The following is a 122,646-nucleotide window of genomic DNA, read 5'->3' as shown; positions in this document are numbered from 1 at the left end:
CGCAGTATCTTAGCTGTTCCCAGGACTGCGCTCTTCTGGACAGAGATCTCCGATGTTATTCCCGGGATCTGCTGGAGCCACTCGCCTAGCTTGGGAGTCACCGCACCTAGTGCTCCGATTACCACGGGGACCACCGTTACCTTCATTAAATAAATATAAAAGGAAGTTTTCACTTCCAATAGAGTTAAATTAATACACATGTCATGAACCAGTAGGCTAAAACACTTAGTTAAAAGTAGTCTAACATAAATGTAAATGCTGTAATTTCATTTCATTTATTTATTTATAAAGCACATTTAATAACAACAGGGATTTGATTATTTTAATAAACCAACAACAATGACAACAATAAATATTGTAGAAAAAAATACTCATATTATGGCTTCAGCTGGTCTGTTAACAGCCTCCAGCTCTAGTGTACCAGCTGTTGACCAATGCTAACACGGTGCCAAGAAAGCTAAAGAGGCACTCGAAAACAAAAACATTCCTTCTGAGTGAAATTTGGCTACATCAAAAGAGCACTGGATTGGAACCAGCAGGCAGCAAGGCCATTTGTTGGAGGCAAAGTATACGCCACCACAAACCACAAACAGGTTGTAGGAATGCCTTGGTCTCTGAGTACAATTCAAAGAAATCTGATGGCACATCAGATGGCATTGAAGCTATTTTGGGCACATATGAATACAAGTGTACCTTCACATTTTCAAAGCTGTCTGGTTTGTCATGGACTGTGACCTGGAGCTGTACTTGAAACAGATAGTTAACTGAGATAAATAGGCAATTTCTTTTTTAAATTCAGATTTCTCAAACAATAAGAAAATAATGTACAACAGAAAAATTCAGTCAACCACAGGCTAAAAGCTGCTAACAATGACGGTCACAAAAATTGTAATCACTGTATTCACCCTTTAATTAGTGATGATTAAGTAATAAATCAAAATTTTGCCACTAAATGAAAAGTAACTGATACTAATATGGTACATAGTGGGAAGATATTCTACTTAAAACCACAAATTTCAACAAACGTAGTGTTAAACAAAAAGACAGGGCAAGTATGATTAACAAATTTTAGCCATCGACTTTCTCATTCATAAAGCTATACTTCTAACACTTTTAAGAATGAAATCCCTTTTAGCTAAAGTAAAAAAAGGAGACTGGTTTAATTTCGCATGCTACAGTAGCATTGTTTAAGATCTTGGAGCAACTGTATTAGAACGCAATTTTCTGTAGCGTCAGTGTGGCCGTGTCTGATGAAAACAGACAGGCACAGGGTAAACCACGGTAACTGTACCATCAGGGGCATAATTTCCAGTGGGGTTAGGGGGTTACGACCCCCCCAATAATCAGACCCAACCAATATAACCCCTCCAATAAAATTATGAATTATCTTTCATAAATATTCTGTTGATTTTCTTTACTCATTTCTGTTATTGCCAGCAAAATAGTTGAATGTTTAATCATCTGGGAATTTAACCCAGAGTTCTTTGGACAGACATCTTGACACCCCCCCCCCCCCAATGTTCAGCACAAAGTTACTCTGATGTGTACCATTAATATCTGAGGAAAGAACCGGAGATCCTGTTGTCTGTCTGTCTGACAGGAGAGCATCTGTCTATCCTACGGGATCCTCACTGGCTTGATAATGCATTGCTGTTAGATTTGTTCTCACACACCCTCTTCCTCTTTTTTTTCTCCTTCACAGCACAGGGTCTTCCTGCAGAAAAAAACAAAACAGTCTGACTGTAATTCAATCAGATAGCTCTTACTGGAATGCTAATGTGACACGATGCCCTCTAAAGTGCGTTACTTGTGTTATCCTACTCCTTCCTCTGCCATATCAGGCTAATATGCTTTCAAGTTTCTTTTTTAGGAATTCCAGGGGATGCACTGATGAACCAGCTGCCCAATTTGGAACCAAAATGTTTAGAAATAGAAACAGAGTTGGAAAGGTTAGTAAAAGCCATTTGAGGCTCTCTATCTATCTATCTATCTATCTATCTATCTATCTATCTATCTATCTATCTATCTATCTATCTATCTATCTATCTATCTATCTATCTATCTATCTATCTATCTATCTATCTATCTATCTATCTATCTATCTATCTATCTATCTATCTATCTATCTATCTATCTATCTATCTATCTATCTATCTATCTGCTAGTGAATACACCAACAGAAAGGGACAGTATGTTGGAGTTCTACTAAAAAATTCATCATAAAGAAGAAACTTGTCACCGAGCACTAGAGTTGTGTTTTGAAGCATTCTTAAAAGTGTGTCATCTGAAATATCGCAGAGGAATAAACCACATGAGAATCTGCCTACATAGGTAACAGGCAATAGTGTGCCCATGGCTTTGGTCTCAAAACATATGTAAACAATAGGAAAAGGGGCACCATCAAAATTTTGGTGAAAGCTTGGGCTTGCTTTTCCCCCTCAAAAGATTCAGCACAGTCTTAACAATTCATCAGATGTTACTGAAGTAACGATTATCAGCTTTAACTGAGTTTACAGTTTTCCTCAGTCGCTTTGGTGCGTTTCTCAGAACACCATTAACATGTGCACAGCAGTTAGTGCATTTCCCAAAACAATTAGTGCAAACTGCAAAACCTAGTGGATAGCCTGCAAAAGCACGTCACATGCACAGAATTGATTATCCATACCTCAAAAGCAAGTATCCATGTCAATGAAACTGTCAGTGCCATCAAAATGAAAAGTCTTGACACCATCTTTATGAACAAGATAGTCAAATGGCATTGTCATGTTTCCACTATGACAGTTTATAATTTCAGTGTTTCCCATTGCAAAAACAATTGGTGACACCTGAAAATGCTGACGACAGCACTATGGCCTACCTGTACAGCCATCTGAAATGTGCAGTAAAGTCACTGTAGATGTTATGGGAGTCTTGGGAGTAACTGAGACACTGAATACGTACGTTTCACATTTCCATTGTGTAGAAGTGTTTGTAATCCTACAGAATTGTGCAAAAGAAAAATATGCTACAGTCACTTGTGCACTGTAGAATACATGTAAACATAAAATCACCCATTTGGTAGAGCTGTGCACTAATGTGAACAATAAACAGCACATGTAACAGTACAGTAAATCATTCTGGCACATCCAGACGTTCCTGTCTGTCTGGCCACATATTTTCATCTACATCACAACAGATGTTATCCCTCGCAATGCAGCGAGGAAAGTGTCTCCTGGAGTGGTGAATCCATCCTCTGCAGGACCCTGTTGTGATGTCGTCACATGCTGCATCCATGGCTGCTAGCAGGGCCATTTGCTCATGTGGATTTCATTTTTCTTGAGTACTCTGTCAATTGTTGAAATTGAAACAGATTCAATATTGCCAAATACCGTGTAATTCTCTATGACAGCGCTTTGTATGTCTCTCAGCTTTATTGCATTGTTTGCAATGACCATTGCACAAATGGCTTCTTCTTGCTGTGGGGTAAAAAGGGGCCCTCTTCCGCCTCCGCGAGGTTGTCTTACAATCCTATGTGGTGCAGAGTGAACTTTTTGTGAAATTGCAAATACAGTACAGTAACATGTGATGTGTCTGAGATGGCACAGTACAGTACAGTGTATTACTGTTTGCATACCTGTTTTCCCTACGGAATGTTTGAATGATTGAACTGACAGTAGTTCTTCCAATATTGGGTTGCACCCTTCGACCAGCCTCCTCCATGGTGAGGCCGTGATTGACAACATGGTCCACAATTGTAGCCCTTATTTCATTAGGAATCCGCCTATATCTGCCTCTTCTCCCTCTTCCCCTTCCCCTTCCTCCCCGCATCCTCACCCCTCTTCCACGGTGCTGACCTTCCATTTTGTGTCACAGAAGTGTAGAAATGGTACACACTAGCTCCTGCGCAGTTTATATATGCTTGCCAATTGGGGATTCACAGGATTCATCCATAATTGACAGTGAACAAGTTGTTTGTCATTGGTTACAACTAAACTTTCACACGCCTCCTCATGAGTGACAGCTGTAATTCACCCGAGATCAATTGTTCAATTTCGGAGACATTTCCAGGGAAAATGATACAGAAAGGTATAGGATTTGCTTGACAGATGGCCAATATTTGGCATGTGATAACTAGTTCAACAATTTTGTGTGTGATGACTCAAGCAATGGATGTATGACTATTAGTTTTTTTGGGAACGACTATTCAGCATCCATAGGTATGATTACTTTTGACTGACATGACATAAGCAAATGGAAATGTCAGAAAGCAGCAGGGAAATGTATGGAAACAACTGATTCATGTCCAAAATCATTTGCAGTTTGTTCAGAGAGGGGAGAAATTGCTACTATGATGTGCACAAATGACTGAGTGTTGTGGAGGTTGAACTAATAGTTATGAGAATTTCAATTCTGATCTGAGAAACGCACCAAAGTGACTGAGAAAAACTGTAATAAATATAATTACATTAGCTTCGTCAGCTATTTTTATACAAAGCCTCAAAGTAAGTGGATAAACTAGCATGATTTTTTTATTTCCAACTTTAAATTTCTTAAAATTACTTTTAGTTAACATTAAAAGAAAAAAAACAGTAAAGAAAATTACAAACCAACAAACATACAAACAGGCTGCAGTTTACATTTCTTTTCCATCTATTCCATGCACATTTCTTGTTGTGTTGTTTTCTTGGTGCCACTTCGGAATGCTTTCCACTTCCTTCATTGTCCATCGTATTTACATCCCATCAGTCTTATATTGAATGTTATTTTTCCATCTCTGAGATACCCCCTACAAACTAGCATGACTTTAAATACAAGGATTGTTTTTAATACTTGGATAAAAATCGTTTGCTGTCAGTGACTGCCTGAGGTCAAGAACCAGTTGACATCACTGGTTTGCTGCCACGAAAATCTCTGCCAGACTTTCACTACAGCCACCTTCACTTTCTACTAGTTTGTGGGTCTCTCTACCTTCAGCTTTGTCTTGAGTAACTGAAAACTATGCTCTGTTGCACTGAGATCAGGTGACTGACTTGGCCATTGAAGAATATACAATTCCTTTGCTTTGAGAAACTCTTGGGTTACTTTGGGTCACAATCTATTTGAACTTTGAAGCACTGTCCCAAGTAATTTTCCTGGACTTGAATGAATTTGTGGACAGAATTCTGTGATCACCTACTTTAGCTGCCTTCTGTGCTCCTCTAAGCCTTCTGGTGCTTCTGAGCTACAAAGTGCATTCCTTCTTTTCAATGTAACATAAGGAACCAGATTTCTGTTGCTGTCACCAGATTGCTATCACTTTCTTCACTTTCATCAAAACTTGCGTGTCTTTGGACATATTGACAGTTCCAGTGAACAGCTACCATACATTCAAACTTTAACACTTTATTTATCACTAAATAATGAGGGGAGTTGTCAATCAGGTGAGGCGAGTAATTTGTCAAATTACTTTTGAGTCTCTGAAAATGGAAGATCATGTATAAAAAAACAGCTACAATCTCTAAAATGTTTATTCTAAATTTCTGTAAAACCCTGTCATCAATCACATCGTCATCATTTGTGTTAAAACTTTAAAATTGTTTGAAAAACGTAACTAAAGTAAACTATGTGTTACGACCCTACACTCAGAAAAATTATGGTTCTTAAATGGTTCTTCAGATGTCTTCATGGTTCTTTAAAGAACCATGAAGACATCTGAAGAACCATTTTATTTTGTGGATGGTTCTTCAGCTATTACAAATGGTTCTTTAAAGAACAAAAGGTTCTTCATCCTTAGCAATCTAAGTTTGATGGTGTAAATGGCATAAATATTTACTCACTATAACGAGGCTGTGAATTATACTGTGTGTTTTCTTTGCGTGCATGTGTGTGGGAAGGGGGAGGGCGGATTACCTGGCAATTACCCTTTAAGAGAAGATGGTAGGAAACTGAATATTCAAATAAAAGTTAGAAATATTTGCTTAAAAATATACTGGTGGCAGGGGTGGGGGCCAAAGCCTAAAGACCCTAACACCCCCCCCCCCCCCCCCCCCACACACACACACACACACACCCCTAACCCCACAAACACATTATAAATATGGTGAGTTAACAAACAGTAGACACAATACACACATTCAAATACTGTACTTTAGTTTTAAATTTTAATAAAGCATTACTATTTTCTACTCCAAGGCATTATTTTTGAGATTATTATATATTTTTGAAAATATAGCATAATGATAATACTAGTTATTGTAAACTTTACAAACCACCCAGCAGTATGTAAAGTCAAATTATAAAATACAAGTAAATAACAATTGCAGAACAGAATGTCAGTGTAATGAACACACACTTCGTTTTGACAAAGCACAGCTTAGGTAAATGATCTGAGTAGTTGTTCATCACTGAGCAATTTGTTAATATGTGTTTCGAGCCAAATAAATGACAGGGAGAGTGACGTCAGAACACGTCATACTATAACCTCCCGGGAGCGGACGGAGGGGGTCAGTCGTTGGGATGCGCATGCGCAGACAGAGTGTGCGAGCGGCGGGCCTTGACCTTTTGGGGGAAAAAAACTCACGGACGGTGACAGCGAAACGGATAACAGTCTTCAGTACCTGCTGGACTTTGAAGCTGTGGATTCTGGGACTGTTAGAAAAGGTAAAACATTTTCATTAAAACCTTATTACTGTTTTGTTTTTGTTACTCGTCATTGTAGCTTGCTGTTAATGTTGTGCTAACAGTAGCGATTAGCTAGATAAGTTAGCCGTTGAGGTCAGCGCAATTTAGTATCTGGTATACAGAAACTGTTTTCCTAACAAAACCACTGTTATAATTAAGTGAAGGTGCTCCCAGCTAATTTGAACCTTTGGCTTCTAAAATATGTGGTTCAATTGCGTGCTGCGTACATAACTTAATGTCAGCTAGACCGAAATTAAAATTTAATATATTGTTAAAGTCACTAAAATGGCGCCTGAAGCCTGTTGTGGCGTGAGCTCTGTGTCTGCTCTAGAAACTCTGAAATTCTGTAGATCTGAGCCGTACACTAAATACTCACATGAACCTGTACTTTGAATTCTGTATGAGCTGTATAAAATACTGCTATGCATAAGAGTTTTGAATGAATAATTAGATTAGATAACTCTTTATTGTCTAATCGAATTATATAGAAATGAATAGAAATGTGACACAAGAGCACCTCTGACCAAAAAGCTGTAGATTTTTCTTGTTTGCACAAATTAATCCAGATTCACATTGTGTTCACAGCTCCAACAAAATGAGGAAGAGGAGAAACACAATTAGGTTGAATTACAATTGGATGGAAGGCGAGGACAAGGAGAAGGAAGCTTAGGATGAGGAGGAAGAGAAGCAGCAGGAGCATCTTTAGGGATCCCTATGATGTCATTGAGGTTTGTTTCATTAATATGGTCCTCTCACAAAGAAAGATGACTTGTTTTAGTTCACCTACTTCCTGTATTAAATAGTGATGTGCAAAATGTTGTGAAAAACCATGGAGCAGGCACGTATAGTGCATCTGCAGGTAAATGAACATCAAATCTCTAAGACAGACTGAAATCTGTATATTTATCACCCTTATGATAAAACCCATGTCAGCCATTGGTTTATGGACTTTGTATTTTGAAGCCTCAACATTTGCTTTATTGCTGTTGCTATGTTGGGACCATATTAGGATGAGGGATCAGAATCTGGAGTCATGCACACTATTGTTTCATTTAGTGTGTATCCATAAGATTCGTACAGCAGATCCAAGTTGTGCCTTGAAAACAGGAAAGTCGTCTGCATAGAGGAGAACTGTAATAGCAGGCTTGTACAAAGTGAGGCTTTGTGCACTTGTTTTACTTCTGTCACCCTGATTTGATGCAGATTTCACTTGAAATCAGGCAAGAACTGGATTTATTTTTTATAATGTGTTCTTGTGAATTGATTGTGTATCGCATATGTTTGATTTGACTTTCTGCAAGACAACAGTCGTCCACTGGCCAAAAAAGTTTTCCAAATACCTCCACGTGATCAAGCCTGGATTTAGAAAAGAATAGCAAAAAAAATCTGCTCCTCCTGCTTCAGATGCAATTTGTGTTTCTGTGTTCAGAGGCGGCGGCGAGAGGGGAGACCTCTGCTCATCCAGCTGGAGAGCCTGACCAGGAGGAGTCGAACATTAACTCAGCTCTTTCAGGGCACCCTGCAGACTCGGCTGTTGGCATCGACGAGGGATGACGTGAACGCCAAACTGGAGTCCATCACAGGTCAACTGCAGGTATGCGAGTCAGACCTTCTGAGGGTTTCACTTTTCTCTCTTCTTTATAATTGACTCTTTTCTCTCTCTTTCAGCTCCTTGTCTCAGAGTGGGAGGGGTTTGAAGCACAAAGGGAGGAACTTGTCGTTTGGTTGGCTGATATGGATGTGAGGTTGACCAGCTGACAGGAAACACCAGTGAAAAACTGAAACAACTGCAGGTGTGGGCTTGTTTTGATATGACATATATTTGATATGATACATACATCAGAGACATTGTCCTAAACTGGACTAACAAAGGACAATGAGTACAACATGAAACGTCCATTACATAGCGTAAGGCTGTAGTTCATTGATCATTTTAATCATAAACTTGTTGAAATGTTTTTACTGAACATGCAAACATCTGCTGATGAAAATGTGTTGATTTATTGGTCTGTTATGAAGCTATTTGTAACCCAGTTCCTAAAATCATCTCAAACAGAAAGAGAAGAAAAATTAAAACATTTAATGTTCATTGTTCTGTTCTTACTGTCCCGGTTAATGAAAGTGAAATGAGATCAAAATAATTATTTAAACATAGAAGGGATGCAGATTATATATGATATGCTCTGGTCAAACAAGGGTTAAGTTTCTCAGAGGGTTGATGAGCTCTGATGAGAGCCTATTGTTTTACTCCACTCCTCACATGTCAGCCAATCGGTGAAGCTCTAGGCAGCTCTTGTCCCTCCTTAGTACCAGCTCCCAAGTTTTCAGTCTCTTGCTTCTACAGCCGAACAGAGCAGACGGACTAAAACTTTTGTTATCGGTAAGCTGGAGAAATTAACCTCTAACGAGTTAAAAGAAATACCATCTAAACTGATATTTTTCACAAATTATGTATTTGCACTTGTTGTTGTCAAGGGCAGAGCGAAACCGGAGGGTTTACTGAGCTGTGGCTCCATGTAAATGCTGAGCATCCACTCGACGGCGGTAAGCTAAATGTGGCTAATCAGACACGTGATGTGCGGAGTGTGGGTACAGTTGTTGCATGTCTCTGAAACGCTGTTGTTATGCTAGTTAGATCGTTAACTAAGTCATTAACATGTGAAAAGCTGTAAATGGTTAAAGCAGCTAAAAATAACTTTATGAGAGATAATTGTAATCAGACTTTATCCTGCTTCCTGTTTAAATTTTGATGTCAATCAGTTTTACAATACTCAGTATTGAACACTTGGAGGTAATTTTTAGTGTATTTCCACTTGTACTGGTAGGCCTATGGTACAAGCGGGATTAAGCACGTCTATTTTAATACTCCTATTTGTGGACTGAGTCCTTGTGTTTACGTGTTATTGAAATTGATTATTTGCACTTTGTTCAATTTCTGATAAGCATTTGCATATTATTCCATTTCTTAAAAGGGGTAATATACTTATTTATTTGTGATTAGATATATATGTACAGTGAGTTTATTTTGATCGATGTAATTAATGTTTACAATGAAAGTGAATTATATGGTGACTATAATTCCTGCATGTTTGCAACCTTGTAGATAATCTTTAATGTTACTGCAGGTTACAAATAATTGAACCTTGATACTGTGAAATTTTGGATATTGATACTTTGACCTTTGAAACTTGATATTTTAATGTTGTACAACATGACTGAACTGATGATGATTGAATTGATGATAGCTGATCTGAATAGTAGTTACTGCACTGTGACACTACTTTAGTTTAATTTGTGAGAGTTATCCTTAAAGGGCACGTGACATATATTTGGCCATTGTTTATAGGTCAGGTTTTTATATGGGACGAATCCAAAGACCAGGTCAGCGATTCCAGAACCCAGAGTGTTCCAGTGTTCACTGGATGGCGAGCCAACCCAAGATCCTAGGAGGCGATATACATATACACGCACGATCATTTGCACATTGATGGACTACAATCCTCTACTGTACAAGTAGTACGGTAGGACAGACAATCACACACACACACTCCTTGTCAGACGAATTCTATGGGCCCCACCGGTACCATTTGGACTTAAAAAAGACTAATTCTTTTACTTGTGCACAATTTTATTTAATTCTATTTTTTTTTTGCTACTTTGGGGGAAATTTTTATACTTGACATTCTGTTAAAACCTGTTGTAATACTGTGTTGTTTACAAATTTCTTTTACAAGGCTTAACATCACTAAAGTACTTTTAAAGCCACATAACTGTGTTTGTCTGGTTTCTCTGCCATTCGTGTACCAGAGCTCTAAGAGTCGTTCTCAGTCTTCTGACACTAGCCCAAATTGCTTATTACTTTGGTAATTATCCATTGGTACTTTATGTAACTCCACGTAAGTGCTACATATTGCTATTTCTAATGTGTTTTATCACTTTCTGATGTTTTATTAATTAAACAATACATGTATTGTTGTGTTATCTGTAGCTATAGTATTTATATTTATTTATAGTATAGCAAATATATTTAATTATTACTGTTTAAAACACTAATATGTGACATGTATTAGTAGTGATGTTGTGCTGAGGGTTAAAATGCCTTTTTGTCTTTTGGTAACTACAAAATGACAAACCATTAATATATGTCTATGCTGTGCTCGTATTTATTTTACCCTGCTCAAATTCAATTTATGATGCATTTTATTTTGAAAGATTTAAAATGGTTTTTTAAAGAACCACTCAAAAAAGGTTCTTTAAAGAACCATTTTTAAAAAGGTCCTTTGAAAAACCATTAAAGGTGCCCCAAAGAACCATTTCTTGTTGGTTCTTTGGGGCACCTTTAATGGTTCTTCAGTGAACCACTGAAAGAAATGGTTCTTCAAAGAACCATTGTTTGAAAGGTTCTTCAAAGAACCATTGTTTGAAAGGTTCTTTGTGGCACCAAAAAAGGTTCCTCTATGGCAGGGGTGTCAAACTCAAATACACAGTGGGCCAAAATTCAAAACTGGAACAAAGTCGCGGGCTAACGTTAATATTTATTAAAAAAAAAAAATCTTCCTCCAGATATAAGAATGAATCTTTTCTTATGGACTCAAACAAGTTTTGCTGAAAAACTGAATATGGAACAAGCAAAGCTTAATACTAAACAATATATATATTAGCTGTATAATACCAGTAGGCCAGCTCTAATAATAATTTGGTATGGCTTCGCGGCCAAATATAATTAGGCTGCGGGCCAAATTTGGCCCGCGGGCCAGAGTTTGACACCTGTGCTCTATGGCATCAGTCTAAAGAACCACTTTTGGTTCCAGTTGGCACCTTTATTTTTCTCAGTGTAGCTGGGCCTCCTGATACTGCCCTTGTGTGGGCGTGGTGTTTTTCTTCGCCTCTTCTCTTGCTCCACCCCTCTGTCTCTCTCTTGCTCTTTTCTCTCCCCAGGGCACAGCTGCTGCTCATCAGCCTCATTTACCACCTGGGCCCAGTCAGCAATCACCTCTCTGAGGTTATATAAGCTGGGGATGGGCTGGATGTGGGAGGGTGGTGTTCTCTGGTGTTGCTGTGTTGAGTGCCAGGTGCCAGGTGTGTGAGTGGCCTGCCTACAGTGTGGAGTGGTAGGAGCAGTGGGGAGAGGTTTCTGGTGGTTTTCCTCTGTGCTGGTCAGTGTGTGATACTGGTCTAGGTGTGGAAAAGGCCTGCTGCGTGTGACCAGTCCCACCATGTGTGGCTCTTTGTGAGTAGCTCTTAACTGAGCAGTGGTTTTCCCTAAGTGTCTGTGGCCTCCATTATTTTGTTTGGCCTGCCTAGTTATTGCTAATAGCGGCGTTGCTGTCTTTTTCTGTTGAAGCCTTATATTTTTCTTTGTTGAAGTGGTCACCATCTCTTTGGGTTGGCCTGTCTGATTTATCATTAAAGCAGCGTTGCTGTCTCTTTTTGTTGTTACTGTTTATATGAATATTGAGTTAATTGATTATAATAAAAATATATTTTGTGTTAAATACCTCTTCCTGGCGTTCTTTTCATTTCAACCCGGATCAAACTGTTACTGTCCCCCACCCTCTTCGCCTAGCTTTCATGTGGGGATGTAACACTATATTAAATTACTTTCTACACCCAGTGTCAGAGGACATAAAGGAGTGGACTTACTGGCATTCCCAGAGAGTGCTTATATCTGGGTTCAATTTAACACATAATGAGGAATAGGTGTGACACTCTGAAATCAGAGGACCTTGATATTAAGATGTGTCAAAGGGAGGGCACGATGTTTTATGGGAAATTCATTCCAGCTCTTGCCTCACTGAAGTAAAATGACTTGGAATAACCAAGTTAAGACCTTTAACTGCTACAGATGTCCTTTTAAAATAAGTATGATCAAGTATGTTGAATCTGATGCTAAGAAACCACAACTGTTTTATATCAGTGAATTTAGACTGCCACTGTAATAAAAAATGCAAACCAGCCACAAAGAGAATAGCTCATTTCCTGTTGTATTATAATATTGACTGCAGTTTTGTTGTATCAAACAGGACAGACGATATATCTTGACTTAAAGCTGACATCACTAGAAGTGCTAGGAGTCATCTTTGATGGTTTTATTGAAGTGGGGCACTTTAACCATTTTTAAAAAAAAACAAACTTTTTTGTAAACAAAAATGGTTAATGTGCCCCATTAACCTCCAAAATCCCCAACAAAATGATTCATGAACTAAAACATTACAGACTCCTATTGTGTGTAGAACATTAACTGCAGACAAGGACAGCTTGGTTCAACTTCCCCCACAGTAAAATACTGAAGCCAAAATTGTAATTTTAACTGTTTTTGCTGGTAGTTTTAAAATAAGGACTTGTTTAAAACCAGGTAATTACAACCAGGATGCTATATTTATAAAGTCATTCAATTAAACTCAAATTGTTTCTTCAATCTGAGAGTCTTGACTTTGATTTAGTACAGTTTCAAAAATGCACAGTAATGTTACCAAAAACTTCCAAAACAAAACTTCTACTCGGTGTCCTTTGTTTCCCGGACAGCAGCACTTCCTACCTCACATTTTCAACCAGTGTCTATACTCCATAAAGCAGATGGCAGGATGAGGTAGAAAGAATTTTACTCAGTGTGGAACGGGGGTCAGTCTTACTGCTAGCAAGGGATGAGGTGGAGGAAGGTCAGACATCAGAGCAGAAAGTAAAAGGTCAGAGGAAGACACTGCAGCTTTTGAGGAGCCTAAGCAGGCACCTGCCATCCAGAGTAGAAAGAACTGAAACACACACACGGGGAGAGAGAGAGAAACATTCTTTAGCAAATCACAGATCCTTACTGGTTTCCTAGTTGGAGCCAGTTCAGTAGGTTTAGACAGATTCAAGATTAGGCAGTTCATTAAAGTAACAAATGACCTAGAGTTCTCTGATAAGGGGGGAAAAGAATAAAGTGAGAACTTAAACAGAATGAAACCAAATGAGATAACAAATCCCACAACTTCAGACCTAGGTTATTCAATAAATTTTGTCCACAACAGACATTGGGTGTCATTAACTTGCCCCTGCTCGGGCTATTTAATAGCTGGCATTTCCTCCTTGTGACCTTTAACCTTCAGGCTCTAATGTCTGGCCCCCGTCTACCTGATCTCCTGACTCCTGACTTAGCATGACTCCACTTCCACAGTTTTGAGTAAACTATCTTTTGGCCTCACTCAGCCAGTAGAGAAAATCAGAAACTGAATTTTTTTGGGGCATAACAGACAGAACAGACCAGACTTCACTTTAGCTTTTTAGACCAAACTAATTATAGGAGCTGCTCTTAGATTGGGACCCTCATTACATGTCAACTCTTAATGAATGCAATATATTCTGTTTTATTACTGTGCTGCTTCATTGACGGAAAAATTACAAAAGTGGGAGTCTATTTATTGATTGTCATGTTTCGGTGACTGCTAAACTAATGTGTGGACTAACAAATATTTTAAGCTCCTATTTCCCATCTCATCCTGTGGTCTGTCTCTGAATTATTGTTCTAAACTTTCAAGCAATTTGTAAAATTGGTAAACAATGTATTGTGAAAGACCTTACTACTTTGCGTGTACGGGTCAACAAGTTGACAGTATCTCAGGAAACGTATTCCCTTTTCTTTTAGTTTTCATGCTGTTGAAGATTATGGAATATGAGATAAAAAATATATATTTATTGCTCCCACGTTGAATGGAATACTTCAAACAGCAGTGATCATTCACTTCCAGCTGGTTTCACTTTAAGCAGGGAAGCTACACATTCTCAAACCATGAGACTCCTGAAATTAGAAGGTGAACATGAAGGTCTGGTCATTCTGATACAAGTCAATGTGTGTACTCTGCACAAGCTTGACGTACATGTTGGAATCAAATCATTACAGAGCACAGCTGCAAGTGGTCAGAGAAAACATTTTGGGAGGAATCTAAACAAAATAAAGACTGGACACAGTGCAGCTCTGCCAAAGCTATGCTACTCAAATTTAAACCTGGTGTGGTTTTGCCGATGTTTTCAATATAACTTTTCATTATGTTAAGATAACTAGCTGGTGGCTGGTGTTGAAATTCAACCATAATTTGACATACAGCCATTAATGAAATGTGGAATATTGTAGTATTTGAACTGTAATAACTTATAGAATTTTTGAATTCTCGCCAAAAAGATCAGCAGTCCAACACAATTGCACTAAACAGACATGTAGCTGGACTGAGCAGAGGACAAACAAGTGGGGTACACAATCAGTCAGTCAGTGAATCTGGGTCCTGTGACACAAATTCAACACACATAGAATATCGTTTCTTCCCTAACCTAAATACATCCTCAAAGTCACAGTAGTACTGCAGCCAAAGGAGCAGTGTGTGATAGGAAAATGCTTATCGTGCCAGGCAGTAAGACTGTAAAAGCCTTATATACATAAATGCCTTGAAACCAGGAGGGAAAGCCAATAAAAATGCAGCCTGTGCAAGTTAATATACCTATCAATCACTATCACAGCTCTAACATTAAGAAACAAGATGGTCTGATCCTTTTGCTGCAGATCTTAAAAACTAAGCTAGCTAAGACAGCTTATTTTCTTAGAGGGTCAGCATATAAATGTATTTGCCCAGTTGCATCCCATTGCTTGCAGTCAACATGAAAGAAGCTAGGAATTAACTTAATTATGTCCTTCTTAAAATCTGGATTTCTTATAGGTAAAAGTTCAGTCCTGTTACCCATGCATGAAGACCATGGGGTTCTCTTTTTTGGAGAACTGCTCAGTAGCATATTCATTTGTGCACATATTCTCCAACACAACATGCCCTGGAGGAGCTTAGATAAGTTACTATAGCAAGGTACCCTGGTGAGTTTTGAACCACCAGCTGTAAAAAATGCAGGATGAAGTCGTAAGTTACCTTCCTAAATCCCCAGTCCTGGTACATGGTAAATGCCTCAGTTTCATCTGCTGGTCTATATTAGCTGAAAGATTTGAAATAGCATTCTGGCAAACACGGTCCTTGTTTTGCTATAAACTTGAATGATTACATGAATGCAATCAGAGCATGTTCAAATTTAACTGGCAAATGGAACTACAAAAACTACAAATGGAAACCATAAAGTACCAAAAATCTTGTCCTTTGCTTAAAGATTTCGTGTTTTTTTTTCTTATCCAGAATCTGTTTATAGACATTAGTCTTGGGCTGAGGCACTTGGAGCATAAGTACAAACAGTTACCCCCTGCTCTCTCTCACTGCGCACATCACTGGATAGATAGATACTTACTGTTAATGATGATTTTCATATTTAGTGACAGACTGATGGAGCGTTCACAAATTCAAGCTGAACAATAGGACCATACCGCCATCTTGAAGGAAATGTTCAGCTTGTCATTTAGGATACAATTAAGTGAGAATTACTATTGCTGTAATAATGCATGTTTTTCTTTGATCACTGCACAAAATACTGGAAGAGCTCGAAGCAAAATAATATGTCTGCGGTTCCACCATAAAGAAAACAAACCATTTCCTCATTGCCACTTGTACTGATTGCACAAAGCATACATTAGTATGCATGCATATTACACTCATACATTTTCCGTTTTCTGTTGATGGGAGCAGGTTTTTTCTCACACAAGCAGCAGCACTGTGGTGTTGAACTGCTGCACTTAAAGTGTACCCTGGTGTGCAAATAGCTGGGACACAAAATCACCCAAGTGTTTGTTTTGTAACCTTGTTAAAAGTGTGGAAAAAGCAAACACAGCTTGCAGGCAGTGGTGTCCATGTCAAGACCCTGGGAGTTTAATCATCATCCTGTGCTGGATGACCAAGCCGCTTTATCTTTAAAAGGGTCTGTATCTGAGATTTCAGTAGAAGTATTAAGATGCTTTTTTTTTTTTTGGTTTGCTTTTTTTTCCCCAAGTCCCAAGTTAAGATTGCATCTTTAAAAGAGAAAAAGGAAAGAAAAGGGAGGGGGTTGCTGGTATCAACGATTAAAGCAGGAAATTGACTTTTTTCCTGCTTTTCCGCACTTCTCTCGAACATCCCTCCAGGTTTGGTTCCAGCTCTGGTTCCAACTCAAGATCTAACATTGCTTTCATGTTTGACCCACTTCTACAAGACAGAGACAATGACAAAGAATTAGAGGGAGAAGGAAAATGATTTTAAAAAGGCACAAGGGTAAGAGAGCAAGAGCGCTAGAGAAGTGGAAGAGATTAAAAAAGAGAGGCAGAATATAAGTAACCACACACACACACACACACACACACTGAGGGAAAATGACAAAGACAATAACATCGATGGAGAGGAAGACAGTAAAAGAAAGGGGACAAACAGAAGGCAAGCTGAAGGCGCCTGTGAAGGAGGGGAGTGGGTTAAGAGGGAGGAGAGAAGCTCTGCTTCTCCTAATAAAGCGAGTGTATGTGAAAGGAGGTGCTGAAAACAGACTGAGCTGAGAGCTGAGAGCTGTGCTACCACAGAGAGAGAGAGAGAGAGAGCGAGTGAGCGAGAGAGAGAGAGAGAGAGAGAGAGAGAGAGAGAGAGGGGGAAACAGTGTGTGGAAGACAGAGGGTTAGAGAGAAAGAGTGAGAGGAAGGGGGAGACAGAGAGGAAAGAGAGGGGCAAAGAATAGAAAGAGCATTGTGTGGCTGCTGAGAAAGAACCCATGTCTGCACAAAGAGGTAGGTGTACTGCTTTGACTGGTACACACACACAAATGCACGCACAAAAGTAGGAAATCCTTGCCAGTGTATCCAGCAGTAGGATGTTGCAGCAGTCTTTTCAATAGACGTTAAACGTCAAGTGAGTGCATGTTGTCTTCCAACTGTGTGACTTGTCTCACTAAATGTAGCAGCTGTGTAGCAGTGCATGGAGGCAGGTCGATCACTTTTCCACAGCATGTGTTAGACCGTGCGTACAGACGGCATAACCAGATGTCTCATGTGCGTTCAACATATGTGAGTCAGTGGGATACTGATGGGCCATGTGTAGCTGATGACAAACACAGTGGCACACGTACACAGAGTTACTCCCATGATTAAGAAAGGTTAATCACAGTTTATCAGACAAAGTCCTTTTTTATTAGCCCTATTTTTTATCATATTAACTGAATCCAGCTAATCATATCTAATCAGTTTGACTGTTAAACTATTATGGGTATTTGTACTGATATCTGCCTGATTATTCTATCACTGTGAAGGAGGGTAAGGGTACAGCTGAGTCAAAAGTAATCAATGAGTTTAGTTTAAGCTGTCTCTGAATTAGAGAACATTTTTCAGCTTATCTTCCGGTTTCTATTCTCCTCTTTAGTCATTTAGAGATCATTTTCAATGATGTGAGCACTGCAAATTTAAAGAAGTACAACTACATTTGTGGTGGTGAGTTTTTCATTTTTAGTATTTGGGATAGCCTAGTCCTCTTTAAAAAAAAACAAAAAACAAGTTACTATTGCAATAATTGAATTTTAAAATGTTTGAAAAATCCAGTTAAGTCAGTGTTGGTGTCAAATGCCTTCCACCTTCCTCAGATTCTCAGGAAATTGGTTCATGCACTGTCAGTGTTTCTGAATACTACAAATGAGTCACTTTTATATGCAGTTAAAAATAAAAACAATCTGAAAAGCTTAATATTACTAGATGTAAGGAAGAAAATTAGTTTATTCCTAATTTGGACGACTTGTCTCTTCAAAGTCCTTACAGCGTACCAGGGTTAGTGTCGGGCTGCTTGTGTATCAGGAATGTGTAGTCATTACCACAAATGTGTACAAATGTCACATATGTGCATGTTTGGTGACACGTAGCTTATCTTAAAGTGTAAAGACAAAGCAACAGAGCAATCATGAAAACACCATTGTGTTACTGGTTACTCATTGGGTTGTTTTGGACTGAAACAGCAATAGTTATTTTTACTGCTTAAGTTCATGTTGGTCCAGTTGAGCTCGAGGTCAGCACCAGTCTGTCCTGCAAGGTCAGACTGGACTAAGCACTAAGGACAGATCACTTCCCCATGGCAAGCAGGGATGGTTCCTCACATTTCTCATCATATGATGTTGCCAGAGGTTCCCCTTTACAGGAAGCAGCTGTTTCACAATTCACAAGTCTAAAATATATTTATAGATATGCCAAGCAGGCGATGTTGCCTCCCTCTTAACATAAACAACAAATGAGGACACAACATGTAGAAACAAAAATTCATAGAATAAGTCAAGGATGTTGTTTGGCAAGGCGTAGCTCACAGGTGTCGAACTCCAGGCCTCGAGGGCCGGTATCCTGCAGGTTTTAGATGTGTCCTTGATCCAACACAGCTGATTTAAATGGCTAAATTACCTCCTCAACATGTCTTGAAGTTCTCCAGAAGCCTGGCAATGAACTAATCATTTCATTCGGGTGTGTTGACCCACGGTGATATCTAAAACCTGCAGGACACCGGCCCTCGAGGCCTGGAGTTCGACACCCCTGGCGTAGCTGCTTGTGATGCGCGTGAGAAACTCTTCGCCATGTGCCTGTCCGTGAGGAGGAGAGGCACTCTATTGAAATCAATTTAATTTTATTTATATAGTGCAAATTCACAACAGTTGCCTCAAGGTGCTTTATTTTGTAAAGATCATGCAATAACAGAGAGAACCCCATGGTGACAGTGGGAAGGAAGAAAGAAATCTCAGGGAAGGCAGCCATCTGTTGTAGCTGGTTGGGAGTGAGGGGAGAGAGAAGAAGACAGAGCGAGGACAAAAACAAACTATGGGAAAAAGAACCTGGATTTAATAATTACCACTGATTAAATACAGTAGTGGTGTATGACCAAACAGGGAGTGCAAATACATGAATTTGTAGTTGACAAGATCTCACTGGGCCAAATAACAGGCCTGGGCAAATTCCCACAGTGGTTTCAACCTTAACCTCCACTGACTGTAATGACTAATGCCTTTTCTCATTAACAATCAATAATGTGTCAACCTCATTACCACCTGCAAAAAGAGGACAACCTCCACCCAAACTGTGTTTTTTAGAAGTGAAGAAGCCTCTTAAATGACAGCGGAAATATCTTCAAAAACGTAATTTTTTCCATTACCCCAACCTAGACGACTGAGAATCTATACAAGTTCTGTTTGCTCCTGTACAACATTAACATAATCCATTATTCTAAAAGTTTAATATTAAAAAACATTGTTTTCATCAGGTTGCAAGGATCAGGTTGCACTTACAAGCAGCTCGGTACAATTTACTGGTACTGAACTGGTTTAAATGGTTTTAAATGCTTCCTCCACAACACCTGAAAACAAAACATTCCAGCTGTTCCACTGCAGATATCTAGTATCATGAACCTGTAGTAATCTTTAGTTTGAATTATTCCATCTGACAGTTAGTGTTTATATACACCTTCCTCATTTGATGACTTCCTTTTATGGCTGTTCTTTTTAAACTGACCAATCATGCTAATTCAAATTTTCAGACATTTTAAACTGGACGACTTTCCCACCACAGATCTATTTATTTATTTTTTGTTAAATAGAGGATACAAACACTTAGATTACTATGCTCTAAGGCATGTTCTGCTGAGTCTGTCTTTATGCAACACACACAGATGTACGTTCAGACAGTCTGCGTGTGTCCACATATGTTTATGAGTAATTAAAGCCAAACCACCAGAGCAGCACAACAATTTTAAGACCTGCCTCGAAGGCAGGTTGTTGTCTCGTCTTCCCGTCATTATAAAACCACATGAGCAAATCTCTAGCTGTGTCACCCATTGACTCATCACTAAATGTAAAGCAACAGCCCTCTCAGCATCTGCTGATGCAAAACAACCTCAATCATGTGCCTCTATCGTTCTTTCTCTTCCTCTCCATATCTTTATGACAGGCGTTTCATGAGTCCAAATTTTCCCATCAGCAGGGGTGGAGACTTTTTTTGTGTCACGCCATTCAGAAAACAAACAAACCTCAGTGCTCTTTAACATACTGACAGTAAAGAGGTATTTCAGTGGGGGTTTTTTTGCTTTTTTTGTGAATTTAAGTCAAATCTGTATCTGTTTTTTGTATGATGTTTAAATTCTTAAAGTCTTACACAAGTACATTTAGGACTACATAAAGTGCAGGGAGTGATCACTATGAGACAGAAAGATGAGTGTACGGATGGATTTGTGTTGTTAATGTTATTCTATGTGCCTCAGTTACTGAACATTGTTTCTATAGATAAAAGCTCCACATGTTGTCTATGTGAACAGCACTCATGCATACTTTAGGCAGCAGGGGTTCCTGTAAATGTTATTTTAAACCCTGTTCTTTCAACTGCCTGCATCCTGAAAGGTGAAAGTTCAAGCAAATTCAGGGCATGATAAAAAAAAAAAAAAAGGCTTTAATGTTAACAAAAAATAAATAAATTCTGCATATCAACTAAATGATAGCAGATGCTATGCTTTTGCAGTGGCCCCTTGTGGCATCTTTTTCCCACCACTCTGTCATGACTTCGAGGTTCGAACAATCCACCTCAGCAATACAATTGTGCTTACAAGGGATCGGAAATGAAAACACTGGCGGCGTGTGGGAAATGCTTGCCAAATCTGTATGCTTGGGAACAGGAGACTGTGTGTGTGTGTGTGTATCTGGCAGACAGTTGTGTGTAATGAGGGGAGTTTTGTTTGTTCACAGGAATGTTTGGAAATAATATTTGGTTTTAGACTAAGGATTAGACTATGCTTATATTTCTAATGATTCGAGAAGGCACAGTGCCATTAAAGTTCCTCACAACACAGAAAAGCAAACCTTATTCCGTATGTAAAAACCTGTTGATGTTGCAAGAGAATTCCTCTGATGTCATTTGCCAAATTTTCTGCTCAGGTAAACCCCCATTTTCTGTCTCAGCATGTTTCGGTATCCTTTTAGCCGACAGCTATATCATTCTTACGTGGTTACATATAAAGTCGCAGTCTTCCCCCACTTTAATCTCAAAGCAAATGAAAGGAGGACTTTGAGACAAATTGCTCCAAGCTGCTGCACACTCAGACTTGACAGTAACTTTAAGACAGGGTAAGGTTCAGTTCTGTCTGCCACCTTTATAACTCTTTGGTTACACGTCACTTCTAGACTTCGATATTGTACGATAATAAGTAGGAGTCTCTTGTAATTAACGGAGTGAGTCACTGATGCCAAGTTTTGTTCTTTTATTTATGTCACAGTCAGAATAGTTAAAGCAGTTGTTGGAGACTGCAGCAAAAGCACAGTTATTGTGACATTTGGAATGAAATTATGATCCATTTGCCTTTCAAGTGGTTGCTGTGAAAATGGGAACTGGGTCAGTCTGTCTGCTTATTATTTGCATACATTCAATAATCTGTCAACAGTATGTCTGAATTGGACCACTGTTACTTGGACAGAGGTTTGCTACAAGTTGACCTGTGCGATCGCCTTGTGATCGAAAGTGGTTACCCAGAGGTAAAAGACATTACACACTCAGTCGGGAAGTCAGTCAGCTCTTACTGGTTACAAAATGCCAGACAATTCAGAGAAATACCCAGGCAACCACCAATTTTTCCCATCACTGCAAGGAGGATGAGACCCTATATTTACTAGAGATGAACAAGATCCAATTCTAAAAATGTTTACTACATCAACATGTGGCTTCATTCTTGCACCTCTGCAGCTGCATGCCCTCAAGAAAAAGTTTGATTAAGTCCATATTTCTTCTGAAGCAAGTGAATAGCCTCAAATGATGTAGTTCAGACAGGAATGCTGAGTTAGTGGCATTATATAAGCTTTTGATGAGCTTAACTAATGTGGAAACTTCAGTATCGATGCTGTCTTTTTTTTCTTCTTCAGTGTGAAAATTTTAAGAAGGGTTCTGCCATATCATCTACAATAATACAGGTCAAAACTTTCGTATGATATAAAAGTGTCATATCCTTTCTAGCATACACAAACAAGACAAGGCCCAACATGTCCAACAGTGAGAACCGTGTCATGGAGCAATTTTGGGAACCCGTGGCAAAGCACACTGCTTTAAATACGCAGAAAAATGAAAACCAAAATGAACTACCCCCGATAAAGGTGGAAATAAATTTGTTTCATGATTTAAGGCAAAACACGCGCCATCAAGGCTACAAAGGCGGAGATACTAGCAGTTGATGATTCCACTGAAAACTGCTGGAGTTCCCACTAACTCCAAATGAGAGGAAGCACAATGGTGAATGGAAAGCATCTGGTGGCAACATCCCAGGTAGAAAATATTTTTTCAATTTCAGTTTTATTACGAGAGAATATAGTGCAGGTTCTCTAAAGAGGAACAAAGATATGTTACTTTATTTATTTTTAAACTAAGACATTAAGCAGTTATGCTATACATTTACTTACAATTTTAAAGGAGAACTCTACCTAGGCTATTTTTGTACTTACGTCTGACTTATGCTGTGTTATTAGATATTTTCCCATAAATAAAATGCAAAAATTCCAATTTCAGTTCTGGGTTAATTTCAGGCACTTTATCTCGCACCTACTTCAAAAGTCCGTAATTTTTCTATGTCAGATTTGGTCATCAGTTGCAACACTTGTCATTTTGACCCATTTCAGTTCGAGGGTCAGTCATGCATTTACCTCTGTGAGCAAATCACTTCTTGGTGTGTTCCCTTTCATTGAGCGTACTGTTATCAATTCTTTTGTAATCTCAAATTCTTTCATTTTCCCATGTGCAATAACTGGGAATGATTGAATAACTTGACTCACAAATGTCACAGCTGTTGTCCAGTGCCAAGAAGAAAAAGTCGAAATGTTTGCTTTGTTTTTCAACCAAAGCTCCAGATTCTTTGGAGTGTCTTCAATCCATCTTGTTGAGGGTCGCTTGATGGTGGCACGTTGTCAAATTCTTTTTTATTTTTACCCCTCAAGGCACATTAGCACGGCAGAGTCCACCAAGCACTTGTTCATAAAAATCCTGAAAAGATCATGGCTCACTGTTTTTTGCGATTTTGTGGGAAATCCAAAGCTGGTCTTGACTACTCGATCCCTGTGTAAAGCTTGGTAAAAAAAAAATAAAATAAAAAAAAAAGATCGTTGTTGCTTTTGCAGCTTTGCTGCCAAAGGTTCAGATGTCTGTTGCAGCTCTGCATCAGTCAACATCTTGAATTTCATGTGCATATGCTTGCACACACGTAAGTAAATAAAAGAAAAAAAATTCTGGGGCTATTTTAGCAGTCCTACAAAAAACACACACACACGAAAAACAAAAACAGTAAGCTGTTCTCTGATAGGTAATTTATTAAAGAGTGTCTGGTGACCAAAATGGGCAAAACTGTATAATGTTTAGGATTCAAATGTAAGTAGTTTATTTAAACCAAATGGCCAGACGTGGTTTGCTGCCCATAAAATGCTATGAACCGCTGTATACATTGCTGTGTCGCTATTATTTCACTATAACCAGTGTTGGGAAAGTTACTTTTACTACAGATTACAGAATACATGTCCCAAAATGTAGTTTGTAATGTATTCTGTTAAGTTACTCAATGTTAGTAACATATTCTGAATACTTTGGATTACTTAATATATTGTCATGCTTTTTACAACTACATGAATGTAGCAATCACATCCTGCAAATTCTTGTTTTTCTCCACCAATTGGCTGTTAAGCCCAAATCTCCCTGAATAGACAATATATTTACTGTAGAGGAGCATCCTAATGGGTCCATTGTGTAACTGACGCCACCAATGCTTACATTAGAGCCTCTTATTGCGTGTTTTGTTTGGGTTTCTGGCAATGCATTTAATTACCAAAATTAGGGAGGGGATAGCCTAACATATGAAACAGGAAATGACTGCCTTGTAATCCATTTATTTCAACAAAATAACTATATTCTAATTATAACTTCATCACATCATTTAAATGGTAATTGTAATGAAATAAAGTTACTCATATTTTGTATTTTAAATACGTATATATGCCGTTATTCCCCAACACTGACTATAACACTGTTGTTGGTGGGACCTTGTAGCAACAGATAATAAACATTTTATTGTTTCATATTAAAAATAGTCACCTACATCTAATTCAAAATGAATGCTGAATATTCTGAAGTTTTTTTTCTGGATTATCCTCACACTGATCAAGGAAGACTCCTCGGGATACAAAGGAATGTCTGATTCCCTAGTTCTCACTTGATTCATTGGCTCAGTAAACATTTTCCTTATTAGTTTATGGTTACGACCACTAGCCATAACTCTTCTTTACTACAGGATGTTATACATTTTGTAAATCATGGTCCCCCGTTAGTGTCAAACAGACAATAAAGCTTGGTTTGCTTTATGGGATGACTTTTGATAGACAAGTCCCTAACATATGAGCTAGCAGTGTCCTCAGTTTCTGATTCAGATCTACCCTTTGTTAATCACAAACTCACAAACTTCCTTAAAAGCAAGAGTTCAAAACTAAATTGAGATGTATATATTAAAATCCACATCGAAAGGAGCCAGCTGAGGTGGTTCGGGCATCTGACAAGGATGCCCCCTGGGCGCCTCCTGGGTGAGGTGTTCCAAGCATGTCCCACCGGGAGGAGGCCCCGGGGCAGACCCAGGACACGCTGGAGAGATTATATCTCTCGGCTGGCCTGGGAACGCCTTGGTATTCCCCCGGACAAGCTGGAGGAGGTGGCTGGGGAGAGGGAGGTCTGGGCCTCTTTGCTTAGGCTGCTGCCCCCGCGACCCGACCCCGGACAAAGCGGATGACGATGGATGGATGGATGGATATTAAAATAGTGTAATTATGTGGAACTTTTTTAAAAGTACAGGCTTAAAAAAGTTCTTGCTCTTCCGACTCCTACCATGTAGCCTTTGTTAGAGAGGAAATATCCATCAAGCTGTATTAAAAGCTATAGGAAATAGGCTTTAAAACAATACTTATGCATTCATCTGTACACTTCCACTTCTCCAAATTCAGGCTCCTAGAGCCTATCCCAGCTGACCTTTCGTCAGTCTGTTGTGGTAATGTGTTATCACTGTTTTAACATAATGTACTTTTACAAGTCTACAGCTACTGTCATGTGCTGGGTTGTACTATGTACAGAGCTGAGAGTGAAAATACAAGGAACTTGCAAGCTTTGAAATATCTCCATTTGGACATTTATTTTTCAAGCATCTAAGTTGCTTATTTTAATTTAGTGGGCGTTTAATTTGTTTTATTGTTACCATTATTCCAGAGCAAGGATGCTTCAAGTTTTGACAATCAAGCGATGATTTAGGGAGCCAGCATATTTGGGAGACCCACAGGACAAATGTATTTTTATACTCTGTTACAGTATTTAAGTAACTCTAAAAGTTGGATTTCTTAAAATCACCTGTGTCAAATGTTAGAATTGGATAGTCTGCTTCAATGGGTGTACAGGCAATGCTTTTAAACGCCATTTCTTGGAAGTGATGTTGAACCAATTGCAGGATATTTATTACAGGAGTGTGTACGTAATGTATTATTGTGGGAAGGCTTGAATTATACAGCTCTCTGAAGTTAGGAAGGTTGGCAATCATTCTCTAGTGTATGTTTGATTATGTATGTGCATGTGTGTTGCAAGAGAGGAAAACAAATGACAGAAACCATCTGTGAATGGATCAACAAATCTGCAGGCAGGTCATGTTCAGGGGCACACACACACACACACACACACACACACACACACACACACACACACACACACACACACACACACACACACACACACACAAACTTTTCAACAACCTCCATTCTTCTACACACACCCCACACGTAGACACACACACACACACACACACACACACACACACACACACACACACACACACACACACACACACACACACACACACACACAGCCTTACAGAAAAGAAGGGAATTCCGATCCGTCACTGAGATGACATCACAGTCTCCAATAATAAGAAACAGTCGAACAAGGGAGTCCCCACTTCCCTCCTCCCTCATACACATCCCACAGAATGAACAGAGGGTAGAAAGAGTAGTGCTGGGCAGAGTGACTCTCATTAGCTCCCAGAGAGAGAGTCCCTTTTAAGGGATTCACATGCACACACGGGAACGCGCCGACATACGCACAAACACGCTTTAGTTGCATCTCCATAGCGACCAGCTCTGCTGTCCCAGCTTGGGGAGGAAACTGAGTGCTTTAAAGCTGCTACAACGCAAACACACACACACGCACACACATACAGCTCTGTTCTAATCCGTGTCCGGCCACGACGGAAAAACCTCTCCTCATCTTATCACCAGGCTACCTTCCTCTGTCACTTCTCTCCTCTCCCTGTCCAGCCCATATTTTCTTTTCCTTCAACTTCCACCCTCTCTCCCTCTCTCACATACCCTCCCCCTCTCTTTTTTCTCCCTTTCACTATCTGTCTCTATCCCTTCCCCGTCTGAAGTACACAACAGAGGTAAGTGCTCTCGCTCGCTGTGCGCCTCTGGGTTTAATGTGCTTTAACTTTCAGTCTTTCAGTGCGTTTTCTCACAGTAGACTGAGGTGAGCTTAACTATCGGTGCTGCAGGTACTGTTAGTGAAGTAGGCAGAAAAACTGTTTTGTCCTGTACTCTGCCGGTAGGTCAGTTTCTGCTTTGCCAGCTGTTGTGCGCGCCTCGACAGTATCTGTCAGTTCGTTTGCCCTGGCAATAATCAAACAACCATGCGTGTGCTTGTATATGTGGGCTTGCTTTCATACTGGTATCTTATTCATCGATTTTCCATCACAGTAGCTTTGTGACTACAGACAGCCTTTTATACCCTTTTTTTTGTCTGTTTTTGAAACTGTGCACTTAAAAGTGCATATTATCTGCTATAGCATCTTGACTTTATCCCATTAGAGCAATTGTGATAGCTCTATACTTCAGAGTACTTCAAGAGGAATGAGAACCCAAAAAGTAATATTTGATATCAAAATAATAACTAGCACATGTTGAAATCTTTAATCACTGTTTTCATACACTCTTGTGGGAGTATAGCTATTGAATTAATAGGTCAGCCTTTCTTTGGTAGAGTTGTCTTTTTGATTATATCCAATTGTCCTCCTGTGTTGTATAAACAGTTCAAGTATTTCCACAATAATAGTTCTCTTTAAGTGCTTTTCATAGTGGATATCTGATCTTTCAGCCCATGTTAAATACACCAGTGAGATACCCTCTCTAATGTGCTGTGGCTGAAATAACAACTCCCCCTAAAATCAATGAACAGTCTGGCAACAATTTACACACCCCAAATCAGAAAGCCCTTGGTTACAAAACACAACAAAACAATTAAACGCTCTTTCCAACACAGTTTCTCTCCAACATCCAAGCACACACATTCTGTGACATATGCCACATCTGGAACCAAGAGTGGCTAAACACATACCTACTTAACAGTGTGTCTCCATCTTCCCCTTTTTACCCTCTCGCCTCTCCTCTCCTTCCTGTCTCTGTCTGTCTCTCCACCCACGCTCTCAGAGATGAAAGAGAAGAACCCCTGGCCTACGCCTGTGACCATCATCATCATTGTGATTGGTGTCATAGCGATTGTTGCCCTGGTGACGGTGGCGGTTTTGCAGAACAAACCTGTCCCCCAAAAGTACAAGGTAAAGTACTCAAATGTTGTGACCTGTTCCCTGTGTGGGAGTCAAATGTGTTACACAGGAATCTCAAGCCAAAGTCCACAAACCAAATAAGGCATCTTGTCAGTATATGACCTCAGCTTGTACAACCGGCTTTACAAATCCACCACCGAATATGGCCAGCGGATATCAACAATAACATTAAATCATCTCTTTAGTTACAGTTGCAGATCCAGGTTTGAGTCTCACAGCTGAAAGCATGGTCTAGTTTTTATAAAGTACTGTACTCCTAATTCACATGGATTGGTGCCACAGTTTTGGCAACATGTAGTTTATACAATCATTACCCTGATGTTAAATGTTTGCATGTAACTAATTAACTAGAATTTGTTATTTTTCTGCTCCTCCTCCAGTATGGGATTGTGCTGGATGCTGGATCTTCCCACACAGCTCTTTATATTTATCAGTGGCCAGCAGAGAAGGATAACAACACTGGCAGAGTTGAACAGACACACTCCTGCAAAGTCAAAGGTACAGTATATGTTGCACAAATACTCTCATATGACAGTGCAAACTTACATATATGCATTAATATGTAGGAAATTGCATATGAATCTGCATATTTACTGATATAGCTATTAGTGTTTGTGTATGTGCGTGTTTAAATTTGGTCATAAATGATACATTCCTGTTTAACAATGATTCCTTCTAAAAAGCTACAATTAAGTATAATTGTATTGTACTATTTTCCTTAAGTCCAAGGTGATTCATTTTCTCTTCATTCAGTTTGAAATCTTATGCTCTTTTAAAGCGAACTGCAGGGCATCTGAAGCCAAAGACTGATCAAAATTTACATCTAGAGACTTGGTGGATTAGCATAGCCACTTACTAATTATTCATTAGCATTATTGGGTACACATCTGATGGTTCGTTAAAAAGCCTCCACATTAAATTTCATATTAAATGACAAATGGCACTGGGGAACACCTTACCGAGTCAGCCATTGTTTCAAATGTTGTGTTAAGTCTATATAATCGAATTTCCCAGAGGAACCCACCCGAGGGATTAATAAAGTTCTATCTTATCTTATCTTAAATGGATTTTGTTCAACTTCCCAGGACCACTATAGAAAAAAAAAATGACAACAGATAACACACTAATCAATTCAGACACTGCCTGAAAATGAGAAGCTGGAGTGTAGGTGGGTTGCAAAGTGGCTTGGAGATACACACCAATTGTAGGCAGATTAAGCAACCTGAATGGCACACCGTTTATGATTTATGATTTGTCACATACAGTGGCTTGCAAAAGTATTCGGCCCCCTTGAACTTTCCCACATTTTGTCACAAATAAATAACTGCAAAGTGGGGTGTGTGTAATTATTCAGCCCCCTGAGTCAATACTTTGTAAAACCACCTTTTGCTGCAATTACAGCTGCCAGTCTTTTAGGGTTTGTCTCTACCAGCTTTGCACATCTAGAGACTGAAATCCTTGCCCATTCTTCTTTGCAAAACAGCTCCAGCTCAGTCAGATTAGATGGACAGCGTTTGTGAACAGCAGTTTTCAGATCTTGCCACAGATTCTCGATTGGATTTAGAGCTGGACTTTCACTGGGCCATTCTAACACATGGATATGTTTTGTTTTAAATCATTCCATTGTTGCCCTGGCTTTATGTTTAGGGTCGTTGTCCTGCTGGAAGGTGAACCTCCGCCCCAGTCTCAAGTCTTTTGCAGACTCCAAGAGGTTTTCTTCAAAGATTGCCCTGTATTTGGCTCCATCCGTCTTCCCATCAACTCTGACCAGCTTCCCTGTCCCTGCTGAAGAGAAGCACCCCCAGAGCATGATGCTGCCACCACCATATTTGACAGTGGGGATGGTGTGTCCAGAGTGACGTGCAGTGTTAGTTTCCTGCCACACATACCGTTTTGCATTTTGGCCAAAAAGTTCCATTTTGGTCTCATCTGACAAGACCACCTTCTTCCACATGTTTGCTGTGTCCCCCACATGGCTTGTGGCAAACTGCAAACAGGACTTCTTGTGATTTTCTGTTAACAATGGCTTTCTTCTGGCCACTCTTCCGTAAAGGCCAACTTTGTGCAGTGCACGACTAATAGTTGTCCTATGGACAGATTCCCCCACCTGAGCTGTAGATCTCTGCAGCTCGTCCAGAGTCACCATGGGCCTCTTGGCTGCATTTCCGATCAGCGCTCCCCTTGTTGAGCCTTTAGGTGGACGGCCTTGTCTTGGTAGGTTTACAGTTATCCCATACTCCTTCCATTTCTGAATGATTGCTTGAACAGTGCCCCGTGGGATGTTCAAGGCTTGGGAAATCTTTTTGTAGCCTAAGCCTGCTTTAAATTTCTCAATAACTTTATCCCTGACCTGTCTGGTGTGTTCTTTTGGACTTCATGGTGTTGTTGCTCCCAATATTCTCTTAGACAACCTCTGAGGCCATCACAGAGCTGCTGTATTTGTACTGACATTAGATTACACACAGGTGCACTCTATTTAGTCATTAGCGCTCATCAGGCAATGTTTATGGGCAACTGACTGCACTCAGACCAAAGGGGGCTGAATAATTAAGCACACCCCACTTTGCAGTTATTTATTTGTAAAAAATGTTTGGAATCATGTATGATTTTCGTTCCACTTCTCACGTTTACACCACTTTGTATTGGTCTTTCACGTGGAATTCCAATAAAATTGATTCATGGTTGTTGCTGTAATGTGACAAAATGTGGGAAAGTTCAAGGGGGCCGAATACTTTTGCAAGCCACTGTAGCTGTGTAGGAGGGTATTAGTTGAAGTGGGTTGGCATGAAGATCAGTTGAACTTAACTTTGGTGCCTGTCTGAACTAATGCTATGCCTGTTTTGTGAAAGCTTAAAATAGCAAGTTATGCTAGAGCAAAAGAATATACTACTATACACAGAGCTAGATGTGTTTTTGGCTTAATGTTTTGTTGTATGTTGATAATATTGTGGTAGCTATGTATTCAGTAAGCCAATTAATCATTTTAACAGAATAAAAACAATTACACATGTATTCCAAATCCCTTCACATCCGATTAGTAACTGTACTCTCTGTTTTCTGAAAAATCTTTATCTGTGTTTTTGTTTTGGTTCCAGAGAATCTAGACGTGGTTATTTTGTAAAAGCAATGACAGACAAATGAAAAACAATAGCTTATTACCAACACAATCTCATGGTGATGACAAGACTGTAGGAATTCAATGCACAGGCAAAAAAGGCATGTCTGGCACCTGCAAAACTGCAGAATGGCATTTTTGTTTTTATGTGGACTAAACAAAGGAGCTATTGTATGTTTATTGGTAAGCCTTAAAAGTGCATTTAGAGACAGCCAAACTGGGTGTTTCCCTACAGCTTCCCGACTTTAAGTCAAATATAGATACTGTATCGTACCAAATAAACACAGAATAATTAAAAATTTAAGCATGGTATATATAATTTAATTAAACTGTTGTCATTTACAAAAAAGTAATTTATTACCAATAACGCTATTAATTACATACATGATATACATGTAAATACCCATAACTGTGTTATATTTTGAACTGAAACTAGTAAGGCACTCCTGGCTGCATCTTTGCCTAGTATTAGGCAATTTATTCTATAAGTTCATTTAACCTCAATAACATCTTTACCTGGCCCGTCCCTTCTGAAATACAGAACAGTTCCTGAAATTTTACAGATGAGTGAATTTTTAAGAAGGGTCGCTGTAAAGACAAGGCTGTCACTGTGCTTTATTGTTACTAAATTTCTGCCCAGTAACCCTCCTGACTTTTTGTTTTAACAGGTAAAGGTATTTCCAGCTATGCGTCTGAACCATGGAAAGCAGGAGAGTCTCTGAAAGAGTGCATGGGGGAGGCTGAGGAGACTGTCCCCAAAGAAAGAGCTCACGAGACCCCACTCTATCTGGGAGCCACAGCAGGAATGAGGCTGCTGGAGTATGTTGCACAAGCTTAGACATTTTCATGATAAAACCTAGAAAAGAATGTTTTTTAAAAACACCCACAGTGAACAGCTTTTCATGCTGACACTGTTTAGCTTATCTCCTGTCTAAAAGCTGAAACTGTGTTTGCATTGGCAGTGCAAATATTGCTATTTTTTTGTAACCGTTCGTATTTGCACATTTATCTCCACAAGAACTGCCAGGACAGTGAATAGGTTACTGTCAAAGCCATTATGCACAATACAATGTATATATTATTTATGGGCTGCTGTATTGATCTGACTTGTGGACGTGACTCACACATACATTTGTGCCATGTGTGCCTGCAGTATTGTGAATAGCTCAGCATCAAAGAACGTATTTCAGGCTGTGGAGAACGCCTTGCGGAGCTCCCCCTTCTCCTATCAGGGAGCAAGAATCCTCAGTGGGCAGGAAGAGGGTGCCTTCGGGTGGGTCACAGTCAACTACTTGGATGATCGTCTCAAACAGGTCAGTTTGTGCACATCAACATACAGGTCCGTGCACATTTGTCCACACTGAGACGTACTTTGTGTGTGCCAGTACTCCTGGTTCTGCACTGACCGAGTGTTATTTTACCTCTTCTGCAGGGCTTGAAAACAACAGGCGCTCTTGACCTTGGCGGGGCGTCTACTCAAATTAGCTTTATATCCGATGATTTTGACGGCTCAGAGTCACCCATCAACTCTGTCAACTTCCGACTCTATGGAAATGATTATAACCTGTATACTCACAGCTTCCTGTGCTACGGAAAAGACCAAGCGTTAAAAATGGTGGTGGCAAATCACACTCAGGTAAACTTCTGACCTTGGTTCCTGTGTTTTGTGAATGAACTGTTCAAACTAATCAAATATGGGATCTTATCTGAGAGAGCCATAATGTTCTTAAATGTGCAAAAGTACTTAGGCTTCATTGTTCTCCATCTGTTGCACCTCACTATCTCACTCTCTCTCCTAGTCAGGTGCAACAACAGTATTGGATCCTTGTTTCCACTCAGGCTACAATGAGACAAAGAACTACTCCGTCCTTTATGACAGCCCCTGTGTGTCAGGCAGGAAACCTCAGGAAGTTCCAGAAAAATTTGATCACATTGGGAAAGGAAACTTCCAAGAATGCCAAGAAGTTGTCAAAAGTGTATTTAACTTTACTTCCTGCAAATACAGCCGATGCTCTTTCAATGGGGTCTTCCAGCCTCTTTTGCAGGGGCCATTCGGGGTAAGTGAGTGTTTCTCCATGTGTAGATTTAACCTGGTTTATAAACAGTCATCCAAGTATATCTGGTGACTCATTTTAGCATTTAGCATTCATGCATTTATTCATTCATTTTTTGCCACATCTGTGAGAATGACCCCATTCAAGTTTAATTTACTGCCCGACTATCCTCACTTTTATTGACCCAAAAGGAGCGACTGAGGACATAAACTCATCAAGAGAGTATTTATTTAAGTCAAGACAGAAAGAATCCTACGGTGCCTAAAGTCTATTGCCTTCAGACAGAATAGAGCTTTAGGGCACTTTTTCATTTGCTTAATTTTTCGGTCCGAGAAGTTATGTCCATCTTTTATACTGCTCATGTCTGCTCTGAAGATCCCCTGTGAGCTCTAACCACTCTAACCACAACTCGCAGATTACAAGGCTGCACAACAAAACAGACTACTATCAGCAGATGCAGGCTATGATCATGGGGTTGGAGTTCATCCATAGCATGAGACTTGTTCGTGAACAGCCACATGTATGCACACAAGTGCACACATTTTGGGCACTCATTTTGCATCCAATATGGAAGAAATTTCATACAAAAATAATGAAGTTATATCATGTGGACTATCTATAACTGTACATGGCTTCCTAATTTGCTTTTATTCACTGTGTGTGCAAATTTTATAGAAAACAAAACAGAAGACCAGTAAGAAAACAAATGGAAATATTTCAGTAATGTTATAAAGCCTGAATGAAAATTAATCAGAAAAATTATGACCTGAATACACCCAACAGATGCTGATTCGAAGTTCCCTCTTTATGCTGTTTTCTACCCCACCCCTTGAGCAACCCCATCTGATTCCGATTCTGTGAGAAGTGTGCACTCTCTGTATCACAAAGTAGAGGATCAACTGGAATTATTGAGTCAGAATCTATCTGTGGGAAGCACAGAGCACTCGTGCCGTTTGGGCGTGCACAGGGGTTACAGAACATACAGTATAATCAATTCTGCAATCCTCGAAGTACCAGTTTATTGAGTTACTTCTGTTTTTAACATGACTGACATTAATTGTGGAACGCCTCAGCAAAAAGCGCTTGTGTTTCCTCATCTTCCTGATCTGAATAAGAAAATAAACCTTTGTAACATTAACTGATACAATAATCAGTCTGAAGAGACAGTATACTTAGGTTGTAGTGATAGAATAGAAAACGTGCAAAAAAAAACCTTCTAAAAACCCCCCGAAAAAATAAACTAAATCATTGCAATACTACTGAATATTGTATCTACCACAGACTATTTCTTTTAATTAGCAAAGACTAATTTGACGGTTGTTGCCACCTTAATCACACAGCTAGCCATATTTCTTATAGTATAACTGCAACAGACCCCAGCAACATGGTTAAGATGCCCAGACAGTGCAGTACATGTGGTAAACCTGCCATGTTGAAACCTGGCACACAGCTATTGGCTACTGCCACCGGTGTTAGGATCCACCTCTCAGTAATAAGCCACACCCCCAACAATCAAAACAACAAAATTTTAATTTATTTAAAAAAAAAATCATCCCCTTGCAGTTGTAATGAAGGGGGTACTTAGCCGATACCTTATTCTAAAATATTTAGGGGGAAAACGTTTTAGTGGTTTAAGTGGCAATTGTTATGATTATGATATAATGATTTCAATAAATGTCCGATAAATTTCCGTAGTATTTATAAATTGATTACTTCACTTTCTAGAGATATCCTGATTTCCTCCTGTCTCATCGCTTTCTCTTTTCATCTTTCATTTTAGGCGTTCTCTGCTTACTACTTTGTGATGAACTTCCTCAATTTGACGGATACATCCATGCCCCTTGAAACTGTGAAGGAAAAGCTAAGCCAGTACTGTGCTACCTCTTGGGATAAGGTCAGAGAAAATGTATACATTGGTTATATACATAAAAAATGTTCTGTCATAGTCACCCCCTTCTGTGTCTTATCTATGTCCTTCAGCCTGCCTGTAATGTACACTGATTGCATCCTTGCGTTTGAACTTCCTGCACAGATAAAGATTCAGCATCCTACAGTAAACGTAAAGTATCTGGCTGAATACTGCTTCTCGGGCACCTACATCCTCACCCTGTTGACAGAAGGATATGATTTCACTGCAGTGACTTACTCAAACATAAAATTCATCAAGAAGGTCAGTAGATCACTGTCCAGCTTTTTCCTGTCTCTTAAAGAGAGACATCCACACCTGATAGGTCATACTGACCTGACCTTGTACTTGTGTGTGTGAGTGCATATATAAACAAATACCTACTGTAACATCCATCTTTCTGGACACATTTAAGTCTCTGTTGGAAAGTGACAGGTGTGGAAAAACCTCAACTGTGTAAAAGGTGGTTTAAAAATTTAGGATTACATTTAACTTGGACTAACTGTAATCCTCTCTGCCAGTTTGGGCATTCAGCTGTCCTTTAGGAGGCCAGCTTTAACAAGCATTGGTATAAATACCGGGCACAAGTTTTATGCAAAGAGCTAACTAAGCTCTGAGTTATTTAAGAATTTCATAGCACCCTTATCAGACAACACTAATCTATTCCAGCTACATCTAATATGCTTGCAGTTTGCAGAAACAAAAAGCTCTGCTGTTCAAACAAGAAAGTAAAAAGCAAAGCACAGAGGACATAAAACCCCTCAAAACAACAGAACCACTCTCTACCACCACCTTAAAAGTGATTCAAAAAGTAGGTAGCAACAGCCCGTGAATTATACAGCAGCAAAGCTCTTCTCATCTGAGGTAAAGTGCAAAGTCAGCCTTCAGTTTAGGTTTTAGATTAAAACGAGACTCTCGGTTATCTCCTCACAGAACACACAAGGGAAATAGACTACGCAGAATATTGCACGTAACCTAATCAAGCAGCCAGAAAATAGATTGCAATTCCTTTTTCATATGAAACACGGCAAAGATTTTACACTTCAGAGGAATATTCAGCAACCACCTCCTCAGCCAGCTGCACACACACACATGCTGTCATCAAGAAAGCCATACAAACAATGATCAGGATCAGGGATCAGGATTTCACGCCATGTTAAAAGATGCTGTAATATAGTATACAATCTAGAGGACTAAACTTTGCATTAATTCACACCTACTTCTTCTACCGCGCAGTGCTGTGAAAAAGCAGGCAGTAAACAACAACTTCTTGTTTTTGTTTTTTTGCATATTTGTCACAGTTAGGAAATGCTTGATTACAGTTTTTGCTGCAAAGGGCAGCAAAACCAGTTCTTACAGCAGGTTTAAGGGGCAATTACTTTTTTGGGGGGTTTGCAAGGATAGGTTTAGATGGCTTTTTTTCCATAAATAAATGAAATCATGATTTATTTAGTCAGGTATGTTGCTAATGGGTGTAGATCTAGATGTAAGCCACTCACCCTCCTTCTCTCACAGCCAAGTTGGTAAGATTTTAACATTATCAGTGGTTACATCCTCTGAGTAAAATGGTAAATGGCCTGTATTTGTATAGTGCTTTACTAGTCCCTAAGGCGCTTTACACATTCAGTCATCCACCCATTCACACACACCATGGTGTGTGTGAATGGGTGGGGCGCACTGACAGAGGCAAGGCTGCCGGACACTGGCGCCACCGGGCCCTCTGACCACCACCAGTAGGCAACGGGTGAAATGTCTTGCCCAAGGACACAACGACCGAGACTGTCCGAGCCAGGGCTCGAACCAGCAACCTTCCGATTACAAGACTAACTCCCAACTCTTAAACCACAATTGCCCCTTTAAAAGTTAAATTATATTACACACAAGAATGTTTAACTCTTTCCAAGAAGCCTTGATTAGAAAAAAGCAGTGAGCAGATAAGGAATTCATTGCTCTGTTCTAGTGACTTAAAATGCAGTGATAAAAGGGACATAAATCACACCATAACAAGAAAAACTCAAACCAGTTCAACCTACATGCAATACAACAGGATTAGTTTGGGTGTTACTTCGTATTACTCCAGAAAGACTAGGTGGCAAAAAACAAAAAAACAAGAAAGCAGCCAGTCTGCTTCCTTGTTGTAAACTCTGACAATTATTACTCTGCTATAATTATACACAGACATGCACACAAATTGGATTCTGTGTAATCAAATATCATAATCATTTATTTAAAAAATGAATAAATAACACGGCTGAGTACTTGAAAAACAAAGGATTAACATCAAACGTTGATTCACAATAATGCTGATTGGAACTGCTGGTGTTCTTTGAACCCCTCAATGTGGGGCCTATTACAGGTACTGGATGATACTGTAGCTAGATGGGGGACCCAGTTAGCGAAGGGTAGACCAGCAGCTGTTTCAGACTGTGCAGTCACAGTTCTAATTAACATCTCGTGTAAGAATTTCAATGTTTACTTTTTGAATTTCTTTTTTTACAATTAGCAAGCATATGCTGTGCGAGTGAAATTACCCATAATACCCTAAGGAAGGCATTTCACTATAAGCCGCTACATCAGGTTAACCTCACTATACTGACTGGTGACAAATTAAAGGAAAAACCTGAACTCTTGATCCCTACTTGTGTGGGTTGAACACTTAAAGGAGAGTTTGGACTGGCACATTAATCAGTGCTTTGGCATACTGAAGATCTTCTAGTAGTAGCAAGGCTTTTTAAGACAACTGAATTTAAACGCTTTTTATTTGAATTTGTCAACAGTTTATGTTTATGGCGATCGCTTCCCTTCTTCTTTGTTTCCAGATAAAAGGCAGTGATGCAGGCTGGACTCTGGGTTACATGTTGAATCTCACCAACATGATCCCAGCTGAGGCTCCTGACTCACCCCCTCTCCCCCACGCTGGCTACGTCTCCATAGTAACCATCATGACAATACTACTCATTGGCCTCCTCTTACTTCTCGCCCTCCGCATATTCTGGCCCCGTTGCTCCAAGAAAACACAAATTGTATAAACACTCTGAAGCGTATGTATGCATGTACAGTTATGTGCAAAAATCTCGAGTCACTCCTCATCTATTTATATTTTCCTTTCAAGGAGCCACATGTACTTGTAGTCTAAGCAGCGAGAGGTGAACCGTCTTCAAGAAACTTAAAGGAGTCCAGGCTCTTGTCTTTCCAAGTTCCATAGACAACCATAACCTTGATGACTGAGAACCTACACAAACTATTATTTTTAACCTCTCTTGAGCAATAGTTCTCTAGACTTCCTGAAGGTCTTTCACAATTCTTCTTTAGACATTGGCTGCTTTTTCGCTTATTTTCAGTTCAGTCTTTGTACCTCGCCATTTAAGAGGATTTTTTTTTCTTAAGCCACTTAACGCTGACCTATGAGTCATTCAAGTATAAAAGAAGACACCTAGCTCAAGGGATGAACTAGTGTTCTGTCAGCACAAAACAGACAACTTAGCAATGAACTCATTTTAAATAGTATCTTTAAGCACTCTGTTATTAACAGCTGTTGCAAAAATGTATCATGTGTTCACATTTCTTTCATTGAATTCGTGAAAAATGCCAACGATAACACAGTTTAACAGACACAAAATGTATTTTTCACCAACAAAGAGCTATTATTTTTTAAACTTAATATCTCAGCATCATGTGCAATGTGTCCTTAAATAAATTGAGGAAACTGGACAAGGAAGAACTGGCAGGCCTGAAAAACTATCTACAGGAGATGAAAGGTATCTTTAAGTGATTTCCTTAAGCAATAGGAAAGAATCCAGCAAAGACTTGACAGATAATTGGAGAAATGCATCTGGCTCTGATTCTGTCAGAATTTTATCCACCATGCAACATCGTCTGGAACAAACTTTTAGCGTGATAATGATCCAAAACATACTGCTTACAGTAAAAGCATACCTAGATGGAAAAATACACAATGGAACACTATCAGTCATGGATTCACCTCCCCAGAGCCCAGATTTCAACATTACTGAAGCAGTGTGAGATCATCTTGTAAGAGAACAGGACAAAAGGCAGCCAACAGCCAAAGAAGAGCTTTGAATGTCCTTCAAGAAGTTTTGACAACTACTTTCTACTCAAAAATTACAAGAAATCTTGCCCAAGAGAGAAAAGGCTGGGTTAAAGAATAAAAGTAGTTCAACCTTCTGATTTGTTGCATTTGTAAAAACCGTTTTTTTGCTTGTGTTTTATTGTGTTTCCATGTATATTTGTATGTTTTATTAAATCACTACCCCATCCCCCATTTTCCAAGCAAGAAATAAAGACATGAAGGGTGGCTTAAGACTTTTGCACTGCACTGTGAGTATGTGTGAGTGGCAAATGAGATAGAGGACATTTGCAAATGTTTGTGTTTGTGTTGACTGTTTTACTAGGTAGTGGGGAGGTTAAAGGTCATACGGATTGAAGGATAACAGTGTCTCCCACAAAGGAGTAAGTTGTGCATCCCTGCTTGAAGGACATTTCCTGTATAAGAGTGTATGTGTGTGTGTGTGTGTGTGTGCATGTCTGAGTTTGAATGTGTGACACCTGAAAGTGTGCTTGTACCCACGTCAGTCTGCATGTAAGTGTCTTAAATAATGAACATGTGAATGTGAAGATACTACTGTATAAATAAAATAACTAAAGTTTATAAAAAAAAATCAGATTGGCACTTTTACACTTGTTAAAAACATAATCACTCATTCTCTTTAATGTTTCATGATGCATTTACATTTTATCCCAAAAAACAAATGATTTTTGATTAAAAACAACAACAAACCAACAATTTCAAAGTTCTGCTTTTCATTGAATCCCTTAACAAAAACCCTCCAAAAAACAATTATTTCTGATTGTCAAGATTTGAGTCTGTTTTAAAGCTGCTTTGTGAGTAAAAACAGAAATAACTGCAGGCATAAAACATCCAGCATTAATTGTATATTTGTTTTATTGCTACTAAAACGTCTTTCGGCATATTCCTTCATCTCCCACAGTGTTAAAAATGACATATTTTTGCACCTTGGTTACACTTTTAAAGAAATACATCCCTAAACAGCATGAGATAGCAATTTCAAGTAAAAGCTTCATGGAAATCCAACTGTAATATGAAAGTGCTGCCCTCTAGTGTCAAGAAGCGACACATTGCAGGGTTTTTACCACTTGATTTTCTACATTCCACCAAGAACTGAAGGCTAATCATAACTTGTAAGGAACCATGAACAAAAACATTTGTATTCTTTGCTATCACCTGATCTTCTTGTAATTCCTGTATATAATGTACACAGGGCTCACTGACGACACGCCTGATTCTTCTGGTACTGCTTTACTGTTTTCAAGAAGGCAAATTTCCTATGCAAATACCACCATAGATTATGAAACGTGCCAAGAGTGGATGTTAAATCCTCTGGAGCAGACTTAGCTGCTTTGGAATTTCAACATCAAAACTTGGCAGGAAATGGAAACTTGTGGGGGTTTCCCTCTGTTTGGGGGGCCCAGCCCTTCCTCTGTGCCAAGATCTCTATCGGCAGGGAATTGCACAGTAAGGGTGGAAACAATGCCATGCTGATAAACACTTCATTCTTGGCAATGGAAAAGAGCAATCGCTTTTTTAAATAACTTTGCTTAGATGGTGATATATATATAAATTTGTTCAGACTCCTTATAAACTCTAGACATAGAAAGAGGTCAAAGCCGGTACGTCCTGTGCAGCCATGCATGGAGAATATTACACAGCCCCTTAAGAACAGTTTGTACTAAAATACCCTGGAAGCCAACACAATCTGTCATCTCGGTTTTCCGTTAAGAGCACTTCCTGATGCCAGGGTGTAAGGCGCTGACTTCCCGTTCTGTCGTATGGATGCAGCCTGTTCTGACACAGAAGAGATGGTTGCTGGGTGATCTATCACATGATCTGCAGTATCGGCCAGCTGGTCGCTCAATTGATCACGGTCGATGATGTTGGTGGTCTCTGAGTCCAGTTCCCGAAGGTTTTCTTCATAAAATCGATGTCTAAGGCGTTTCATTTGGGGAAGCTCCCAACATGTCTCCAGCACAACCAGGACACACACCAAGCCCAGCAGCAAGTAGACTGGAAGAGCAATTTTATTGGTCAGTAAATAAAAGGTGCAGATAAAATAACAGGGACTGCTTTGTTTGATGAATTTGTAACATTACTACTGTTACAGGAACACCTAGAATTTTTTATACCAACAAACAAAACTGAAAAAAAAAGGTGTCACGGTGAAAGGAGCCGCTGCAACATGGAGCCGACGGAAAATTATAACCTGACTCTGAAGAACCCCTTGGCTTAACGAGATTAATAGCATGTTTCGCCTCAGTAATTATCTGTCAGGCCCTCAACGCAAACAGTTCCCTTTGTTCATTCTTGGACGCAGCAGGCAATCATTTTCAGCCTACAAGCTTTAAAACACATCCCCAAAATGAACACCCACAGCAAAGTCATTATGCACTTATTGCCTTCAGAGTTGATAACAGAACTAACGAGCTGATGCTGGATCTACATTTGCCAGATGCCCAAAAATACAACTGCCCATCCCTCCATATAAGTTATGGAGGGATGCAAACATACTATCCCACACTGGCAAGCAAAGTAAATATCACACCTGGTGAACACTGGCATGTTAGTATTGTCAGTGTGATTATGTTAGCATGCTGACATTAGCATTAAACCTCATGAAAATCTTTAAAATCCAATGCACATGATGAAGAAAATATGAAGCATTCACCTTTATGGATTTGATTAAGTCATTCTCTTTTAAAACTCATCAGAGTATTTTTGTTATAAGAAATGAAGGCTGTTCTTTAAAGAAAATTGCCAAAAAGCTAAAGGTTTATTAAAACACTACGTATTACTAACTAAAGCATCTGGCTCTTACAGTTATCATTTAGGGAGCTTCCTAACTCTAGAAACAGAAACTGTGATGTTCTTGTTTACTTGCTTAGTTGCGCACTCCACCCCCCTTTGTACTCCTGTTAAAGCCACTTTGCACTGTTGTATGAAGAAAGTAGTGCACACCTGTGTATAAGTTGTTCAGGTTCTCTATAATGTCCAAACAGAGAGTAATGGCTGGTGGGAATTGGGAGTGAAAGCACTGCTACCCCATGCTAAAAAGACCCGGATGAGATGGTTCAGGCATTTTCTTACAATGCCTACTAGGTGTTTGGAGATTTTCTGGGCAGGTCCCATTGGGAGAAGACCCTGGGATAGACTCAAAACACACTATATATCTCATCTGGCATGGGAAATCCTCGTAATCTGGCAGGAGGAACTGGGGAGAAGGATGTCTAGAATATCCTGCCTAGCCTGCTGACTGACTTTAGCAAAGGGGAAGATCATGAATGGGTGGCTCAATTCTTAGAAAAACTCTGATGAATATCAGAAGACGTTTACCTTATTTTCAGAGTCACTGAGCCTGATTCTCCATGTGTTTATTGACTTTTTAAATCAATAGAACAGCTTTTAGTTGTGAAAACATAATTATATTTGAATTGCTTCTTTTTATTTTCTAATGATCCAATAACCTTGTAGCATGATAGATGGCATTTTACACATTGTGTCTTTGGAACAAAGGGTGTATTTATATAGATATTTTATTAAAAGTCAGGAATTTCTAGGTGTCGGTTTAGCTCAGAGGTTGAGCAGGAGACATGAAGGCCTTTACTGTGCGTCTTCTCTGTTTTCACTAAAAACTATCTTATAGGCAAGAGAAAGCCCAAAAAATATTCCAGATTTTGATATTTAATTGTTTCTTTTTACAACATAAATGATCTATTTCATGATATATTAGATTTAAAAAATGTGACTGCCTTTTTAAATTCTACTCACCTGTAATGGCCAGCCGGTAGAGGTGTGGGTGTGGATTTACGTCTTTACTGGGAGTTTCTCCTGGTACATAATCTCCAAGGCCAATAGTTGTCAGAGAGATGAAGCAGAAATACAGAGCCTCTAGGAAGTTCCAGTCTTCCTCGAGAGCGACAAAGATCCATGCAGGGATAATTACAAAGATAAGGGTCGTGATGAAGGCAAGGAAGGCAGCATGGATGACTCCCAGGTGTGCCTTAGACATAGCCCATCGTCGATGGAAGTAGGACAGTGGACGACGTGTGACCACGGACATGATCCATTGAACCGCAGCAGAGAGGAAGAAGAGGGTAACAGGGATGCCAAGGAGGGAGTAGAAGATACAGAAAGCCTTCCCCCCATCAGAGAGAGGAACAGTGTGGCCATAACCTGAAGACACAACAAAACATGCAGCACTATGTAAATTACAGAGTTACAGTAATAAAAGGAGGAATTCTCCTCCAGGATTCACCCGGGATTTGTGAAAACTAACTGTAGTTAGCGTCAAACAAGACTCGTCAAGTCTTAAAATGAAGCAGGCTATAGAAATAAAGAAATTATTTATTTATTTTTAACATTTTTTAGGATATCCTCTGTAAACTTTGCATGATTTCATGCTGCCTATTAGTTTCCTTTTGGTTAATATAAGCTACCACTTGTGCCATGTCGTATGTGATGCAACAACTACTCTGTTAAAATGCTAATATAGCCATTATAAACTTATATCTCAAAGGCCCTCCTAGACCTCCAGAAAACTGAAAAATAAATAAATTCATGCATTCATATAAACATAAAAGTCTCACCCTCAAGAAGTGTTGGCGACAAATGCTGAAGGTTTGCACAAAAACTTATCGTTTTTTTTATTTATCTTAAAAAAACAAATGAGTTGAGATAAGGATTTATTCTTCTAGAGACGCATTTACTGATATGTCTGATAAAAATACTACTTTCCTGAGTGTATTACTTATACAAAGGCCCTGAAAGGCAGGACAAATACTGCTTTCATGGATTATTTATAGAATCTGGACCAAAATTCATACAATACAATAACAATACATGTAATAGAGACACCTTGAAACACACACTATTTATAAAAGGACATTTAAGCTAGACCTTGATCAATAAAATTAGGCAGAGGGATTTTTCTCATCTTGGTTAATCTTGACTTAAATACACAAAACATTATTACATGATATATTGAATTTCTCCACCATTTAACACGGCTTGCTTACTGTTCGTTCACTTACCGTACATGTCCAAATGACCAAGGGAGCTATTTTTATGTCATTTCTCTTTGCTCACATTAAACTGAGGTAACAGAAAAGTATATCAGTAACAAAGTAACAAATTCATTACTGTCTTTAGTAAACATTTCCAGCATCTGTGCTTTATTTGATTATTCATTTTTACTTTTACGAGTACTTTCTTCTCGTTGCAGTTTTAAAACAGGTTTGTTACTTTAGGCTTAACACGTTTGAGGGAAGTTTTTGTTTCACTTCACTGCGTGCCTTAAAACATCAAATCGATTTGAGGATAAATGGAGGGAACGGTAAAACAGAAAAGATATTCCTATTTGTGTATCCATCACTAGAGCGAACAGAAAGGAAGTATCCTTTGTAAGTGGCAGGTCATTTCAAATGCAATGTTTCTGTAAGTTCAACAAAGATCAGTAAAAACACAAACTGCTTGTGTGCAGTTTGTCACACAGTGTCTGCTAGCAAAAGGTACGGCTGCTGTATTTCCCAGGGAGAGAAAAGAGTTTGAGATAACTTCACTGAGAGATGGAGAATGATGTAAGAAACACAGGACAGGAGAGGAAGGAGACAGGTTATATTTAAAGGTAAGGACTGCTCAGTGACATGCGATAAACTGGATAAACTGAAATTTAAAGCTAGTCTATTGTAATTCTACATACTTGTCTGAACTTGAAGGTTATTTAAAGTCCAATGCAGTTAATAATTCATTCCCTTAACTACTATATTTTTTCTCCTTTGGAAAGAAAAAAATGAACATCCTAAACATTTATTATTCAAACCACATTATTTTCCAATGTGTTAAAAGTGGCTACAGGGGATCTTTAACCATAGACTTATTAGTTACAGCCAGGGACGTGCAGAGGGGGGGGGGCTAGAGGGGCTTGAGCACCCGCCCCTTTCCTGATGAGTGCCCAAAGTGCCCTTTTGTTGAGGCAACTTTTAAATTTTTTTTAATTTATTTATTTATTTTTTATGTGTGTGTGCGTGCGGAGTCCTGTCTGTGCCCCTCAACAATAATATTTAACTATTAATCACAGTTTTGCTAAATAAAAGGATCTGGCTTGCATCAGTCACATGATCACATTTAACCAATGATCGCCCTCGACGGCAGAACGCGCTGGTTACGAGCCGGGAACGAGCTCACAAAGAGCACGCGCATTTTTAGCGTTCCGGAGCTGTAGGAGAAACACAAGTTAACTCAGAGACACAGACTGATGCGACAAAACCAGTAAGTAGGTGTACAGCGTACACTGTAGTGTGTAGCACCCAGGAGTATTAGCTTATTACGTACACGTTGGTAAGCTGTCTTGTGGCAATTTGACAAACTGAAACAAACGAGCGTGCTGTGTGTGCAACAGCGTGACAAACATTACCTGTCCTTTTATTAACTGCACAAGTAGTGCTGGTCATAGCTGCTGGCTACCTGTGTAAGGCTGTCATGGGTCTGTAGCTCTGTCACCGTTTTAGGGAACATATTTAGTTTTAAAGTATTTAGAAACATGTTTAGTTTTAAAGTAAGTTTCTGGGCATTTCCTGCCTTTCTGGAGGGATTATATTTCACTAAAAACGATCTAATATGCATGTCCACATAATTGTGCATTATTATAATTATAATATATTAAAAAACACACGCTGTATTTTAAAGAACATACATTAAGAAGCAGATTATAATAGATTTATATTTTAAATAAGACAAAATTTGGATTTTACAGCAGTAAAATGATTGTATCTCTACAGTTTAAAAATGTAATAAGCTTTGCCCCTGCACAGAGTGGATAGTGAAACAAATGGAATCATCATAAATACATTATTTCATATTTATTACTTCCCCCTCCTCATTGCTTTATTATTGTAGCTCTAGTAATAAATAATAATGTAAGGATTCTGGATCAGCACCGAGATGCCCATAGTATATACAGTATTCTGAAGAAGGTCTAAAATGTCACTGTGTGCACCTGCATGTGTGTGTTTTATTTAGATGGATTATTTTAAATTATTACTCATGATATAACATTGTGCAGACATGGCTGGTAAGGACATGAGGAGGAAACAGTAGGAGCTGTATGAGGCTACTAAAGGCAGGGCTATAACATTTTGCTGTCATCATTTTATTATAGATTAAGTGCAAGAGTTGTTAGGTGTGGATAATTAGATTATAGTTTATTGCAATAGCAAGTTGTGCCTTGTTCTCAGATAGACAGCAAGTGGAGAGTGATATATGAAATGATGCGATGGAAGGAAGAAGAGAAGCAAAGAGTGATTCACAGGCAGAGCCGAGTTTATGTCACAGTTTTTTGTTGACTTATGGTTCCAAGCGCTGTCACCAATCTTTGCATTTTGTTATTATCTCATGAAACTTGTTTAATCAGCTACCATCTCTCCTGTGGACTTTTTAATGTCTACAGTCTCAGATCAACACAGCCCTGCCCTTCCCATATTAGATTCTTGATGAATGTGTGTTGTTGTTATTCAGCATGGTTCAATGTGCCCCTTTTTAACTTTGAGCACCCGCCCCTTTAAACCTCTCTGCACGGCCCTGGTTACAGCGAGGAAACCTGTTTATAAAGCGTGCCACAAATTTACATTTATTCAGCTAAATGGGCCACTCACATTTTCGACTCTCGAAGCAAAGGCTTTTAAAGTCTGAACACCTGTATCCGTTGGACTCACCTGTTGTGGTCAGCACGGTGCTGGTGAAGAACAGGGAGGACACAAAGTCCCAGCTACGCTGGGTGTCGTTACCCAGGATGGACACTCCATAGTTACTGGCCTCGAGAGCGCGGGCCAGGAGCTCCTCTAGGCGAGCGTCAGACACACAGGAGTTGTTCCTCAGGAAGTCCCGTAGATCCGCTTTGAGCTTCTGCCGGAGCGCGTCTTCGTACGGCAGCTCGATGGCGGAGAAGATCCCGGCGCCGACGATGAGGTAAAGGATGTAAGCGACAACCAGCAGGCCGAAATTCAACGCTGACTGGTGTCTGTCTATAAACCGACGGCACGCGCCTCTTGTGCACCCGCGTACCATCCCACTTGCTTAAAGTTTGTTTATTTAAAAAAAAAAAAGTACTCAGTTTAATTTAAATAAATAGAAATCCTGGAATCTTTTGGTAGAGACTTCTATGCTGTACTCGGTGGATGGACTCGTCTTCCTCATTCTTCATTCCTCAGTGGTAGGGCAGTGGTGACGTCACTTATTCACCTTACCAGGTGGAGTGCGTCTTTAACTGCACTTCCCTCTCAAGCCGGTCGAACGGGTTTTCTGTTTTGAGTCAATGGAAATTAATTAATAAATCATGAGCAAGGTCAGCTTTCTTCGGTGACCCAGATTTACTGCGACCAAACATACATTTTGCATTATTAAAACAGCAGAACATCATTTTAAACCAAAAGACCATCTTTTATAGGGGTTAGGATACACCCTATACTTTCCAAGCCCATTTTCTTCTTTATTATTCTAAAAAAAAAAATTCAAACACTGTTTTTGAATAAACTTATGTGTTATCTAAACTTTGTGTGCTTCCATTTTCTTACACTTTTACTCCTCCATATCCCCGTGGACAGTTTTATCAGAGCGTTGAAAATCCTCGTTGTTTGTAATTAACACCTTTACCACTAGAAGACGCTAGAGACCATGTTTCTACAGTCGTGTGTGTGCGAGTGTGTGTGTGTGCATACTGTGAGCTACTGGCGTCATCAGAAAAGAAAAAAGGAACAGTTGATTAAAAAAAAACATTTTATTGATAAGTAACCGCCAGACATGTGCTCCACTTACTCCATCATCAATTTATCTTTGCATCTTTCCCTCTCATGTCTGGCATCTAGCAATAAATAATTATTTACAGCCATTAGGGAAGCACAAAATGAAAAGCAACAAGAAGTTACAGTCATTAGAGATGCTGTCAGAGCAGTAATATACAGTGAATGAGACAGCCTGAAATCAATACTGCTGCATACAAAGCTGACAGATAGAGGATGGTCATTAATTGATAGTCTTGGCTGGATTAACGCCTGAGTCTGGTGTATCCTCTCTCTCTCTCTGGTGGATATTTGTGGAATTCCCAAATTATCCCGAGACAATAATTCAGTTATCTAAGAATCAAAAAGAAAAATAGCCACTTTTAGGAACTGCTGTGTGGAGACATGATCTGAAGCAGTGATAGTAGGTAAGGTAAGTTCAACACAGAAAACATTGCACTTTTTGACAGTTGTACAGTTGCTGATATGACAATACATTTCAGATGGTTCCACTATAAAAAAAAGTAGATAAATTAATTTAATAAAGTGTTTAAAGCACAAAAGGTACAATTATTTCGAAAAGTGTAAAAAAAAATGGCCACAGATTTGTGCTGCTGGACTCCGCCCCCCTTTTCTCTCCTATACTAATCTTGTGATCTTTAAGAGGTGCCTGATCGTCAGATAGGAAACTACTCTAGGTTTTACCTTAAAGGTGGTGTATTGTACCACCTTTAAGGTGTACAATACACCTTACAAGTTTTATACATCACCCACAGCAGCAGAGGGCAAAATTAACTGACTCAAAAGCTTGCTTAGTTACTAAAGAATGAGTGAGGAATGCTTCAGGAATGACCTTATAGCTAATGAAAAATTCATCAGTACCTACCTAATAACTCCTGGTCTAGGACTTTATAGTAAATAAAGAACAAGCTAGGATGTATTATATTAATAAGTTATTAAGTAATAATTACTTCATACACTCACTGCTTTGTTAGACACACCTGGTCAATTGCTTGCTAATGCAAATAGCTAATCAGCCAATTTCATGGCAGCAACTGAATGCATTCAGGCATGTAGATATGGTCACGAGGACACGCTGAAGTTCAAACCGAGCATCAGAATGGAGAAGAAAGGTGATTTAAGCGCATTTGAATGTGGCATGGCTGTTAGTGCCAGATGGGCTAGTCTGAGTATTTCAGAAAGGACTGATCTACTGGGATTTTCCACACAACCATCTGTAGGGTTTACAGAGAATGGTCCAAAAAAGGAGAAAATATCCAGTTAGCAGCAGTTCTCTTGGAGAAAAATGGCTTGTCGATGCCAGAGGTCACAGGAGAATGGCAGACTGCTCTGAGCTGATAAAAAGGCAACAGTAAATCAAATAACCACTCGTTAAAACCGAGGTATCTAGAGGAGCAACACATTGAACCTTGAAGCAGATGGGCTACGGCAGCAGAAGACCACACTTGGTGTCCCTCCTGTGGTAACTGAGGCTACAGTTTGCATGGGCTCACCGCAATTAAACAACGTAAGATGAAATGTGTCCCAATTTCTGCTCTGACACTTGGATGGTATAATAAGAATTTGGTGTGAACAACATGAGAACATGAATCCATCATGCCTTACAATTACAGTTCACGTTGTTGTTGGTGTGATGGCGTAGGCGATATTTTCTTGGCAAACTTCGGGCCTCTTAGTACCAACTGAGTATCATTTAATCATCACATCTGACCTGAGTATTGTTGCTGACCATGTCCATTCCTTTATGACCACAGTGTTTCCCGAACACGAGTTCACTGTACTTAAATGACCTCCACAGACACAGGGTCTCTATCCAATAGACCATGTTTGTGAAGTGATGGAACGGGAGATTCACGTTGTAGATGTACAGTGAATAAAACTGCAGCAACTGCGTCTCATGTTCATGTCAAAATCTCTTAGGAATGTTTCCAGCGCATTGTTGAATCTGTGGCATGAAGAATTAGGGCAATTCTGAAGAGAAAAGATGGTCCAAACCAGTACAAGCAAATTGTACCTAATGAACTGACCAGTTAGTGCAGTTATCTGTATACGTACTGCTGCAAAACCTCATACAAAGTAGTTACTTAGTAGTTACAGATTTTTTCAGCATGACTCCTCCATTGCCTGTAGTCCATAATTACTTAATAAATTTTAAAAAGAGCAGGGTCCTCAAAAAGTATCTCAGTATTCAACATTCAAACGCACTTATATGAATAACTTAATTCTTTGTAACATAATAAAGGCAAACACCATAAAAATGTAATGTAGAAACTACTAGAGGAACAACTTATTTACGTTTCTTACACTAAAATTTGCCTTCACCATGCCAGTCATATAATAACATGTTAATAATCTGTGCATAATCACAGGAGGCAGGGGGTAATTAATGGTAAGGTAAACCTGAAATAATGAGAAACCACTGAAGTATGCTTTGGTCCTTGATGCCACATAAAAAGAGCAACAAGTAATCAGTGTAAGTAATTACTGTATTGAGTTATGAGGACAGTGGCAAGTTGTTAAGGCAAGGATAATTATGAACTCACCGGTACCTAATGATTCACTAACACAGGATCTCCCAGTTGATTCTTTAGTAAATAATATTTTTCACATGGAATGCCAAGAGCTGGATTTATTAGGGAACTATCAATGAGCGTTTACTATCAGGCCATTGCTGATCCATTCCTCACTTGCACTTTACTAAAAAGGCACATTTTTGTTTCACTTAATATAAAGTGTTAGCAGGATGTCTTACCTCTACACTCATATCTGAGGTCTGAGAAGATAACATGTTCCTGAGAGAACACAAACAGTCCCAGTCTGCCTCCAGCCAGGGTGTGGTCATACACGGCCCCCGAGTCGGACAAAATGTCCCTGCCCTCGTACACCACCACCCTGCAAAGGAAGCACAGTATAGCCAACCCAGTGCAAATCAGCCGTAGTACAACACTACTATGTTCACATTAAATTTAAGTTAAAATCATAAGTAAAATGCAAGATAACCTGCAGAAAGTAACTAAAGGCATTTCAATTTCAAATAGTATCATCAAGGACATTTTTGAGGTATCTTTTCTATTCTTCTTCTTTTTCTGCTTGTCCTTCGCAAAGTTACTATAAATTCACACTTTACGTTTTTCTTGACGTTGCATACTTAACTTTTTTTTCACGGACATCACAGAGGACGTGATGTCAGTTGGAGATATATTCATAGCAGTTACAATGGAGCTTTGGAGCAAGTATCCAAAATATCAATACATGTCCGTCCTTCACAGTCAAAGAGCAGGAGCTTCTTTTCAGCCTCACATTCACTTAGTGTACAGTTGTACATTCATTCTCCAGTACAGTCATTCAGTAACAGGAATGCAGCACTGCCACAGCATGTATCAAAAAAGAGTATTTTTTCAAATCTGTCACATAACAGCTTTTTTCTCTGACTTCTGTTTTTTCCAGATTGGAAATCTCACTATGGCAATGCTGTTGTTTTCCCCATCTGCACATAAACAGCACAGAGCACAGAGAACTCGTAGCCTGGGGTTGTTTTTATTTTGTTGTTGTTTTTTTTTTTTTATCCAGGCTATTAGTGAGAAATACAACTAAACAGAAGTAGATGTGGCAGGTTGAGGAGAAGTGGGTTGGACTTGGAAAGTGAATTACACTGTTATCATAAAATAACTCTTAGAGATTGATGATGTCCTCGAGTGTAAGAACATTTCAGGCTGACACAAATGTGATTTCCACAGATTGAAGAAGTCATTCTGCAGATTGTTGTTGCACTAAAACCTACATGACCTGAACTGGGCCACAAAAATTTTATTTCAAAGAACATGCCCAGATTTTTCTATTTTTTACCTATAATAACATTAATTTTAATAGTTTGCCATACATGCAAATATACACAGGCATGTTCAGCGCTATCACAAATGTCTAAAATTCCTGCCTGCAAGTTGGATTTTGACTTAAAATTAAGAAGTTTCTTTGGAAATAATAGGCAATAATGTATTCCGTGGGTAGTAATTGGGTTAAAAAATACTGGTATGGTCCTATAAAAGCCAAGCCAATAATACCTGAATGTTCAGCTGTAAATGTTCAGTTGTTTCCACTAGAAAAGAGCTCGAGTTCTCCTGAGGAAACCTGCCAATCTAATTCTAAAAGTTTGGTGGATTCCAAGATCATAATCCAGCTGTGACAGCTGTTTATGACAGCTCAACCCCAAAAATATAAATTAAATCCAGGTTCCAAATACAAAAAACCAGCCGAGCGACAAATGTTTCATCTCAGTATATCTGGGGTTTTTTTTAAACTTAGGTTATTGTGTAAGTGTATCTAATGAAAGCATGTAAAAAATTTGCCTTAATACTATGAAAAAACCCATTACAGGCAATCAAAAGTCATGCAGTCATGATAAAACTTGAAAACTTTGCCATGAGTCCTGTGACAAACTAAGTACACCCTTAATGCTTCCATAGGACTTAAGTAATGCAAAAGACTTTACCTCAACCTAGCTGTCAAGCACAGTAGTGGAGGTGTGATGATTTGTATATGTTTTGCGGCCACAAGACCTGGGCACCGCACAGCCACTGAGTTAGCCATGAGCTTCCCTGTATACCAAAGTATTCTAGAGTCAAACTTGACACCATCTATATGACACCTACAGCTTGGCTAGCAAATCTATAGGAGAATGGCTGAAAAAGAAAAGAATCAAGGTGATGCAATGGCCCAATAAAAGTCCAGACGTCAACCTGATTGATATGCTGTGGCGAGACCTTAAGAGAGCTGTGCATAAACAAATGCTCGGAGACCTCAATGAGCCGATTCACCACTGTAAAGAAGATCGGGCCATAATCCTCCACAAGGACGTGAGAGACTGATCACGTCAAACAGAAAATGATAACATCAAGTTATTGTTGCTAAAGAAGGAATGCAAAGAGTCCTGTGAAAAACGTTCTTTTTCACATGACTGTCGGAGATAAGGACGCACTTTTTAATCATATTATTTTGCTCTAGCATATCTAAACCCTCATGACTTCCTGACTACAGGGGCTAGCCACAAGAAATTTTCAGGCCTGACATCTAAGCTCTGTTAAAAACAACAGCAAAATTCATTTTACACCCACTCCATGTGTCACAAGCTAAAGCCCAAATCTCATTTTTTGTCAGCATGATTTTCTCTGTAACCAACTTTGAGCATCAATCTCATGGGATATATCATAGTTTCAAAGCAACATTGGCCCAATTAAATGTTGATGATGTAGAGTAAGAGAAACATGTGTCAGAGAAAACTTCAAAAAGTGCATTTGGGATAAACTTTTAATACTTAAATCATCATGTGGGATAGGTTGCTGGTCAAAACAAGTTACGGGATAGCATATGAAAAGTCTCTTTTTCCTACATTTTGATACGAGGCTAATCTTCTAGCTGTATTTAATCATATTTTAAGTTGATTCTGAGTGGGTCAGGTGGGAGGATTCACTGATCTTTCATGGAAAAACCCAGAAGTATAACTACTTCACAGAGCAATATCTTCTGTCAGAAATAAATATATGCTGCATATTCTGGGGTCACTGCTTCTTTCAAGAATCAATAATCCATAATAAATCAAACCACAGTTGTGGTGACACTTTACATTATGGTTTGTACCTGATAAACCCAGTCTTGGGTCGGTGGATAAGGTGCATGCGGTAGGGTGTGTAGTCCTTCCAGGCAATTTTATTGGGGTCGTGCCACAAAGTTCTGACCTGAAACATATTCAGGCGCCACGGAGGACAATCATATTTACCAGAGTATCTAATGTTTACTGCGCCAAACAATTTAATATTCAGAAAGTGTTATCTTTTAAGATAAGATTTTCTTTGTATTTTTTATGATACTGAAAGCACAATAAAAAGGTGGCAGATTTATGAGTTTACTCATTCTAACCTGGTGTCTAGTGTTTCCTGTGTGCCACAGAGCATTGCGCAGATACTCCCCTGGTCCTGTGTTTGAGTTGACCAGTTTGATTGAGACTCCAGCAGTGCCGAAAGCTTTGGTTGGCTTTTTCTCCCAGTAGGCCTGAGACACCTGCGCTTACAGAAAAAAAATCAATGTGGTGGAGAGAAATGGTTACATGTTCTCTATTATGTATTTTAAGTTTATTGCTTGTGAGAATTAAGAGTCAGCGTTCAGCTCGCACCTGTTTCCACATGACAACGTAGAAGCGTTGACTGGACTGATAGGCAAACACAATCCCTGCGTAGTCGTCATCTCGGTTAGTATTTACATAAAATGTGACACTGAAGTCCACGGCGCTGAACTTGTCGTATCCTGTTCAGACACAGGAATATTATTCATGTTGACTAATCACTTTCATTATATGTCTTATATGTTTAGTGTTTTTTATGGTTAATCTCACCTAAAGCGATCCCGGGGTCAGAGTTGGCAATCTGCAGCAGCTCTGTACCCTGGCTGCGGATGACCCAGAGGGGGTCAGACTGCGTGGTGCCTTTAGGGTCCAACAAAACAACCTGAAACTTCCGGAAATCTGTAGACCCAATATCCTGGTTCAGGGGACAGGGATCCAACGCATCTGGAATACTGTCATTGTCAAAGTCATCAAAGCATGCGTCTCCACTGCCATCACCTGAAAGAATAAAGAAAAAAGAGAACAAGTGTAACTTGACTTTTCCTTATTATTTTTTGCCAAGATGGGGGAAAAGAACTGGACAAGATAACATGAAAATGTACTAAGAAAACCATGTATGATGGTGGATAGATCAACCTTTTAAGTATTATTAATTACACTACAGAGAGCCATTAAGTGTTTATGTTGATGTCCAAGATCAATATGACCTAAAGCAATGGAAACTGGACTGATAGTCACAAACTTTTATTTCATGACTGCAAAATCCATTAATCATAAATTGTACAAGTTATTTTCCCTGTGTGACAGCAAACTATTTGTTCATGTCTGTATTTTGATATTAGCTATGTAAAGCCTGACACACCTATGACTGGCTAGAATGGGAATCAGGTCTTATTTTATTTTTAAATGAAATCAAATTGCTCACTTTTTTTTATTGATTTGAAACATCCCTGTTTACTTTCTATTTTGCCTCCTTGGGTAGACTAGGATAGGATAGCTCAGCTGTAACAACACTAACCATCAGAGTCTACCTGGTCCCTGTTGGGTACCAGTCTGCAGTTGTCACGGTCATCAGGGATACCGTCATTGTCGTCGTCATGGTCACAAGCATCTCCCTTTCCATCTTTGTCGTGGTCAGCCTGATTGCTGTTGGCAATATAGGGGCAGTTGTCTAGAGTGTTTTGGTGGCCGTCCTCATCGATGTCCTCATTGTCGTCGCACATGTCTCCCACCAGGTCACTGTCAGAGTCAAGCTGCCAACACATGTGGATGTAGTGTATAATATGTTTTGGGTCACTACAAACAGCATTATTTATTTAGTGCAGGGAATACTTCTGTATTAGCCTGGGGGCTCGGATTAGATGAGAAATTAGCTAAAATATATAAATAAATAAAAAAGAGGTCACAATTAAATGAAATTAAATCTTACGGTTTCTCTTAAGGTCCTACCTCAGCATTTCAATCAAGTTGAGTTTTGGGACTATAGCACTACCTAGATACTTTCTTTTTCTGTTGTAGATTTACTGCTGTGCTTGGGATCATTATACTGTTGCATGGCCCAGTTCCAGCCAGGCTTTAACTGTTGGAGAGATAGGCTTACATTTGATAGAATACTTTGTTATGTTATGCATATTTGTTCATGGTTGACTCAATAAAGTGACCAGACCCTATGATTTGGGCAAAACAAGCCCAAATCATCATCATCCATCCAACCAAAAGCTGGAAATGATAAGCTAAAAATATGGCGACCAGTTACAAGCGTTAGCTAATTGTATGAATTATCAGTTAAAATTATTAATTAAACATAATAAGTAAATATTTCTCTAAAATCAAAAGTTGGAAATAATTAACTAAAACATGTCTCACAGTTGGAACTGCTAGCTCAAAGCATCAATAAACAAAATAGCTTTCTAAACATTAGCTAACCTGTGGCAGCAGCATTTAATGAAGAGTTTTTAAATATAATAGTGACTAAAAGTAGTTGATTAATGGGTGACGGAGTTTTCTTACTGTAACTAATGAATTGTAAGCAACATATAATCACAAAGAGTTTAAAATAAACTGGAGGCAGTCCGAATCTAACTTTAAAATGAGCTCAAATGCACTTATTTAAATATAAAAGGTATGTTCATAAACAGATTAGTAGATTCATCTGACAGGGTTTTGGGGGTAAGTCAGAAGAAAAAAATGTTTGAAAACTTGATTTTTTCAAGAACCTGGTCTGGGTTATGTAGAAGTGGACAGTTGTCACACTGGTCTCCGACACCATCCAGGTCTGTGTCCCTCTGGTCGGTGTTGTAGACTAGAGGACAGTTGTCCCGGTCATTCAGAACCTCTGAAAGAATAGACAGAAACACACACACATACACAGCCTTTAGACTGATTTTTAAAAAAAAATTTTTTTTGTGAACATAACCAGACAAATAATATACATCAAGGCTATGTTTCGGTAAATTCAATTTCATCTATATTTTCAAGTTCATATCTACTTTTTTTGAGTTATTATATTGCCAGCACTGTCACTTTATTACCACCAATTGATCCTGATTCCAAGCAGACTAGCTGCACATTCAAGGCCTGGTACAATGAGTTGTTCTTACCGTCTCCATCTATGTCGATGCTGCAGGCGTCTCCCTCTCCATTGTTATCAGTGTCTGTCTGCATAGGGTTGCTTTCAAATGGACAGTTGTCGCAGCTGTCCCCAACCCCGTCCCTGTCAGAATCAAACTGCCGAGGGTTGTACATCAGCGGGCAATTGTCCTGTGTCAAAAAAACACACATTCACATGGATGTTTGCATACGGCAAGACACGCCTGTTTTCAATCATGGCGACTTTAAAGTGGTTTTGTCTCACCCTTTCATCTGTGATGCCATCATTGTCATCATCAGGGTCACAGGCATCGCCCTGTCCGTCCGCATCCAGGTCTTCCTGTCCAGAGTTTGGCAGCATGGGGCAATTATCCTGCAGCCAGTCACAACAAAGATTAATGGTATCCAACCAGAATGCAGCTCGGGTATCTCTCAACAAGTCTGAATGATTTTAGCTCACGCTGAAGTAGATATCTTACCTTTTCACAGTGATAGGTGGCATTCTGCTTGCAGGGTAATCTATTATTGGGCCAGCCATCCAGATCAGAGTCCTCACCACACAGGGAGCCATCGCCAGCAAACCCCACCACACACACACACTTGTACAAGACCTCAGACGACAGGCCAAGGTATATACACTCAGCATACTTGTGGCAAGTGTGTGTGTTGTCTTTGCAAGGGTTATACGGTTCACACACCTACAAACAGAGCAGCTCTTTGAGAATCCAAAAGTCTCTACGGTTAATGACTGCAGGTCAAAGCAAAGAGAAAAACACCTGCCTGCCTGGTTTTCAGGGCTTCATCCAGACCGAGGCCATACGGTTGAGTGCCTTTATGGCGCGGCGGACAGGGCAGGCAGTAGAATCCAGGGTCTGTGTTTATGCACAGTGTAACACACACTCCCTCCACTTCACACTGAAGAGATGGAGGTTGAGAGATTATCCATGTTCAGCATATCAAACATGAACTGTACAAAGGTGTTACGCGTGTTGAAAGAAAATCTCTTTGTCAGGATCAGACTACAGAATATTTCAATGGTTACTAAGTCAGAGAAGTTAAAAATGAGTCCACTGACTTCTGGAAATGTCATTAGCGCTTCAGATAAGTATCGGAAAAATTAAAGTTTTGACAAAACGATTCCATCAGGCAAAAAGTTAATGACTGATGAAAGTTCTTAATCTCTGGAGGAATATGAATATCTGTACCAAAATTCTTGGTAGTTCATCTAGCTGTCTTGTCACTTAAATCAAAACCATAAATGTGGTATTAGAGGAAAAATCTGGGTCACCAATGTTATTCGGATGCATCATCTGGGAGCCATAAGGTCTAAAAAATTCCCAATAATTCATTCCATAGTTATAGAGACACTTTAACATATGCAACCAACTGACAGGCAGGCATTATCATCACTGGAAACGGCCCTGCTGACCTTGTCAAGTTGGGCCACAATTCACTGCAAGGAAATAAAGATAACTCCCTGAAAATCAATGAAATGCAGCATTATGCTAAGGAATTTTGAGGAGGACCTTTCCTACGCCATGCATCAGCGAAGTTAGGCCATTGTTGCGCTCATATTGTGTAGTGTGATCCTGTGTCTAATCTCATTACCTCATTCTCATCTTCACAATGAGTGCCGTTACCACTGAAACCCAACGGGCAGCGTCCACATTCCCATGATCCATCGCGATGCGTTGTGCATTTAACCCCAGGAAAACAAGGATTAGAAAGCAAGCACATATCTGAAATGCATAAAAATTTACACATAAAAGTCTTTTACACTTAGTCACAAAGCAAATTGTTCAAGTGTGGGTCAATTGCACCATAATGATTCTGAAGGAATTCATATTCGAATCATTTCTCTTTTCTATCCTAAGCCTCTGTAATTGAATAAAGCAGAGCAAACAGTGAAGGATATTATTTCTTAATCCTCAATTGTTTGAAAACATGTTCTCTCCAATAAAATGGGATTAAGGTTCTCTATGTATGTGAGGCTTAGCCTGCATGTAGAATAACATTAGTTGGTACAGCTGCACAAGGTTAAGGTTTACCTAAAGGACATGGTTGTTTGTTACATCCTTCATAGTCCACAGCATCTCCAGCACAAGGCTTCCCGCCGTTCTGAGGGGCGGGGTTCACACACTCTCGCTGGCGACTCATGAGGCCCCCGTTACATGTCTCTGAACAGACTGACCATTCAGTCCAGGCCGTCCAGCCTCCAGCAACTACACCGAAATGCATCATTTACCTTTGAGCCACTTTTAAGTGCTTTCAAATGTGCAGCTGTGCGCTCCTACTTACTCGGGCAGAGCGTGTTGTTGCAAATTTGTGTCTCCATGGCGCTACCTGTGCACCCCTTGCCCCCCTTCTGTGGTGGAGGATTGTTGCACAGACGGACCCGTGTAATGTTTCCTTCTCCACATGTGGTTGTGCACGCAGACCAAGGAGACCAAAGGCCCCAGTTCCCGTCAGCACGCACTAGACAAATAAAGACAAAAGAAAGTCAGACCACCGCTACAGCTCAGCAGCGTACAGAGAACAAAACATGTTTCCAATTACGATTAGAATCTCTACGATCTCCATTTGTCTGAGGTTTCATATTTTCGCCGTCTGGGAATTGCCAGTTCACTGTTTTGAATAGGACTTGGCTCAGTCAGTCACTAAAAGAGCATTAAGCTGAAACAGGTGACAGATCCGATGTGCAGAGTGATGCCTTACCCTTGCGGTCACACTTCATCATCATGCAGCTGCGGGTTTGGACTGACGGGCCAGAGCAGGACGGCATGATGCCATTGCAGGATCGACCCCTTTGCTGCCCTCCACGTCCACAGGTGGCGGAGCAGTGGGTCCACTCAGACCATGGGGACCAGCCGTCTTCATCATCTTTATTACATACAGACAACAGACGTGTTGTTGTCGTTGTTGTTGTTGTGTTTTTATTATATTTATTAATCTTGGCATCCATGTAAAGACAAAATCCCAGCTGCAGAAAAATGATACTCACTAAGACAGACAGGACAGCAACTTCCATCGACAAAAGACGGATTGATGCAGGACACAGGAGCACATGACACCTGTTGACAAACCACCTTTCCATCCTGGCAAGACAGTCCAGTGTTGATACATTTAGATTTTCTAACAATATCACATTATTGAATCCAGATGTTTTGCTGAATGCCAGTTCTTGCAAGGAATGGTATGTTTTCATGAGTCATAACAAGTCAGGCTAATCCTTCATCCCATCCTCAACAAAAATAATGGTTCTTATAAAAAGAAACAGACGTAGGGATGAGGATGAAGCATGCATAAAATATAGAACTTCTGGTAATAAATGAAACCACATTGCATACAAGTGAAACTTCCCCAATTGGTAAACATCGTTTAAAGGAACAGTTGGACATTTTTAAAATGCTGCATATTTGCTTTTTATTAAGTATTAGAGTGAAGCGAAGCAATAATAAGTTGCAGCAGTCAAGTCGTCATCCAAAGTCCTTGTGTATAAAAACATTGGTAAGCTACCTTGAAGATTAATTTAATGCTAATGGTTGTCACTTATAATTTTCCATTTTACTTTGCTGGTGTAGATGATGATATTAATATCTGCTCTCTATCTCTTATATATCCTTAATTCAGTTAAATGCTTGCATGGTATTTCCCCAGGAAATTCTGCCAGTGTGTTATTGTAGTTAATAGATTTGTTCAGCACAAACCTGGCAAGTACAGGAGGTGCAGCTGTCAACCTCCCAGTCCTCCCCCTGCTCGTACACTCGTCCATCCTGCACGCACCACGCCTCACTGTCTCTGTCAAGATCATTGTCACTGCTGTCACCATCACCACCTCTGCGGCTGCTTCTGATGCTGCTGCTGATGCCACTGCCGTTGCCATTACCATTGCCACTGCCGCTGCTGTTGCCACTGCCATTGCTGCGGTCACGGCCGTGGCTGTTGCTGCTGCTGTTGCCGTTCCCGTTGCTGTTGCCATATCCTCTGCCACTGCCGTTGCTGTGGCCACGGCCGTGGCTGCTGCTGCTGCTGCCGTTGCCGTTCCCATTGTCATTGCCCCTGCCATTGCCGTTGCTGTGGCCATGGCCGTGGCTGCTGCTGCTGCTGCCGTTGCCGTTCCCATTGTCATTGCCCCTGCCATTGCCGTTGCTGTGGCCATGGCCGTGGCTGCTGCTGCTGCTGCTGTTGCCGTTCCCATTGCCTCTCCCATGGCCTTTCCCTTTGCCACTGCTGGTACCACTGCCATGTCTGTTACTGAGTTCATCCAAAGATATCCGTATCTCTTCATTTTCTTTGGACTGAAAATACTAAAATTAGCTAAATACATTTTTCAAATAAGAAAGTATTATTGTGTATTTATATTGAATGAGACCAGCCAAACTACTGTGGGCCATATCTGTGGGGAGATTTCCTCTTGGTTTTTTTTTTTTTTTTCCCCCAGAGGCATTTGCCACAGACCACAGTACTTCCTGACAGAAAATCCTTTATTTGTGCCATTTGCACTGGAAAAAGAATTACTCTCAGAATTTAAATTCAGTCAACTTTTCTGTGATGACACAGAATAAAAAGTGTATTACAACCTTGGTAAACACATAGTTATTGAAAATGGACTATTACTGGTTTAAATAATCTAAAAATAATCTAAAAAAAAAAGATTTAAAAATGTTCATGTTTAAAGTTACTTTTACCTTAAAAATGACACAACATTTTAACCTGTTTGCTAAAAAATATTTAAATTCTTGCTCATGCTGCTATAAAATAATGTACCATCAGGAAATAAGAAACACAATTTTAACAAATACCATGATAAATGTGCATGCTTTTATGCATCTTACTACTCTATCCAAGTCTTCGAGCAGGTTGTTGGTCACAACACGTAGGCCATGGATCTCAGTGAGCAAGCCAAACAGGTCCTCACACGGATGAAGACAGATTTGCGATGACAAGTTGCTGACCTTTGCGCCATCCACACCTGTGGAGGAGGCACGAGTATGTGTGGGCTTTTCAAGATTTAGATATGATTCTGCTTTAATGATAAAGAAACAGGCGGAGCAACTGTGCTGATGCATATGTGTGGTACCTGCACACACTCCTGCTGCATAGAGGAATATCAAAAGCTGAAGGAGACCCCTCAGATAACCCATTCCTGCTTACACATAAATAACACATGCAGTCACCTTGAAATATAGAAAGTAACCTCCTATATAGAATCCAAGCAGATCTCAGGCATAGGAAATAAAAGAAAAAGAAGGACAAAAAGAGAGAAATAACCATGCATACCTGCGTTCTCCTTGCTCCTCTGCCTTTCCTGACTAGAAATCACAGCCAGTAGGCTCGTCCCTGCTGCAGCTCCGCAGGGGCTGTAGTGGAATGTCTCCTTTTCCTCTTCCTTGATTGCTTCCCTCCTTTATTATCTTCTCACCTTGGTATCCAGAGTGAAGATCACCAGCACAGTTCACTCAGTAATTTGTCACTGAATCATCCAAAGAAAAGAAAAAAGGGATGGGTTTGGTAAGAGAGTAATCTGAGTAAGAAACATGCAGACAGCTTTGTTAGTTCGGGAGAAATCTCAAACAGTGTTATTTGTTTGAGAGTGTGTGTGTCTGTGTATGTGTGTGTATGTGTGGCAGGAGCAGGGGCCATATTTTACCCGTGTGTCTGGCGATGAACTAGGCTGCATATCTCCCAGCGAGGAACCCAGCTGGATGGAAGGAACTGTGTCTGTGTGTGTGTTGACGTCTCGATGCAGGTTTCCCAGACACATCATTTACACTCTTCACTCTCCAAAATGAGACTTGCATGCACGAATGCACACACTCACACACCGAAACAGGCACACAGGCACAAACACACACTGTTACTGGCTGCACAAATTTTCCAATATTTTAGCAGCGAGAAAACTGGCATTACCATAAATCCTTTGCAAAAATTAGAGGCTCGATGCGTGTGTGTTTGCATGTGTGTGCTTTTGGAAGTGCTGTGTGCAGAAGATTGTGAGCTACGAGAAAACTGATGGAATACAAAAACATCTACTTCGGCTGGGATCTCTCTCTGTTTGGTCTTCTCCCTGCTGAGTCAAAAAGGCATCATCATCCCGAATCACATTTTCCATCTGTACACTCCACTTGTGGACTAATGAATCTCACAGATGTGTGTGCACACATGCATGCGCCTGTGCCCATACAAACACACTCTCACAAAATCCCAACAAATTTTCTATTTCCAGATACCTAGAAACATCACAGCGGAGAACAAATAAGAACAGAGACCATGTTTCTTCCTGGAAGTGGTTCAGTGACGGAGACAGTGAAAGCAGGTGCTGTCACTGCTCTGGGAGTCAGAAAAAGCCCAAAAGTAATAAGATCTGAGGGGATAGAAAAAGGTAGAGTTGGGTGAGATTACTTGGCAGAGTCTAGCGTGACACGCTTGGAGTGATATGCTGTGCGGAAGGCACACTCTGTTCTGGGATCTGTCTCAAAGTCCTGACTCTGTTAGTCTTACACTGTGTTTATGGGGAGAAAATAGTTTTAAAGAGGGCATCCACTATGGTCTCAAAAAAACTGATTGAAGGCTACAGGGGCTATCGCCAGAAGGTAGTACTGAAAGCAACAAGAAGACCTTTAATAAGATTGAGGCAGGATGAGAAACAGGGCACTTTATGCAATCAGGCAGCTTAACAAAAGCGAGGTGGTGTTGCAGCAATTGCCCCATTTCTCCAACAGTAACTAGACCAGAGAACTGAAAGGGCTTCTGCATTATAGTCTAAGTCCTTGCTGTGAGCAGAAACTTCAGTGCCAGGCAAGCCAGACAATGACCTGCAATTGCCGCCCCACTCTAAGCATAGTGGTCAGAGAATTACATGGGCTTAAAGGAAAAGGATTTACATGGACGAGTGCACAGTGAAGCAAGAATGGAAAAGGTTGGGGATAAAGGTGTCATAAGACAGAAAAGGTAGGCATGAATGATATGATGAGACTTGTAAAAGACTGTCCTTTATTTATATATGATCTAAGCTCATTTCTGCTTAGTTAAATAAGTGTGTAGCATGCAGATAGATAGGTGCTGATTCATCTGACAGAGTGCAACCCTTTGTTTATCTCAGTAACAATCACTGCGAGGTCAGTAGCTCTACAGGTCAGTAAAACAGGACAGCATTAATCCATTTATCAGATATTCTGCAGATTAGCCTGCAACGCGCACGCTTCTGGGATCTGTAGTCCAGAGTGACGATTTTCTGAATGAATCCGAGTCATTTACACAGTGCATGAAGGTCTTCATATATCAAAGGCCTCTGTTATTAGACTCGGTGGTGCTGAAATCAAAGCTTGACCTCAGAGTAATGCGCAATTTCTATCAACCGGTAGCACCTCATTTCTCTCAAACCCCTGCCGTGCGTCACGCTCAGCGCACGTACCCTACTGCTCCCCCACCCATGTGCCCAAGGCGACCGGGCAACCATGAGGTGTGAAGTGAGAGTTGACAAAGCGCCCGGCACTGCAAGCCTGAGCGAAACCGGCCCCCTCTGCGCTCAGGGCTTAGCCCGGCTCAATTAGCGTGACATACTTTCCTCTGTGATCGCCTGCCTTCCGCCCGGCTTCTGGACACAGCGGATTATGCCCACTAACTTCGGCTGCGCACTTCCCAGGAGGCACAACAAAAAGGTTTTCTTTACCATTTTACACACAGTTTCAACAGAAAAGTGACTTGTATGACAGCGGAAATGACTGTGGGCAGGGATATGGCTGAGTTTATTCCTCAGAAGGAGATTGTGTATAATGGCTTGCTGCCTTACTCTGACCGGTTGGACCAGGAGGCCACGGAACTGTTGGCGGAGATCAAAGCGAACCTGTGCAGAGCTGTCCTCCTCAGAGAGCTGTGGCCCGGGGTCGCTTTCTGGTCCAGGAAACTTTTCTCGTAAGTACTGAAGCAAGGTTGGCGTATGATTTAAGACTACCCAAAGGTAACTTAACCCATAGCCAAAGATTCATAACAGTGGGCTTAACAATTGCCTGCATCTTAAAATAAAATTGTGACAGAGTTAAGCAAAGTTCATCAGATAGTACATTTGATTGCTACATTTGAAATAGACTGCAATCTGTCTGTGGTTATAGGTGGAAAAACTTTAAAAGTGTCCTTTGCTGTATTCTTAAGTCTGGAGTTCCAGGAATATTAGTGCACAAAAGCATTTAAAGAAGCAGCTACTTGGTGTTATTGACCTGTCTGCCTTAAGAGGACATCAGGGCATAGTGTTCTGCCTTATAACTTTAATTAAAGGCCGAACCTTAATTCACTGTGTGACTTGGCATAAACTCAAGTTCAATAGATTAGGTTTAGTGTTGAGACAGTCGTACACTGTAGCTGTGTAAGCCTATTCACTGTTTCAGAATATAGGTTAAGTGTAGGAAGTAGGAAGTGATCACCTGTTCGCTCAGTGTCCTCTCTCACCCTTAGGTTTCTGAAGCTGTACGGCCGCAGGTTCAGTAAAGATGACCACATCCTCTTCATCAAGCTGCTGTATGAGTTGGTCACGCTCCCAAACCTGGAGCCACACATGATGCAGAGCTATGCCAGGCTGCTCATTCAGCTTCTCAAGTGGGTGTGAATGCAAATGTACACGAATTTAAACAGGGATGTTGGGGTGAGGGGGTCATGGTAAATCATAAAATCCTCTCAGAAAAAATACCAAACAGAACGAGCTGGATATTGGTTCGAAATTAAACGAGTTATGATAAATTTAACTGTCGACAGACCTTTTGCCTTCATGAACACGTATTAGGAGGGAACTCATGTGTGATGGCAATTACAAATTGCATCTCAGAAAAAAGATCATTTTTCAAAACTTAAAAATTAGTTATTTATTATTTAATTCATTTATATTTAACACTTTCTTGGAAAAACCTAAAGCCTGAATTATCCATGATGCAATGCATGGGAAGACGAATTTCAGGGCCTAGATGGAAAGAAGAATAGACGCAATGCTGCACAGTAAAATAAGTGATAAATAAAATAATAAATAAACCAGAAATACATATATAAGTATTGTACAGCATTTTTATGGCGATGAAAGCCACCATCACGCTGAGGAGAAAGCTTAACTCCTCTGCATGATCCTCTCTTTTCCTTCCTTTTAGTAAAATGAGAACAGAAAGCCATACGATTGGTAAACATCAATGCACCATAAGTGGCGTGACATGTTAAAGTGAAATTTTGCACTTACTTGTATGCTATTTGTAACACAGTCATTTGATGAGTCAAATCATTTGCAGACCCGGGGGGAATCAAACCAAATCATTTTCAAAAATGCTGCATCTGTGTCTGAGCCTGAACCCGAATCACAAATCATTTATTTAAAAAAAATAAATAATAATAAATAAGCTCAAAATTTTCACCCATTGGGTATAAAATCACACATTTAAACTGAAAATATAGAAGTTAAATCTGCCCTTTGTCAACAAATGGTATGAAACAAAACAAAGGATCTCTGCAAAATATCTCTTATGTGTTTCCCAGATGCCAATAAATGCCAGATCATCCTCTGAAATGTCAAGTGGAAGTTTAAAGTAGCGTAAAATATTGATACTTGGTTGGTATATTGTGTTAATATCTTACAACCATAGAGCGGAAGTTTAAATTTCCTTACACGCACAAATGCACTCAAAGACACTCTGAAAGTAAGTACAAGGGACAATAAAGCATGCTGGCTTAACATTTATTACTCTTTAAGCGATGCTTTTGTCTCTCAGATCAAATTTGTCACTTCTCCAGCGACAGTAGGGTTTTCTCCAAGACGGTCACATTAATCACTTCCCATTTGTCACCAGTTGTTTTCAGGATTTTCACATCCATCACAAAACAACCTCTTAATGTAGACGTCATTTGTCTGAGTGTTTTCCATTAGATGAAAAGAGAAAGATCTGGGCTAAGCGTATATGAAGTGCCAGGTTTCAAAGCTGAGAGATGAGCATCAGGTCTCAAAAGGCTGCTTTTTTTTCTCATCTTTTGGATTTCGCCGTCATTTTCCCGATTGTCTCTTCTTTCCTTCATTTTTCACATCTCCCAACTGAGAGTTTGTTCCATCGTTGTTAGATGAATAAGTGGGGAGGATTTAGAGGTTGTGGAAATCATGCATATTCTCAACTGCACAGACTCTCAACCTATTTCTGAGGTTCAATCCCTTAAAAACTGTGATTTTACAAAGAGCAAAGTAATACAAAAGCACAAAGAGAGCAAAGTGGAAGTTCTCAGGAGGATTAAAAAAACTGCTCCTTTTTAAGCTTAGAGTTCTCGTAAGGGGCACACCATTACTGTGCAATCTAAAAGCTTAACAAGGTGTTTAAAAGAAAACAACAAAAAGTAAAGTCAATGCATGGTTAGCCTGCAGAAACCCAATTATGCCCACTGCTAGATCTTAAACATGTCTAATTTGTTTTTTCACAGTGGAGTGTTATGAATGTTGGATCATGACTATTTTATACCAAGTGAATCTACGTCTGCAAATTACTAATGCCTGCTGCTGTCAGTCCACTTATGCATTATTGAATACAAAGAATCACAGCGTTGTGTTTGCATACATGCCAATAAGATGGCAGTCATCATGCTGAGTGCAGCCTGTGAGGCAGTGACTCATTTTCTCCACGATTACAGACTCTTTCAGACGCCCTGTGGTCTTTCACTTCAATATGACATTATTATTAGAGGCTTAAATATCTAATAACCTACCAGGACCCTTGTAAAAGCATTATAAATAGGCCAGACAGCTGATAACGGACTTCTTTTTCAAACAGGAAGAAAGAACTTCTATCACGGGATGACCTCCAGCTGCCGTGGCGGCCGCTCTATGATCTCTACGAGAGGGTTTTCTACTCTAAAACCGAGCACCTTGGGCTCATCTGGTTCCCTAAGTATGAAGCTTTATATTTAATTGTAGCTGTTGTGACATATGGTAAAGTGCAGTATCAAGATATGTGTTTTGAATTAAAGAAGAATGCGTACACAGTAGGAAACCTGCTTTCTTTCCTGCCAAAAATGACATGAGAAGATTGATGCTACTTTCATGTCTGTGTGTTAAATATGAAGCTACTTACAACAGTAAACACAAAACCAGCAAACCGGCAAACTCAAAGGCTCAGTTTCTGAGACATGGATTATGCCTAATCCTAGAATAAATCCTTTTTTTCAAATGAGATCTTCATTGTATTTCTCCTTTAGTCTAGGACTAGGCCTAATCCATGACTGGGAAAAAGGGTGAGGGAGTAGAAACAATGAGAAACAGCTTGCTGGGCTCTCTGAACCGAAGGTATCAAACTCATTTTAGGCAACTGGCTTCTTCCAGCCCAAGATTATCCCACATTGGCCAGGCTCCTAAAACCTTTTCATAATCACCTATTAAAAAATATTTTTTCCCTTTCTAAAGAACTGCAAGTACACACTGAACAGTTTGTTGTAGTTACAAACAAAGACTACTGTAAGTTAAACCACTTGATTTAACCAGTGTAGTGTTGTAGGCAATGTGTAATTATTTATTTTTTTGGTAGTAAGCCTATAAAAGTCAACAGACTTCGACCCTCCAGCTTTGACATTAACACTCCAGAGAACTATTCTCAAGATAAACATCCATACAGTGACAATTCTAAAATGATGTCTTCCATCTCTGTACTTTTTACTCTCTGCAAAGTCATCCAGTGGGCCAGATTAGACTCTTTGTGGTTTCTGGCCTACAGGTATATATTCTACATTAATATACTACACTGATCATAACTACAGTACCTACCAGCATCACAGTTGTTTTACTGAGGTATTGTGCTGGACCAGTAACATCCTTGTGTAGTTGACATGAAGAAACTTTTCCTAAAGAACATAGACTGTAGCCACGGCTTTTCACTCCATTTGCACCAGTTACTAACCGGCCACTTTGATAGATACACATCTTCAACTGCTCTTTAACACCAATTATCTAATCAGGTAATCCAATGGCAGCAGCTCGATCTATTTAGGCATGTAGATATGACCAATACAGTCTGCTGAGGTTCAAACCAAGCATCAGAATGGGGAAGAAAGGTGATAAAAGTGACTTAGAAACTGGCATGGTTGGTGTTGCCAGATGGCCTGGTCTAAGTATTTCAGAAACTGCTGATCTACTGGGATTCTCCCACAAAATCATCTCTGAGGTTTCCAGAGAACGGTCTGAAAAAGAGAAAAAAGACAGTGAATGGCAATTCTCTGGTTGAAAATGCATTATTGGTACCAGAGGGCAGAGGAGAATGGCTCCAAAAGCAACTCAAATTTACTCATCGCAAAGAAAGTACTGTATGCACAAGAGAATCTCAGAAGGCACACTGCATCAAACCGAAGCTGTAGCAACAGAAGACCACACCCAATGCCACTCCTCTCAGCTCAGAACAGGAAAACTGAGGCTACATTTGCACAGGCTCACCAAAATTGGACAAGAGAAGATTGGGAAAACGTTGCCTAATCTGACGAGTAGCAGTTTCTGATGCAACATTCAGGGGGCATAAAAGCATGAATGCATGGATCCATTCTGCCCTGTGTCATATAGAGGGCAGAATAGTGATATAATGCTGTGGAGGATGTTTTCTTGGCACACTTTGGGCCCCTTAGTACCAACTGGGGATCGATGAGACACCACAGCCTGTTTGAGTATTGTTGCTGACCATGTTCTTCCCTTTGTGAAGAACAAAGTGTAGCCCATCTTGGCTGCTTCCAGCAGGACAACATGCCATACCACAAAGCTCAAATCCTCTTAAACTGGCTTCTTGAACGTGACAGTGAGATCATTGTACTCAAATGCCCTCCACAGTCCCTGAACTCAATCCAATAGAGCACCTTTGGGATGTGGAGCAAGAGATTCACATCACGGATGTGCAGTCGACAAATCCGCAGCGGCTGTGTGATTCTATCATGTTAATATGGACCAAAATCTCTGAAGAATGTTTCCAGCACCTTGTTAAATCTTTACCACAAAGAATTAAGTGTCTCAGGAGTGGATATTGCATTCCATTAAAAAGCAGTATCACTCCTTATAATTCACCCAGTGGCCGCACTGGAAACTTACAGCTGTGTGAATCTGTGTAATCACCATCAAAGGTCTTCCTGCTTTACTGTTTTAAATATTTTATATTTAGATTTGGGTTCTGTTTTAATGCTTTGAAAAAGTACTGACTTGTAATCAGACCGCACTATGACCACACCCATCACCAAAGCGAGGCTTTGTTCGGATGTTATGTACATACCTGTTATGTTTTGTTACCGTGTATTGCTTGGTTGCGATGCTGTTGTGTGTGTGACATAATCTGTTGCCAGACACACATAGTCACACACAAACTCATAAAGAGAAAACAATACCAGCCTTGCAGTCACAGCTGGTACAAATCTGAGTTGTGGTCTGAATGTTGAAGGTTTGTTTATTCCTGATGAGGACATGTGAATCTCACAGCATAGCTGAGACACACGCACACACTCACACCTCCTCTCTGTGCTTATTTGCAGCTCCGTGGACCACATTTTGAAAGCTTTGATCAAAAGCTGCAGACTGTAAGTCTCATCCTCTGTGATCATATAATTTGGGCAGCAGATAATGTGCTGCTTTGATCTTCAGTTGAGCTATGTACTGTAGATCATTGTGTCTATTTGCACCTTTAGCCATCTTTGCTTGTCTGCATCTATTGGTGCTCACGTCTATCTTTGTTTATATGTGTGTTTCTGCGTATCTTTTAATGATTTTTCTTAGGTATTTCCCTGCATCATCCACCAAAGAGATGCTGGATGAGTGGCGCCCCCTGCTGTGTGTGTTTGATGTGGTTATGCAGAAGGCCATCAGCAACATGGAGCTGTTCCTGCCTACCATCATGCCCCCGGAGGAACACAGCCAGGGCTTCCAGTAAGTGGGCCAACTTGAATGGCTCTGGTTTGAAACAGTGTTATCCTCCAAGTACAGCTTGTCAGAGCCAGAGCTGACACAAAGGGTACACAAAGAGGTACAATATGTTTAACTTGTTAGTAAATCTCAGCATTTAAGGGATTTGGCTTTTTCTTTTAATGTTCAAAATGCATAGCCACATTTTCAGGCTCTGTAAGCATTTACACCTTTGCTCCTGGGAGCTTTAATGAATAGCGTTCCTCTTGCATCAGCAGTGCTTCCTTGCTCTCTTTGTTTTGCTAATATTTTGCTTTTTTTGGAAAATCTTTGCCCCTCTTTCTCTGCACTCTTCATGGCCATGTTCCAGCTACCAAGCCTCTTCAAAGCCTTCAGTGCATTCTTTAGTTCATTCACTCCTTTGCAAACTATTTGTCTGGATTTATTCTTGGATTCATAAGTACTTTCTGCACAGTTTCCACAATACATCATCTTTAATACTCTATTTTTCCACTTCAGTTTTTTTTTTTCCTTTCTCATCCAGAATATACAGGGGAGGGAATGAGATCATATTTTGGGGAACTTGAGATTGATGAGGGGGATAAAGCCTCAGGTGTGTGTGTCATTGGGTGTGAATGTAATGGTCTGTTTTCTGCATGTGTGTGTGTTTTCAGGTTGTGGTTTGATGAATTAATGCATCTTTGGATGTCATTGCAAAATCAGCCAAGCTGGGAAGGGGTAAGACACAAACACACACACACACGTGCGTTCAATACTTCAGGCACTTTTTGCTCTTTCTGAAATCATTTGACACTTAGTTTTAAAAACTGTTCACTGGCTTGAAAGTGGAATTCTTTAAGCCACAGTGAAGTCAAAATTAATGAAAATTCCACCTCTCAAAATTCTTCTTAAATCTGTCACACCAAGCAGCAGATTTTTTAAAAAGTTTTAATTTATTGTGTGATGGATCATGCAGCTTTCCATTTTTCTAAAAGTGCAGAGTAATTCCAAATGACACAGATTTCTACATTTCCCGATGGCAATGATTGAAATGTTGTTAAAGGATTGTCAGTTTCCACTCAGCGCAGATAAGATTTTCCACTTTGGTTTCCATTCAGCCTCATGGGCCACAGTGGCCTGGCTTTGCACATTTCCTCCTCTCTTCTTCAGCATCTCGTCTCCTTTTTTCCCATTTTTTTTGGATGACACACTTCACTTGTGGAAACATCCTTTGTCCTCACAGTGAATGTTTGCCTAATGTTCTCTTACAGCACTTAGTGAACCTGTTTGCTCGCCTTGCCAATGATAACATAGGCTACGTGGACTGGACCCCTTATATTCCCACAGTGAGTCATTAGCAGAATTATGTTTGCATACAAGTGTTCCCGTAAATGTGGTTTACTGGGAACTCATGGGCTGTGTGAGAGCAGTGGAACTATTGTTTGTATATGTGCATGTCTGGATAGATCTTCACCAGGATCCTACGAAGTCTGAACCTTCCAGTTGGGGTCAGTCAGATGGTGTCACCTCGGTATCTTACCAACTCCTATGACATTGGATACATAGTGTTGTGGGTGACAGCACTTCTGGTACGCAGTCTTTAGATTTTTCTGGCGAAATGTGTAAGAAAAAACATTTACATTTCATTGCAACTGATTACTTTGCTCTTTTATATACCCCTGCAGGGTGGACCAGGAAACCCTGCACAGAAAGAGCTGACCTGCCTCTTCAACAGCATCGCGTCCTTCTACCATCCATCCAATCACGGTCGCTGGCAGGTAAGCCTCTTACTCTCACTCGCATGCAAACATGCACACACTATGTGAAACTCCATCTTCGGTTCCTCATTTGATTTATCGCCTGTCATTCGGGACTTGGCTGGCTCTCTTTACGCAGCAGATTAATAACAGAAGGAAATCTCAGATCTGCTCACAGCAGACTGTGAATGTGGCTCTGGGTGATAATTCTTATGTCTAATGTGTGTCTGCAGTCTCGACTGATGAGGCTGCTTCAGCGTCTTCCAGCGAGCGTTGTGCGCCGTGTGCACCGGGAACGTCACGCTTCCCCTTGCTGGATCACACTGGTCCCTGAGCATCAACAGTTAACAGATGCGGATCTGCAGGAGTTCACCCGCAGCCTCACTGGAGCCTCCCTTCTGGCTATGTTCAGGTACTGCACTCTGATGGCTGTTAGCCCAAATGAAGGCTTTAAATAGGAGCTATTATTATCACTAGCGTTGTTTTATCAACTATTCAAAATGACCCCTATTTTCTTATACTGGAGCTTGGTTCTGCCCCTCAGTTCATCTACTGTCTGAAACAAGCTGTTTTGGCTTAAATGCCTTCTTCTGATTGTTGCCCCTTACAACCAAAAGAACAGCAAGTAGGTGGGGCTTCAAAGAGAGACAAGAACTGAAAAAAGCTGTATCAAAGTGGATGTTTAGAGTAGGATGAAGTCCAAGCCACTGGCTCCCAGGGACTACATGTGCTTACCTCAGTTTTTGAAACTTTGACTATGTTAAATAGGAACATCTGTAATGATGTAGAAATGACAAAAAAAAAGGAAAAGTGTAATGGGTCCACTTTAAACTGCTTTTCTACACAGTTCACTTGTGATACATACATATGTGCATGCATAGGGCTACAGTACAGATGTAAATACAGGCATACTCATACACACACTCACATGCTGTTCCTAATTTTGACTTGACTTGATAAGCTTATATAGTGACTTCTCCATAAATCTGGACATTTTTCTCTTAACAGCTGGATCACTACACTAACAAAATATTAACTGCCCACCATTAAGCAAGCGAGAAAATAATCAAGCTGTGCTAATTGCTATGAACATGAAACACAGCAAAACAACACGAGCGGCTTTTAAAGCCAAGCGTACGAAAAAAGCACCAAACAAATAGTACAGCAGGAAATTATGAGCAAAAAAAGTCAAAACAGCGGAAACAAACAAATGAGCATTAATGAAAAGCCCCCCCCACAAAGAATAAATAGTGATTATATTAGATGTTAGGTAGAGCCACTCTGTAAAAATAGTTTGTAACATGACATTTAAAACAAAGACTATGCAAGCGACCCTGTGTGGGAAGTCCGATAGAAATGATATCCACTCGTGCAGAAATAGTTACCATAGGTGTCATTGTGGGTGTTGGTGTGAGCAGTCTGTTGCATAGTTTGAGCCAATTAATGGTCTTGCTCACCGGAGTTTAATGACGAGAATTTCTCCCGACTTTCTTTTATTTTTTGAGCCAAAATTCAGGTTCACAAATAGATTTGGTTCCATCTTCCAACTATCCTTTTTATCTCGATGATAACACTGCTGCTGTTTCGAGTATCACAGCTACCAAAAGTGTCCAGCTAATATGAAGATCGGCAGGTCAGCCTTTGGATCCCTAAAACCTCCAAACAGCAAGGTTAAAACTGGCTTAAGACAAAAGGTGTTACATATACATGAGTCATATTGTGTTTGCTTTGGTGTCTCAAGTCATCATATCAATGTTCCCTGGGTTGTAACTATGTAAACAGCCAACAAACACACCATCTGAATAATTGCCTGCCAGTTATCTAACTGCTGTGTCTCGCTAATGAGTTCAGTCGCTTCGCCTCCTCGGCCTCTGCCTAATCTGGACAAAGACAGGTCATCTGTGATTAGTGTCTACGTGTGTCGTTGTTGTTGTCGCTGCATTGCATGTGCACGACTGTTCATCTGCCCTCTCCTGGTGATTTGCAGTAAAACTGACAGTACAGATGCAGCGTACGCTCTTCAGAACCTGGCTCTCCTCACACCAGAGCTTGTCATACCACCTGTTCTTGAGAAGTAAGTATATGGATATCAGCCATCAAGCCTTTTGATGTACTGTCAAAAACATGCTGGTGTAACATCATTAATATTAATGATTTTTTTTGCTGCTTTTTATCATTCTTTGCCTTACTTTGAAGTGCTGTCTAAGTTTTAGTGAATATAAAAAGAAAGCATAATGTTGGAAAAACAGTTATTTACATAGGAAACTGTTTGCAGTTATATTTGTTTTGATTTGGGAAATTAAGCAGTATTAGTTACAAGTACTGCTTGCTTGATGTATGCCTTTGGATGGACAGTTTCAAAGTGTTTGCCTTGATAATGTACAAAATCTTAAATCTGGATCATTATTCAATATTTAGATAGAAGTATCTTTTTCTGGGATTTCCAAATTGATGTGCGCAGTGGTGTTGAGCAGTCATTCTTTAGGCCTTCTGAAGGTCTTTCAAACTTGCTTTTTCACCCCTTTTTCAGTCCAGTTCTTTTACCTATTGTAACCATTTTTCAGTGGAATATTTTGTTTTTTAAAATTTTTTCAAATTTCTTTGTTTGATTCTTCAAAACATGATAAAAAGTAATAACAGAAATAATTTTGCACCAAAAATGTATTTGCAAAGTGCTGGTAGATGAATACGGCATATCCTAGTGTGGTGTGAAATAATGGGAAAAAATCCAGCAGCGGAGCTGATCCATTGATTAATGGTCTCAATGGAAGGGTGGAGATATATCTATCTCATATTTCATATTTTTTCTACTGATGTCCATTAACATGCACTGTCGCTTTACACAAAAATCAAAATTAATAATAATTAATGTACACTTTTATTTAGAAAATCAGCATGCACTGTCCCTTTTATCCAAACTGTTTTTGTCTTATTTATCATCCTTGTGTCTCACGTACAACAGAACCTATGCAGCAATGGAGACCCTGACTGAGCCGCACACCCTCACTGCCACCCTCAGCTGCATGATTGGGATGGCTCGCAGTCTTGTTTCCCCTAACAACCATTACCCAGAAGGCCGTGTGCACGTGCTCCCACTGCTTATGGGCTCTCTGCCAGGGGTGGACCCCAATGACTTTAGCAAGTGTATGGTGAGTAATTGATGCGTTGATGAGGAATAAAGAAGAATTGTTAGACAAGTAGACAATGCAGCTCTCACTGATTAAATTCCCATTTTTTGTTACATATTCAGGTCTTTCCAATTAATAATTCCTGAAAGTGGAATGAATAGCTCGGTTTGAAGAACTTTGCAATTAATGCGGTTCAGTCTTCAGTTTCTGCTTGAATTGTAAAATGGATTGGTTCCCTCTTCTAGTGTGCTCATTTTCTTCAGACTATATTAATCCATCACACCAGAATAAATTAGTGCGTTTGAAAAAGTTATTGCAGCGACATCTGGTGAGGTATTTAACATGCAGCGTGATCATGTCAGATGATGTAAATTGATAAGTTGCACCTGCTGTGTCTCTCTGTCCAGATAACGTTCCAGTTCATCACCACCTTCACCACTCTGGTGCCTTTAGTGGATTGTTCGTCTGCTCCCTCCCAGCGCAATGATCTCACAGAGGTATGCACATGATACATATTAACAAAGATTAACTAAACATAATGGAGAGTCTAAAATCACATATTGATGAGCCAAAAGTTTTTGTAACTCGGGGCTATCTTGTGCTTTTGGCATTTACTCTTAAAACTCTGGGATAAATTGGCATCCACTACATCACTTAAACCGCCTACAATTAGAAGTTAAACCTTTGGGATTTTAACAAAATGAGACAACAATTATTTGGTAAGAGAAGAAGTAAAAGAAGAAGAAAAAACTTTCCCTTTCTACACCGAATTACAATATTTGGAGGATCCATATGACATATGTTTGTCGGTATGTTTCTGTTGTTTTTTTCTGTTGCAACATTGTAGCTTGATTTTGTCCAAAAGCAAAAATAGTCTACTGTTATTTTGCAAATACCTAAACCATGGGTTTGAGTATTATGTCCATGCCGTGATATTAAACATTCCATTACACTACTTAGCATAAAATTAGAAATACTGAATAAGTCAAGAGATACTCCCCAAACTCATCTTTAGGTACACCTCACTACTAACTGGAAATTGAGACTCATCAGTCCAATTTTAGTGACCCTATTCCTGGTTGTATCCTCGCTTGAAAGTTCACAGCTGACCTGAGTAGGACCTACTCTTCTGGTCTTCTGCTGCTGCAACTCATTTACTTCCCAGTTCGACATGCATTCAGAGATGCTTTTTTGAATATCTTGGCTGTAAGAACAGTCTTTAAAGTTACTTTTCCCTTCCTGTCTGCTCAAAATAGTGTGGCTATTTTCCTCGGACCTCTGGTATCAATAAGGTATTTTCACCCAGAGAACTGATGATCACTGGATATTTTATCTTTTTTGGACCATTTTCTCTAAACCCTTGCTTGGGAAAATCCCAGTAGAGCAGCAATTTCTCAAAATACTCAGAGCAGTCTGTCTTGCACCAACAGCCATGTCACCTTTCTTCCCCATTCTGATGCTCAGCTTAAACTTCCGCCGGTCATGTTGGTCATATCTACAAGCCTAAATATACTGAGTTGTAGCCATGTGATTGGCTAATAACTAGATAACTGCATTAAGGAGCAAATTAACTGGTGAGCTGTGAGTTTGCACCATTATTAGACCGGTTTACTGCAGTGCACTAAGCAGTCAGCCCATTGTTTAAATTGCGTATTAGCCAGAGCATACGTTTGGATGCTTCACCATCATTGCACGGCAATTATGAAATAAATGTTTATTAATAAAGTCATAATTAATAGCTGCTTAATGCCAGAAGGTGACACTGATACTATAAAAGTGACGTATACTCTTCTTGTGCTACTCATAATAACTGAAGAAAAAGAAACACTCACTTTATTTACACTATTTACAGTCCCTTTTCCTTTTTACATCTATTGTACAGTGGGTGTCAGCCTGTGTTATAAGACACAATATTGCCACCTACATACAATACTGAGGCGTCAATTAGTTACTAGCGCTGGATATTTTACAAAACTGTAGCATCGTATTAATATAACATTAATATAACAAATAACATCATTTCAATTGAGCGAATAATAACTATTATTATGATTAGCATTGTAATATCCCTCATTTGAATAATAGTAACCTTAAATGCTTAATTTACATTTGTTGAAATATACTTTGCTACCTCAATGACAGTTTGATGAAAGCACTGAAATAATTTTCATATTTCATAGACCAAATGTACAAATGGTTGCATGGCATAAAACTGCCAATAGGGGAAATCACTTGCTAGGTCAACAGCAGCAACAAAATCTGCCTGCCAGAACCTTTAAAGGTCACTAATTGCAATATAGCGTGATGTTTTTAAACTTTACAGAAATCAAAGCGTAAAAACTGAGATGTGGATTTTCCTGGTAGCCAGCTGCTTAGTTAACCCTCCTCTTTCTGTGTCAGAGTTACACTTCAAAAGCTTTCTTCCGAGACAAGCACACATACAAAGAAATAAAATAACGCACTGTAGTATTCTACAAATACTAATCATCTCTTCCTTTCTTCCTCACAGATTGAAAAGGATCTGTGTTTCGCTTCGGCTGAGTTTGAAGACTTTGTTCTGCAGTTCCTGGACAGGTAGAGATACATTAACAAGTCTGTCATTTAGTAAAGCTTTGTTGTCAGTGTCTGAATGCGAATGCGTCTCTCTGTTTGAAATGCACCAGTTTGTTTTTTTTCTCCATGGCGCTGTTGACATTTTCATTACTGCGGAGTGTTTTAAGTGTGTGCTTGTGTATTTGTGTGTGTCTTTGTGCAGGTGCTTTGCTCTGATAGACAGCAGTACCCTGGAACAGACACGAGATGAGATGGAGACGGATACTCAGACTCATTTGGAAAGCCTGGTGGAGTTGGGCCTTTCCTCCACTGTGAGCACAATCTTAACACAGTGCTCGCTGGAAATATACAAGGTAGTGCATTAATACGCACCAACACTTTCAAAGCTTTCACTCTCTCTTTAATTAAGTTTATTAATTCAGTCCCCGCAGTACTCTGACCTTACCCAAACAATTCTTTATCACCTCCTAATTTAGACTGCTGACCTTAACATGGCACATATTTCCATAGCTATGCAAATGATATCCAGCTATATTTAGCAATGAAGCCACATCACACAGTTCAGCCAGTGAAAATTTAGTGGCTTGGCTTGTAATTTTCTGCTTCGAAATTCAGAGAAAACAGAACTTATTGTATTTGGCCCTAAAACCAGATTTACTCAGGGTGACATTACCTTGGCCTCCTCTACTGCTATGCAAAAGCTTGGAGTCATTTTTTAACTAGCATACATGGTTCGCAAAAAAGATAGGCTTTTGAGTGCCTTCTCTTATCTGTGCATTGTTGTCAGAGATTGACGCATACAGTCTCTAAGTGCTGCTGGAAAACTAGTCCATGTATCTAATACATCAAGGCTTGACTATTATAATTCCTTATTATCAGGCTTTTCTAAAAGCTTTTTGAAAAGCCTCCCACTGATACAAAATGTAACAACGCAGCATGGAGAGTACTGACAGACAATGGAAAGAGATGATCCTATTTCTTCAATATCAGCTTCTTTTCACTGATTTCCTGTAAAGTCCTGACGCATTCCCATCTCAGGACGTCAAATGATGCCATTTTCAGATGCCACCTGCGTCTCACCATTACGCACAAGGTGACTTTTGGCATCGGTGCCTTGATGCATTGCCCCCGAGAGACGTTAACAGTCCTTTCTCAGAGACCTCAAAAGAGGGACGGCGGTGGGGCATAAGCCACAGGTTTATTAGCCAGGAGACCATTGTCTGCAGCTTGTTTGCACCTTTGTGTCACTTTAATTCCACTTGTTTCCACTTGCTTTTAACTTTCACTCACTGGTGAGGTTTAGATAACACTTCCTCACTACAGCAAACCTACCCACTGAAAAACACGAGTAACAGCCTCCATCTCTCTAATGCCATAACCTTGTGTTACCACAAGGACACCTTGTGTGTAACTGAGACACACCACCACAACTCCACTGAGAATGAGAGCAGGTTGAAAATCCAGGATTTAGTTTATATCCTTCCCCTCACATACAAAACCCACAGAGTGACCAAGCTCTGCTGTACTTAAAAGACCTCATAGTGCCGTGTTATCCCAGTAGAGCATTTCATTGTCAGACTGCAGGCTTACTTGTGATTCCTAGTTTCCAGGTCTCCTCTCTCCCATGGTACCAGATCCTTATTTGGACTGATGAGGCAGACTTTTATAATTATACTTAATAGCTAGGGCTTGATCATGTGACCCTGATCCATCCCTTAATTACACTGTAAGTGCAGACAGAGAATTGGATGTCTCAACAATGTTGGCAGAAGGCTGCCGCTCTATGAGCCTGGTTCTGTCAGAGGTCACTTCCTGTTAAAAGGGAGTCTTTTTATCTCACTGTTGCCAAGTGCTTGGTCAAAGGGGATGAATGGAGTTTCTATATTGTTTTAGTCTCTACTTTACCAAATAAAGTGTCTCATTTGATGGTTATTAATTGAGAAATGATATTTATTTCTAATATTTGTCCCTAAATAAATAAATGAAAATAGCATTAATAAAGTACATCACTCAATCTTCTTAAATCCTTCCTCTGCGTTAGGTTGCATTGCAGAAAGTGTTTAACTTTGCCACCTCAAACATCTTCGAGACATGCGTGTCAGGCAGGATGGTGGCTGACATGTGCAGAGCTGCAGCAAAGGTACGTATATGTTTAGCTCTTGTTCTCAATTTCCATTTTATACAATATGTGAAGGTTTTCATTCAAGATAATTAAAGAATGTCAAACAAAGATTTCATGTGCTTAAGATGTTGGAAAATGCAGTTTTTCTCCACTAACATGTTCAATTTAGCTACATGCATATTTACTATGTTATGGCCTCATTTTGATGGTTTACTGTTTGTGATCTTATGCATGTATTTGTGTTTGTGCTTGGGCATCTAAATGTATGTGTGCATATCTATGTGTGTACTTTCTGGATGTGCACATGTGTGTCTGTTTGCAGTGTCATCCTTCCGAGTCTCTCCGACTGTTTGTCCCTCACTGCTGCAGCATCATCTCCCACATTACTGACAGTCAGTATAACTGTGCAACAGTTCAGTGTGTGTGTGTAGTAATGTAACTCTGTTTGCATTAAGGCTGTTCCAATAAGCGTTAAACTAGTTAATTCAGAATTCATTCAGTGATAAATGAAACCTGCAGTTTGCAAAGTAAATAAAAATCTTCATTCTTTAATTTGTAGAACACTGTTAGTTCATTTATGATCTCAAAGCAATTAGGAGGTATTATAAGACACCGTATGAGGTCATAAGAGAATTTAAAGTGAAATTGTAAAAAGCAAGTGTTTTTCTCTAACAGTAGTATTCTTTAGCAACTGGTGGTGTCTAAGTGGGACAAATTTAAGGGAAATTAGAAAGAAATTAGAAACTGCGTGAATTAACTTTGAGACTTGGCTCATGTATGTGTTCAGCCCAGTTGTATGCAAAAGCTTGGGCAGTCCTGGAAAAAATATGTTGGCCAAAATTTCACATAATGAGGTCAGTGTATGTACAAGTAATCCCTGTGAGTCAAAAGCTCAGACTTCAGACTGCTCTAAATGCTTGGTTTCAGACAGTGGATGAACTCAGAGGTGGCGCCAAGGCCCAGCATAAGATAGACAAGGGGGGGAATTTGAACTGCGAATCATGCAAAATCACTTTAGTGGACTCTGGGAAATAAATGAAGATAGAAGTTTGACTTTAAAAGTGCCCGCTTCTTTAAATGCTAGTTGACAGCTTTCATTTCATGAACTTAAAATGAGAAAATGTTAATAGTATGTGTGACATGTGCAGATTGGAGGGAAAGTTTCCTTGTGATATACATCGGAACAGCTGTTTTACTTGAAAGTTTTATTGGTCTTCTGGCTCCTGTCTCCACGTTCATAGTTACCTTAACCTGCAACTTGAAGACATTTCAGTTTGCATATAACGCTTTACACTCCTTTACAAGGACCAATTTGCATAATTTTCTATGCCTGTGGGGTGTTACAACATGAGATTGTAGATTTAGTGATGGCAGTAGTCTAATAAATTTGTTAAATAGTGCATACATCGGAGAAGCCAAACAACCACTCTGCAGATGCGTAACATAGGAGCCACTTCAACAATATAAGACTCAGGTGTGCACATTAAAGGAGAAAGGAGACTCTTTCGAGGATGCCAAAGTTCCATTTTATAAGGAGAAGTAGGCAAGCATGTTCCCTGTGAACGACTGTTATTGAATAGAAGTTTGAGACCAGCTATCAGCTTGTCCAGGTGATGAAGCCCTCATTCAAATTCTGATTTGTCTCACCTCAACAACTTGCATGATGGCATGGTGGGGCAGTGCCTCACAAAGGAGCCTTAATGACTCACATGTTGTACCCTGATGACAGGGTGGCTCAGTTGACTATCACCATCACCTCCAAGGGGGCACCAATAATCTGAAGAAGTATATTCATTAACTTAAATTAAATGGAATAAAGTGTAACATAACATTTAAGAGATGGCTTTGACTGGCTATCATTGACAACAAAGTGTGTTATTTACTTGTTTTCACTCACGTGCCCACTTTTGCATAAAACTGGCTTGTGTTTTTTACATTTTGTGTCAAATACGTCAAAATTAGACCAACGCTTTAACAAGACTTGACATACTATGCTAGAGTAAGCAGCACTTTAAGCTGAGTTCTAAATTTTGGACCATAAGATCCTCAAAGTGGTAAAAATAATATTTTTGTCAAGCAGATTAATAAAAAAAAAACTATACTAGTGATTATTAATTAACATTAGTTAAGTTAGTTAAAACAGCTTTAGATGCATTTTATACAGGTAAACTAATAGGCTGCCAGCTATGCAGCTCACATGGCCAAACAAGTCAATTTTGATCCCAAAATTCGACAGTAGGAGCTTGATCTGTCTGGGGAGCAGTGAAGTACATAATCCAGCTTGTTTATGTGTGTGTGTCTGTAGATGAGGAGCTGCAGAGTGAAGATGAGCTGGATAAGGAGCTGCTGTGGAATCTCCAGCTGCTCTCTGAGGTGAGAGAAGGACACACACACTCCTAAAAACGTAATGCGTGTGACTGATTATAACAATACAAGGCTTTATTGTGAATCTAGAAATGGCTGTTTGCTTTAAGAGAAGTTAATTTTCCTCACTACTGCTTGAGTGATTTGCACATCGGGGATGCCTCAGTGGAAAACACTGAAAACGTACGAGACCGGCTGGTGTGTTTATCTGTTTTTAAATTTAAAAGGCTATAGTTGTGACATTGTGAGAACCAAAAAAAAAAAAAAAGAAATACAGCCAAAAGACTTGTTTTGCATCATACACCCTGCACAGTCATAAATTGCAAAGAGCTTTATTGGTAACCAGAAAATATTGATACTCTTTCAGGTTTGTTTTATTGCTCCTGAGAGCTTACCGTGAGTGGGAGCGCGCCAGACGCTACGATTTACTGGAGAACCTCAATATTTAAGACACAACTCTCCAGTGAATTGCCTGTGTGTTCATGTACTCCTGTGTGTGTGTGTTCTCTCATTAGGTAACCCGTGTGGATGGCAAACAGATGTTAAAATATCAAGGCGACCTGGAGCGGATCTTGTGTGTGTGTGTGCGTCTGCGCTGCAAACGGGCGTACACACTCGCCTGCAGTCTTCTGGAGCACACACTCCGATCGTTTTCCCTCATCTATCCCACTGAGTACCGCAGCACCTCTGGCAGCTTTGATACTGACCTCCCTATTTGGGTAAACACACACACACACGCACGCACACACACACACAATATGGCACAAAGAGATAGGAAAGAAAACATCGGCTGCCATTATTTAATCCTATAAAGTGATGCTGAAGTTAAAGTCAGCTCCTTGCCTCTAGTTCCACATGTTGTATGGTTATTGTTGAAATAATATAATATCAAATCTGTCGCTGGAAAACTTTGCCACTAGTTGGACTTTTCCAATTCTAACATGACAATCTGAAAGCCTTCATTAAATTTAAAGTAAATACACCGCTGGATTATACTGACTAATGCTGCTCCCTCTTCAGTCAGACAGCTGCTCACAGGTAGACATACGAGTGATGGAGGGGTTGAAACATCAGCCAAAAACCTAAAAAGCCAAAGAAATAGATGGGAAATTTTGCAGCATAAATAGACCACTAAATTGGGAAAGTATGTGACGTGAGGCGTGTATGATGTGAGCAGAGTGAGCCATTTTACCTGCCTATGCAGTTCCTTGACTCTAATTGCTTAGTTTCACCTTATGCCATATTCACTAACACCCGCGCAGGCGAACTGGCTGTTTTCACAGACATTAAAGTATTTAGTGAGTCACAGGAAATGATTAAATCTTCTAGGAAATGTAAAAGGCCGCAAGCTGAACCATTACAGCTGCTCTGTATTGTCCTTTAATTTATAATGCTATCTTACAGGTTTAATTATTGCAATGCAATTTCCTTTTGCATTTATAAAGCCTAGTTCACATTTAAATTAAATGGCTACACTTCTGGGCCATATTCTGGCCAATACTGCCCGTACTCTGGCATTAAAAATAACCACATCTGTGTTGTTCAAGGAAATTAAAAACATAGTTTCCCAAAGCTGGAAGTCACAAAAGCAAGAAATCCAAGGGGATCACGTAATTTTTCTTTCCACAATAACTTCTAATATTTGTTTTTTTGTGCAGTATTGAAACGTTACCTATTTATTTATAAAACAAATCCCTCAATACCAACATTTTGTGATTGAAAAATCCACAGTGGATGAGCCACATACCTCTCACGGATAGATCTATATATTTTTAGAAAGGAATAAACAAAGAAAAAACAGTTCTTCATGAAATAGGAAGCTGTGGTTTTGTAAAGGTCAATGCAATTTTATGCAATTTTTTGCTCAACTCCTCAAATTAAAGCTCAGTGCCACAGTGGATCATGTGCATCCATCTCCCCCTGTCCCTAGCAGCCTCCTCTGTAACACCAACCCTAAATCCATAAATGAACTGTAACTTGAATATGTTCTGTTAGAAAACTAAAAATAATAAAATAACAGTGTCCAAAAATGTGAAAAAGTGGAATAAGTTCAGATTCCATGAGCCCAAAAAAGCTGCAGAGTACACACTATGAAGTGCTAACACTCACTAATTTAATTCAGCCTGTCACTGATGACAGTGGGTTTACATTTAGAGGAAGGATTGTGGATATATTGGACAAATTATGTTGAATGTGGAGCTGTCAGGCAGGAAGAAAAGAGGCAGACCACAGGGAAGATTCATGCATGCAGTGAGAGAGGACATGCAGAGTGTTGGTGTGACACAAGAGGATGCTGGGGATAAGGTGAGACGGAGGATGATGATCTGCTGTGGAGACTCCCTAAAGGGAGCAGCCAAAAGAATATTATGATGAATCTGCTAGGTAAAAATATTTATTTAGTGTTAATCTGGACTCTAGGTAATACAGATAAATATGACAGTGGTATTTAGATATTTTGACTTAGCAGCCAGTAATTAGCAGTAGTACTAAATTTTCAGCCCTGTGTTGGGTTTTGCTTTTTGTAGTTTGTGGCAGATTATAAAATTATTTTATCAGTGGTAATCTTTTATTGTGAAGCTGCATAAGCTATGATAAAGTAAAAGGACAATGAGGAACACTAAATAAATAAAGAATCGTTTAAAAGTTGGCAAAGTGGCTCAGTTACACAGTTTAGCTCTGTATATACAATGTATCTGTGTTTGTTATTCAGTTTATGAACTGAACAATGCATTTCTAAATTCTGAACACATTATCAATGACTGCTAAATGACTGTGATTTTTCCTTTCCACAATTAGTTCATACAACAAATCACACATTTCAGTTTTTCAAGCGTTCGGGTCAACTTCTGTTCTTTGAATGTGCAATGGGCTATAAATAAAATAACAAAATGACATTCAAAATTAAAAAGGCTCAAACTATTTTGCAGTTTCCCAAATTATAATTTATTTAACAGTATTCAGTGGGTTACATACTGAACTGAGGATAGAAACAAAGCATCAGTCCTATAGCGCTGGTATCGATCCACTACCAATACCAGCGTTGGTATCAATACTATGGATATTTGGGTCAATCTGCTCACCTCTAGCAATCAGGCTGAGCTATCTCATGAAGGTGATTATAAATCTAAAAAGGGAATACAGGGTTAACACAAGGTTTTCCAAATAAGCCACAAGTGTTGGATCTGACTGATTTTACAAATAAGATATAACTATACGATTTGGAAATATAAGGAGCTTACACACATAGTACAGACTGAAAGCAACACAGCTGCTTCTGACAATTTAGTGGTATAAGTGTCTTTAAAAAGTGTCTTTAAAAGTTTTTCCAAGGGTGGAAAACATGCACTATACTCATAAAATCTGTCCTATTTGAGGCCAGGAAGGAAAATCGGCAAAAATGCTGAGTGTGTAAATTAACAGGGTATCAATGCTCCCTGTTAATACTCAGTTGTAATTCCATTAACATTTAGAGGTGCGTGAGACAGTTTTAGTTTTTATTTGTTCATCTGCAGTTCCAGTGTCTGAGAGTAAAGATTAAATATTAAAGATTTAATTGTAATTTGCGCATTCGATCAACAAGTCAATTGTCAACAGGTTTTAAGATCATATATTAATGCTTATAGAGTAATGAAATTGTTTGTAGCCAACAGGAAAATGCAGCACTAAAGTTGCATCTAAGAATCTATATTTATTACTGATGCTCATCTGGGAAATGCTTTAGACGCTATTATGAAAGCAGATCCTCTTACAGTCTGTACACAGAGGTCTGAGGCATCATCACAGATTGGTGATGCTATATTCCAGATTATTAAGTGGTTAGTAGGCAGTGACTTCATACCTGTTGATCTTAAATCTTAATCTTAATCTTTTAATCTTGAAGATGGCATGAAGTTGTTATGGTAATGTTACCAGCTGAGAAGTGAATCGCCTTCATAACACTGAAAACCCAGGGTTAAATATGACGATACCTGGATAAGTCCAAGTCCTCTTTTTGTGCTGAAGTTTTCTCTTTAAAAGTTACGGAAAATTCCTGTAAGGCAACAAAATTACTACATTTTAATGCAAGGTCTGAAATGTCCTTTATACCTTATGACAGCTGGAGATTTGCTGAGCTCCTTCTCCTTCACTGTTTATTTCATTCCCCGAGGGAAAAAAAAATATGTCTGGATTACTCTTTTTTTCTTTAAAAAAAAAATCTTGATGATATTTTGGCGCAGGAGTGCTGGGCTCTTGTGTTTGTTTTGATGACTTGATGGCAGTAATTACAGCTATGTTCCTCTGTTGTTTTTCACTGCTTTACTTTCTTTTTTCATTTCTAATACCAACCTCTTTTCATTTGCAGTTCACAGTCACCGATTCTGTACTTTAAGATTCATTCTCCTTGAATTTCTTTTTAATTTCATTTCAGTGCTTCGCTAGTTGGATTCAGCTGCTTTCATATGATAGTAGACCAGTCTCTTGCGTCATTTTTTTCCTATTTTCCATTGAGTTTTGACCTTATGCTTAACGTGTTTAAGCATTTAAATACCAGTTGATGACACAAATTTGTGGTTTTGAGGCTGACTGGTTGTGCTGGTTTAACTGACAGTTCTTCCAGTGGAAAAACTGGCAGCCACCCTCTACAACTATCTGACAAAATGTTCTGCCTGACTTTCCAGGACTGGGGCAGACCAGGAGATGTGGCAGCGTTGGGTGTGTGTTGGCACGTGCCTGGACCGGAGGAGGAAAGCTTTGTTTTCCATCTTTTGTCCCACCTCCTGCACCCTGAGCTGCAACGAATCAAGGGCCACGTCTCTGGAGAGCAGCCAATGAGCAGGTGTACTGTCATTTCTCTCAGTTTTAAGTATTCAGACGCAATTAGGCAAACTCACAAAGATAACAAATAAAGGTGTAGCCTGTCATTAGTGATAAATGAGCTTTGCCTGCTTCCATAAATTACATGACTTCAGTCTTAAATATCTGTATTTTTTTAAGCCTAATTAGGGGTAAAGAAGGGGAATGTTAAATTCAGCTGCCAAGAAATTCAGAAATTCCTTGAACATATAAACACACGCGCTCAGTGAGCTCATGTGTTGCCTGATTCCCAGAGAGGAGTTGTTGCAGAGTCTCGCTATTGTGCAGCACTGCCTTCTTGGAGCTGGAAATCTGCTTCCCCCACTGGATGGACCACACGCATCCGACCTGTGAGCCCTATACCTGCATACACACATGGACACACACCCCCTACACACGCACACACACACACACACATGCACACACACACACATATATATATGTATATATGAAACAAAAACATCATGCAATCTTGTCACGTTTTGCTCCTTACACTTTGCTTCTTGTCAGAGTTTCTTCCATGGTGAATCTTGGGGAGGTCAAGCTGTATATAGGTGTTGACTACGGTATGAAAACAGCCACATAACACATATTTACAAACACTCAATCTCCCATTATTTTCTGTTGGCAATGCGGCCACTCATCCTGTATTCTGTGCCCATACGGGGATTCTGTATTTCTTCTATCCCTCCCCCTCCAGATGCTTCACGGGAGAACTACCGAGAGTCCATCTGCCAAACCATGAGACTGCTGCTACGTGAGTGAAGATTTTAACTTCACCACAATCCAGTTGAAATGTCTTTGCATAATTTACCTGTATCCACTTCTCTTAATCCAGATCACATCTTAGAGCACTCAGAGGATGATACAAAGTCACTGTTTGTCATTATTAAGGTATCCTTCTCTTTTTATTCTTTATATGAAATGTTGTTAGTTTATCCTGCAGCAGGCCTGCAAAGGTCTCACAGCACCCTTTGTCTGTCTGCCTGACTGCAGATCATCAGTGACCTCATGTTTTTCCGAGGCACTCAGAAGAAGGAGTTTGACTCACGCTGGAAAAGCTTCACTCTCGTCAAGAAGTCCATGGAAAACAGGGTGAGTTGGAAAAGTACACAAACTTACTGGTTGTTTGTTTCAATGAGTCATTTACAAGGTGATTTCAATACTTTGCTTTTTTACTTTTGCAGCTTCTCGGGAAGAAGCAGCACATTAGAGCTCTACTCATTGACCGGATTTTGCTCCAGCATGAGGTTTGTTTAATAAAAACACTGCCTGGTCATGAAAAAAATATTGGTGGGTTTTTGAAAGGGTACACATTACCGGTGTAAACATAACTTTCCACTCATGATTCACCAAAACAACACAGTAATAATTTGACTGAGAACACTATTTTCTTCACATTTTTTTAATAGATATTTCAGTATATTATCATATTTTTTTACTTAACCACTGAAAGTCTGATGTCAAAAAAAGTCATAATTGACATGCAATCTAGAATTTAAATGAAGATTGTATTTTTGTGTGAATAGATGAGAAAGATGGTTGTGGAGGGGAGTGAATATAAAGTGGTTCATCAGGATCTGCTCTGTGATCTGCTGCTGCTTTCTACCAGCACGTATAGCCAGGTAAAAAAATAATAAAGTAAAACACACATTAAAAAAATCATGTAACAATAACATCATACGTCCTTCCTTATACACCATGCAAGAACTGAGTCTCTGGATCTGGACTAGTGTGTGATTTTTTTTATATTATATTTTAATATTTGTTAATATTAAAATGTCCCATCTAATAATGATGACAAAATCTTCCAAATCGTCCCAATTCAGTTTTGGATCACCTCCAAAATGTGTCTGTCTGTAACTGCTTGTGCAGGCCTGCTAACCACAAATAAACAAAACAAATCACGTAACTTGACAGAGTTAATTAAATAGTTAATGAAGAACTGATCTGCTGACTTCTATATTCATGATGGCACTTTTGATATTAGCGAAAAAGTGTGAGAATGCATGCATGTGCATCTGTAAAACTATGTGTGCGTGTTCGTCCTTGCAGGTACGCAGCAGGGCACAGAATGTGCTTATGGCTGCCTTGGGAACCTATAGTTTCTCTTACAGAGACCTCATTCCCCGAATCCTACAACTGTTGTCGCCACAACACACTGGTGTCACGCAGCAGCAGTTTAAGGTACTGTGCATGCAAACACATAGGAATGCATCACTTGTTTGCCATACTGGTCACTCTCTGTGGTGCTGAAACGTCATCTGTAGTGCTAAATTTTGTCCTCTGCTGGTTTCTAGTGCCTTTAAAACACAATAAAATTAATAGTAATAATTCCACATGTTAATAACCCATACAGAGAATAACTGTTTAACCAAATAAAGATTTACATAGAGACGCCTTGAAATTTCCAATCAATGCTCCAAATGTTACTGAACCCAGAACTGTGAAGAACCACAAAATCACTCAGCACTTGCGGAGCCCAATGTAAACACGTAAATATTAGATTTAACATGTTTAGCTTCTTAAGCACATTGCAAAAGTGCACACTTACAGTTATCATCATCATAACTTATAGTATCATTACATAATATCACAAGAATGTTCTAAATATTTAAAAAACATGACCATCATTTGCAAATTTTTGAAGCTGCAAAGATACACCTAGTATCTCTTTTAATGTTTGTACACATGTCCATTTTTTTCACAGGGTGCTCTGTACTGCCTTCTGGGTATGTACAGTGGTATTCCTATGGCCAGTGCAAGGGACTGGGAATGGGTTGGGCAGGTGTGGCCCGCTCTGGTCCGCTGCGGCTTATCACCCACAATGAGCCTGGAAAAACCCTCAATCGGTCGTCTGCTTGATGACATCACTGACAGGATCCTTCGCCAGCATGACACTATCGGAGTCAACTTCACTGTGAGCAAAGTGATCATTAACCATCAAAATGCTACCATCACCTGATACTTTTTGTAACTGTGTGCTGCTCCCCTTTGCCCACTTCTACCTCTAGGTGTCTGAGGGATGTGTAGAAGTAGCCATTCAGATTGCACAATCGAAAAATCCCACACCTTGTTTAGAAGCACCATCCAAAGAGGAGATAAAAGAAGGGCTTCAGCGTCAGCGAATTAGAAATGTGGTTGCTGCACGGTAGGGATAACAAGTAGATTTCTCTTGTTCATTGAAAGTCTTTTTGAAGTTTTTCGCATGATATCCCATGAAGATTCTATATTTTTGTCATATTGAACATGACACAGCCACCACTGGCTGCTAGGCCAAAATGTGTATTCCCTAACAGGTTGGCAGTGGCTTGTGGAGGTTGCTGGGAGAAATGGTTTGGTTTGCTGGTGGGTTGCCACATTTACCTGTAGTTTTTTTTTTTTTTTTTTTTGGGGGGGGGGGGTAAATTTTTCTGCAAATACTTGCTAATTACTTGAAAATATATGAAGCAAACTGGAAATGCAGAAGGTTTGTGCCTCAGCGCCATAGCCAGTCTGGGAATACTTTCCCCCTCTACACCAGTGGTTCCAGGCTCTAAGTCTGTGTGACTGGGCCCTAATGCAGTTGATCACTTGATTGATGTTGGCACCATGATTGTCACATTTTGAAAATGGCAGACAAGTTAACATTACGTGATTAGTGGTCATGTGTCTGCAAAACCCGAATATTCCTATAATATATTATTAGGTTTGTAATATATAAAATTTTGGTAGTTTAGTAGCCGGGGGTGGTACTACTAACCAACACCTGTTTTTATTTTGTACAGGAAATATGAAAAGTTAGTCAATGACCTCTTGGACTGCCTTGAAGACAGAGACTTGTAGGTTTTCTCTCCAACTGTTTATGTGTTTTGAGATGTTAGAATACACTAAAGCTGTTTTCACACATAAACTTCCATTTCTGTTTACGCTACAGAGGTGCACAAAGAGCCAAATATCCAATACAGTCGGATTTGACATTGATCCGTCTTTGACCTGCCAAGTCCCTAGTACAAAGTCTAAGTGATGTTGAATTCCGCCATAAAAAATACATTGAATGTCATGTGTGCTACCTCCTGCAAGCTTTATCGAGCCATCTCTCTTGCCTAAACCAAGGAAGTATTTCCAGTAGTGCAAATATGTTTGAAACCGACTATTTCCTTCTGTGTGCTACATGTGAAACCTGGAAAATATCCAAACCAAGTCTCCAGAAAACTGTCCAAAGATTCTGTGTGAAAACAGCATGAGTAAGCTACATAGTACCGTAGGTCATCCAGAGTTGAGGGGACCAGAGTTGAGGGGACCTGCTGGTAAAAGCACAAGCACCTTTAGATTTAAGCTTTGAGTTTGGAGTAGCCCTAAGGGAACCACCTGACGATCTAAAGCTGCAGACTGGCTTATACGGAGTCAACATTTCTGCTAGGGAGCTTGGGGCCAGGCCCAGACAAGCTTTAAAAGTGATTAGTAGAATCTTAAAATCAATTTGAAAATGTAGAGCCAATGGAAAGAAGCCAGGATGTGACGCTGTCTGCTTGTGCTGCTTGTAATGCTTGGCAGTAGAAAATAGAGCTGAGACATAGAACTGCATTTCTATTATTACCAACTCTTTATTTTTTTATATATGCCTGTGATTCAGACCCTGGAAGTTTGAGCACATGGCCACAGACTGGCTATCTCTCTTGTTGAGGGAAGATCACCCACTTCCCCCTGACGCTGTCCTCTACTTCACACAGAGCCTCGTGCATGATTCCATCAGCATACGCAAGGTCTGTGTGTATGTGTATATCTGTATGAGCTTTGGTTCATGTGAAGTTTCCAGTACACTGTATGTTCCAGACAAGCCAGGGTCAGATAGCAGGGAATCCGAGCATTTTATAGTAAAGCTGAACTATAATGAAAACCCAGATCATTATCAGAGTCATTATGGTTGAATTAATAGTAATTTTAGCTCATATGACTGAAGAACCAGTGAGCTCCTACCATTGCAAGGCATATTAGGCAGATTTTAGTAAGCTTGGAAGTAAATTTATTTATATAGTGCCTTTCACAAATCACATACAAACAAATATAAAATAAAATAAAATGAAATGCCACCTGATTGCTACTTTTAAAAAAATTAAGCTTAAGGTGTTTTTTGACATCTGCTCAGTTTATAGATGATAGAAAGGAAGTCAGTGTTCCAAAGAAGGGGGCTACAATTGCAAAGGCTCTGTCTCCTTTAGGTTTTAGTCTAGATTTGAGGATAACAAGGATAACAAGGCCTGATCATAAGACCTGAGAGTCCTGCTGGTGACATATGGCTACAAAAGTTCAGTTATGTTGGAGGGCACTTCACCATGCAAGGTCCTAAAGGTGGAAAACTGAATTTTGAATTGAATTCTGAATCTAATGGGGAGCCGTGGGGTCAGCAGAGGTGTGTTGTGAGAGCACTTGAAGGATCTGTTGCAGCATCGTTTTTGTGCAAGCTGTAGACCCAAGGAGGTTTTACTGAGGGAGACGAAGACTGAGTCGCAGTGGTTCAAACGAGATAAAACAAAAGTATGAGTTAGATATACATTTAGATATAATACGGGGAGGTTTACTGATATTTCTTAATTGATGAAAACAAAAACGAACCAGACCCTTAACCAGTTCTTTATCAGAACTTGCCCCCGGGTTGCTTATGTGTACTTTAACGTAGCTAGAGAGCAATCCTGGATTTCCAATAACCCGGGGAACCAGGCTGTCTGGGGCATAAATAATGATCTCTATATTTTTATTTTCATTCAGATGGAGTAAATAATCTAACATTCATGATTTTTTTTAACAGTTCAAAGATTTTTTAAAGATAAATAATAATAAAAAAAACAGGTTTAAAAGTGATGTAAAGCTGAATATTACTGGCATAACATTGATAAGTGATGTGAGTAAATGATCACAAAAGCTGACATAAAGAGAGAAAATGGAATACAAGTGAAACAGGATCCGGAACAGAACCCTGTGGAACACCGTGTGTGATGATTTGGAAATAGATGTGGCTGTTCACCCAAACTCACGGTCAAGGTTTTCCATTTCCATTTTCACAGCATAAACTGCACAATACTTAAAATTGAATTGTTTTTTTATTATATTATCACTGAAATCTGAATAAGTGAAAAATATCTCTTGTTCTTTGTTCCTCTCTTAGCAGCTTGCAAATTAGTGCCACAAAGACTAAAAGCAACTACACAAAAACAAGAGGAATCAGATTTAATCCTAGACCAGACACTGTGTTTTTGGGCATGAGTCAAGAATCAATTTGCTCATCAATACTGACAAATACACATATAATGGGATAAAATGCTAGATCTTTATAAGGCTGTGAGATCAGCAGAGGATCACGAGCACAGAAGGTGGTCACACTGAGCCAGACAGCAGTTGCTACACAACGTGAGAGCTGCAGGTTTTGAAAAACGCACATTAGCGCTCTGGCTAAAATCCCCTTTTTTATTTAACTTCTCTTGTCCTGCTCATTAGCTTGTTGGATAACCGAACACTTGCTGTGTAAAAGCGCTGTGCTCACATCAATTTGCAGGATACATAATTAATTGCTCAGCTGCAGACCATTAAACAGCATGTAAACATACCTGCAAGTGTCACTGAAATCCAGTTAGAATCTGTTGTGCTTTCAAATCACAACTTGCAACACAGTTTGCAGTTACTGCTACTTACCCAAAATATAGACAAAATACTTCTTCCTTTTTAATAATGAAAAAAGAGAAAATTTAAAAATGTTACAATGACTGCAAAAAGAGGTAATGAATGATCTTATGATTATATATATTTTTGCACTGCAGTCTAGTCATCTGCACATTCAACAACCATTTCTTTTTATTTATTTATTTTTTTCTCAGTAAAAGCGGCTCATGCAAAGTGTAGAATTTATTGAAAACACAGCTAGAGTTTCACTTTTACAGTTATTTGTTTGTATTCAGGTGTGTGATTGAGCAAAATGTCATACCTCTCCAAAGCATAACTGAACAGCGCAGACAAAAGAAAAGAGTGTGAGCTAAGCAAAAAGAGACTTGTGCAAAAAGTGCAATTTAATGGAGCTAAGACACAAAAACTATCATAAAAAGCAGAAGCAATTCAAAGATTAGCTACAACACTGAGACCAGGCTGTTCTCCAGTTCGCTATCAAACGACTGCCGGTAGTGTCAGCATTTTTTAATACCCACAGCACTTTTACTGGCCCTAAAGGATCCCCTGTGACTGTGGCTAAAACTGTCTCCCTGTAGAGGTCAAGTAGGGTCACTACAGTTTGTGGCAACACTTACGATGATAAACTTGTTTCACTCTTGTTTTGGGTAATATTTCCCACCTGTTAGGTTGCAATCTCGGCAATGGCTGGTATCCTGAAGCAGCTGAAACGACTGAGTAAGAAAGTGGCCGTAAAGCCATCAGATATCAGTGAGTTTATGTTCAAATGCACACAATCAACCACCAACTACATTATTCAGCTTTCATGTTTATTTCTAAAGCAGGATTTTTAGTTTCGAACTTTAATAAGATAATAGTTATAATCAGTTGAAATCAACCACTTTGAAACAATAACATCTAAATTTGCTTTAAAAATTGCTATAAACCACAAGAGCTTTCCACCGCAAACACACATCCCCCCACAAATAAGACTAATAGCACTCTTGTGTATGAGTGTAAAGGGTGCTTTCTGTTATTGCTTTGTATTTGTAGGTGGGATCGAGGAAACTGATGGGCTGTGCGTGGGGGATCGGGAGGGAAATCGCTGGCTGCAGTACGACAGCAACAACCTACCTCTGACTCAGGAAAAGTGGGACTCTCAGTGTTTTGTGGAGAAGACACACTGGGGATACTACTCGTGGCCGAGGTGAAGACCCTGACTGAGAGATGAGGCGTTGGATGTAGAAACTGAAAGGCTGATTAACTGCTTGCTTGCAAGGAGCTAAGTAGCTGATTGACTTAACTGCGTGGTTGATTTGATGCTTGGCTTTGTGGCGTTGTGACCACGTTTATGCGTGTGTGGCTAAGTGCCGGATGACGCGGCTCTGAGTGGATGGATAACTAGCAGGGTGTTGAACTCGCCTTCTGTCACGGCCTGTCCCAGATAAGGCTGACGGAACGACTTACTGTCTGGCCTAGATAGAAGAATTGATGTATAAGTATAGCGCTGGGTGCCTGTCTTCTGTCTTGGTATTCAGACGCCTTGCTGACTACTGACTTTATAATCATTCATTTATCCTTGCTGCTTGTTTGAAGACAGTATGTGTCTATCCAGATTTTTCCTTTGTGTTGTTATCTATAAATCATCGCAGCCTCTTCTTTGTCTCCTGCTCCTTTCAGAGAAATGATGATCTATGCATCTTCGGAAAAGCCAAAAGATGACCTGCCATACGAGGAGATGAGTGAGGTGCGTGCTCATACAGGGCCACACACAGAATCATTCAGCGAAGCCTCTCTATACCTATTATTACATTTTGGCTGTGTTTGTGTGTCACACAGGGTGAAAAGATCATCTTTGAATACTTCTCGGACCCAGAATTTATTGATCAGCTGATCGAGTTTCTCTCTCTGGAGGATCGGAAAGGAAAGGACAGCTTCAACCCTCGACGTTTTCTCCTCTTCAAGGTGCAGTTGTCATCCTCAATCGATCTGACAGACCTTATACAAAGTAGTGACGCAGCATAATGACACTAGCCAAGGCTGAATCGAACTCCACAGTGCTGCATTTTCTATCATCAACTTTTGTGATTCATTTTTCTCCATCATGCAGCGGTTTACTTGCGTCAAACAAAACCCTGCTTTCCTTTTTTCTCCCTTTTTTCCTGGTAAAAATACACACACACAAACTCACATGTTCATGCTTGATTGGCAGGGGCTCTTTCGTAACTATGGTGACGCATTCCTGCCATTACTACGGCCTCACCTGGAGCAGCTTGCCAGTGACCCCCATGAGAGCTCCCAGCGCTGTGTGTGTGAGATTACTGCAGGGTTAATCAGAGGCAGTAAACACTGGAGCTTCGGCAAGGTACTGGACACACACACACACACAGTGAGAAACGTACACACTGCACCACTTTTTGATAAGAAGAGTCAATATTAATAAAAACTTCCATTATTGTGTATGTGTGTGCGTGTGCCTCAGGTGGAAAAGTTATGGCAGCTTTTGTGCCCTTTGATCAAGACGGCATTAACCAACATCACAGTGGAAACCTACACAGACTGGGGAACCTGCATCGCTACTGCTTGTGTGAGTTGCTCACATGCATACAAATCCACTATAGTGAAGATAACTCAGGGCTTGTTATAAAAAGTATAACAAGCCCTGTTAAACAAAAAAAAAAACATTTTTTTGTTTAATTGCTAAATAAGATGTTCAGAAGCTGATATTTTAAAAATCTACAGAGCATGTGAAAATTGTCAGATTTGCCTTGACGACACCTTTTAAAGCACAAACTCTTCCTTGCTATTCTATTATTGTTCCTTTATGGTAGTGCAGTGCTGGCTCACATTTGTACTATTGTATGCATTGTATGTGAAAACAACTGATTGACTATGTTTAGTGTTAATGCGAGTATGCTACCCTAACAAGTAAAACCAAGTTGAGATATTAGATATTAGGTCTGCTAAATCTGTGTTTATTAAGCATTTATACTCACCAGGCAGAGGACTGTACTCAGATAGGCTGCGGTATTTAAGCGATGCTTAGCTGGTACTAAGGGGCCCAGAGTGTAGAAAGAAATGCAGTCTGCCCGTTCTCCTGTGACATCAACAAAGCATTTTTTCCCAGAAGCTGCTGCTCACTGGATATTTTCTCTTTTTCAGACCATTCTCTGTAAACCCTAGAGATGGTTGAATCAGCTTTCTCCCCCATTCTGATTAAATTGATCTCTAGGTCACCTTGATCATGTCTACATGCCTAAATGCACTGGATTGGCTGATTAGGTATTTGTATAAATGACAGTCCATTTAGCTGCATTATTGACTGTGTTATTCATTACACATTCCTTTGAATTAAACAGAACGGCTTTGCTTACCATAACCTGTTCTTGCCTTTTCTTATTGGAGCATAAAACGTGCTGTTTGGAACAATGAGGGCATAAGGCTATACCTGAGCTATCCAGTTTTTTTATTATGACTATGCAAAAACAAAACAATAAAAAGCCAATGAAAATTATTTTTGTTCGTATTGAATGCTGTCCAACAGGAGGGAAGAGAACCCAGGAAACTCCACTGGCTGTTTGAGTTGCTGATGGAGAGCCCCCTCAGCGGAGAGGGCAGCTCATTCAGAGATGCCAGGTAATGTATGTGTGTGCATGATAACTGCATACAAAGTATTTGCAGTATTTAAGAGGTTTCTGATTTCAGGCTGCAGTAGTAACCTGAGCTGACGTATGCTGAGCAGACATGCCCGCAATAACACAACGACCCCCCATTCTTCCATCTGCCCCCTCTCTTTGTCTCTGTCAGTTTGCTGTATGTGCTTCAGGGAGGTCTGGCTCAGCAGCAGTGGAGAGTTTCTGAACTGCTGCACAGGCTGCTAGCCTACCTGGAGCCCAAACTCACCCAGGTGTATAAAAATGTCAGGGAGCGCATTGGCAGGTGAAGAACTTATTCTGCATTACATAATTGTGTCTAAATGAGTTAATCTCATTAGCTTGTGTGTACTGTTTGGGTTGTTCAAATTAGAGGCTCGTTATTTATCTCTAACTCTGTCTCATCTGCTCCCGTACTGTATTTCCCTCTCATCTCTCCCCTTTCTGCTCCCTTACCCTTTTTGTGCTCTTTTCTCTCCAGTGTCCTGACCTATATCTTCATGATAGACGTGGCTCTGCCCCACACCCGGCCCACTACCTCCCCCCATGTGGCAGAATTCATCACACGGGTCCTAGAGCGACTCAAGCCCCTCACAGCGGAGCCGGAGATCCACAACCACGTACACGAGGAGAACACCCAGGAGACAGATGAGCGCACCCAGGCTGTCAAACTACTCAAGACGGGTCAGAATGTGGATGAAAAGAAGTAAACTGTGTGTCTTTTAGGCAGGAAGGCCAGGGACAGACAGTGGCTGCATCTCTCTCTCTCTCTCTCTCTCTTGCTATATAAGCTTGTTCTCTTGGTGAAATAGACAGTCATACTAAAACTAGATGGACCAAATTAAAAGCTGTGATTCTTCATTGATCTCACCTTTCAAATTTATTTTAAACGGTAGTGAGGTGTAGATCGATAGGAAATTTCGCCCGTGTGTGTTCAAGCATGTCAAAAAGGAATTATGGAAAGGAGTCCAACTCAATATTTGGATAGGTCTCTTTAGTATAATATGTAATTTGTCCAGGTCACATAAGGAAGTCATTTAAACTACATTTCATATTGATTTTGCTTTCGTCATAGAGGCTAGTCTAATTTAACCAATTGTATTCAGGCAAAATGAAATTTCAAGCATTCCGAAGCAAATTGTCTTTTCGATGAAGGAGTGTTCCTGCATAACATTTATAGTGGAAAGACAATGCAGCAAAGAGTCAGAAGTATGAATTTGCCATTTTTGAGTCTAGCTGTGTTGTGTTGGCACAACCTACATAAATATGAACTACAATTTGATTACAAAGATAGTAGCTTGCTGAAATGAAAAGAATAAAAATTCAAAATTTGAAGTGATGTAGGTGAGCAATTGAATTTATTAGTTAATTGTATGGCTGAGTAATGTATTATCCAGACAAAACAGATAAAGAGTTGCAATTGTTACCAGCATTGATTAAAAACATATATAAGGTGTTACTAATAAAAATGTAAATAGCTAGCTGAAATAGAAATACGTGAAACGATCTAAGGAAAGTATGAAAACCTTAAAAGTAGCAGTTTAATTGTTGTGAATTAATAATCAAAATAGTTAAAACCGCTAATAGAATTACTGATTAAAAAATGAAAGTGGTATTTCAACATAAAGATAAAAATGAGCAGGCAGGTGGGCAGACGACATGAACACAGAGGTCAAAGGTCAATTATTTATATTATTGTGTATGAATTTTCTAATTTACTGAAAATCACATGTTAAGGGAGTAATACCTTCAAGTAGCAGATTAATCATTTAAATAGAAAAAAGTTAACAGTCACAGTCAGCTCAACTGTCTAACCCTAAATAGTAATTCACATTCAGTTATAATGAGGTAAAATACATGCTTTTGAACATGAGAGGTTTTTGTGATTAAATGATTCTTGAGACCATTATATAGATTACATTAGATGAAAGAGGATAGGCACCACTGGCAAAGTTTTATAATGTTAAATACTTTAAACTAATACCTATGCAGAATGTTTTTCCAGTGAAAGATAGAGAGACACATATGCAAACCTCTACATATAAAAATTACCTAGCGATTGAGGATAGAATGTTATTTGAACTTAAAGATTTTGTAACTATTTTTGCAGATTTTATTGTATTACAGTAGTCACGCCTGCTTCGTTTTTTTTTTGTAGCTTGCCACAGACTGAATTTAGATCTCATTTTTTTGCCTCAGTATTTGTGCATTGCTGCTCTTTCGGTTTCTGTTATTACTGTAATCTCCATTATACAGACAAATATCTGGCTGTGGAATTATACAAGTCATTAGATACTAAATAATGATAGATTGTGTTTTATTACCAGAGCCACGCAGCTCCAGTTCTGTGGGGTTTTTTTTATCATTTGCCAGCAATTCAAACTCTCCTTGTGTGTTTATGTGTGTATATATGTGCTATTTGCAGTCTTAAAATGGCTGATGACGAGTGCAGGGCGAACCTTTACCACTCCTGTTCAACAGCAGCTACAGCTCCTGCCTCTACTCTTCAAGGTAAGAACAAACACGCACACACACACAGGTTCTAGCACAGCATTATTACCCACTCAATCTTACTTGCCCATTAAACTCAATTTCTCTCTTCATTTACTCAAAATGGTGCGTTGCTCCTTGTCTTTCTACCTCTCTCCCTCTCTCTCTCTCTGTTTTCTCTCTCCCCCTGCAGATTGCCCCGGTGGAGATTGATGAGAGCTATGATGAGATGAAGCAGGATGCACGCACGTGTCTCTCTCTCATGTCTCAGGGCCTGCTGTATCCTGAGCACATCCCTCTGGTTTTGGCTGCACTGGAAGAGGTAATATGTACACACAAATCCAGAAATACTCGCAAAAGCACACACTCACAACTGCCTCACCTGCCTGCTGTCAATGTTCCAAGCCTAATCTCCCAAGGTATTGTGTTAGACTAAAAACAACCTATGCTATTTTAATTAGCTCGCAGATTTTCTGCGGTGAGTTTTTATGTGAGTGGTACCCCTGTTGTGAAATAGCGGTTCTAAAACTACCTTCACATCAAAGGGATGAGGAAGCATTGCAACATTTTTTTAGTTTCACCTTCACCTAAACATAAATCTTTTATGTTCTGGGAAGTCCTGGGTATAAACAGTTTTTTAAAGGAATAGTTTCATTTGGTGGGAAATCCTTACTTTATTGCTTTGTTTTATTTTTGATCGAACACCAAAAGGTTATCATGTGGATCTGGTGCTGTGCACAATTTTATTTATTTATTAACCTTTATTTAACCAGGAAGATCCCATTGAGATTGAAAACCTCTTTTTCGAGGGAGACCTGGCCAAGATAGGCAGCAGCAGATGTCTCACAGTTACAAAAATTACTCAAACACAGGCAGCAACAACACACATGCAACAATAAGTGAAAGAATACGAATAAAATAAAAAATAAAATTCAATAAAATTCAAATAAAAATAAAAAAGTCAGTTAAAATGACAATCAATCTAATTGAAACAGTTACATGTTATGGACTTGGCCTCAAGGATTCGTAGTTTAGATTTAAAAGCACTTAATGAAATGAATTCAGTCATTTTCCATTCCTTCTGCAGTTTGTTCCAGGCCAAGGGTGCTAAATGGACAAAAGCTCTTTTACCAAGTTCAGTTCGGGCAAATGGAACAGAAAGCAATAAGTAACCATGCAGACGAAGAGAATACCGACCAGCATGTTTCATTACAAGCAGGGAACATATATAAGAAGGCAGCAACCCAAGTATTGCCTTAAATATAAAACTGTATAAATGAGAGTTCCTCCGACTTACCAAAGCAGGCCATCCTACCTGAGAGTATAACTCACAGTGGTGAGTCTGAAATTTACAGTTAGTGATGAACCTCAGAGAAGCATGATACACAGAATCAACCATTCGAAGACATTGAGCAGAAGCATTCATATATACACCATAATCCAGCACAGGCAAGAATGTTGCAGCAACAAGCCGCTTCTTTGTATTAAAAGAGAAACACAACTTATTTTGAAAATAAAATCTCAGTTTTAACTTCAGGTTTTTCACAAGATTCTCTACATGTGGTTTGAAGGTAAGCGAGTCATCAATTAAGATTCCCAGATATTTATAGGTGTGAACCAACTCTATTTTATTACCTTCAAGAGTGGTTACTGATGGGATTGTTTGGGCTCGTCTCCTTGATTTAGAAAACAACATGAGCTTTGTTTTGTCTGCGTTGAGAAAAAGTTTAAGCTGAAGTAATGAATGCTGGACAGCAGAAAAGGCTTTCTGCAAGGAGTCAATGGCTTGGACAAGAGTTGAACCACAGCTGTAAATAACTGTATCATCAGCATAGAAGTGCAAGTTTGCATCTGGCACATGTAGACTAAGATTGTTTACGTAAATGATAAATAGAAGGGGACCTAATACTGTGGCACTCCGTTGTGCACTGTAACAAAGTCAGAACATAGACCGTCAGATTTAATGCACTGAGTCCTGTTACTGAGGTAGTTTGAGAACCATGCCACTGCTCTCCCAGAGAGTCCTGACTGGAAGAGTCTAAGTTTTAAAATACAGTAATCAACAGTGTCAAACAATGAAAAGTTGCAGATCAACAACTGTTTATGGTAATTTGTAGGCAGCAGAAATTTGATACAGACTTTCAGAATCGATTGTAGCAGGTTTTATACTGACTTTTCATGCAGTCATCATCAGGTCTGAGCTTTAATTTATTAAGGTTTATAAGCACATACACTACACTGAGAAAAGTACTGTTCTGCCTACAGTGCCATGAAAAAGGTTTATTTACCTTTAATAAATGAAATAATTTATTCGATATTAATGCCATTCACTCCTACATAGTTTACTGAAGCATGTCTTACCATCTTGGCTACCCCTCTGGAGTATTTATTTGTACATGCTGACAACTCTCAAATCTGATTTGTAAAACAAAAAGCTCAGCACGGTAAACTAGCCCTGAGATGAGGCTTTAAACCTTTTTTCTTAGCTGCTTCATGTTTGGCTGCACATCCATCACTGATAAAAGCAGCTGAAATGAGCTTCCTTAAAGGGGAGGCTAGCCTTAGCCTTAGTGATAGGATGATGGCCTTGGTCATTTAGAAGGTACTTGGAGTAGAGCCACAACTCCTCCACATCGAAAGGAGTCAGTGTTCTGGATATGCCTCACCGACAGGAGGCAGAACCAGGATGCCTTGAGGACATTATGTCACTTTACTGGTTACTAGGAATTAATTGGTATCCCCCAGAAGAGCTGGATCAGGTGGCTACGGGGAGGGAGGTGTGGCTGTCTCAGGTAACCTGAACCCAGATGGATGGACAGATGGATGAAAATTTTTCCTCATTAAGTTATATTTTAGTTTATGGATACAGATGGTCAAGAGTCATGATAAGAATGCCTGTTTACATATTTATTATGATAACCATTGATTTGGATGATAACGAGTAGATATTTGTGAAATCTTGTAAACCCCAGCTGAGAAGCATCAGGAAACAACATAAATATGATATATATTAGCCCGTTTGTTTGTTTATTAGGTCTTTGCTGGTATGGCCAGCACCAGATTCCAAAATGTCTTTCTTCTGTTGCAATCTGTGTTTTTATTTTGCATTAAAATGTAGACAGTTTAACCAAATGCACCAAAGTGGTGTAGAATGTGGTATAGAATATGGTAGGTGTATACGGTATACCCTTATTTATACACATTCTGTGTATATTTATACTTAGTGAAATAGATGTGCGATTATGAATATGTTGGCATACTTATATTGCGCAGGCACAGCCTCACAGAGTCATCCAGATGCTTCTTGAAAGATTTTAATTGCATGAAAAGAGAAAGTATTACATATAGATGTTGTGTACTCGAGTTTATATATCTTTTATGAGCAATATATCACCTTCAGGGCCTTTCGGGCATCAGTACAAACTCCAACTTGTCTCTCATTATCTCATCCCTTCTTTCTCTCCTCTCTCCTTAGATGGCAGGCAGCAGGTCATGGCATGCACGCTTCTCAGTGCTGACCTACCTCCAGATCATGGTTTTCTACAATTTGTTTACTCTGCTCAGTGTGCCCGCTGAGGTTCTCCGCATTCGAAAACTGGTGATGCAGCTGCTGCTAGATGAGCAGCTTGAGGTAACGTATTCACAAGCGCTGGTTTAACACAGCCCCTGGGATCTCTGTCAGGAGATAATAAAGGGCTGCTTTTCTAACCTAAACCTTAATCCATCTTTTCCATTCACAGTTATTGCTTAAAAATAACAGTCTGTCTCAGTGCTCACTGTAGTTACAGGGATGTTGATTGAGTACTGTGGCTGCCTGAAATCTCTTTGTCTGTGGCAGCTTGGACGATCTAAAAATAAGATTCAAGCTAAACTCAAAATAATTGTTTATTTGTCTTGACTTTAAATCCTCTAAATTACTTACTAATGTTTATTTATTGAATCGAATAAAAAAAAGCTTTACAACTGGTTCTCGGAGAACAGAAGTCTCTTGAAATATTGAGTAATGTCAGCTTTTGAGCAATCAATGTCCCACTTGTCTTGCTTTTAAACCCTTTAAACTGTCTACGTTTATTGATCTGGATGTACAGCACAGGTGAAAATCAATAACCCCTGCACTCCAATTGAATTGTCTAAATTACCAACACAGGTCCTTCTCTTAATATTTTGTTAACTGTGTGAGTGTAGAGTTGATTAATGCTTTGTCCTCGTATCACTGTCTGTTACAGTGCCTCAACCATCACTCAGAGCTTATTCATAATTTATGCAAAGTGATGCAGGAAGGCAGTGATGTTCTGCAACTGAATTTTACATCAGCTCAGCTCAGCATCTATCCCTCCTCCTCCTCCTCCCCTTCCTTTGCTTATATCTGTCCCGTGTACCTTGCTGTTCACCGATCTCCTTGGGCTCGCCTCCCTTAATAAATTGCACATGCATTCCTTGCCTCTAAAAATGCCTCGTGTTCTCCACAGCACTCTTTATTTGTCAGTTCTGATCTTCAAGGACCTGTTTTTTCCTCCCTCTTTCTCTCCTTCCTGTCCCGCCTTTCTCCTTCTCATTGTAGGTGAGGGACATGGCATGCACCACCCTCAGTGGTTTACTGCAGTGCCAGTTCTTCCCTCTGGACTCCAGTCTGCAGACACAGCTCCAGACGCTGAGTCAGACTTCCCTCCCCAAGGCCCGAGGGGAGCTGGCCTCTACAGGTACACACACACACATTTCCGTGCACGTCACAATTGCACAGTGAGGCAATCACAATAATACTTGCCCTATTACCCTTTCTTATCCCAGGGGAAATGTGAACCTTGAGATTCGAAGAGCTATTTCAACTCTCCCTTTGTGTGTGTGTGTGTGTGTGTGTGTGTGTGTGTGTGTGTGTGTGTGTGTGTGTGTGTGTGTGTGTGTGTGTGTGTAGATTTAGTGCGGCGCCATGCTGGAGTGCTCGGCCTCAGTGCGTGCATCCTGTCGAGCCCCTATGATGTCCCAGACTGGATGCCTCAGATATTGATGGACCTGAGCAGCCATCTCAATGATCCACAGCCTATAGAGGTGCGCGCACGCATTAGCCCCACCACACACACTCATATATAAACATCTAGCTCAAAACAGTGTGAGCTGAAAGAATACAATTTCATTGTCCAATTGAGGAGAAAATTGTGTCTTTGGTCTTACTTCAGGCATGAAGTATACATACAATGTAATCCGTAGAGCAGAGTTTGAATAATACATTATAGTGGTGTGGAGCCAATGATGACGATGGTTTAGTGCCTCTCCCATAGGAAAGTGAAAAAGATGAGAAAGAAAATCCAATAAAATACAGTTAAAATATTGTATTTGTAAAAATATTGATTAACATGTCTGTTACCGGAAAGATTAGTCGGAAAAAAATAGAATCTGGTAGAAATATTATATTTTGCCCATTATAGTAAAGGACACATATGTTGGTTATTGTAAATCATAGGCTGTATTTAAAAGGTGGAGATATCCATAATGATGATATCCGTATCCATGAGCTCCTGGTGTTCATATTTTCACGTGTCAAAGTAGGATCGTGGCCCCACATTTGGGGTTATTTGGAGTCAGAGATGTCAGTGTTTGGCAAGTCAACGGAGTGCTAACTTATCAGTCTATACTAGCAAACTTGGCTACCAACTTTCCGCACAGTGTCATCCTCACAGTCATGCTGCCAATTAGCACGATTGCTGCAGAATCACTAAACTACTGTGAACCACATCCATATACATAGGTAATCACAGATACAAGTAAAATACACGTAAAAAAAAAAAAAGTCAGGAAGGTGTTCTTATCATCTCATCATCATCAGATTAATTACTGACTTTCCTTCTTTGGCCAAATAACTTTATACTTCATTCTTAGCTAACTAGAAACAACAGTTTCTAACAGTGTGCAATGAATAAATTATTTTTCCAAATTAGTTTTTAATTATTGTAAACAGTTTAGATCGTTGCTGCAAATATTTTCAGCTGCTAATCTGCATTTTACATTATGTGTCTCTAGATAAGAGGATTTACCAGCCAAAACAGGAACTTTTGAATTTGCAGTTCATGTACTTAAACTTAAGTGTAGGCTTCATTGTAATAGATAGTGGCTGTAATCAAGGGTGGGTATGAGCGTTCACTGTTCAAAACAAATGAAGCAAGAAAAACAGTTGCTATCAACATTCTTTTTATTGCAGGACTTTACTACAGACTATAATGGAATTGTTCCACTACCGAGAAACAGCACATCACTTTGGGCTCATGTATATTAGTTTACATAAAAGTTTGGCCTTGAATCATGCATTACATCTTGTTTATCTAGAAGCCAAATATCTTTACATTCACACTTGAGAAATAACAATCCTATTTTCCCTGCTGTGGTTGCCAGATTAAAAATTATTCTGTTACCTTTTTATTATACATACCAGTGTATGGAAAAAGACAAACGCGGACAAACTCTCAGGCCTCTGGTACAGAGCAGTTAACAGTTATATAGACTGCATATACCACATAGAGCTATATACTGCATATTTTTTAATAAAAAATACTTGTTTGCATTGAAAAGGGGAAGATTATTAACTACTCATAAAGTAACTGTTTGTTAATACACTTGGATGTATGCTCTGTTGCATGTGTTGTGTGAAGGCACCATTTCTATATGATCCCAGGCATGTTTTTCTGCATTGTGTTCTATAAAAATCTAGGATGCTTTCACACTTGGTCCCTTTCAGCCCTCTTAACAACTCAGAGCTATTAGTCAGCATTTTTTTGCGCATATGTAAACACTTCAACTGAACTCAGATGAAGGCATGAGAACACCAGGTATTTCTCTTTCTCCCACATGCACACAGCAGTGGAGGAAACATTGGCTCCCTTTAAGTCATTTTAGTCATACCAAACCTGTAAAAGCACTCTGCTGAAAATGCTGTTAAATTAAATATGATACAAACGCCTAACTAGTGGACTGCAGCTAATGCTTATTATTCATGATGGATTGATCTGCGTCATTTTTCTACTTTAGTCGATTTTTTTGTTTTATAGAAATTCTGAAAATAATAAGTACCATCAGACTGCCCTCGTTGGTCTTTTTTTAATTATGAAGACTGAGCTGTGTCCTTTTAAAAAGACTAATAAGTGATCGTGTCCCTAATTTCATGATACCTTCATTGGTCAACAAAAAGCAGATACCAGTTTATCTGTGATTGGTCGATATCAGCCAGCTGATGTATCACCAGGGCTTTAGCAATGAGGCAGATAATTGTATTTTTTCATGAATGGGATGTTGAGCTTTGTTAGCGTGTAGAGGACCAAATGTGCAGTGATGAATCATGCTCTAAAAATGATACTTAAGATGTATGTTTATTTTTATTCTCGGATGCTAAAAAAGTAGCTTTGCATAATTCATAGTTCAGATCATTACTTATTTACCAAATATTTACCATATATGTGGCCTTGTTGCCGCATCTCAGTTCATATTCTGTGTAAAACAAACTCTTTTAGGTCCCTTCCTCCCTCCTTTAAGCCATTTTTGTTCTGATTGGCTGCCCTTCACATGAAAACAGCAGTTTGAACAGGTCTCATGTGTTCACAGCCAAAGCGCCAGCCACTAGAGCTCTGTAGGATATCATACAGAGCTAAGATTGGAAAAAAATATTGCATCATAGAGATTTCAGTCTTCATACAGGTTTAATATGAGCATCCACCATGTTTTCGATGAAAGACAGCAGGAAAAAACCCAATAAAGTAAATACAGTAAAGCTGATAAACTCACTTGTGTTTTGTGGTGTTGTTTCTAAATGTGCACACTGCATTCACCTAGATTATGTTTATGTATGATGATTTTGATTTTCTTACCCAAAGATGACGGTGAAGAAGACCTTGTCAGAATTTCGGCGTACTCACCACGACAACTGGCAGGAGCATCGACAGTGCTTCACTGACGATCAGCTGCTCGTGCTCACAGACCTGCTGGTGTCACCCTGTTATTACGCCTAGACAGAAATTTCCTGCCTTCCCAGGTCTTCGTAAGCCATGTAGGACCACTACCAGAGAAATTAATTACACAACGGCTGGGAACTCCAGTCTTGTGCAGCCTGTAAAATAATATCTGATAATGCTAGCAGGGCGCTCTCCCGCTGGAACCTCACTTGCCACCGTTGGCCTTCACTAAACCCAGCAAGTAAGCAATCCTGGGCAAAATGGTTTCAAATTTTTAACTAGCATGGTATTTTTAGTCAAAGGTGGCCACTTTAGAGGGAAAGGTTTGGTTTATATTGAGAAAGTCTTTTTATTGCTAATCATCATTGTTCCGGTATGTACTTTTAAAAGAGTTCTAACTTGTGCACGTTATTAAATACAAGGAAGACATTCCTTCATGATAATGTTCATGTGTGAAATTATAAATATATATAAATGTATGCAATATAGGCAGCACGGTGGCACAGTGGTTAGCACTGTTGCCGCACAGCAAGAAGGTCCTGAGTTCAATTCCACCATCAGGCCGGGGTCTTTCTGTGTGGAGTTTGCATGTTCTCCCCGTGTTTGCGTGGGTTCTCTCCGGGTACTCCGGCTTCCTCCCACCGTCCAAAGACATGCAGCTTGTGGGGATAGGTTAATTGGATAATCCAAATTGCCACTAGGTGTGAGTGTGAATGGTTGTCTGTCCTTGTGTGTTAGCCCTGCGACAGACTGGCGACCTGTCCAGGGTGTACCCTGCCTCTTGCCCTATGACAGCTGGGATAGGCTCCAGCGACCCTGAAAAGGATAAGCGAATGGATGGATGTATGCAATATATTCAGAAAATATTTGTGAAATTGTAATCTAAAAATTATCGTTGTTGTATTTCTACAGCTATATTGTATCCAACACTTATAAAGCTATCTTAAAGCATTCATGATATATAATACCTCATATTGACATTAATTATATCATTTATATAAATAAAAAGAAGAAATAAAAATTGTATATATCATATTAGATCATAAAAATCTGTGACCTGCAGTAACAATGGTGTCATATTTCTATAGGCCACATTTTGTCATGTTCTGCATTAGTTCTGCACTGAGAATTTACCGTGTCCTGTGAAATAAATGCATTATTTGTAAAGTGTGGTGCTTCTTTTTGAGTGTTGCATGTTTGCAGGGTTGGCTGACTGTATAAAGCACCAGCTGTTTATCTCTGTACAGCCATGTCACATAGCAGTACACTTCATTCTGTGCAGAGCTCAAACATAAAAGCTTCTTCTTGCGAGGATAGTTTTGTGCCACTGCGCCCTGTTACTAGAGCCTGTGCACATTAGCACCAGCGTAGCTAGACCCCTTTTACTGCTGCAGCCTAGTAAAATCTCAGGTCTGAGTTTTAACAAGTTCCTGTATGTCGCACAGGAGTCATTTAGATTTAGATTAAGACATGAAAAGAGCAGGGTTTTTGTTTTTTTGTTTTTTTGAATGCACAATGTCAAAAAGCTTTTAGTGCTAAAACTTGAAATATATTCTACAGTTGAATGCTCGAAAAACTTAAGTGTCTAAACTTTGTGTTTTGACTTATTTTCATAGATTATATATTAATAATTATCCATCTGTTTTCTTAACCCCTCATCTATGTCAGGGTTGTGAGGGACTAGAGCCTATTCTAGCTTTAAATTGGGTGAGAAGGAGGGTAAACAGTGGACAGATCACCAGTCCATCAGGATATATTTACTCACTGGCTACTTCATTAGGTTCGCTTGTTCAATAGCTTATTAACATAAATATCTAATCAGCCAGTCACATGGCAGCAACTGAGTTTAGCATGCAGACATGGTCAAGAAGGACTGCTGAATTTCAAACTGAGAACCAGCATGGGGGGAAAATGGTTATTTTAGTGACTCTGAACATAGTTGTATGTCTTAGTATTTCAGAAACTGCTGATCTACTGGGAATCCCTACACAGCCATCTGTAGGGTTTACAGAGACAGGTACAAAAACAAAATATCCAGTGAGCAGCAGATCTCTCAGTGAAAATGCTTTGTTGATGCTAGAGGTCAGAGGAGACAGCTTTGAGCTGGTAGGAAGACATAGTAACTCAAATAACAACTCAGTACAACCACAGTAAGGAGGAGAGCATCTCTGAACACACAACACGTCGGACCTTGAAGTCCATAGGTTACAGGACCAGAAGACCACACCAGGTGCCACTCCTGTCATCTAAGAAGAGGAAATTGAGGCCACAATTTGCATGGGCTCTCCAAAATTGGACAGCAGAAGTTTGGAAATATTGCCTGATCTGATGAGTCTTTTTCTGCTTTTTTGGATAGTAGGGTCTAATGTAAACTACATGAAAGCTTGGATCTATTCTGCCTTATATCAGGGGTTCAGGTGGTGGTGCAATGGTTTGAGGGATATTTTCATGGCACACTTTGGGCCCCTTACTGCCAACTGAGCATTGTTTGAAACCTGCAGCCTACCTCAGTATTGCTTCTGATGATACTCATTTTTTTATGTCCACAGTACGCTAAAGACTGTAACATTATGACTGTAAAGTAAGCAAAGGTAGGTTGATGTAGCAGAAGAAATAGCCACTTGTGTCCCACTGAGTGTGTGTGTGTGTGTGTTAAAGATGGAATCACAGTTCGAGCTGTCACTCTTTTATTCTGCTTGTTGATGTTTTTCTGATGCAGTCGTGTTGAATTTGATGTGTTTACTGTGCTGAGACGGAGGCAGGCAGAATGAGAAGCAGCCGATGCCGGCTCCCCTGTGCTAGAACTACTAATCTTGACACAGAGTAAGTAAAGGTTAGACTAAACAATGTGTGTTTGCTTAAAGTGATTTTCATGACAACTACTTCATCATAGCAGGAAGAGAGATAGGCTGTATTTAGAAAAGCTGCATTACCAGATTGGACAATTTTTTTAGCTGTATTTATTACAGCGTTTCAACCGATTTGTCAAGTTTTAGATTTATTTTATTAAAGTTACTAAAAAAAAACAAGGAAAAATAACTGGGGCGTCATTATATTTTAATTGCAATAAGGTTTTATTTTTTAATAAACGGTTCAGTAGAATACTTCAGGAACACATTAGACTAACCATAGCAAGACAGAAAAGAAAAGCCTACACTGACAATGAAAGGCTGTCATTTGTCACAGCAGTGCATTGAGCTGAACACTAACATTAACATGCTCACGGTGACAGTACTAACGGTGCTGATGTTTCTAAAGTTCTAAAGTGAAATGTTTACAGTGTTTACCATGCTAACAAAGGTTAATTAGCACTTAATTTGCAGCTGCATCTGTCATTGTTTTTGTGTCTGATTATGAAACCAACTTAGAGCTAGAGTGTGCAAAAAACATGTGCCAACCCTAATTTCTTTACATTTTACTTCCAAGGAGCCAGATTTTCTTCAAATTCTTTAAAGTGAGCTTGAGCAGTAGTTCTCTAAAAGCCTTGTTCTTTGGACATGGGCTGCTCTTTCACTCACTTTAAGTCCAGTCCTTGTACCTGACCATTTTTAGAGGAATAAAAGAGCACCAGCAAGGTGATTTCCAAAGCGCTATTAGCTGAAAACTTGGCATAGCTTGTCATGAATGTGCAGTGTGTCCTATCATTTGAGGGAAACTGGACAACTTGAGGAGAAAAGACAAAATATCTACAGCAGATAAACAGTATCTGAAAGTCATGTCTTAAGATATAGGAAAAAAATCTGATATATTCTCATATCCATCATGCGGTAATAGCTTCATTTTAATGATCTCACACTGCTAGACTGGCCTCTAGCAGTGTGAGATCAGCTTGACACAGAATAAAACAAAAGGCAGCCAACATCCAGAGAAGAGCTTTAAATGTCCTTCAACAAGCTCAGAGAACTATTCCTGAAGAATGCTTAAAGAAATGACGAGCTTGCCTAAGAGTTCAGTCATGTTGAATATTGACTTTCAAGCTTTATAGAATTATACTCTGCTTTTACATCCCATAGTATATTTCCATATTTCAATAAATCGCTGTACCCATTTCCCCATTTTCTTAACAAAATATAAAGAAATGAGGGTTGGCTCAAGACTTTTAGCTCTATATTTAATAAACGTTAAACCAGACATGAAGCAGCTCAGATTTGAGTGTTAAATGTTTAATAACTAATATGCAATAACATTAGCAATTCTTTCTCATCTTGGCTAGTCAACGCCAGATATTAAATACCTATATTTAAACCATATATATTGAAACTGTTCTGTAGGGATTTATATTGAAACTTAACTTGCGATCTGTACATTTTTGGTAATTTATGTTTTCTATACCAGTTTATGTGTTATTACTTTGAAGCAGCTTTTAGTGGATATTTATTTGCACTGAAATCCTGAACAAAATAACATTATTTAGTCAACTAATGAGGTCAACATGTCCCATCCTACATGTAACAAACATCTTTATTGGACAAGTTTACCTTAAACCCTGAGATCATGTGACGAACCCAGCCCAATATAGACATTTTTTAAAAATCAACTGCTGTTACTGAATTTTTCTGTCCGTTTTCTAGCCTCTCTCTTACTAAAGTTTCAAGAGAAAACAGATGTGTGTCTGAGTCCTCAGGCAGAAAAGTCCTCACGGCGTCAGCCAGCTGAAACAGGTACTCTGTATTTTTCCCGCTTGGACCGGTAGAGTTGATGATCTGAATGGCGATCTCCTCCAGGGGTGCGGGGCCGAGGTAGTTGGGATTGTCCTTGGAGCCGATGTAGATCAGCGTCTGGCTTGGCGAGCAAGTGAGTGATGGACGGGGGTGAAAGGTCACCGTGACGACCTGATAACCACCTTTTTCTCGGTAGTCGAGGTAGCGCTTCACTTCTTCCTCCCGGCCAGTCGGCAGTTTGTAGGCAACACCCCAAACACACCCCTGAGGAAAGCAAAATGGCTTAGAGGTCCATAACCTGATGACATTTTCTTAGGTACACCTGTTCAACTGCTTCTTCACACAAATCTAATTGGTGGCAGCATCTCAGTGCATTTAAGAATGTAGACATGGTAGACAAGAATACCTACTGAATTTCAAACTTACTGGTCTGAGTATTTCAGAAACTGCTGATCTACTGGGATTTTCTCACACAACGACCTCTAGGGTTTATAGACAATAGTTCAAAACAGAGAAAATATGTCAGTGTGGACCAAAATGTTAGAGGAATGTTTCCAGAGCCCTTTTGAATGTATGCCTTGAAGAATTAAGGCAGTGCAAAAAGGGTTCCAACCACTACCAATGCCCATGTCCTTAATAAAGTGTCCGGTAAATGTATTAGTATTTACATTTGATAAATGATGATATATAATCACCTTGTCTAAAGTCACAATAAAAGTCAAAATAAAAATAACTGACATAACCAATGTTATGTTCAAAAACACTAACCATACTCACACCCAGAAAATTATTATAATCAATTACTCTCTTGCTTCTACGCTGTGAGTATTTCTTATTGTATTTTATGTTTGCAAACATCCAAGGACTTTACCTTGGACTTCAAGAAACTATAATTGATAGTTTTCAGCATTTATTTCAAACTTATCACACTTATCAGTCAATTCTAAAAACGAATTCCTGCCATGCTTTACTACATCACAACTCATACTACAGTACTGTGCAAAATCCTCAAGCCACTCCTCATTTTTAGACATTTTGCTTTTAAGAAGTCAGACTTTCAAGTTCTTTTTTAAAGACCTCTTGAGCAACAGTTCTTCAGGCTTTCTGAAGTCTTTCAAACTTTTTCCTTGATTGATTGATTGATTGATTGATTGAATCTTTATTCCTTCTAGACATTGGCTGCTTTTTCACTCATTTTCATTCCAGTCGTTGATCATTTTCAGAGATTGTTGTTTTATTTTATTTGTTTGGTTGTCGCACCGAAACTGGATTGTTCAAATTGCCTTTAGTAAGTACAGACATGGTCAGGAGAGAGGTACAACATTGAGTATCTGTTGGCATCTGTGAAACACGGCTTAGTTGTGGTTTGGGGCTGCATTTCAGCCAGTGGTACTGGGTATCTTATCAAAATTATGTAATAATAAGCATTGAAAAGTACAGTCAGACTTTGATCCAACATAAAAACACTATCTGGGAAGCATTTGGCAACAGACTGCCACTGGAACACTATTAGACATGGATTGGCCTCCCCAGAGCCTAGACCTCAAGATTATTAAAGCAGAGTGGGATCACCTTGACAGAGAACAGAACAAAAGGCAGCCAACATCCAAAAAAAAGACTTCTGAAACATCTTTAGACATCTGGAGAACTATTCCAGAAGTCTCTTTCCCATTTTCCTAGCAACATAAAAAAATGAGGGGTCACTCAAGACTTTTGTACAGTACTGTCTATAAGAGGTTTATAGACAGTCTTCTTTCCTGCGCCGTTTTCACTCCTGTCTGCCTTGTAAAAGCACGAAACTCTGCAAAACTGTTTATAATTAAAGTATAGCACTTTCTATGTATGTAAGTGAACACAAAAAGTTCTCTCTGAAGTGGAATCCAATTTGTGCAGCTTTGTACACTGATCGCCTTCACACTCCAACTCTTGTCTTAATTATAGCCAATAAAACAAGAATACATAACAAGGTAGGTGGATTATGACCATCAGGTAGTAATAATCTCTCATTACTGTGTAAATAACATGTAATTTTGTTTGCTTCCTGCAATGCAAACATCAAAGTGATGACAATAAAGGCATACGTCTTGTACCTATTATGTAATGAAGTTACCAGTCAATGAAGGAAAGAACAAACAAATGGGGGCTATTTTGAGTATGTAGTCCGTATTTATGGAAAAACATCAAGAATATGACCAATATAATTTCTTCTTTTCTATTATCGTTTCTTTCGTTTCCATTAATTTTTGATAATGAATGGTTCTGCTCATCTGTCAAGCTATTAATTGAATTTGTGGTTGGAATCACAAATTATTTCTTTCTGACATCATAAAGACTTTTTAATACTGACTGATTAATAAAGGAATACGTCATGGGCACACTACAAAGAAATTGTTATTGCACCCTGATGTTAAGAAAGGGGGTATAACTCACCTCAGGATTCTCTACGAGTGTCACAACCCGGCCAGGCTGCAAAGAACACACAAACACACATAATAAATGGCTTTGTCATTAAATTGCAAGTTGGTTAGCACACATATTGCAGGAAATGGGATCTTTCTGAAAGGTTACAGGCACGGTGGGGGAAATAATTATTTGATCCCCTGTTGAATTTGTAATGTTGCTCACTTACAGAGAAATTGGTTAAATTTTCATTAATTGGTTTTTATGGTAGTTTCATTTTAATGGAGAGAGACAGAATATCAACCAAAAGTCCAGGAAAAAAGCATATTACATAAACACTATAAATTGATTTGCATGTCACTGAGTTAAATAAGTATTTGATCTCCTATAATCTAGCCAGAATTCTGTGTTCATGTGGTACACAGATTACAATCAATCGATTACAGATGCGCTTGATTTCAAGTTATATTTGTAAAGCATGCTTGTCCATAAAATCGGGTTTTTCCATCCCAACCTCTCTACCTCCATAGGCAAGACCTAAGAGCTGGATAAGAATGTAAATCTCCACAAAGCTGTAATGGACTGCAAGTCAATCAACAGTAGGTTTGGTGAGAAGGTGACAACTTTTGGTGACATTATTTGGAAATGAAGGAAATAAAAAGATTATCAATCACCCTATAGAAAATCTGTGGGGGGAACTGAAGTTTCAAGTTGCCAAGTACTAAGGCATGTTTTGCTTGGCGATGAAATACTTCTTTCAATCAATGACATGCAAATGAATTTATAGCTTTTACTTCTGAATTTCTGGTTGATATTCTGCATCTCACCGTAAACAGTTCGAGACTGTTTATTCCGTTGTGTGTGATCAAAATTACAAATTCAGCAGAAAAACAAACAATTATTTCCTCCACTGTATAATATCACCTGTACACTTTATAATGCAGTGGTTGCCAGACTGTGAGGTGGACACGTATTGATTGGCAGCGCTTGGCAGACCAGGAGAAAAAGAGTGGATAAAATTAGAATTACATTAGAAAATGAATACGTTTTCTAAAGCTGGGCAAACAAAGAAAAGTTGTGGTTTTAATCCGATATAAGATTACAGGAGTCTATAAATCGCCATATTAGGGGGAATATTGCTAACATGGATTTAAATATTAAAGGGCAACATCTAGCCCATTTATAAGGAATAAAGGTTAGGACATAAAGGCGTTAACTTTGTAATAATATAAGCCGAAGTGAAGTGTCTTCAGTAATGTCTGCCGTGCACTAAAACACACTGTAGCAACATTGCATCAGGTAGTACTTTTTTCATTCTGGCCGCTATGAATCAGTTCCCAAAGCCAGCAAGGTATACTCACCTTACCCGGTACACCTCGATGGTCGGTACTGCCTTGCCAAAACCGGCGACTGAAGCCTTTTATGTACCCAATTCTCTTTTCCTCGTAAGGAAAATCTACTTTCCATATCAGTGAGCCGTAACCGAACACCCACATGATGAGAGGTTAGGCTAACAGAAAAGGACGGGTGAGCTGGACGAAATAGTCACCTGTAATCGCGACGCCTACGACTTATAACAAGAGCTACAGCATTATAAAAGCTGACGTGTTCACCTGTATGAGTAAAGGTGATATCTAAAAACAGGAAAACGTGCTTGAAGCACCGGTTCCGTGTTCAGCGGACAAACTGTCAAGTAATACGGATTACGTAAGTTCCTTCACTTCCACTAAATACCTTTCAGTTTAAATGACAATTCTGGAGAATCTGCACATTTTTGGCCAAGAAAGCTAAATTATGACTTTTCGGTTGTTGAATCAAATGATACCCATTCTTTTCGCACCGTGTTGTGCTTACAGCATATGCCGTATCACTTTCTTGCAAATGCTTTCGGGCCACCTGCTTTTAATTTGAAGGTGAAGCCACAATTCCGGATGTTTGTAGCTATTTCTGTGCTGGTTTTAGTTAGGCCAAACGGTACAGATAAGCAAGAAACGCTGTCATCGTGATGTATGTCTAAATAGCAAGAGATTATAATTTTGTAATAAGTAGTTTGAATATGTCCATGACTTCCTTGTTACCGTTCAGTACAGTGGGATAAATTTAGTTTAGGTTCACATCAATTTATTTCAACAAACTTTATTTTTTTAACTAAAAAATAAAACAAACAAGACAGAAATATTATTAGATTAGTCTACTATTGTATGATATTAATCGTGGACGTTAACGATTAATGGATGTGTTAATGTGACCTTTTCTTGTCAAAAAAAAGTCACAATTAACTCTTAATAACATACAAAACTTTTGTTTCCTTCTTTGTTTTTATTTTTTTAAATCTCGTCTTTTCTCGAATGTTGGGTTCACCTATTACCCGATGTACCCTAAACCCCTACAAGATTATTTTATTTTAGGCTATGGCTCTCATGATTTCTTTTCAGCTCATTTCTTCTTTTGTGTGGCCTTTTTTCCAAACATGAGCTGGGACAGATAACACAGGGCTTTCATCCTGACACCAGGGGGTGCTGAGTTTCTATTTCCCACAGTGTGTCATGGCACGCTTCTTTCATGTATGCCGTGAGAGCACTGATTCAGAACCAAATTAAGTGGACAGCAGCAATATGGTCTCTAATGTCATGCTCATTCCCCTGCCTCTGAGAACAGCTAGTCAGCAAATCTTTTATCTGAGACTCCAGTTTGGAGATGCAGCTCAATAGCTGAAATCCCCAGCTGTGGTAGCTGAGGAAATATCCACCATTTAGATACCCTTATTCAAGAAACCAAAGCCAAACTTGGGGTAGCTGAGCTGATCGCTGAGTGACAGAAGATCAGAAGTCAGCTCTAAACTGGAAAAAAAAAAATGGAAACAGTAACTGTGTTGGTCATAAAACCTGTTGCCATCTACTCAAAAACATATTCTTTTTGCTTTTTAGCCCCCCGCATGTTATCTTTTACTTTTATAATTAAAGTATGTTGTTTTGTAAATGCACCATGTGAATTGAGGTATTTACACTCATCTGCGATTTAAGCACTCCTTGGAAGTATTGAATGGACTCCTCTTTGACTTCAAAAATGCCTCTAATTCTTTGTGGCACAGATTCAGCAAGGTGCTGGAAATATCTCTCAGTGAGTCCATAATGACATGATAGTTTCACACAGCTGCTGCAGATTTGTTAGCTCATATCCCTGACATGGTCAAGAAATCAGTTTGAGATGACTGGACTGGATTGTCACATGGTGTGTTATCAAGATGGAAGCGGCTATCGGACGATGGGTACATTGTGATTATAAAGAGATGGGTATAGTTAGCTACAATACTTAGGCAGGCTGTGGGGTTTAAACAATGCTTGATTGGTACTAAGGGGTCCAAATTTTGTCAAGAAAATATCCTCCACACCGTTACACCACCGGATTGATCTATGCTTTCATGTTACTTACAGAAAGTTCAGACCCTACTATCCAAATGTTGCAGAGAAATGGAGATTCATCACAACAGCAAACATATATTTGGGGCGATTGTGGCTCAAGAGTTGGGAGTTCGCCTTGTAATCGGAAGGTTGCCGGTTCGAGCCCCGGCTTGGACAGTCTTATGTCCTTGGGCAAGACACTTCACCCGTTTCCTACTGGTGGTGGTCAGAGGGCCCGGTGGCGCCAGTGTCCGGCAGCCTCGCCTCTGTCAGTGTGCCCCAGGGTGGCTGTGGCTACAATGTAGCTTGCCATCACCAGTGTGTGAATGGGTGGATGACTGGTTGCAAAAAGTGCTTTGGGGTCCTTAGGGACTAGTAAAGCGCTATACAAATACAGGCCATTTACCATATTTTCAGTGTTCTTTTATCCAGTTTTGGTGAGCACCCATGTGGTTTTCTGCTGTTGATGTAGTCCACTTGCTTCGAGGTTCAGAGGTGCTCTTCTGCTTTCCTCAGTTAAAACAAGTGGCTATTTAAGATATTTAAGATATTTAAGATTCTTCTTAGTTCTTAGTTCAAAGTAGTCTAGCTAATCTCCTCTAATATTTGACATCAACAAGGCGACTGTGAATCAATGCCACAAATAACTTGCAAACTGTATCTCTATGCTGTATCTATCTTTGACACTTTTATTAGTGTGGCGAGGTGTGGTTTGTGGCACAGCAGCAGGGGAGGGGTGGAGCAGTGGGTTCGGGGTTTGGTGTCAGCGGAAGACCAACACAGCTGATTTCCATCGTATAATCACGCCTTCCCTATTAGAGTTAGATGCCAGGACCTGACGGGAGAGCTGCGTGTGCTGCACTGGAGATAGACAGCTGTAAAGATGCCCGACCGAAGTCACTGGAAAAATTATAAATAAACATTCAATTACCTGCAAAGCTACGTGCCGTAGAAAATATTTACTTGTGTTAGTTCTCGTTGTTTGTTACCTTTGTATTCCAGTGACAAACAACATAGACATTTAGGCAAGTCTAAACAGTTTGTTCTGCATCGTGTTTGTGTTCTAAGAAAAGAAGCTAATTCTTTTTTCATAATGAAGAACATGTTTTATTTACTCGACTAAAGAAAACACATGCATTTCCTCTCTAGGTGAATTTGTTGTGTCCTGTTTGGTAGATGGTAAACAAAGATGTTGTAGCGAATGTGAAGATAACGCATGAGAAATGACTGGAAATAGCGTTTAGTGTAAACGTTCTGTTCCTCTATCTAATCAGTACCAATCTGAAACCCATTTTCCCCTTTAACACATTCTAGTACAGAGCATAAACATTACATATCTTATAAATTAAATCTACAGTAATCCACCCTTTATTCCAGATTTAATCAAAAGACTCATTATGTCAACAAGATAATCAAAGCAAATATGTCATCATTGCAGAACAATCATTCTGTGCTGGTATGTAGGTGGCTATGCATGCACAGCTTCACTCTGTGTTATTTCTTCTCCCAGTTTCTCCATACACGTTACATCAATTTGATTCTCTTAGGCTTTCTTCTTCTCTGACAAGCATTTCCTCTCAGTCTCCTTCTCCCCGTGCTCCTCCTCTCTTTGTGTTCCCTCTCCAAATGCAGAGCTGCTCCTAAACCTTCCTGTTCTCCTCCTGCAGAGTATTCTGTTTATTCGACAGGGAGGTGGCCAAGATAGTTCTTTACTCGATCATTTCCCTCTGAATTTTGTTCATTTTTGCAAGCCCACTTTCACGTTGGAAGACTGCATTTGAATCAGAATTGTGTTATTTGATCGTTTTTTTGCTCTCAAAATTGTGCTCGCTCGCAAAAATTCAACCTGCCTGGGTCAGTTTCCTTGACATGATGAACCCTACTGAAAAACATGTAGCAAACACACCAAGGGGTAAATCAGATAATGCCACATCAGGTTGAATCTATGTGGATGGATCAGACTGTATCATGCTTGACAACTGACAGAGAGCACTGGTTTCCTTTAACCTCATAACCACCAGTTTTTCCCTGACCTCACATTTGATGTTGTAGTCGTGTAAAAGAGGTTCAATACACTGTGAATCCTAATTTACTGATGTTATCCTTTCCTTGGAAATATCAGAACAAAGAGCTTTTCTTTGCTGTAGGTTATGAACTGATGATGTAGTTTGACATTTAATTCGAAGGACTTGTTGACTAGAAAGCTTGCGTTAGAAATCATAAAAGCATGGCAGTTGAAATTTTGGGGCATTTGTATTCATTTCTCATGGTGAATTGGGGACTGAAATTTAGAATATTGTATATGAGGCTCTGTTTTACTTACTTTTAAAAAAATCTGTGACTTGTGAGTGTCTCAGCTTTAGGGGGGCACATCACCAAATTACAGGAGTGCTCCTTTAAGACGAGTTACGCTCCCCATGGTCTATTTACTCGTACTGTCTTTCCAGCTCTGAGTGGGTTTTCTTGTTCAGACGAAAAATCCAGGAAAATGTGTCTGTTGCCATCTTAGTCCTTTGTATTTTGTGCCAAGGCCTCTTTCTATTTAAGAGGCCTCTTTCACTGCTGTTCTTTGTTAAATGGAGCTCTCAGCATTCAGGACTTCTTTTGATTTTGTGTGTTCTAGCAAAGAGATTTTAATACTGTGTGAGAGATTCTGGCCAGCTTTATTAATTTGCACTCAAGAGTTTTTATTTTTTTTACAATAAATATACCATCCAGTTACCAACAGTTTTTTTCTAACTAGGGAGAGAGAATTACTTACATAAACAATGTTGTAAGAGAGAGATGAAGATTTCTGAACTGGAATTTAAGAGCAAATTCCAAAACAGCACGTTGTGGTAGGACTGTATCTTCCATGGGATACAAAGCTCTTTAAACTTTACTTCAGGGCAAAGTTTTTATGTGGCATTCGCTCACATTTGTCTGTTTTTTCTATAGGTGCTCTGAAATGAAATAAATCCTTCAAAACTACTGCCCAAATAAGTGCCGAGAGGCGTTTTTAAGATGCCTGACAACTGTCTAGTCTTTCTTCTAGAAAAAAAAATATTTTTAATCATTCTTTGGTGTCAAATTGAAGAAATCCAACATGTGAATTTCATTGGTCATTTGTTCTTATCATTTTCTTAAATGTAGAGGTAATGTGATTTTACTACCCACTTTATTAGATACACTAGTTCAGCTCCTGACTCTCGTGACAGTAACACCATGCATTTAGGTATGTAGATGATCAAGACGACCTCCTGAAGTTCAAACCGAGTATTAGAATTGGGAAGAAAGGTTATTTGAGTGACTTTGAATGGGGCATAGTTGATGGTCTGATCTACTGGGATTTCCCCACACAACCATCTCTAAGGTTCACAAAGAATAGTCCGAAAAAGAGAAAATATGTTGTTCTCTGGATGAAAGCGAGAATGGCACGACTACTTCAACCTTATAGAAAGGCAAAAGTAATTCAAACAATTGTTATAACTTTGGGCTTTGCACTTTGGACCTCTTAGTAGAAACTCCTGCTGACCATCTTAATCTCTTTGTGACCACACTGAACCCATCTTCCAATGGCTACTTCCAGAAGGATAATGCGCCATGTCACAAAGATCAAGTCATCTCACACTAGTTTTTTTGAACATAACAATGAGTTCACTGGATTCAAATTGCCTTCACAGTCACCAACACTCTCCTAGCACCTTGTTGAATCTATGCCAAAGGTGGAATTAAGACACTTCTTAAGACACGAGGGGACAAATCTAGTTAATAGCAAGGTGAAGTGTAAGGTAAGTAAGAAAAAATGAACAGAACTACTAAAGCTACTCTTTTTTTCACTTATTGATAAAACCTCTAAGAAAATTACGGCTTTAAGGAGTGGCTGATAAAACGTGTTATACTGCATGTGTAGCTGTATGGAGCTGTGTACCTGTCTGCTGACTGCAGATGGAAATTAGCTAGCGGGTAAATCTGGTATAAAAAAAAAAGGCTTATTTTCTCTGAGGAGATCAATGTTTCTGT

At 39.5% G+C, this 122,646-nt stretch overlaps 5 protein-coding genes and 1 long non-coding RNA gene across 11 annotated transcripts; 3 read left to right on the top strand and 3 right to left on the bottom strand.

Annotated features, from left to right (window-relative positions):
- The first annotated feature begins 6,233 nt into the window (after positions 1-6,233).
- On the top strand, positions 6,234-10,404 carry LOC113028393 (uncharacterized). Of its 3 annotated transcripts, none has more exons than XR_003273228.1 (6): positions 6,234-6,618; positions 7,225-7,367; positions 8,069-8,233; positions 8,308-9,019; positions 9,120-9,183; positions 9,986-10,404. It is a non-coding gene; the product is annotated as an uncharacterized LOC113028393 (long non-coding RNA). The 3 variants fall into 3 exon arrangements; XR_003273227.1 differs by having other exon boundaries at positions 9,115-9,183; XR_003273226.1 differs by having other exon boundaries at positions 8,308-9,183.
- Positions 10,405-17,191: 6,787 nt separating this feature from the next.
- On the top strand, positions 17,192-39,223 carry entpd1 (ectonucleoside triphosphate diphosphohydrolase 1). Of its 3 annotated transcripts, none has more exons than XM_026178409.1 (10): positions 17,192-17,287; positions 28,039-28,166; positions 28,556-28,673; positions 31,959-32,109; positions 32,444-32,603; positions 32,723-32,926; positions 33,090-33,347; positions 35,125-35,238; positions 35,377-35,514; positions 38,070-39,223. In XM_026178409.1, the coding sequence occupies exons 1-10, from the start codon at positions 17,272-17,274 to the stop codon at positions 38,277-38,279; spliced, it is 1,497 nt and encodes a 498-aa protein (XP_026034194.1). In that variant the 5' UTR covers positions 17,192-17,271; the 3' UTR covers positions 38,280-39,223. The 3 variants fall into 3 exon arrangements, with proteins under 3 accessions (XP_026034194.1, XP_026034196.1, XP_026034195.1); XM_026178411.1 differs by lacking the exon at positions 17,192-17,287 and adding an exon at positions 19,046-22,816; XM_026178410.1 differs by lacking the exon at positions 17,192-17,287 and adding an exon at positions 26,398-26,996.
- Positions 39,224-39,941: 718 nt separating this feature from the next.
- On the bottom strand, positions 39,942-47,808 carry LOC113028272 (potassium channel subfamily K member 1-like). The gene is made up of 3 exons (XM_026178408.1): positions 47,053-47,808; positions 43,112-43,516; positions 39,942-41,353 (listed from the first exon to the last, which is right to left on the bottom strand). The coding sequence occupies exons 1-3, from the start codon at positions 47,402-47,404 to the stop codon at positions 41,049-41,051; spliced, it is 1,062 nt and encodes a 353-aa protein (XP_026034193.1). The 5' UTR covers positions 47,405-47,808; the 3' UTR covers positions 39,942-41,048.
- Positions 47,809-48,098: 290 nt separating this feature from the next.
- On the bottom strand, positions 48,099-63,044 carry LOC113028271 (thrombospondin-2-like). 2 transcript variants are annotated; one of them, XM_026178407.1, is made up of 22 exons: positions 62,490-63,044; positions 62,120-62,312; positions 61,920-61,985; positions 61,675-61,811; positions 60,547-61,137; positions 59,841-59,934; positions 59,555-59,719; positions 59,138-59,314; positions 58,888-59,061; positions 58,448-58,578; positions 57,620-57,754; positions 57,319-57,537; positions 57,105-57,212; positions 56,851-57,010; positions 56,467-56,585; positions 55,269-55,503; positions 54,521-54,748; positions 54,302-54,432; positions 54,049-54,189; positions 53,770-53,867; positions 50,888-51,027; positions 48,099-48,468 (listed from the first exon to the last, which is right to left on the bottom strand). In XM_026178407.1, exons 3-22 carry the CDS (start codon positions 61,981-61,983, stop codon positions 48,461-48,463), a joined length of 3,255 nt encoding a protein of 1,084 aa, XP_026034192.1. In that variant the 5' UTR covers positions 61,984-61,985; positions 62,120-62,312; positions 62,490-63,044; the 3' UTR covers positions 48,099-48,460. The 2 variants fall into 2 exon arrangements, with proteins under 2 accessions (XP_026034192.1, XP_026034191.1); XM_026178406.1 differs by lacking the exon at positions 48,099-48,468 and having other exon boundaries at positions 50,871-51,027.
- Positions 63,045-64,319: 1,275 nt separating this feature from the next.
- psme4b (proteasome activator subunit 4b) lies at positions 64,320-108,676 on the top strand. Its single transcript, XM_026178405.1, has 47 exons — positions 64,320-64,753; positions 65,291-65,431; positions 67,624-67,740; positions 70,346-70,390; positions 70,587-70,736; positions 71,387-71,450; positions 71,984-72,058; positions 72,179-72,301; positions 72,398-72,490; positions 72,703-72,881; positions 74,457-74,543; positions 75,432-75,618; positions 76,005-76,094; positions 78,107-78,171; positions 78,353-78,503; positions 80,192-80,290; positions 80,595-80,664; positions 82,578-82,645; positions 83,152-83,355; positions 87,295-87,452; positions 87,724-87,819; positions 87,980-88,035; positions 88,170-88,226; positions 88,308-88,363; positions 88,466-88,564; positions 88,657-88,719; positions 88,999-89,094; positions 89,525-89,656; positions 90,180-90,389; positions 90,484-90,620; positions 91,237-91,290; positions 92,085-92,214; positions 94,795-94,876; positions 95,159-95,312; positions 95,786-95,852; positions 95,945-96,070; positions 96,318-96,470; positions 96,588-96,692; positions 97,650-97,741; positions 97,913-98,044; positions 98,240-98,442; positions 100,184-100,269; positions 100,442-100,570; positions 103,724-103,879; positions 104,810-104,948; positions 105,161-105,294; positions 108,105-108,676. The coding sequence occupies exons 1-47, from the start codon at positions 64,548-64,550 to the stop codon at positions 108,237-108,239; spliced, it is 5,451 nt and encodes a 1,816-aa protein (XP_026034190.1). The 5' UTR covers positions 64,320-64,547; the 3' UTR covers positions 108,240-108,676.
- Positions 108,677-111,222: 2,546 nt separating this feature from the next.
- Positions 111,223-116,949, bottom strand: chac2 (ChaC, cation transport regulator homolog 2 (E. coli)). Its single transcript, XM_026178403.1, has 3 exons — positions 116,605-116,949; positions 115,274-115,309; positions 111,223-113,107 (listed from the first exon to the last, which is right to left on the bottom strand). The coding sequence occupies exons 1-3, from the start codon at positions 116,737-116,739 to the stop codon at positions 112,709-112,711; spliced, it is 570 nt and encodes a 189-aa protein (XP_026034188.1). The 5' UTR covers positions 116,740-116,949; the 3' UTR covers positions 111,223-112,708.
- Positions 116,950-122,646: the final 5,697 nt, after the last annotated feature.

The sequence above is a fragment of the Astatotilapia calliptera genome, chromosome 8 (genome assembly GCF_900246225.1).
Source record: "Astatotilapia calliptera chromosome 8, fAstCal1.2, whole genome shotgun sequence".
Lineage (NCBI taxonomy): Eukaryota > Metazoa > Chordata > Actinopteri > Cichliformes > Cichlidae > Astatotilapia > Astatotilapia calliptera.
This window is presented reverse-complemented; position numbering and strand designations above follow the sequence as displayed.

Bases quoted from the DNA above. Each gene is read 5' to 3' on its own strand.
- entpd1 (XM_026178409.1), top strand. The intron at 32,604-32,722 runs GTCAGTTTGTGC...CCTCTTCTGCAG, and splicing joins TGGATGATCGTCTCAAACAG to GGCTTGAAAACAACAGGCGC. The intron at 32,927-33,089 runs GTAAACTTCTGA...TCTCTCTCCTAG, and splicing joins TGGTGGCAAATCACACTCAG to TCAGGTGCAACAACAGTATT.
- chac2 (XM_026178403.1), bottom strand. From the start codon at position 116,739: ATGTGGGTGTTCGGTTACGGCTCACTGATATGGAAAGTAGATTTTCCT. The intron at 115,310-116,604 runs GTGAGTATACCT...TGTTCTTTGCAG, and splicing joins ATCGAGGTGTACCGGGTAAG to CCTGGCCGGGTTGTGACACT. The intron at 113,108-115,273 runs GTGAGTTATACC...TGCTTTCCTCAG, and splicing joins CACTCGTAGAGAATCCTGAG to GGGTGTGTTTGGGGTGTTGC.
- LOC113028271 (XM_026178406.1), bottom strand. From the start codon at position 61,983: ATGGGTTATCTGAGGGGTCTCCTTCAGCTTTTGATATTCCTCTATGCA. The intron at 54,190-54,301 runs GTGCGAGCTGAA...CTGTAAGCGCAG, and splicing joins ACGTTGTCATGTGGAAACAG to GTGTCTCAGGCCTACTGGGA. The intron at 53,868-54,048 runs GTTAGAATGAGT...AATATGTTTCAG, and splicing joins CAGGAAACACTAGACACCAG to GTCAGAACTTTGTGGCACGA.
- psme4b (XM_026178405.1), top strand. From the start codon at position 64,548: ATGACAGCGGAAATGACTGTGGGCAGGGATATGGCTGAGTTTATTCCT. The intron at 80,665-82,577 runs GTCAGTATAACT...GTGTGTCTGTAG, and splicing joins CATCTCCCACATTACTGACA to ATGAGGAGCTGCAGAGTGAA. The intron at 96,071-96,317 runs GTGCAGTTGTCA...CTTGATTGGCAG, and splicing joins GACGTTTTCTCCTCTTCAAG to GGGCTCTTTCGTAACTATGG.
- LOC113028272 (XM_026178408.1), bottom strand. From the start codon at position 47,404: ATGGTACGCGGGTGCACAAGAGGCGCGTGCCGTCGGTTTATAGACAGA. The intron at 43,517-47,052 runs GTGAGTCCAACG...TTGTGTCTTCAG, and splicing joins CACCGTGCTGACCACAACAG to GTTATGGCCACACTGTTCCT. The intron at 41,354-43,111 runs GTGAGTAGAATT...TTGCTCTTCCAG, and splicing joins CTACCGGCTGGCCATTACAG to TCTACTTGCTGCTGGGCTTG.